We start from the raw sequence: 121,896 nt of genomic DNA, 5'->3' as shown, positions 1-121,896 counted from the left end.
AGGAGAAATCAGCCAATGAATTATACTTGAGAGCAAACACTAGGTGGCAGTAAAAAATGTTTAGTTTATTATTACACCTTGTCGGCTCGGGTATTCGAACCAGCGACCTGTCAGTTATTTGGTTCCTTCAGATCTGCTGTAGTTAGAAGCATATTATGTGAACAGAGGCTATTCTTGTCTACTACCAGTAGGGTAGGCACTCTAATGCAACAGACCAATACCTTGTATATTCACTGAATAAGTTTACTCCTAAATATCAGATTATATTGAATTTCTTACACTAGTGCAGTAACATCTCTACATAAATTGTAGTTTACTCCCCTTACACAGGCACCTTGCCCAGTCACGATCATGTTTTTAAATCATCATGTATTTATTTTTTTACAACCACCATAGACTATATTTAGGCAGTTGAAGTACAGTAAAGGGGGTCATAGCTTTCCAGCTGAGTGATGTCCTCAGGTTCCTAATTAATGTACCGGAGCTACTTACTGTACTATAAAATAATCTATCACATCCAACCGGCCCCAGAAATGATGGGTCTCATTGGCTGTCCCTGTCCGTCACGTGTGGGTCGGACTTGGAGTTACAGGGGTGAGATGTAACGAACCGGACTGACCCGGATTACCAGAGGCTCCTGTGGCAATCCCAGGAGCCACCAAATATAGCCTGGTGCAGCCAGGGATAGCTCCTCTTACAGAGGCTGGGGTGACCTCCTCTGACCCAATCTCAGAGGGTGTCTTATAAAGGATATTAGGAAGACTGCAAGGAGACTGGCAGCCTGGGATACACACACTAATGGAACTGAGTTGAAGTTCCATCCATACTCCAAATAACTGCCATGAGTACATGCTAAAGTCAGCGCATTTTACACAAACAAGTGAGCAATGAAAATGGCAATTTAAGTATTATGCAAGACAAGGAGAGTCATATAGAGTGAAGTACAGTCACTTTATTTATTCATGGCAAACAATATTTCACATCTTTAAATTTGTACGCTATCTCCAGAAGATTAACAGTCCTTAACCATGTGTCTTTTCCAACCTTTCAATCAAAAGTTAACCAACCAGTAAAAGCTAGCCAGAAAATGTTAGTCCCAAAGTTGTCTTTTAAGCAACAATTCAATACCTACGCTAGCATTCCTGCCATTCAACCCTAAATACATTTTAAACCCTTAATTTATACGAGCCTGAAATGTATTTTTTCAACTCACTGACAAAAATAAATATATTAGTGAATATATACTCTGTTCAGTAGAACAGCAAGCAGAGCACAGATAAAAGATGTGAACACTTGACAACATGAGGATCTGACAAATCCATAGGAGCAAGAGACAAAATGAGTTATTCCAGCAGCAGCAACGTTGACTTTTTCAGAACATTTCCAAATATACGATTTCCACCAAAGTGCAAATAGGTATGTACTGTATATAGTTTATATTGTATATTCATATGTTCTAATTTGCTCTTGCAAGAAGCGCTCTTGCAAGAAGATTGAGGCTTTCGAGTATTATGGCACATTTCAAAACATCACAGGTCATACTAGATCAACAATAGGTCATGCAAAGTTTTAGATATAGTAATATTTGTGACCAAAATGTTTAATTTATATATTAATATTTGATAACACATTTAAAAAGCAGAACATTACTATTTGTATCAGGATATATGTTAGCAGATAAAATATATTTACAGCAATGCTCTCAAAGTGTGTTACCATAATCAACGATATGAAACTGCTCATCTACATACTCCTATGCCATAGGTCAGTGGTGCTGGGAAATTAAAAGCCTTGTGTATGAGAATGAAAGACAACAGCCTGCCCAAACAACTAAAAAAAAGCCTATTAAAACCAACCAACCAGTGCTTTTCTAAATCAACTCCCTACAACCCCTTAGGGATGGGAGAATTCTCTCAACCTAGCACCAATGAAACTCCTTCCACTGTAATTCGTGCACCAACCGTTAGTGACATGTATTTTACAATGTATGTGTGCCATTGAGGTTAAATGGGCAAGACAAAAGTTAAGTGCCTTTAAACGGGGCATGGTAGTAGGTGCCAGGCGTACCAGTTTGAGTGTGTGTCAAGAACTGCAACACAACTGGGTTTTTCACACAACAGTTTCCTGTGTATTTCAAGAATGGGCCACCACCCAAAGCACATCAAGCCAACTTTGACAACGATGGGACGTATTGGAGTCAACATGGGCCAGCATCCCTGTGGAACGCTTTCGACACCTTGTAGAGTCCATGCCCAGACAAATTGAGGCTGTTCTGAGGGCAAGTGAGGGGGGGGTTGCAACTCAATATTAGGAAGGTGTTCCCAATGTTCTGTACACTCAGTGTATAGCAATATATTTATGTATATACCTCCAGTGTGTATACAATCCACAATGGGATCAGAACCACCTTGTTGTGACATGACTGTCTCAGAAGGGGTGCATGCAAGAAGGCAGTTACCCAATTCAATGTAAGAAATCAGCACTGCGATTTGTGACTGCACCGTTAGCCTAAATTGTTTTCAGGATAGGAAAAAGGCTCAAAATAGTAAGCTTCTCTCTATGAGGAAAGACAGCCATATCTGGTATGGATTCCTATCCCTCTGCCTCGTCCGTGTTGCCCTTTCCTCAAATTTAGTCGGCATCTGGGAGCCTCCGAAGGATCTTACTCTGGAGTAAGGTCCTCACGCCTCGTTAAAGCTTGGTCCATTAACCTCTGTTAGGGATTCATCTGCAGTCGCTCTTAAAACAGATCCCGTAGAAGTAGTTGGATTTTTTTTGATTAAAGAATTTTGTACATTGAATCATTTTTTGTTTTACATTTTGGCTTGATTATTGGTTTGTTTTCTTAAAGACAGAGTGATCTTAGGAGGACAAGCAATGTGAGAGAGAGAAATGTGTGAGAGCACAGTCCACTTCACTTGGCTGTCATCATCTGCACAAACTCTGGAAGGCAGAACAAAACAGGGAGAAAGAAATAAGAAATCCACAAGAATAAAGGGCATTCAGTTAACAATGATTACATCCCAAGGCATATAAGATTGGAACATGAGGAATCAATGTCTTCAATACTATTTTCAGTGATTCTTTATTACGGTAAGCTGTGAGTGAGCATGTCATGTATAAACCAATCTTTTCGCCTTTCTTTTTTGCATCAAAGCAAATAGAAATAAAGCGCACAAAACCAGTTTGTCCCTACCCAAGGACTAGAGGAAAGCCTGAAGCGTCGCTTCAGTGTAAATACAAGCCTTGTCCTGGCTTAACTGACAGGGGCAACAGTGGAAAGACACAGACTTAAAAAAAAAGTAGATATGAGGATGAGCAGGAAGATGGAGGAAAAAGGAGGAGAGAAAAATGCCCGGTTTTAAGAGAATCTTTAGCCCTTAGGGGAGCTTTTTTGCTAATCTTAAAAGGTACCAGGGAAGTTTAAGAAATACAGTGATAGCTCCACCTTGGCTTGCAATGGGCTTACTAAGGGGAGCTTCCACCATTTTGTTTCCACCTATCTATTTCCTTCAGATCTGCAAACACACGAGCGGGAAAGCGGAAGGACTTTGAGCTCACCCTCATAGTTGACCTGTCCATCTCCATCAATGTCGGCCTCGCGGATCATCTCGTCCACCTCCTCGTCTGTGAGCTTCTCCCCGAGGTTGGTCATGACGTGCCGCAGCTCTGCCGCGCTGATGTAGCCGTTCCCATCCTACAGGGAGAACAGGCTCATTCAATAGGCAAAGAGCGAAGGCTCTACATACAGTACTTTGACCTGTCAGAATGAGATTAGGTCTAAACAAGAGTTTCCTATCTGAACAATCAGTGACATCTCCCTCTCCTGAAAACAGCCCGGACTTATCTGGTCTGCTGGTAAATTAAAATGGTCCCTGGCTGCCCCATCTGTGTGACAGCCAGAGACATGCATGGCTCTGGTCCATCTGCTCACCCAGCCTCAGCCTGGCGTTCTCTGGCTCTAGCTCTGCCAAGTCTCAAGAGCCGCAAAGGGAGAGATGATAAACAGAGCAGGGGAATGCTGACACAGACTGGCATCCTAGCAGACTGGCACCGTAGCAGTAACCAAGGTTCTTCAGGACAGTTGCACAAATGTCCCAAGGAAACAAACCTTACAATCACATCAATCCGTCAAATAGGCTGCAAACAACCGCAATACACACTCCCAAAATCACAAGGCTCTGTTTAAAGGGGTTGCATTGTTCCAGGCTGCACAAAGCAATATAAACCCAGCCAATGAGCTCTCCCTATTAGCTTGTGACTCAGATTTCTGCACTGCAATAATCTGCCTGCGGGTAACGTTATACTCCGCTCCCTGTCCACAAACAAAGCCCTCCTCTCAGCAACACAGTTAAGGAGACACAACCATGATGACTAACACATCAGGATTGCAGAGGCATGCACACGAGCAGTGGCGCCATTGTCCATCACACATTCAACATCACATTCCTAAAACATGAAGTGTTAGTCTCTCTCTCTCCCCCTACAATCCCTTTGGTCCAATATTCACAACTCCACGCAAAAAAAAACTAAAACAGATCATCAAAATGGCTCATGTTCCAAAACACTAAGCACATTTCCAATTGACTGAGTACAACAATCAAAAGGAGATGGTGTGGAGCGCGAGTACCTTATCAAAGACTCTGAAGGCTTCTCTGATCTCCTCCTCGCTGTCTGTGTCCTTCATCTTCCTTGCCATCATTGTCAGGAACTCTGGGAAATCGATCGTTCCATTACCTAAGGCCAAACAAGACAGTCTTGATTTTACGTTTGTGTGCACAGACAAAGACTCATTTTATTTCAGAATGAGCAGTGTTGAGATTTTGTTGGGACATTTTGGAATGATCTCAAAAACAATATCCTCTTTGCATCCGATTGCAAGGGCAGCACCATTGACTCAATCTCCATTTTTAAGTAGTCCATTTTCTTCTTCTATGAGTTGACAAATTGAAAGGGTGCAAGACACCACCTAGTGTGTTGTTTGAACAGATAAAAGCCAAGGTTGGCGCATTTCTGCCACCTCACATGTATAATTAATTGGCTGATCCCTGCTGATGACCCGGGTGGAATCATGTGATCCTTCCTTAACCCATAGGAAGTCCCACCTAGTTTACTACTTTCAAAATGGTGGAAGCCCTAAATGGCAATAGTAATGGGGTCTTTTTGTAGGCACCAACTTTACCATTGCTTATTGGCCAAAAACTACAAGTGGGGTTTTGAGGGTTTTTGGATAAACACAAGCTTAGAACTTACACGCTTTGTTCTATGAGATAATGTTCATCAGACAACGTCACTTTGTGAATTATGAAACACTTATGTAATCAATACAAGCACATACAGGCTTCATCATTTATAAGCGAAATGTTAACGGACTGATATTTTATAGACCTTATCGGCAGACCTTATCGGCTTTTATACCAAAACCCCATTCATTTCCCCCATAGGAATGGCTGAACGAGCCAAAAAGGTAAATCATTTCCGGTTTTAGGACTACAAGCTGACGAGCTGCATTTCCATGCCAAAGACATGTTTTATCCATCTAGAGTCCTCCAACTCTGCGGGTGAGCCTCTGTTGTGTGGGAACATTGGATATTTGAAATGTGATCCACCATGAAACCAGAGCCATGGTGCCATCCAGGGAGGGCGGCAGGTAGCCAAGTGGTTAAGAGCGTTGGGCCAGTAATTATGCAGTGTTTGTGTCTGCGTTCCCATTCATCCACCATGTCAATAATGTACAAGGGTCAGCCTTGTTGGGTTCTGACCATACGTGTGCGTCAGCAAGTGTGAATGAGTAAGTCAGTGTGTGTGTGTGTGTGTCATTGTACACATCTCTCTAATCTTACCATCAGCGTCTACCTCGTTGATCATGTCCTGTAGTTCTGCCTCAGTAGGGTTCTGTCCCAGAGAGCGCATGACAGTGCCCAGCTCCTTGGTGGTGATGGTGCCATCGCCGTCCTTGTCGAACAGTGAGAACGCCTCCTTGAACTCTGATTACGGGAACAGTGTGGGATTGGTGGAAATGACTATATTGGCTATGTCCAATCTAAATGGTCTTCCTATCCTTCATCTGCACTGATGTGAGAGAACTGGACAGGTAAGGGCAAATTCCCAGAATGCATTCAAACATATTGATTTCACACAATTGTTCAGATCTGTGCAGATGAAGAAAAAACAACATACAAATACTAAAGAATGGTTTGTACAAGATTAGCAGCAGTTGTACAAACTAAACAGGCAGAGCAGCCTACAATGTTGGTCACTAGTACTACCTTGACGAGCCAAGAGCCTAAGGACCCACATTATCTGCCAACCGACGTGAACTCAGTCACGTCTACTAACTGGGATTGGATTGAAGAGCTTTGAAAATGGACAGAAAGAACCTCACTGTTCAGGGTTAGTACTCACCAGCAATCTGCTCCTCAGTCAGTTGGTCAGCCTGTGAAGACGAGAGGAAGCAAGAGTGAGAGTTGTCCACTGCCCCTGATATATTATAGCCTAATTGAGGTAAATTACACCAGTCGCCTAATGGGTGCTCTTTTACTCCTATGTGTAAAACCATACCTGCTCCATCGTATTCACATGAGACCAGATGAGTTGACATGGCAGTGATACGCTCACCCATATAACCTCAGTGCTCACAGGAGTAGGACAACGTTCACATGCACACTGATACCCCATTATTATTCAAGTATTCTGTTTGAGTTGACGCATATAAGCATTTCCGGTTTACAATAACCCGAAAAAGCGTGTATCCTGGTTATGAGAAACCCAGATAAGATGCCTGGGATATGCTGATTTTAGGGATAATGTGGCAAGTAAACATCTTACCCAGTTTACAGGGTCTACAGGAAACGACGTCTCACTTCCAGACAAACTAAACACCTTTGCCCGCTTTGAGGATAATACAGTGCCACCGTCGTGGCCCGCTAACAAGGACTGTCCTCCCACCCTTCTCGGTGGTCGACATGAGTAAGACATTTAAACTTTTTAACTTCTCTAGGGTAGGGGGCAGCATTCGGAATGAAAAGCGTGTCCAAATTAAACTGCCTGCTACTCAGTCGCAGAAGATAGGATATGCATATAATTAGTAGATTTGGATAGAAAACACAAAAGTTTCCAAAACTGTTAAAATAATGTCTGGGTATAACAGAACTGATATGGCAGGCGAAAACCCGAGGAAAATCCAACCAGGAAGTACTATTATTTTGAAAGGCTGTTTTTCCATTGAAAGCCTATACACCATACAAAGACTTAGGACCGACCCAGTTCACGAGCTCCGTGGCTTCCTCAACATGTGACCAGTCTTTAGGCATTGTTTCAGGCTTTTACTCTGAAAAATTAGGGAGATACACCACTTTCAATCAGTGGCCAGTGGAAATTTCCATTCATCAGCCATGCGCCCTGGTCGTGAACGCGCCTTGTTTCTCCTTTCCTATCGACAAAGATTTTGTCCGGTTGAAATATTATTGATTATTCAGGAGAAAAATCAGGAGGATTGATTTTAAAACATCGTTTGGCATGTTTCTACTAACTTTTATTGTACTTATAAAAATAAAATAAAAATCGTCCTGGAATTAGTGCACGCGCCTTCTGCATTCGGATTACTGGACAAAACGCGGACAAAAAGGAGGGTTTTGCTCATAAAGAGGGACATTATCGAACAAAGCAAACATTTGTCTAACCTGGGAGTGTCACCAGATATAGATCAAAGGTAAGTGATTCATTTTAATGCTATTTCTGAGTTTTGTGACACCTCTCCTTGTTTGGAAAATGGCTGTATGGGTTTGTGGCTAGGAGCTGACCTAACAAAATCGCAAAGTGTGCTTTCGCGGTAAAGCATTTTTGAAATCTGACTCAGCGGTTGCTTTAAGGAGAAGTTTATCTACATTTCCATGCTTAACACTTGTATCGTTTATCAATGTTTATGATGAGTATTTCTGTTATTTGATGTGGCTCTCTGCACTTTTACCGGATGTTTGTTTGAGACAATGCATTTCTGACCATAACATGCCAATGTAAACAGATATTTGGATACAAATATGAACTTTAGCGGGGGGAAAAAACATGCATGTATTGTGTAACAAGAAAATCCTATGAGTGCCATCTGATGAAGATCAACGGTTAGTGATTCATTCTCTCTATTTCTGCTTTTTGTGACTCCTCTCTTCGGCTGGAAAAATGTATTTTTCTGTGACTAGGTATTGACCTAACATAATCGTTTGCTGTGCTTTCGCAGTAAAGCCTTTTGAAATTGTACACGGTGGTTGGATTTACAAGAAGATTATCTTTAAAATGGTGGATAATACTTGTATGTTTGAGGAATTTTAATTATGGGATTTCTGTTTTGAATTTGGCGCCCTGCAATTTCACTGGCTGTTGTCGAGGTGGGACGCTAGCGTCCCCTAGTACCAGAGGTTAACCCTCGCAAGGCTGCTGGCATCCATAGCCACATCCTCAGACCATGCGCAGACCAGTTGGCTGGTGTGTTTACAGACATTCAGTTGCTCCCTATCCCAGTCTGCTGTCCCCACTTGCTTCAAGATGGCCACCATTGTTCCTGTACCCAAGGCGGCAAAGATAACTGAACTAAATTACTATCACCACGTAGCACTCACTTCTGTCATCATGAAGTGCTTTGAGAGAGTAGTCAAGGATCATATCACCTCCACCGTACCTGCCACCCTAGACCCACTTCAGTTTGCATACCACCCAAATAGGTCCAAAGATGCAATCGCCATCACACTGCACAATCCCATCTAGACAAGAAGAATACCTATGTAAGAATGCTATTCATTGACTACAGCTCAGCATTCAACACCATAGTATCCTCCAAGCTCATCATTAAGCTGTAGGCCCTGGGTCACAAGCTCGCCCTATGCAACTGGGTCCTGGACTTTGACTGGCCTCCCCCAGGTGGTGATGGTAGGAAACAACATCTCCACCTTGATGACCTTCAACACTGGGACCCCAAAAGGGTGCGTGCTTAGCCCCCTCCTGTACTCCCTGTTCACCCATGACCGTGTGGCCATGCCTCCAACTAAAATCATCATGTTCGCAGACGACAGAAGTAGTGGGCTTGATTACAAACAACGACGAGACAGCCTATAGGGAGGTGGTGAGGGCACTCGGAGTGTGGTGTCAGGAAAACAACCTCTCACTCAATGTCAACAGAACAAAGGAGATGATCATGGACTTAACTTCTCATGGCTGGGGGGGTAGCTTTATTGAGTAGCTTGGATGAATAAGTTGTCCAAAGTAAACGGCCTGCTCCTCAGTCTCAGTTGCTAATATATGCATAGTATTATTAGTATTGAATAGAAAACACTAAAGTTTCTAAAACTGTTTGAATGATGTCTGTGAGTATAACATAACTCATATGGCAGGCAAAATCCTGAGAAATCAAAACAGGTGAGAAATCTGAGCTTTGTATGTATTCACCAGTCCCCAATGAAATCCCCTTGAGATAATGATGTTGCACTGCCTAGGGGTTCCACTAGATGTCAACCATCAATAGAAATTCAAATGAGACTTCTACGGTGTTGTGGGAGTGAATGAGAGCAGAATCTCAGGTGTCTGGCAGTCAGCCATTTTCTGATCACGCTTATTCCTCATGGTATCCACTTTACGTTCCATTGCTCATGAAGACAAAGGAATACTCCGGTTGGAACTTTATTGAAGCTATATGTTAAAAACATCCTAATGATTTATTCTGTACTTAGTTTGAAATGTTTCTTTGAGCTGTAATACTGTGCTTCTCCACCTGCATTGCTTGCTGTTTGGGGTTTTAGGCTGGGTTTCTGTACAGCACTTTGAGATATCAGCTGATGTACGAAGGGCTATATAAATAAATTTGATTTGATTTGATTAATATAACTTTGAAGTTTTTGTCCGACGTAACGCTGACCAGAATGAGCGTTTGGATATACACTGCTCAAAAAAATAAAGGGAACACTTAAACAACACAATGTAACTCCAAGTCAATCACACTTCTGTGAAATCAAAACTTTCCACTTAGGAAGCAACACTGATTGACAATACATTTCACATGCTGTTGTGCAAATGGAATAGACAACAGGTGGAAATTATAGGCAATTAGCAAGACACCCCCAAAAAAGGAGTGGTTCTGCAGGTGGGGACCACAGACCACTTCTCAGTTCCTATGCTTCCTGGCTGATGTTTGGTCACTTTTGAATGCTGGCGGTGCTTTTAATCTAGTGGTAGCATGAGACGGAGTCTGCAACACACACAAGTGGCTCAGGTAGTGCAGCTCATCCAGGATGACACATCAATGCGAGCTGTGGCAAGAAGGTTTGCTGTGTCTGTCAGCGTAGTGTCCAGAGCATGGAGGCGCTACCAGGAGACAGGCCAGTACATCAGGAGACGTGGAGGCCGTAGGAGGGCAACAACCCAGCAGCAGGACCGCTACCTCCGCCTTTGTGCAAGGAGGAGCACTGCCAGAGCCCTGCAAAATGACCTCCAGCAGGCCACAAATGTGTATGTGTCTGCTCAAATGGTCAGAAACAGACTCCATGAGGGTGGTATGAGTGCCCGACATCCACAGGTGGGGGTTGTGCTTACAACCCAACACCATGCAGGACGTTTGCCAGAGAACACCAAGAGTGGCAAATTCGCCACTGGCGCCCTGTGCTCTTCACAGATGAAAGCAGGTTCACACTGAGCACGTGACCGTCTGGAGACGCGGTGGAGAACGTTCTGCTGCCTGCAACATCCTCCAGCATGACCGGTTTGGCGGTCGGTCAGTCATGGTGTGGGGTGGCATTTTTTTTGGGGGGGGGGGGGCCGCACAGCCCTCCATGTGCTCGCCTGACTGCCATTAGGTACCGAGATGAGATCCTCAGACCCCTTGTGAGACCATATGCTGGTGCAGTTGGCCCTGGGTTCCTCCTAATGCAAGACAATGCTAGACCTCATGTGGCTGGGGTGAGTTCCTGCAAGAGGAAGGCATGGATGCTATGGACTGGCCCGCCTGTTCCCCAGACCTGAATCCAATTGAGCACATCTGGGACATGATGTCTCGCTCCATCTACAGACTGTCCAGGAGTTGGCGGATGCTTTAGTCCAGGTCTGGGAGGAGATCCCTCAGGAGACCATCCGACCATCCGCCACCTCATCAGGAGCATGCCCAGGCGTTGTAGGGAGGTCATAGAGGCACGTGGAGGCCACACACACTACTGAGCCTCATTTTGATTTGTTTTAAGGACTTTACATCAAAGTTGGATCAGCCTGTAGTATGGTTTTCCACTTTAATTTCGAGTGTGAATCCAAATCCAGACCTCCATGGGTTGATACATTTGATTTCCATTGATAATTTTTGTGTGATTTTGTTGTCAGCACATTCAACTATGTAAAGAAAAAAGTATTTAATAAGAATACTTCATTCATTCAGATCTGGGATGTGTTATTTTAGTGTTCCCTTGATTTTTTTGAGCAGTGTATATACCAAACGTGCTAACAAAAGAAGGTATTTGGACATAAATAACGGACATTATCGAACAAAACAAACATTTATTGTGGACCTGGGATTCCTGGAGTGCTTTCTGATGTAGATCAAAGGGAATATTTATCATGTAATTTCTTGTTTATGTTGACGCCATCATTGCGGCTATTGGTGATGCCATCTCAGATTATTGCATGGGTTTCTTTTTCCGTAAAGTTTTTTTGAAATCTGACACAGCGGCTGCATTAAGGAGAGGTATATCTATAATTCCATGTGTAACACTTGTATTATCATCTACATTTATGATGAGTATTTCTGTTGAATGATGTGGCTATGCAAAATCACCGGATGTTTTTGGAACTAGTGTATGCAACGCGCCAATGTAAACTCATATTTTGATAAATATGAACTTTATCAAACAAAACACACATGTATTGTGTAACATGAAGTCCTATGAGTGTCATCTGATGAAGATGATCAAAGGTGAGTGATTCATTTTCATCTCTATTTGTGTTTGTGACTCTGGCTGGAAAATCTTTGGCTTGAAAATGGCTGTGTTTTTCTGTGGCTATGTGGTGACCTAACAATCGTTTGTGGTGCTTTTGCTGTAAAGCATATTTGAAAAACCCGACACTGTGGTGGGATTAACAAGATTAGCTTTAAAATGGTATGAGATACATGTATGTATGAGGAACTTTAAATTATGAGATTTGATGTTTTGAAATTGGCGCCCTGCACTTTCACTGGCTGTTGTCATATTCCACATCGAAAGGAGAAGGTGGAACGTTAAGTTCCTTGGCATACATGTCACAGACAAACTGGTCCACCCACACAGACAGCATGGTGAAGAAGGCATAACAGTGCCTCTTCAACCTCAGGAGGCTGAAGAAAATTGTGCTCGTCACCTAAAACCCTGACAAACATTTACAGATGCACAAATCGAGAGCATCCTGTCGGGCAGTATCGCTGCCTGGTACAGCAACTGCACCGCCCTCAATCGCAAGGCTCTCCAGAGGGCGGTGCGGTCTGCACAACCCATCACCGGGGGCAAACTACCTGCCCTCCAAGACACCTATAGCACCCGATGTCACAGGAAAGCCAAAAAGATCAAGGACAATAGCCGCCCGAGCCACTGCCTGTTTACCCCGCTACCATCCAGAAGTCAGTCAGTACAGGTGCATCAAAACATGGACCGAGAGACTGAAAAACAGTTTCTACCTCAAGGCCATCAGACTGTAAAAAGCCCTCACTAACAGAGGCTGCTGCCTACCTACAGACCAGAAATCAATGGCCACTTTAATAAATGAATAACTAGTCATTAATAAATGCCACTTTAATGTTTAGATATCTTGCATGTTTCATCTCATATGTACAGTTGAAATCAGAAGTTTACCTATACCTTTGCCAAATACATTTAAAGTTTTTCACAATTCCAAATATTTAATCAGTTCCATCCTTTCCCTCTCTTAGGTCAGTTGGGATCACCACTTTATTTTAAGAATGTGAAATGTCAGAATAATAGTAGAGAGAATGATTTTTTTCAGCTTTTATTTATTTCAGATTTAAAATTTTAAACTTGGGTTAAACATTTCAGGTAGCCTTCCAGAAGCTTCCCACAATAAGTTGGGTGAATTTTGGCCCATTCCTCCTGACAGACCTCATGTAACTGAGTCAGGTTTGTAGGCCTCCTTGCTCGCACACGCCTTTTCAGTTCTTCCCACAAATGTTTTATAGGATTGAGGTCAGGGCTTTGTGATTGGCCACTCCAATAGGTTAACTTCGTTGCCCTTAAGCCATTTTGCCACAACTTTGGAAGTACGCTTAGGGTCGTTTGGGATGGTGTTCTTCGGCTTGCAAGCCTGACCCGCTTTCCTCCAAACATAACGATGGTCATTATGGCCAAGCAGTTCTATTTTTGTTTCATCAGTCCAGAGGACATTTCTCCAAAAAGTATGATCTTTGTCCACATGTACAGTTGCAAACCGTAGTCTGGCTTTTTATGGCGGTTTTAGAGCAGTGGCTTCTTCCTTGCTGAGCGGTCTTTCAGGTTGTCTATATAGGACTCATTTGACTGTGGATATAGATACTTTTGTACCGGTTTCCTCCAGCATCTTCACAAGGTCCTTTGCTGTTCTGTGATTGATTTGCAATTCTCGCACCAAAGTACGTTCATCTCTTGGAGGCAGAATGCGTATCCTTCCTGAGCGGTATGATGGCTGCGTGGTCCCATGGTTTTTATACTTGCGTACTATTGGTTGTACAGATGAACGTGGTACCTTCAGGCATTTGGAAATTGCTCCCAAGGATTAACCAGACTTGTGGAGGTCTAAAAAAATAGATTCTGAGGTCTTGGCTGATTTCCCCATGATGTCAAGCAAAGAGGCACTGAGTTTGAAGGTAGGCCTTCAAATACATCCACAGGTACACCTCCAATTGACTCAAAGTATATCAATTAGCCTATCAGAAGCTTCTAAAGCCATGACATCATTTTCTGGAATTTTCCAAGCTGTTAAAAGGCACAGTCAACTTAGTGTATGTAAACTTCTGACCCACTGGAATTATGATACATTGAATTAAGTGAAATAATCTGTCTGTAAACAATTGTTGGAAAATGACTTGTGTCTTGCAAAGTTGATGTCCTAACCGACTTGCCAAAACTATAGTTTGTTAACAAGAAATTTGTGGAGTGGTTGAAAAACAAGTTAATGATTCCAACCTAAGTGTATGTAAACTTCCGACTTCAAATGTATTTTACACCATCTATTGCGTCTTGCCTATGCCGCTCGGTCATTGCTCATCCATATCTTTAAATATTCTTATTATATCCCTTTACGTGTGTGTGTGTGTGTGTGTGTGTGTGTGTGTATTAGGTAGTTGTTGTGGAATTGTTAGACATTACTGCACTGTCGGAACTAGAAGCACAAGCATTTTGCTACACTCGCATTAACATCTGCTAACCATGTATGTGACCAATACAATTTGATATATACAGTACAAGTCAGAAGTATGGACACACCTACTCATTCAAGGGTCTTTCCTTTGAAGACATCAGAACTATGAAATAACAGATATGCATGTACGTAACCAACAAAAAAAGGTAAAAATCTAAATATTTTATATTCCTCAAAGCAGCCACTCTTTGCACACTCTTGGCATTTTCTCAGCCATCTTCATGAGGAATGCGTTTCCAACCATTTTGAAGGAGTTCCCACATATGCTGAGCACTTGTTGGTTGCTTTTCTATCACTTTGCGGTCCAACTCATCTCAAACCATCTCAAAATGGGTTGAGGTCAGGTGATTGTGGCAGCCAGGTCATCTGATGCAGCACTCCATCACTCTCCTTCTTGGTAAAATAGCCCTTTCTACAGCCTGGAGGTGTGTTGGGTCAATATCCTGTTGAAAAAAAGAAATGATAGTCCCACTAAGCGCAAACCAGATGGGATGGCGTATTGCTGCAGAATGCTGTAGTAGCCATGCTGGTTAAGTGTGCCTTGAATTCTAAATCACAGAGAGTGTCACCAGCAAAGCACCCCCACACAATCACACCTTCTCCTCCATGCTTCACAGTACGAACCACACATGCGTGGATCATCCATTCACCTGTTCTGCATCTCACAAAAGACACAGCGGTTAGAACCCAAAAAAAAGTCACATTTGGACTCATCAGACCAAAGGACTACTTTCCACCGGTCTAATGTCCATTGCTCATGTTTCTTGGCCCAAGCAAGTGTTATTTTTATTGGTCTCCTTCAGTAGTTTCCTTGCAGCAATTTGACTATGAAGGCCTGATTCATGCAGTCTCCTCTGAACAGTTGATGTTGAGATGTGTCTGATATTTGAGATGCAATTTCTGAGGCTGGTAACTAATGAACGTATCCTCTGCAGCAGATGTAACTCTGGGTATTCCTTTCCTGTGGCAGTCCTTATGAGAGCCAGTTTCATCATACTCTTTATGGTTTTTGCGACTGCACTTGAAGAAACGTTCAAAGTTCTTGAAATGCTCCGCATTGACTGACCTTCCATGTCTTGAAGTAAGAATGAACTGTCGTTTCTCTTTGCTTATTTGAGCTGTTCTTGTCATAGCCCTGTTTGGTAAAAGACCAAGTCCATACGGTCTTCTGAATACCACCCCTACCTTGTCACAACACAACTGATTGGCTCAAATGCCTTAAGGAAAGACATTCCACAAATTAACAAGGCACACCTGTTAATTGAAATACATTCCAGGTGACTACCTCATGAAGCTGGTTGAGAGAATGCCAAGAGTGTGCAAAGCGGTCATCAAGGCTTAAATCGGAATGGCCAATTAATTAGGGCCGATTAAGTTTGTAACAATCGGAAATCTGTATTTTTGGGCGCCGATTTGTTAGTTTTTTTATACCTTTATTTAACTAGGCAAGTTAAAACCTGTTGCTCCTACCCCCTACTTTTTCGAACATTCTGTTAAAAATCGCGCAACATTTCAGCGCCCTGCTACTCATGCCAGGAATATAGTATATGCATATGATTAGTATGTGTGTATAGAAAACACTCTGACGTTTCTAAAACTGGTTAAATCACCGCTGTGACTTGAACAGAGCGTGTGTTTCAGCGAAAAGCGTAAAGAAAATCTGGTCACTGAAAACTGAAATAAGTATCAATCCGCCAGTTCAATTGTTTGTTAAATGGAAACCATATTACTTATGAAGGTTGCAATCCCTACAGCTTCCACACGATGTCGCCAGTCTCTTCATTTTCTGGCTGTTTATTTCTTGGGCAAACCAACCTGGGAGATCACTTTCCATCCGGTCTCCGACTGGAAGGTTTGGAAGAGAGATTTTTGGAAGATGATTTGAAATCATGGAGATATTGAATACACATCGCCCCGTGGTCATTTTGATAGATTATTAACGTTTACTGATACCTAAAAGTTGGATTAGAAAAGTATTTCGAAGTGTTTTGTGAAAGTTTATCGTGAACTTTTTTAATTAAAAAAAATGACGTAGCGTTTTCAAACAGTGTTTTTTTCTGAATCACAGTTTCCATAGATGGCTATTTTAGGTATATATGGACCGATTTAATCGAAAAAAAGACCCAATAGTGATGTTTATGGGGCATATAGGAGTGCCAACAAAGAAGATCTTCAAAGGTAATGAAAGTTTTATATTTTATTTATGCTATTTGGGTAGCGCCGGCTACGCGAAATCTTTTGTTTACGTAGCATTCAGGTATTTCGTGGTGTTGCATGCTCTCTTATAATAGCTTCTCATGCTTTCGCCGAAAAGCATTTTAATAATCTGACTTGTTGGCTAGATTCACAACGAGTGTAGCTTTAATTCAATACCCTGCATGTGTATTTTAATGAACGTTTGAGTTTTAACGAGTGCTATTAGCATGTAGCGTAGCGCATTTGCATTTCCAGATGTCTCAAGTAGGATGAAGAGGTTAAGAACACATTCTTATTTTCATTGACGGCCTAGGAACGGTGGTTTAATGAAATACAAATGGTACAGAGGGAAATAGTCCTATAATTCATATAATAAACTACAACGTAAAATGTCTTACCTGGGAATATTGAAGACTCATGTTAAAAGAAACCACCAGCTTTCATATGTTCTCATGTTCTGAGCAAAGAACTGAAACGTTAGCACATATTGCACTTTTACTTTCTTCTCCAACACTTTGTTTTTGCATTATTTAAACCAAATTGAACATGTTTAATTATTTACTTGACTAAATTGATTTTATTGATGTATTATATTAAGTTAAAGTAAGTGTTCATTCAGGATTGTTGTAATTGTCATTATTAAAAATAAAATTGACCGATTAATCGTTGTCGGCCTTTTTGGTCCTCCAATAATCGGTATTGAAAACCATAATCGGTCGACCTCTAATCAATCATCATATATATATATATATAATATAATATATATAAATATATACACACACACACACACACACACACACACACACACACACACAGCATATAAAATGGTGTAAGAAACTGGGCGACCATGTGTCTGCTCCATCGAGATTTCCACCCGGAGCGTGCTCGGAGGCCTTATTCTCCCTCCCATCAGTTGAGGACGAGGTCTTATGAGGCCTGTCTCAGTCAGTCAGTCAGCCAGCACACTTTGGGCTGAGGAAGTGTGATCAGGGATGGGTATAAATACACCTCAGTACGCCTGCTATAATTAGAGTGGCACGAACAGGGTCGCCAATGTAGCACAGTGTCTATTACCAGCTCTGTTGCTTTTTGTGGGTCTTTAGATTTGTCACCACATGTATAGCATTAATTGCTTGAGAGGGAAAGTGTGCATGCACCTCAGAAAATAAAACACCAAGGGAATAGGTTAGTGTGCACAACCGACAAAGCCAGGGGCACACTGATTTTAATCAAGACATGTTCATTACAGTGAAAACAAATTTAAAAAAATAGTTTAGTCAATTGTTGAGAAAGTCTTAATTGTTTGCTTGTCAGCACTCAAAATATGAATATCATCCCCATATGATGCATTTTATGATTCTGCATTTAGCAGAAGTTCAGTACAGTTTAGAAAGAATTTAGCCCAGGACATGTACTCTGCTCTCTCAGTGAGTCACATCAGGAGGGGAAGAAGGAAAGGGCAGCAAGCAGACTGCAGCTTATTCTGTCCATGCAGCTGGATGAGGAAGCAAGCAGTGGTTAAGGATACAGTTAGTGTACTCCTGGGTGTGAGCATTTATAAGCTAGTGTCAAGCACCAAATGACTCAGGAAAACAGTTGTCTTTGAGAAGTACTGAGATCCCATGTGCCATACTGTACAGTCCTGGTTAAAGGATGTTAATATCTTGTTCACTGTGAGGTGGTGAATTGGTGCGGTCTCGGTTTTTGGCGGGCAGATGGCAAGATCTTCAGATTGTCAATTGCGTTTTATCCTTTAGGGCAAAACAAACCACCATGAATAACAGACTTAGCACCAAGGCCTCACTTTCATCCCCCAAAACAGCAATTTCGAGGGATAAAGCAGAGCACATGCCTTCGTTTGTCACGCAAGGTATTTTAGTCTCATTTTTGCAAAGCATGCACTGCGGATCCCGTGTCAGTATACTGCACCAACCATGTGGTTCAATGCAGGGGGGGCGGAAGGCGTGTGGTAGAGGGGCAAGGAAGGAGGGGTGGTAAACGAAGATCATTCACGAACAGCAGACTGCGGATCAACGTGGTGCAATACGCAACAACACCACCGGGAAAGGCTCAAATGTCGCGTAGGTATTGAAAACGAAATTTTCGCAACACGATGCACAACAAGTATTACTAGCTAGATCATATTGCCAGCTAGCTATGTTATTGAAAACATCACACAACACAAGTTCACTTGCCAACTAATACTATCGAGTAAGTTCATTCAATTGGCAGTGTTAGGTTATAACATCAAACAGCGCTAACCACAAGCACAACGCCCACTCACCATTCGTACACCAACATTAACTAGATAACGTTAACTCCGATACGAGTGAAACAAATGACCTTAGCTAGCCGTATGTAAAATTAGCCATGGCTAACGCCTCGACAAACAATACGTGCCCACAATCAAGAGTTGTCTTATTGTCCGTAATCCACTGAGTCCTTATGAGCTTTTCCAACTGCCATTTCGTGGTTATTGAAACGCCGAGCCAACAGCCCGGCCAGGTGGTATGAACAGTTGTGCTGCCAAACCGATAAACTTTGTCAGTCACATCTTATTTAACTAGCTAGTTTACGGACATATAGCTAGTTAACTACATAGACGTTGCTCGAACCCAATACGAATTAATGTTAGCTAGATAACTAGCTAGCGAATTTATGACAGTCAGGTAAACGTTAGCTAGCTGGCTATAGCATTGTGTGGCTATACTCACCATTTTATTATGTTAGGTCTTCAAACTTGGAAAATATGAAGTACTGAATAGTCAATGTTCCCCTCGTGGCTGGCAAACTACCTGTAGTCAACGTATGTATCGTTGTTTAGTCCTGAAATGTTATTCGCTAGTCTCTTCTCTGCGAAGTTGCCCGGAAACACTAGGGACCGCGTCACTGCCGATGTGGCCTCATTTGCACTATATCGCTCCGCGAAGTGACATATTTCGCCCCCATCCCACGAACCTGCCAATCTTAACTGCACACCAAATGCGTCAGAATAATAATTTATTAACTTTATAATAACCACTGCACTCACTCATTGCCTAGAACGTCCCGTTACTCAGTAAAAAAAGAAAGTAATTGTACTATTTGCACTATTTGCTTGCGCTACGCTCGTGCATTGACGAGAAGCAGACGCGCTCGTTATTTCAGTTTATCGAAGCGGTGAACAATAGCCAATATTTGAAATGGATATACTGCACATTGTAATTTGATAGGTATTATTTTTGATCAAGTATGACCACAGTGGTGCAATGAGATGAGCTTCAACTTGGTCAATGTAACGCAGATCCTTATTGGTCCAGAGAAACGGGCAGAAAAGTACCCGGTTTTGTAATTGGCTGGTTGTAAACTGCATTGCGCCAAATTGGATCTATACATTGCAGAACTAATGACTTTATAATTTGCTGTTGTATAAATCGTTCACTGTGTGCTAATATGGGTTTTGAATATGCTGATTTCAGATATGACTAATTGGTCAATATGTAAACCATTTGCAGTAGCCTAGTCTGGTAGTAGTATAGTAGTCTGACATCATGTAGGTCTATATGATAAGGAAAAATGTATGATGTTGATCATATTTTTCCACCTCAGTACTAATGACATTTAAATGGAACCATGCCATGGGTCTAATAACTGCTCCTTTGTGTACATACAAGTAGAGATATAGCAATCATTCTTAATTGCGTTTGTGTGTCATATGAAGGTGGTAACAATATTTAGTCAGACCTAACTCACACTTTTCTGTTTGTGGATCTGTATCATAGTCATCGACATAACAGACCCTGGACCAGTTATTGAGAGGCAAGGAGGAGGAAATGTCAGAGGGAATTTGCTGGAGTGTCTAGTCTTTTCTGTCCTTCATTTATTTGCACACAATAAAAAGTCAGGACAGTAGTTGAAAAAAGTTGGAACAGTAGAATATGCAGTCCATCATAACAAAATCCACATGGCTTTATCAACGTGCTCCCTCTTGTGGAGACAAACTGCATCATGAAACCACAAACAAGGGTACATGCTAAGCTCTAAGTACTGTCCTACAACCAGCATCACAGGCCTAATGCACTTTATGGGTAGTAATACAAAATAATAATAATAAATCACAAGATGTGTGAACTAGGCCTTTGTATGAGCGGACAAAAATAATCCTCAGCACACCCACGTCAATCAGTGTAGATGAAGGGGAGGAGACAGGTTAAAGAATGATTTTTAACCCTTGAGACAATTGGGATATGGATTGTGTATGTGTGCCATTCAGAGGCTGAATGGGCAAGACAAAAGATTTACAGTGGTCTGTTAGACAGACACACACACAGGCACAGACACACGCATACACACATAACATACGCACTATACACACTGATTTTGTGTTGTAGATAGTATGTGGTAGTAGAGTAGTGGCCTGAGGGCACACACTTAATGTGTTGTGAAATGTCATGTAAATATGGAACAAATAATTATTAAATAAAGAAATACAAACCGTTTCCTGTGTGTATCAAGAATGGTCCACCACCCAATGGACATCCAGCCAACTTGACACAACTGTGGGAAGCATTGGAGTCAACATGGGCCAGCATCCCTGTGGAATGCTTTCGACAACTTGTAGTCCATGCCCCGACAAATTGAGGCTGTTCTGATCTTGGCCATGTTCTGTTAAAATCTCCACCCGGCACAGCCAGAAGAGGACTGGCCACCCCACATAGCCTGGTTCCTCTCTAGGTTTCTTCCTAGGTTTTGGCCTTTCTAGGGAGTTTTTCCTAGCCACCGTGCTTCTACACCTGCATTGCTTGCTGTTTGGGGTTTTAGGCTGGGTTTCTGTACAGCACTTTGAGATATCAGCTGATGTACGAAGGGCTATATAAATAAATTTGATTTGATTTGACACACACCTTGCAAGTAGAGTAAGTAGACCCGAGTCTTTGACAGCATCTGAGGTGTGTATGTTTACTCCCGGACTCTCCAGGCTGCTGTCTGTGAACTTACTTCTTTATTAACACAGCTGATCTTTGCCTCCATAATCACCTTTCATTGCCTGTTTATAACCCTCTCCAGCTCAAATTAGTATTTTCCCTGAGTTTATTCAAAGGATATTGGCCCTAGTAGTGGTACAGCCCACTCTAATTTGTAATGGCTCTAGAAAGGAGGATATAATATTTGAATTAGTCTCTAAAACAGCATGAAATTACATTTGACATGTGGGCTGTTCTGTTCTAAACCGTTTGTATGAAATGAAAGATGTGGTCCTCCAAACATTTTATTTTCTCTGTGTAGGTCATAGAGAGCATAGATCTCCTCAGCTGTAGTGATCTCTCTGACATGGTCAGTGTGATAGAACTGTTTTAGTATAGTGTCACGTTTGGCTTTCTTTGAGACTCTTCCTGTCAGAGCTTGCTAGTGCCTACATCATACAGTAAGCGGCTGTGTGGTACACTTGAGAGTGATGTGGCTAACTGGGAAGGTATCCAAGGAGTCGGACGATCTCCCATGACAAGAGCCTGGAAGGAAAGATTACATTTCTTGCTCACTTTCCTCTCATTTCTTGCCAAGTTTTCCCCTAAATTGTTTCTGCCGCGAGTTGTTTTCCATTCCCGTTTTATTTCTTTGATCGTTATAGTACCTAGTACCTTATAGTGCATGTACTATTTTTGGACCACTACAGAATTCCGACAGTTCTGAGCAATATTTTGGTGCCTGTGTCAACAGGTTATTTTGATTTCATTTCATTGTGGTTTAGGAGGCGGAGGATTCATTAACCGGGGGTATATTCTATTGCTTTCTCCAATCACCTAAAGATCAGTGATTACCTTACGGAAGAGAGGAGGGAAGGATGCGTTTTTGAACAAACCCCCTTGAGACACCATCACATCAGTTTCTTCCATTATTTTTCAGTATATATTCTCATTAAAACACTAGATAGTGTTTGTAGTGTATACAATTGTTTGCCCTGTAACTGCATCCTCCCATGAATGGAACTGGACAGCTTTGATTGATGGTTGTTTATGTTGAATTGAACCAAATCTACTTTGTCTTTCATACAGCAGTTATGTTATCATGCAGATGCCAGCATGGCTGTGGCCTCCCTCCCAGCCATGTACAATAGTCAGCCTGTATTTAAATACTGCTGGAAGGAATGACACCTTGATTTAAACAGTTGTTAAGCCTTATCCAAAGATGAGCTCTCTCTTTATCTCAAGTAGGAGAAAGGAGCAGCAAGGTTCAACCTCTACAGGATTGTGTGTCCCTTGCGGGACGGTTGATTTGCATGAGGTTGTAAGTAACAATAACATTTCCCAGGACATAGACATATCTGATGTTGGCAGAAAGCTTAAAATCTTGTTAATCTAACTAAAACTTTGCACATACACTGCTGACATCAAGTGGCCCAAATCTAAATTGCGCCTAGATTCCTAAGTCATATATTGGCCTTTCTCTTGCATTTCAAACATAATGGAACAAAAAAACAACAACAAAAAAACGTTGTTTTTCTTTGTATTATCTTTTACCAGATCTAATGTGTTATATTCTCTTACATTAGTTTCACATTTCCATAAATGTCAGTGTTTCCTTTCAAATGGTATCAAGAATATGCATATCCTTGATTCCGGTCCTGAGCTACAGGCAGTTAGATTTGTGTATGTCATTTTAGACAACAAAAATATATAAAAAAATGGTCAGATCCTTAAGAGGTCAAACAATAGTGATGTAGTGTCACATAGCATACCAAATACACAAAGCAAGTATTGTCAGGACACAGTATGTCTCTATGTAAGTCCGATAAATTAATCTTCTTGATACGAATGTTTATCCTTTTAGGTTGTGAATTTCAGTCCATTTATGTGGTATGTAAATAGGATGGTAAACATGTCCATTGTACTACAGAGTGTTTCTGAAAGTGCAGCACATTATTGCCCTTATGTTCAGATGTTGTCAGCAGTACAACCTGTTGATTGATGGTCCACTGTCCTCTCTGACAAGTGTGCTTTGTAAAAAATAAATGTAAAAAAAAACATACCAATTTCAGATAAAAGGCGCAAAAACACGGATGCCTTTTTGACCTCTGTGTGTGAAGGAGTACCCTGAGGAAAAGCATGGCTCTTGGCTAAAAAAGGGTGCTTGTTCAGGCAACGTAATCTTCTTTGGATTACGTCATCCGATGGTTATCAACTCCGTAATGAGCATTCGCTTTCATTTTTTACCAAGAGTGGTCCTTTGTAGCTAAATTGTTAGAGCGTGGCGCTTGCTATGCCAAGACAGCAGGTTTGATTCCTGAGACCACCTGTAAGTAAAATGTATATAGAGTATACTGAACAAAAACAGAAATGCAACATGCAACAATTTCAAAGATTTACTGAGTTGCCGTTCATATAAGGAAACCAATCAATTGAAATAAAGTAATCATGCCCTAATCTATGGATTTCATATGACTGGGGATAAAGATATACACCTGTTTGTCAAAGATACCTTTAAAAAAAGTAGGGGAGTGGATCAGAAAACCAGTCAGTATCTGGCGTGACCACAATTTGCATCATGCAGCACTACACATCTCCTTCATATAGAGTTGATCAGGCTGTTGATTGTGACCTGTGGAATGTTGTCCCACTCCTCTTCAGTGGTTTTGTGAAGTTGCTGGATATTGGCTTGAACTGGAACATGCTGTAGTACACATTGATCCAGAGCATCCCAAACATGCTCAATGGGTGACGTGTCTGGTGAGTAGGCAGGCCATGGAATAACTGGGACATTTTCAGCTTCCAGGAATTGTGTACAGATCCTTGCGACAGGGCCGTGCATTATCATTCTCTTATGGTAGAGAAATGAACATTAAATTATCTGGCAACATCTCTGATGGACATTCCTGCAGTCACCATGCCAATTGCGCACTCCCTCAAAAGTTGAGACATCTGTGGCATTGTGTTGTGTGACAAAACTGCACATTTTAGAGTGTCCTTTTATTGTCACCAGCACAAGGTGCACCTGTGTAACAATCATACTGTGTAATCAACTTCTTGATGTGCCACACTTGTCAGGTGGATGGAATATCTTGGCAAAGGAGAAATGATTATTAACAGGAGATGTAAACAAAAGTTGTGGACAACAGAGAGAAAGCTTTTTGTGCATATGGAAACATTTCTGGGATCTTTTATTTCAGCTCATAAAGCATGGGACCAACACTTTACATGTTGCGTTCAGTATATGTCAGTTTTACAATATTTTATTCATAATTTGACTTTGCTCATAAACGCAGCCAAAGACTCAGTGCCCTAGGATGTTTATGCATTGCTTCATTCAAGTCTCAGAGGCAAGTTGTAGGAGTGGGCGAGCATGTAACAACTTTCCAATTCCCGTTGATCCTTTAATCTTAAACAACATTCTTTAGTTTAGTTTATTAATTCGACCATTTAAAAAGACAAGCACACATAAAACTTAAAAGCCGTGCATGCACATTACGTTTTCTTTTACAGGGACAGTGCACATTAATCAATGTTTCAGCACACGCAGAGCAACAGAACAAGAAGCAGCAAGACAAAATTCATAACATCTGAATAAAATGAATAAAAACATTGAGGATAACACACAATAAAGTCTGGGACTTGAGACAAGTTGGCTAGACAAGATCAAACACAGTATGGCAGTGAAATAATCAAACAAAAATGTGATCCTGTGATCAAGTATCAGATAATGTGGTACGTGTATGATGATGGGAAAAATGCAACCACCCCCCACAAAACCACCTGAATTGATGCATGAAGTCATACACCTACACACAAATGCTTGGTTAAAATAGGCTTTTTTTCCTGCACAATGTGATATTCACTTCACACACATTGTCTACTTGTCGAACCCCATCTGAACCCAAGATGAGCTTTTTATTACACCGTTGATTGTTAACAATGTACTTGCAAACAAACACTGTAAAGCTTTCAAACATTATGTAGAGCTTTACTCTGGGCAAGAAAAAGGTTCAGCACATGGTAAGGATGGAATGGAGAGGGAAGGAATCATCGCTGAGATCAGAGATGAATCTTATGGTGTCTGAGAAATTATTTTTCACCCAGATGTAAGTGTTGCCCGGCATCAGTTCAGGGGAGCTGCAGTGGTCGGGTAATGTGACGTAGTGAGGGGAAGGCACGGCGCTGACATGGCCACGCGAGGCCAGCATGTACATGGCGTTCACCATCACAATGGACCGCTTATTGATCTTCATGGACACACTCTCCACTGTCCCTACCAGAACTGAGAGAGACACACACACACACACTTTACATAAGCGTTGTGAAACCACTGTACATCCAAGAGTCAAAGAAGATTCTAGTGCTTCCCACTGTTCTTACTAAAGATCAAAGTAGTGAGTAATGTTTCCTGTCATCTTGTGCTTCAAACTGGAGGCCTTACCTCTGCTGTGACACAGGACTTCAGTCTTCAGATCCCCCAGTGGTAGAAGTCTGGGTCCTGAGGATAATGAACAACAGTCTAATCAAATGGACAGAGACAGACTCCAGGCAGGGACACATCAGAAGACTCCTCCTTTATCTTATATGAACTAGATATATAATTCAATATCCATATCACTTGTCTGACTTGTAGGTTGGTCTTTCAGAGACCTTTCAGAGATAAACAGACGCAACTCAAGCTTGTATCCTGTTACCACTGACCTGGAATCACGTTCTTGGTGGTGTTGTGTGGTTCAGGCCTTGGGTGCAGGACCCCGGCGCAGCAAGACCACAGGGAGGCATTGGGATAGCGGTGCCCACAGCAGGTGAACCCTGGCTGGGTAGGGTAGAGCAGGTCTAGCCCTGGGGCAGAACAGCAGGTCTGGGTGGAGCCGGCCTCCATCAGGACACTCCCACAGCACTGGGCCTCACCTGGGAGCCTGTCCTGAACCTGCAGGTTGTACAGAGTCCTTGCACAGCACTTCATCTGTCCACTGCTGGGGTCATAGGCCTTCCCTCCGCAGCAGGAAACATTTCTCAACCTGTGGTGTCTTTGAAGAGAAAAAATACTTTACTTCCCAAAACCAAGAGAACATCATCTCATAATTTGGTGCCTTTCTTTAATGCTATTGTGCTGTCCTGTTGGGTGATCACCATATGTACTGATCATTAAAAATGTTATGGATTTGATCCATTCTATTGAATTTTTTGTCTTTTTATTTTTTCCCTTTTTTCTTCCCAATTTCGTGGTATCCAATTGGTAGTTACAGTCTTATCTCATCGCTGCAACTCCCGTACGGACTCAGGAGAGGCGAAGGTCGAGAGCCGTGCGTCCTCCGAAAACACAACCCAATGAAGCCACACTGCTTCTTGACACAATGCCCACTTAACCCGGAAGCCGGCCCGCAGCAACGTGTCGGAGGAAACACCGTACACCTGGCGACTGTGTCAGCGTGCACTGCGCCCGGCCCACCACATGTCCAATTTTTAGTTTCGTTGTCATCTACATGTGTTATTACTGTGCTTTCAACCATTTAAAATGTATTCGGAAAGTGTTCAGACCCCTTTCCTTTTTCCACATTATGTTACGTTAAAGCCTTATTCTAAATTGTATATAAAAAAACATCCTCATAATGACAAAGCAAAAATACGTTTTTAGAAATGTTTGCAAATGTATACAAAATCAAAAACAGAAATACCTTATTTACATAAGTATTCAGACCCTTTGCTATGAGACTTGAAATTAAGCTCAGGTGCATCCAGTTTCCATTGATCATCCTTGATATGTTTCTACAACTTGATTGGAGTCCACCTGTGCTAAATTCAATTGATTGGACATGATTTGGAAAGGCACACTCTTGTCTATATAAGGTCCCGCAGTTGACAGTGCATAACAGAGCAAAACCAAGCCATGACATCGAAGGAATTGTACGGAGAGCTCCGAGAAATTGAGTCAACGCACAGATCTGGGGAAGGGTACCAAAAAATGTCTGCAGCATTGAAGGTCCTCAAGAACACAGTGGCCTCAATCCTTCTTAAATGGAAGAAGATTAGAACCCCCAAGACTCTTGCTAGAGCTGGCCGCCCGGCCAAACTGAGCAATCAGAGGAGAAGGTCCTTGGTCAGCGAGGTGACCAAGAACCTGATGGTCGCTCTGACAGTCCTCCAGAGTTCCTCTGTGGAGATGGGAGAACCTTCCTGAAGGACAACCATCTATGCAGCACTCCACCAATCAGGCTTATATGCTAGAGTGGCCAGACGGACGCCACTCCTCAGTAAAAAGCATATGAAAGCCTGCTTGGAGTTTGCCAAAAGGCACCTAAAGGACTCTGACCATGAGAAACAAGATCCTCTGGTCTGATGAAACTAAGAACTCTTTGGCCTGAATGCCAAGCACCACGTCTGGTGGAAACCTGGCACCATCCCTACGGTGAAGCATGGTGGCGGCAGCATCATGCTGTGGGGATGTTTTTCAGAGGCAGGGGCTGGGAGACTAGTCAGGATCGAGGGAAAGATGAACGGAGCAAAGTACAGAGAGATCATTGATGAAAACCTGCTTCAGAGAGGTTTACTTTATCCTTTTGGTATACCTTCCAACCTTCCAACATTTTCCTGTCCTGCTAAGCATTCAAAATGTATCAAATGCTTTTGGGTGTCAGGGAAAATGAATGGAGTAAAAAGTACATCATTTTCTTTAGGAATGTAGTGAAGTAAAAGTCTAAGTTGTCAAAAATATAAATAGTAAAGTAAAGTACAGATACTCCAAAAACTACTTAAGTAGTACTTTCAAGTATTTTTACTTAAGTTCTTTACACCACCGGAAATAAGGCCATGCTCATAAAAAAAAAAAAAATCATCCCCTCTAATAGTAAACGGCACCTACCGCCACCGGATTCAGCCACAGAGTCAAAAGGAAAATTGATTGAAGTGCGTTACTCACAACTGCACTCACAGACTTCTCTCTTGATTCTTGGCCAAAGTATTGAGTAATGGCATCTGTATAAATTCAGACTGCCATGCAACTTCACAGGAACCGCGCTATAGGTCGTGACCCACAAGCACAAGCCAAACAACAGGACTAGTTAGACAAAAACCACTACCTACTGTGTGACCCCTTTCCTGGAAACCCAAAAGCAGACATACCACCTCTCCAGTCTGGCTGTCTAACTGTCTGAATACCACTGGCTGGAAAAAGTGAAGTGAAGGAAAGAAAGAAAGTGAGAATACCCTTGGACCTGTGGCTTCTGCGTTTGACACCCTGTTGAAATATGTCTGGGAGGCAGTAGTTTGGAAGACATGGTGCATTCCATTAAGAATTCTCCAACATCTGAGGTAGTGGGACTGGGAATGTGGGTATGTTATTTTATCAGAATTGCATCCATCAATGTCTCTCAGACATAAACATACAAAGATGCACACCCAGTCTCAGACAGTGGGTGGGAAAATATTTTACACAGTTAGTTATAGTACAAGCACGCACGCACACACTTTCAAGACATTGCATCAACAATTTAGGCTCCCGAGTGGCGCAGCGGTCTAAGGCACTGCATCTCAGTGCTAGAAGCGTCACTACAGACCCCGGTTCGATTCCAGGCTGAATCACAACCGGCCGTGATTGGGAGTCCCATAGGGCGGCGCACAATTGGCCCAGCGTCGTCCAGGTTTGGCCAGGGTAGGCCATCATTGCAAATAAGTATTTGTTCTTAACTGACTTGCCTAGTTAAATATAAATAAAAACATTCTGCTGAAGATAAAGTGATCTAATTATTAGCCCTTAGGCACTCTGAACTGTGCTTGCAGACAGTGATAACCCCACATCTTTGGGATAAACTACCTGACTAGGTTCAACTATCTACAGTCTCCACACTACAGTGCAACTCACTTGCGTCCGTTGCAGCAGATTTCATTCTGAGGGTAGTATGTCTCCTCCCCACAGCAGTGTTTGCCTGGATCGTTCAGATGAACTCGTGAGCCACACACCATGTCACGGGATGGCAGATACAAGTGGCCACCTGGGGAGCACTGGTACCCATCCTCCACCGCACGGTGCAAGGTCTGGTTACAGCACAGCACCCCTCGGTCCTCTACACCATACGGAGTTGTACCGCAGCACTGGGAGAGAGACACACCAGTCAGCAGGGTAACAACACACACACACACACACAACATGAATAACAGACATGGGTATGTGCATGCCACAATCACAAAAGTTCACATACTATAAAAGAGAGTCTAACTTTCTTACCAGGGGACCTGTGCACTCATCCTCTACCAACAGAGTGCTAAGCGTTAGAAAAGAGACCTCTAGTTATCCGTCGTCTGACACACTCTCACACAAAAGAGGAGCTGCTCTACTCTCAACTGGTTGCAGGGTGGGGCTTGCAGAACTAAATGTGCTGTCAGAACTGACATGGTACCGCATAGAGCCCAAGTAAAGCAAACACCATGTATAGTTATTGTTACTGGTAAATCACGGGGCAGATTTTCTCCTTGATAGACAGCACTCTAGAACATTGGCAATGAGTATGGGACACCCACTTCCCAATGGGGCCCTGTCTAAACATTCTGAGTGGACTTAAATCGGTCTGTTGAAAACTTAGTGTCAGCCTTGTCTTACATTGACACTTTTAGATATTTCGGCCATTTTAGACAGATACTTTACCTGCATTGTCTTTATGCCAACAACTCAACAGGTAGATGGATGATTAAGCTGTTTTACTTGACTTTGACTGATATGAGGAGAACTGAACCTAATGTAGTGGAGGAGGATCAGTGAATTAGGCTTTAGCTGTAGGCCTTAGGTCTACTGGACTCACCATGTTTACTCCAAGCACCTTATTGGACACCTTCCCGCAACAGCAGATTTTGATGTCTGGATTGTACACCTTAGAGCCACAGCTAGCACTATGGTAGTGACCTGGGCAGACAGATGGGAAGGAGGGAGGACCATCACGGTCCAGAAAGGGAGATCATGAACTAATTTGTAATTATCCAACACAATCAATTACCCAACACAATCTACATTGTTTCCAGCAGCTGCCAGGAAGATGCGAAACAATGTACTGTTGCTTAAGAGGGCCACATGAAAGAGGTTCTGGTTGTTATATGCAGTGGTGTAAAGTACTTAACCTTGTGTAGTCTTAACATTCTGAATACTCCCCTTGTCCTAAGGGTAAAAAATGACCCGCTTTCACTAAACCCCTAAAATAAGGCAGCTTAATTCAATTTTAAACCCCAAATCTAACACACCTGTCATAATTGTTTTCTTTACTAAAGTAGAGGTTTATTATTACTATTTCTAAAGTTACTGCATAGGTGTAAAAAAAAAAAAATTGCAAGACATAGCACTTGTACAGCCTAAGAAAGTAGCAGAAATGTGCAGAAAGCAAACACTTAGAAAGTTTGGAATGTTTTTCATTGAAGGGAAACAATAACAGTCTTGAACCTTTTTGGCAACATCGTGATATATTATTATATACTGTACAATGAGGAATTCAACTACAAAATACTAGTCTTCTCCCATTCTTTTAAACGTTGTCCCCACCCACAAGGTGTATAAACAACAGCAATAAATAAGAATAAAATAATAGATACAAAACAAATATGTGAAGAACATAAATCAAACAACTAATTAGAACATGTAGGACAGTATGCAAGTGTGTGTGCATGGACTTTACAGATGTATCTCTCACATGTGCAGCACATAGTATTTGTTTTACAGTTTCCTCCTCTTGCCTGCCCCAGCTGCAGACTCAGGTGGATCAGGACAAGATTCAGCGCCCTGAACAACTTTCACAAGCGCTGCAGAGGCTGCTGTACGGGGGAGGGCACTCCCTTCTTTGAATGTGTGGGGTTACAAGTACCTTTCCCAGCTGCTCCAGGAACATCCTCATGTTCCGCTTATCAGGCACCCAGGTAGGGTTGATCTTGTTCCATATCATGAAGGCATTGTATGAGGACACATCAGTGATGCTATGGAAGATGACCAGGAGCCAGCGGGCTGTCATCGTCCTGGAGCTGTAAGTTCCAAACACCTTGTCCAGGTTGTCCACACCTCCTTTGTTGTGGTTGTAGTCCAGGATGATGGCTGGCTTCCTGTCCTCACGAGCACTGATCTCAGCCGTTTTGTGCAGTGTGCTCAGGAGGAGCACATTCTTGTTACTCTTTGGGAGGTAAGAAACTAGAGTGGTGGTGAAGGCAAACTTTTATGAGGCCTTTCTCCCCCTTGTTGCGAGGAGTGCAGGGGGGAGCTCAGGCTGGTTCTTTCTAATTGTGCCCACCATGGTGATCTTCCTCTTCAGGAGCTGCTGGCTGAGTTAAGAGGTGAAGAAATTGTCACGTGACATTGTGCCCCCTCAGCCCATCAACCCGCATCCCCTGGTTCTTCTCCGGGTCTCCACTAGTCGGCTTCCCTGTGTAGACTTGCATCTTCCAAGAGTAGCTGGATTGTGCATCACAGGGCCATCCATATCTTGATGCCATACTTTGCTGGCTTGCTGGGCATATACTGCCGGAAAGGACAGCGACCTTTTGACAAAAGAGATTACTATCAGTAATTAGTATCAGTGTCACAGAGAACAATCACATAAATCAATGATATTACAGAAATACATAATAAAATGAACTGTGTAAATCACTTACATTTTTATTTTCATCTGTAATGTACCTCTGAATGGAACCAGTTGCTCATCCACCGTTACTTCAGGCCCAGGGTTGTAGAGGTATGGCAGACGCTCCACCCACTTCTCCCAGACCTCTCTTACGGTCACCAGTTTGTCTCTCACACATCTTGCAGGTCTTCAAATCGTAGCATTCTTGAGAAAGTGTGAAATACTTTCAGTGGCATCGTGGCACGGAAAATCACCCTTCCACTCTCTGCATCCCAGAGATGACATGTAGCCTCGCCTCGGGACCTATACACACTCGCTAAGATTAACAGCCCTATGTAGGCATGCAGGTCAATCTCATCCATCCTTTTACAGTTCCATATTTACGGAAACCCTCCAAATTTGTCATCTCCAGGATAATCTTTTCAATGGCTCGTGTGATGAACATGTAGAATGTTGAGGCGATGTCCTGGGCAAGGGCCAGGGGTTCATCCTTATGACATTGTGTGCTGCCATCCTTCCCTGGTTGTCATATGGTGACAAGGACCATGTTACTTTGCTGTTCTTTGACAAAAATGTATCTTTCAGCTTGGGGGATTTCTTCTTCATCTGAAGATGATGCATCGTGCTCTGGGTTGTAATTCTTCCCCATCTTCTTCTTCAGATACCTCCTCCTCTTCTAAATCATTGTTCTCTTGTTCCTCCTGGACATCTGAAAAAATCTGATCTACGACCTGTTGGACACTGAAACATGCACTCATGGCTTCACCAAAGAGAGAACTGGGGGGACTGTCATCTGCAGCACCTTTATAGCCTCTGACTGCATTCCCCATTAGTAAACAATGCTTTCAATAATTGTTTATTTTGTCTGAAATGTTGTTTATTTTGTCTGACATTGTTTTAATTTTGTCTGTGAACTTGAGTCGTGTGTTTCTTGTTTTAGTTTTGTCTGAGTTCAATCAGTAGTGTGTGTGTGTATGTGTGTGTGTATGTGTGTGTGTGTGTGTGTGTGTGTGTGTGTGTGTGTGTGCGCGCGCGTGTCTTTGTGGTAAATTATTTTATAACTGCCGGGTCAAAAATTACCCTAAGACGATCTTTGTACCCGGTGGTGTACAAATTTTATGGAAATATGAGCAAAGGCGATGTTTCACTTTTTCTAATGTTGGGGTCACTCTTGGAAAAGTCATAAAATTTCAAGTTGAAAAATATCATTTAGGGGGTTTTCTCTGCTGAGTGGTCATTTTTTACCCTTAAGACAACACAAGGGTTAAGTTAAAATACTTTAAACTACTACTTAAGTTGTTTTGGGGGGGGGTATCTGTACTGTACTATTCATATTTTGGACAACTTTTCCTTCACTACATTGCTAAAGATAATAATGTACTTTTTACTCCATACATTTTCACTGACACCCAAAAGTACCCGTTACATTTTGATTGCTTAGCAGGACAGGAAAATGGTCCAATTCACACTCTTAACAAGAGAACATCTCTGGTCATCCCTACTGCCTCTGATCTGGCAGACTCACTAAATACACATGCTTCGTTTGTAAATGATGTCTGAGTGTTGAAGTGTGCCCCATGCTTTCCATAAATAAAAAACAAGAAAATGGTATCATCTGGTTTGCTTAATATAAGGAATTTGAAATTATTTGTATTTGTACTTTTACTTTTGATAGTTTAGTATATTTTAGCAATTACATTTAAATTTGATACTTAAGTATATTTAAAACCAAAATACTTTTAGGCTTTTAGTCAAGTAGTATTTTACTGGGTGACTTTCACTTTTACTTGAGTCATTTTCTATTAAGGTATCTTTACTTTTACTCAAGTATGGGTACTTTCCCCATCACTGGTTATATGTGACCTATGTAGCCCAGTAATCTCCTCCTATTAACTCTGTACATGAATGGCGCTGATGCGTTGGTAGTACCCATCTCGGTAACGACCATGTTTAAAAAAATTTTTTATTGACTTTCATTTATTCTGGGGAGCCCAATTGAGACCAGCATCTCATTTGCAATGGTGCCCTGAGAACAAACATTCCATCAACACAGAAGATACAAACTAGTCAGCTATGAATACGAGGTCGAGGTCCAGTCGATCTTCTGATACAAGACACAGTGATGAATATTGAAACTGTCACCTGTAATAAAGCGAAGGACGCTATGGTAGATGACATCCAATGGTATAAGAGTAGCGGCTGCTGAATTTTGATAAATGGTGACACCATAGTCAAGAACTGTCCGGAAAATTGACTGCACAATGTCCTGACTGTCCTGTGAGGATCCAAATAGGTCAGATCAGCTTTGCACTAAATAACACCAACCAGACCCTCTCTCACCCATTTAGGGTGAAAAGTATACACTCTACAGTGGGGCAAAAAAGTATTTAGTCAGCCACCAATTGTGCAAGTTCTCCCACTTAAGATGAGAGAGGCCTTTTCATCATAGGTGCACTTCAACTATGACAGACATTATAGGAAATCACATTATAGGATTTTTTATGAAGTTATTTGCAAATTATGGTGGAAAATAAGTATTTGGTCAATAACAAAAGTTTATCTCAATACTTTGTTATATACCCTTTTTTTGACAATGACAGAGGTCAAACGTTTTCTGTAAGTCTTCACAAGGTTTTCACACACTGTTGCTGGTATTTTGGCCCATTCCTCCATGCAGATCTCCTCTAGAGCAGTGATGTTTTGGGGCTGTTGCTGGGCAACACGGACTTTCAACTCCCTCCAAAGATTTTCTATGGGGTTGAGATCTGGAGACTGGCTAGGCCACTCCAGGACCTTGAAATGCTTCTTACGAAGCCACTCCTTCATTGCCCGGGTGGTGTGTTGGGGATCATTGTCATGCTGAAAGACCCAGACACGTTATCTTCAATGCCCTTGCTGATGGAAGGAGGTTTTCACTCAAAATCTCACGATACATGGCCCCATTCATTCTTTCCTTTACACAAATCAGTCGTCCTGGTCCCTTTGCAGAAAAACAGCCCCAAAACATGATGTTTCCACCCCCATGCTTCACAGTAGGTATGGTGTTCTTTGGATAGAACTCAGCATTCTTTGTCCTCCAAACACGACGAGTTGAGTTTACCAAAAAGTTATATTTTGGTTTCATCTGACCACATGACATTCTCCCAATCTTCTTCTGGATCATCTAAATGCTCTCTAGCAAACTTCAGACCGGCCTGGACATGTACTGGCTTAAGCAGGGGGACACGTCTGGCACTGCAGGATTTGAGTCCCTGGCGGCGTAGTGTGTTACTGATGGTAGGCTTTGTTACTTTGGTCCCAGCTCTCTGCAGGTCATTCACTAGGTCCCCCCGTGTGGTTCTGGGATTTTTGCTCACCGTTCTTGTGATCATTTTGACCCCACGGGGTGAGATCTTGCGTGGAGCCCCAGATCGAGGGAGATTATCAATGGTCTTGTATGTCTTCCATTTCCTAATAATTGCTCCCACAGTTGATTTCTTCAAACCAAGCTGCTTACCTATTGCAGATTCAGTCTTCCCAGCCTGGTGCAGGTCTACAATTTTGTTTCTGGTGTCCTTTGACAGCTCTTTGGTCTTGGCCATAGTGGAGTTTGGAGTGTGACTGTTTGAGGTTGTGGACAGGTGTCTTTTATTCTGATAATAAGTTCAAACAGGTGCCATTAATACAGGTAACGAGTGGAGGACAGAGGAGCCTCTTAAAGAAGATGTTACAGGTCTGTGAGAGCCAGAAATCTTGCTTGTTTGTAGGTGACCAAATACTTATTTTCCACAATAATTTGCAAATAAATTCATTAAAAAACCTACAATGTGATTTTCTGGATTTTTTTTCTCATTTTTTCTGTCATAGTTGAAGTGTACCTATGATGAAAATTACAGGCCTCTCTCATCTTTTTAAGTGGGAGAACTTGCACAATTGGTGCCTGACTGTGGTGTGGGGGCTGTGCTTTGGCAAAGTGGGTGGGGTTATATCCTTCCTGTTTGGCCCTGTCCGGGGGTGTCCTCGGATGGGGCCACAGTGTCTCCTGACCCCTCCTGTCTCAGCCTCCAGTATTTATGCTGCAGTAGTTTATGTGTCGGGGGGCTGGGGTCAGTTTGTTATATCTGGAGTACTTCTCCTGTCCTATTCGGTGTCCTGTGTGAATCTAAGTGTGCGTTCTCTAATTCTCTCCTTCTCTCTTTCTTTCTCTCTCTCGGAGGACCTGAGCCCTAGGACCATGCCCCAGGACTACCTGACATGATGACTCCTTGCTGTCCCCAGTCCACCTGGCCATGCTGCTGTTCCAGTTTCAACTGACCTGAGCCCTAGGACCATGCCCCAGGACTACCTGACATGATGACTCCTTGCTGTCCCCAGTCTACCTGGCCATGCTGCTGCTCCAGTTTCAACTTCCACCTGACTGTGCTGCTGCTCTAGTTTCAACTGTTCTGCCTTATTATTATTCGACCATGCTGGTCATTTATGAACATTGAACATCTTGACCATGTTCTGTTATAATCTCCACCCGGCACAGCCAGAAGAGGACTGGCCACCCCACATAGCCTGGTTCCTCTCTAGGTTTCTTCCTAGGTATTGGCCTTTCTAGGGAGTTTTTCCTAGCCACCGTGCTTCTCCACCTGCATTGCTTGCTGTTTGGGGTTTTAGGCTGGGTTTCTGTACAGCACTTTGAGATATCAGCTGATGTACGAAGGGCTATATAAATAAATTTGATTTGATTTGATTTGATTTGACTAAATACTTTTTTGCCCCACTGTATATGTGTAAGGTCCATCCGATGCATTGTGTATGAAATCTGAAATATTATGAAAGTGTTTTGGTTAAGAGAGGGATGGGATTTTAGAAACATTTTTCTATAACTGTGCACAGTAAGTAGTCACCTCCCCCTTGAGTGAGGTCAGAGAGCATGTCAGCCTGCCGGAACCGCCCCTTTCCTGCAAACTGTATAAATTATTGATTAAGAAATTAACATACTAGAGAGACGTAGAGCTGCAGCTCACGTTTAAAGTGGATTCAAAACGTTTAATCTCAACACGAGGTAGGGACAATAAAGTCACCTCCTGGACAATCACTGGTACGGCTGATTAGCTGTCTGAAGTAAAGTATCTAGAAAGCGAATTGAAGTGGAACCATTCTACTACTCTTCTCAAACCCCCGTGGTACGCTACTCTCATCACCCCACTGGGAACCATCGACACGGCTGGCTAGCCTACCTTCAAAGAAGCATCTTTCAGAGCGAATTGAAGGAGAATAAACTTGTAGTTCTGTTCAGGACTACACGAAAAGTCACAGGATACCGGACGACTGCAAAGGAGAACAGTAGAAGATGGGTGGGGGCCCCTTTTGGACAACCAGAGCCTTACAAGCATGGAGCAAAAAGGCCCAACCAACCCCCTTTCCAAAAAGGCCCGGTTAGGAGGGATACACGGCAAACCAAGGCATTTCCACGTAAATACATTCATTATTTCTTACTCCAAGCAGACAGTGGTTCATGTGCAAATTATAAGTGAGAGTAACCTGTTTTAGAGAAATGTAATCATCGAATATTGTAAGAGCTTTCATTGTCTGCTTATATGCTCCCTTTATTTATCTTACGGTTCTGACTTGGTGTACAGGGAGAACACTGTAAGAATGGCCCAAGTTCTAAATTCTGTCACTGTGCATTTCAAAAGTGCTAAACAAATTGTTATATTGACTACGTCCGTCCTAGCTCGCTCATTAATGTCTTAATTGAACGCCATACTTACGCCATAGTTTGTGGATCTCAATTGTCATTAGAAACCACATTTAAGCAAGTCAGCCATATCAGCTATGTTTCTTTTAAAGGGAGTAAATGAGGCTAAATCTTATCGCTGCCAGACAAGGCTCCACTGATAGCCAGGTGTAGCAGTGGTAAGATGTTGAGGCTGCTGTTGGGACAGCTTTATGTAGGCCGTTTGTGGGCACCGTTTGTCACCGTTATAGTGCAATTAATGTATTGTTTAGTGTTGTGTAGTGGCTTTGCTGGCATGCATCCCACTTGTTATTTTTTTCCCCCACCAAGATTTACATGCTAAGATTGGCACTGCTCTCAGACTCAGACTCGCAAAGATGCACCCCGAGTCCGAAAGATAGGGAAAATATTTTCCACTGTTTATTATAGTGGAAACGCACGCACACACACACACACACACACACACACACACACACACACACACACACACACACACACACACACACACACACACACACACACACACACACACACACACACACACACACACACACACACACACACACACACAGCAGATAAGTAGTAAACCTTGTGCTGTCTTACCTGGAGTATGGCTGAGTGTTCCATCACAGCAGGTCTGGTCATGTGAGTAACTTTGTCCCTGGAGAGATGTAGGGTTCACACAGCAACGTTCTGTTATTGGGTTAAAGCAGTCACTTTGACCACAAGGCTTCTCCCCAGGCATACTGCATGTGGAGAAACAGACACACACACACAATTAGATGCATAATAAACATGTACATAAAGACACACATAAACAAACCATAAACATAATTATATGTACACAAAACCACATGCTCAAGCTCAGTTACTCTTTTATTTATTTTTTAAATAATCCATAAGCATGTTTTTAATTATTCCACCCCTCTCAGACAAAAAGGTTGACAGTTAAAGGTTGAGGTTATCATAATATCAATGTGCTTGCCGGCAGACCATTCCAATGTCTCGGGCCAAGACCAAGAGCCTAAACCCACAAGGAAAATAAAACTATTTGTAACACCTACAAAGAACCTTCAGAAAAGCTGACATGTTTAAAATATATATATATATATATATATATTGCATCATTTAAAACAGGTGTCATTCCCATTGTGGCTTTGACCCAAAATGACCACTTATGATTTTATAACCTGAATGTAAATGAAATGGTTGAATTGAACATTGAATAAAGAAAGTTAGACATGAGGTTCAGTGTATGGTTGAAGGGAAAAGGAAACCTTACCAGTTTGGAGAACTCTGAGCAATTGTTTTGTTCTGAAAAATAGAAAGAACAAAATACACACAAAGATGACAAACCATCATAATGTGAAGTTTCATTACAACCATACAAAACGAGTAGGTTGCCTTTTACTAACATTAAACATTGTCCTTTCAGATTAGATATTTCTTAACATTCAGTTTTTCACTGATATTTGCTTCATGTACAAGTAAAGGCATTGTGGTAGGAAAAGGTTCACAAAAAAAAGAGAGGCATGGCATAGGCTATCACAAATCCCTGGCCATAGAGAGGCTTTTATTCTCTATTTTGGTTAGGACAGGGTGTGACTGGGGTGGGCTTTCTAGTTTCTTTATTTCTATGTTTTCTATTTCTTTGTGTTTGGCCGGGTGTGGTTCTCAATCAGAGGCAGCTGTCTATCGTTGTCTCTGATTGAGAACCATACTTAGGCAGCTTTTTCCCCACCTGTGCTTTGTGGGTAGTTATTTTCTGTTTTGTGTTTCTGCACCTGACAGAAATGTTCGTTGTCGTTTTGCACTTTGTTATTTTGTTTCAGTGGTCAAGTGTTTTGAAAATAAATCATGAACACGTAGCACGCTGCGCTTTGGTCGTCTTCTTCAGACGAGCGTGACATAGGCTAGACATAACATCAAACAAAACAGCCTCCCCACCCTCCCCAGCTGAGGGACAGGGCTGGAGAAATGTAATCACTCTCTAATTCATAGAAAGAATCAATGGGTACATATTATTCATTTATATGTCCAAAAATTGATGTAGCAACTGCTGATTGCCCCTTTAAGGACTTTTAACACCCTTCCACATTACATAACCCCCCCATATACTCAATATTACACATCCCCTTAATATCCAAAATACCTGAATATTGCACATCCCTATAACCTCCCTTTTATATTACACACTTGGTTACATTTCACTGTAGTTCACTATCACATATTCACTAATGAGTGAGTCCAAATGTAGGGTGATGATGGCGCCGACAGACATGGCAGCTCTGCTTCTAGCTCCTAAGCAACTTCACAGTATTTCATTTTTTTGTGTGTTATTTCTTACATTATTAACCCAGAAGGTTTTTTGTGTTATTACATACTGCCGGAAATAACTTTGGATATCAGAGCGGCGGTAACTCACCAAAATTATGACCAGAAATATGACTTTCCCGAATTGGATCCTTTGTTCGTACACCCCAGGGCAATGAACTTATCCCAGAGGCTGCTCCAAGACGCCACCAGAGGAGAAGAGATATTCAGAGATATACTTCTAGTCCAGTGCGACCTGCCACCGCTTCCGAGTATTTTACTCACTACTGTTTAGTCCCTGGATAATAAAGTAGATGAGCTCAGGGCGAGGATCTCCTTCCAGAGAGACATCAGGGACTGTAACATACTCTGTTTCACGGAATCATGGCTCCTTCCAGATATACTGTCACCGTCCATACAGCCAGCTGGGTTCTCAGTACATCGCGCAGGCAGGAATAAAGACCTCTCCTCGAAGATGAAAGGCGGTTGTTTATGTTTCATGATTAGCTAATCATGGTGTGCTTGTGATAATGTACAGGAACTTAAGTCCTTTTGTTCTCCCAGCCTAGAATATCTCCCAATCAAATGTCCACCATATTACCTCCCAAGAGCATTTGCTTCGGTTATAGTCACAGCCATGTATATTCCCCCTCGAGCCGATACCATAACGGCCCTCACTGAACTTTGTGCAGTGTCCTGAGGCCACATTTATTATTGGCAATTCAACGGCTCAGACACGAGACGTATGTGGCAGGGTCTACAGACAATCACGGATTACAAAGGGAAAGCCAGGCACGTTGCGGACACCTACGTCTTGCTTCTGAACAAGCTAAACACCTTCATTGCCCACTTTGAGGATAACACAGTGCCACCAACGTGGTCCGCTTCCAAGGACTGTGGGCTCTCGTTCTTCGTGGCCGACGTGAGTAAGACATTTAGGAGTGTTAACTCTCGCAAGGTTGCCGGCCCAGACGGTATCCCTAGCCGTGTCCTCAGAGCATGCGCAGACCAGCTGGCTGGAGTGTTTACGGACATATTCAATCTCTCCCGATCCCAGTCTGCTGTCCCCACTTGCGTCAAGATGTTCACCATTGCTCCTTTACCCAAGAAAGCAAAGTTAACTGAACTAAATTACTATTGCCCCGTAGCACTCACTTCTGTTATCATTAAGTATTTTGAGAGGCTAGTTAAGGATCATATCATCTCCACCTTACCTGACACCCTTGACCCACTTCAATTTGCATACCGCCCCAATAGATTCACAGATGATGCACTCACCATTGTACTGCACACTGCCCTTTCCCATCTGGACAAGAGGAATACAAGTGTAAGAATACTGTTCGTTGACTAAAGCTCAGCCTTCAACACCATAGTACCCTCCAAGCTCATCATTAAGCTCGGGGCCCTGGGTCTGAACCCCGCCCTTTGCAACTAGGTACTGGACTTCCTGACGGGCAGCCTCCAGGTGGTGAAGGTAGGAAACAATACCTCCACTATGCTGATCCTCAACACAGGGGCCCCACAAGGGTGCATGCTCAGCCCCCTCCTGCACTCTCAGTTCACCCATGACCCATTACACGATGGCGCCGGAGGAGAGGGCTGCCGTATTATTGGCTCTTAACCAACCATGCTATTTTGTTTGTTTTTTCGCTTTGTTCGTAACTTGTTTTGTACATAATGTTGCTGCTACCGTCTCTTATGACCGAAAAGAGTTTCTGGACATCAGAACTGCGATTGCTCACCTCAAGCTGGACAAAGAGTTCTTCTTCAAAGAGTCGGGCGGGAGGGATATACTACTACAGACACCTGACCAGGCCCAGATCCCTGTGATTCGCTGGAGAAGGAAACAGAGATTTCATGGAAAAAGATCAGGGTGCCTTGGGAGGAACAGGCAAAGAGTAGCTAATCTGCCCTTGCCTTTCATCCTGTGAGCTGATGTTCAACCGCTGGAAAATAAATGGGACGAGCTGAAAGCATGTATGCCCTACCAACGGGACAATAAAAACTGTAATATCTTACATTTCACTGAGTCATGACTGAACGACGACATTAAGAAAGGCTGGTCATGACTCACATCAACACCATTATCCCACAAACCCTAGACCTACTTCAATTTGCATACCGCCCAAACAGATCCACAGATGTTGCAATCTCTATTGCACTCCACACTGCCCTTTCACACCTGGACAAAAGGTACTGTATGTGAGAATGCTATTCATTGACTACAGCTCAGCGTTCAACACCATAGCTTAGTGATGAGCTTTGAGGGCACTAAGGACCCTGGGACTAAACACCTCCCTCTGCAACTGGATCCTGTACTTCCTGATGGGCCGCCCCCAGGTGGTAAGGATAGGTAACAAGACATCTGCCATGCTGATCATCAACACGGGGGCCCCTCGGGGGTGTGTGCTCAGCTCCCTCCTGTACTTCCTGTTTACTCATGATGGCACGGCCAGGCACGACTCCAACACCATCATTAAGTTTGCTGATGACACAACAGTGGCAGGCAACTGATCACCGACAACAACGAGACAGCCTATAAGGAGGTGGTCAGAGACCTGACCATGTGGTGCAAGGACAACAACCTCTTACTCAATGTGATCAAGACAAAGGAGATGATTGTGGACTACAGGAAAAGGAGGACCGAACATGTCCCCATTCTTGTCGACTGCGCTGTGGTGGAGCAGGTTGAGTGCGTCAAGTTCCTTGGCATCCACATCACCAACAAACTAACATTGTCCAAGCACACCAAGACAGTTGTGAAGAGGCCACGACAAAACCTATTCCCCCTCAGGAGACTGAAAAGATTTGGCATGGGTCCTCAGACCCTCAAAACGTTTTACAGCTTGGGCATTCGTCACTTCCTTGAAGTAGAAGATTTCAGCCTGGGAGTGCTCAGTGTGTGCAACAGGTAAGGGGAGCCTTGAGAGGCCTTCTGCACTGCAGTGCTGCTCAGATCTTCTGAACTTGATATCGTAGTGGTGAGCAGATAACAATGATGCCCATCGCTGCACGCAGCTGGCTGCAAGCGATGGAATGCCGGTGTGGGGACCAAAGATGGAGGTGAGGGGTCTTTGTTCCGTCAGCAGTGTGAATCGTCGGCCAAACAGAAACTGATGAAATGTCTTAACTCCAAACACAATGGCGAGTGCTTCACGCTCTATCTGTGCATAATTGCTCTCGGCTTTACTTAAGGTCCGTGACAACCCTCCAGGCAAGCTTCAATGCCATACAACTCTCCTTCCGTGGCCTCCAATTGCTCTTAAATACAAGTAAAACTAAATGCATGCTCTTCAACCGATCGCTACCTGCACCTACCCGCCTGTCCAACATCACTACTCTGGACGGCTCTGACTTAGAATACGTGGACAACTACAAATACTTAGGTGTCTGGTTAGACTGTAAACTCTCCTTCCAGACCCATATCAAACATCTCCAATCCAAAGTTAAATCTAGAATTGGCTTCCTATTTCGCAACAAAGCATCCTTCACTCATGCTGCCAAACATACCCTTGTAAAACTGACCATCCTACCAATCCTCGACTTTGGCGATGTCATTTACAAAATAGCCTCCAATACCCTACTCAACAAATTGGATGCAGTCTATCACAGTGCAATCCGTTTTATCACCAAAGCCCCATATACTACCCACCATTGCGACCTGTACGCTCTCGTTGGCTGGCCCTCGCTTCATACTCGTCGCCAAACCCACTGGCTCCATGTCATCTACAAGACCCTGCTAGGTAAAGTCCCCCCTTATCTCAGCTCGCTGGTCACCATAGCATCTCCCACCTGTAGCACACGCTCCAGCAGGTATATCTCTCTAGTCACCCCCAAAACCAATTCTTTCTTTGGCCGCCTCTCCTTCCAGTTCTCTGCTGCCAATGACTGGAACGAACTACAAAAATCTCTGAAACTGGAAACACTTATCTCCCTCACTAGCTTTAAGCACCAACTGTCAGAGCAGCTCACAGATTACTGCACCTGTACATAGCCCACCTATAATTTAGCCCAAACAACTACCTCTTTCCCAACTGTATTTAATTTTTATTTATTTATTTATTTTGCTGCTTTGCACCCCATTATTTTTTTATTTCTACTTTGCACATTCTTCCATTGCAAAACTACCATTCCAGTATTTTACTTGCTATATTGTACTTACTTTGCCATCATGGCCTTTTTTGCCTTTACCTCCCTTCTCACCTCATTTGCTCACATTGTATATAGACTTGTTTATACTGCATTATTGACTGTATGTTTGTTTTTACTCCATGTGTAACTCTGTGTCGTTTTATCTGTCGAACTGCTTTGCTTTATCTTGGCCAGGTCGCAATTGTAAATGAGAACTTGTTCTCAACTTGCCTACCTGGTTAAATAAAGGTAAAATAAAAAAATAAAAAATAAATAAATGTGAAAGCAATTGGCCTTTCTTCACCTGATGGCATGATGTGTGAGACAACCGCGCCAACGCCATAAGGCGATTCATCACATGCCAACCGTAATGGCAAGTTGGGGTTGAAGTGGGTTAGGGCCTCTGACTGAGCTAAGGCTGTTTTCACTTTCTTGAAGGCCTCCTCACATCTGTCTGTCCACTTCAACTGTTTGGTTTTGTTCAAAAGTGCATGCAGTGGCTTTAACATGTTAGCTAGGTTTGGCACAAACTTTGCGTAGTATGTCAGTAGTAGAATTCGGTATCATTGAACGCTGACAACCGACAAAGAATGACAACCGCCGAAACATCTATTCTATAACGACATGAATGAATGTCACTCTGAACTATCCATTCTAACCACGGCAGAGAGAGAGAGAGAGAGGACGGACACTCTCCAACAGAAACAACAGAGATCCCGACAACACAATGAGCATAAATATTTGGAAGCTAAAAATTACATTTAATATTTTCACCAATACATTTAAATTGAACATGTGAATCCGATAACTACAATGTGTAAACTTTCCACTGTAGAGTTTATGTCATCCAATCATTGATGACAATGTCTCAGATGACAACCGAACTTACATCATATTCATTAAGTACCAACGCATACGTTCAACTGGTCGGATTACGAAAATATGGTTCAATTCCCCCCACCTTCTGATGTTCCCAGAATGTCTATATAAAACAAGGGATTTTCAAATGTCACATCACTAGGGTAGAGAGAGGAAAAAGTTCATGCAGTGGCTTTAACATGTTAGCTAGGTTTGGCACAAACTTTGCGTAGTATGTCAGTAGTAGAATTCGGTATCATTGAACGCTGACAACCGACAAAGACTGACAACCGCCGTTACAAAGTGGCTCAGTGACTCGTGTTTGCATCTCAATGTGAAAAAAACTGTTTGCATGTTCTTCACAAAGAGGGCAACAGATGCTACTAAGCCAGATGTCTATGTGTCAGGGGAGAAGCTCCAGGTGGTATCCGATTTTAAGTACCTTGGCATCATACTTGATTCCAACCTCTCTTTTAAAAAGCATGTGAAAAAGGTAATTCAAATAACCAAATTCAACCTAGCTAATTTCTGATTTATACGAAATTGTTTGACTACAGAGGTAGCAAAACTGTACTTCAAATCTATGATACTCCCCCACTGAACATACTGCTTGACTAGTTGGGCCCAAGCTTGCTGTACAACATTAAAACCTATTCAGTCTGTCTACAAACAGGCTCTCAAAGTGCTTGATAGGAAGCCCAATAGCCATCATCATTGTCACATCCTTAGAAAGCATGAGCTCTTGAGTTGGGAAAATCTTGTGCAATACACCGACGCATGTCTTGTATTCAAGATCCTTAATGGCCTGGCTCCCCCTCGACTCAATATTTTTGTTAAACAGAAAACCCAGACATATGGCAGCAGATCCACAAGGTCTGCCATGAGAGGTGACTGTATAGTTCCCCTAAGGAAAACCACCTTTAGTAAATCTGCATTCTCTGTGAGAGCTTCCCATGTCTGGAATACACTGCCATCAGACACACATAACTGCACCACATATCACACTTTCACAAAATGCTTGAAGACATGGCTAAAGGTCAATCAGATTTGTGAACCTGGTCCCTAGCTGTGTGTTGCCGCTCTCCATGTTGTCTGTAGCTTGTGAGGTGTGGAAACACTTTGTTGCTTTTATGAATTTTGTCTTGCTGCTTTTTGTTTTATGTTGCTCTGTCTGTATGCTACGTCTTGCTTGTCCTATGTTGCTCTGTCTGTATGCTATGTCTTGCTTGTCCTATGTTGCTATGTCTTGCTTGTTCTATGTTGCTATTGTCTATATTGTAATTGTTTTTAATAACCTGCCCAGGGACTGCGGTTGAAAATTTGCCGGCTGGCTAAAACCGGCACTTTTACTGAAACGTTGTTTAATGTGCACTGTCCCTGTAAAAATAAAAAAATAAACTCAAACATCTATTCTATAACGACATGAATGAATGTCACTCTGAACTATCCATTCTAACCATGGCAGAGAGAGAGAGAGAGGACGGACACTCTCCAACAGAAACAAGCTTTTCAACAGAGATCCCGACAACACAATGAGCATAAATATTTGGAAGCTAAAAATTACATTTAATATTTTCACCAATACATTTATATTGAACAACAGTTCCATGTGAATCCGATAACTACAATGTGTAAACTTTCCACTGTAGAGTTTGTCATCCAATCATTGATGACAATGTCTCAGATGACAACCGAACTTACATCATATTCATTAAGTACCAACGCATACGTTCAACTGGTCGGATTACGAAAATATGGTTCAATTCCCCCCACCTTCTGATGTTCCCAGAATGTCTATATAAAACAAGGGATTTTCAAATGTCACATCACTAGGGTAGAGAGAGGAAAAAGCGGGGAGAGGTATTTATGACCGTCATAAACCTACCCCCAGGCCAACTTCATGACACTAGGCTGCGCAATAGATTAAATGTTGTTCCTCTCATAACAGTCAAAAATGTTGGAACGCTTCTTCCTCGTCACCAGTTTTGTTGTATAGCACACTGTATTACTAATACATCTAATACAAGGACAGGATATGAGACGGGAGTAGAAATTAATGTGGGCATTGTTTAATGCGTTTCACATGAAGAACATTCCAAGCATTTTAACGTAGGTAAGCAAGGGGGGTTACAGGTACCCTAAAGGGACAAAACTAGAATATCAATGCACAACAGATCACCAAGGCCATCCCCTACCCGAGCCACGGCCTGTTCAACCCGCTATCATCCAGAAGGCAAGCTCAGTACAGGTGCATCAAAGCTGGGACCGAGAGACTGAAAAACAACTTCGATCTCAAGGCCCTCAGACTGTTAAATAGCCATCACTTGCCAGCTACCACCCAGTTACTCAACCCTGCACCTTAGAGGCTGCTTCCCAATGTACATAGACATGGAATCACTCGTCACTTTAAATGGAACACTAGTCACTTTAATAATGTTTATATACTGCTTTACTCATTTCATAGGTGTATACTGTATTCTAGTGTATTTTTTTCAATGCCACTCAGACATTGCTTAATTCCATTATTTTACTTTTAGATTTGTGTGTATTGTTGTGATACCACCTCACTGTTGGAGCTAGGAACACAAGCATTTTACTACACCCGCAATAACATCTGCTAAATATGTGTACGTGACCAATATATATTGATTTTGATTTGATGCCCCTAATGTTCTTTTATGTTCAGAAGGTTCAGTGCGTATGGCACAAATATGTTTTGTACCTGAACAGTTTCCGCTCGGAGAGTTTTTCGCACTTCCTGGATGGCACAGCAGCTTGCATTGAGAGGCTGAGTGTTTAATGGTTCAGTGATGTGGTGGCAGCAGCAGTGGCTTCGCGGATCATACTGTTGGTCTCCACAGCACAGGTGGTGATGGGACATTTTGGTCAGGACCTTCCTTCCTTTATCGACAGGTCCACAGCAGAGCTGGTGGTCTTTATTGTAAAGCTCTGGGGAACAGGTAATAAGGATTGATCAAGTGCTTTCAAGCGCTCAGGTCAAGTGTTACAAGGTTGACAATGTGAAAGTGAACATAAGAGCCATGAGGTGCAAGTGAAAAATTAGGATGTCACAAAGACTTAGCATGAGAGAATTGGGAAACATCTCACAAACAGCTTTCGGAGGAGACAGACCTCTATGGTAAAAACAGTAAAACAACAGCACCTGTTTTTATGGTTTTGGGAAGAATAAAAAAAAACACAACTACGTAATCGATGATGACAGCAAAGACGTCAATAGATGTGATTAGACCTGATCTCGCTTACCTTTTCCACAACACTTGGAATGGGGTTGGGTCCTGGTTATAATCTGTAAGTCACAGCATAGCTGGTTGAGTGGATCATAGGCCCTAGAGCCACAGCAATCTGACACCAGCTGGCTCACATGCGGAGTCAGCTGACCTGCAAGAAATGGTTGAATCACAGATAAACACATATCAAGCATATCAAAACAAAAGTTGGAAGGTGCTGAGAAAATAATGTTTTCACAGTTATCAGGTTAGAGTGAAGAGATGCAGTGGGATACTGCTAGGAGACATGACTCTGTCTATCTCACCATCACAACATGAAGCCTGGATGAGGTTGAAGGACCTCTTTCCACAGCAGGACTGCCCAGCCCCCTCATGCCGTTCTCCTTCACAGCAGGTGAACTCTAGAATGTCAATGTTCACCCTGGTGCATACTTGATCTCTGGGAGACCTGCAAGGCAGAGGCTCATCTTCATGTCTATAAGGCATTATGTGCAGCACATACACTCTTTAAAAAAACATGTTATCTAGAACCTCTCTGGGATATGTGGGACGGTAGCGTCCCACTTGGCCAAAAGCCAGAGAAAATGCAGAGCGCCAAATTCAAATAATTTCCTATAAAAATCTAACTTTCATGAAATCACACATGTAAGATACCAAATTAAAGCTACACGTGTTGTGAATCCAGCCAACATGTCAGATTTCAAAAAGGCTTTTCAGCGAAAGCAATCGATTATCTGAGGATAGCACCTCCATAAACAAAAGAGAGAATACATTTCAACCCTGCAGGCGCGACGAGCTTCTTCTGTTGGCACTCCAATATGTCCCATAAACATCACAAATGGTCCTTTTGTTCGATTAATTCCGTCCATATATATCCAAAATGTCCATTTATTTGTCGAGTTTGTTCCAGAAACACACAGGTTCCAACTTGCGCAATGTGACTACAAAATATCTCAAAGGTTACCTGTAAACTTTGCCAAAACATTTCAAACTACTTTTGTTATACAACTTTAGGTATTTTTTTTAAAGTAAATAATTGATCAAATTGAAGACAGGGTGATCTGTGTTCAATACAGGAAGAAAACAAACTGAAGCATGCTTTCTGGTCATGCTCCTCTAACAAACAGTACACATGAAGTGACCCTCGTTCAAGATGGCCGTACTTCTTCATTACACAAAGGACATCCAGTGGAAGCGGTAGGAACTGCAAGCAAGTCCCTTAGAAATTTCACAGTCCCTTAGAAATGTGGATTCCCAATGAAAATCTATTGAAAAGAGGTTGAACTCAAAAAAAAAAAAGAATCTGAATGGTTTGTCCTCTGGGTTTCGCCTGCTACATACAGTGGGGAGAACAAGTTTTTGATACACTGCCGATTTTGCAGGTTTTCCTACTTACAAGGCATGTAGAGGTCTGTAATTTTTATCATAGGTACACTTCAACTGTGAGAGACGGAATCAAAAAAAAAAATGTTTTAATCCAGAAAATCACATTGTATGATTTTAAGTAATTAATTAGCATTTTATTGCATGACATAAGTATTTGATCACCTACCAACCAGTAAGAATTCCGGCTCTCACAGTTTGTTTTTCTTTAAGAAGCCCTCCTGTTCTCCACTCATTACCTGTATTAACTTTTTATGGCTGCAGGGGCAGTATTGAGTAGCTTGGATGAAAAGGTGCCCATTGTAAACGGCCAGCTCCTCAGTCTCAGTTGCTAATATATGCATATTATTATTATTATTATTAGTATTGGATAGAAAACACTCTAAAGTTTCCAAAACTGTCAAAATATTGTCTGTGAGTATAACAGAACTGATATTGCAGGCAAATCCCTGAGGAAAATCAAAACAGGAAGTGGCTTCTATTTTAAACTCCATGTTCCATAGCCTCCCGTTGCTCCATTTAAAGGGATATGAACCAGATTCCTTTTCCTATCGCTTCCTCAAGGTGTCAACAGTTTTCAGACATAGTTTCAGGCTTTTATTTTGAAAAATTAGCCTGAACGATAACATCGCGTCAAGTGGTCACACTTGTATCAAATACTTGTTCTCCCCACTGTAAGTTCTGTTATACTCACAGACATGATTCAAAAAGTTTTAGAAGCTTCAGAGTGTTTTCTAGCCAAATGTACTAATAATATGCATATCTTATCTTCTGGGGATGAGCAGCAGGCAGTTAAATTTGGGCATGCTTTTCATCCAAAATTCCAAATCCTGCCCCCTTTCCTAGAGAAGTTATTAACGGTTCTTTGGCTGTGCCCATATAGGAGAACCATTTGAAGGACCATTTTTGGTTCCAGGTAGAAACTTTGAATTCCATGTAGAACTCGTTCCACAGAGGGTTCTACATCGAACCCAAAGGTGTTATAACAGGAACCAAAAAGAGTTCCACCTGGAACCAAAAAGGGTTCTTCAAATGGACATACTATGGGGGCAGCCAAAGAACCCCTTTGGAACTGTTTTTTCTAAGAGTAACTAGACATAGACATAGAGTGGAAATGCAATCCTCACATATACAGGTCATGATGACACATCTTAATTAAAGAAAGGTAGTAGGATGAAGTTGACCCTAAACCAAAGCACTGTCACAACGCGGTATATTGTACAGGGACAGCTGCAGCAGGAGCGAACTCCTCTGTAGGCTGCTCACGGAGAAAGTCGGGAAGGCTGTAATTTTTTGATTATAGGCCATGTTAATATTTTATCACATCTTGATACCTCTTCTTCACAAAATAAATCTGAGCTGCATGCAATTGAACAAGTCACAGGAAGCTTGAGCTGCATTCATTCATAGGTAAGAACAGAATATTGTATGTGGGCCTCTATCCTACAGAAATGGGTTCACTCTATGTACTAAAATAAATGAGTTCATATCGGCAAAATTTTGTATAAAATATTTGGATGGTTAAAGGCTGACGTGGTCGTTTAAATTTTAAAAAACCACTATGTAACATGGCTATAGAATTGGAAACACTGTGATTTTAGTGTGTGCAGAACGGCTGGCTGTGAAACTCTTTAAACCAGTCTATATTGACTTACTATATCTAGACCTAGGCAATATCTAGTTTTTTACCATGTAGACAGAATAAATAAAACAGGGATATGTGGATTACTTGAAAAATCTTGAATTGAAATTGACAAAAAAAAAGAGACATACATTACCAGTCAAAAGTTTGGACACCTACTCATTCCAGGGTTTTTCTTTATTTTTACTATTTTCTACATTGTAGAATAATAGTGAAGATATCTAAACTATTAAATAACACATGGAATCACGTAGTAACCAAAAATGTGTTAAACAAATATATTTTATATTTGAGATTCTTCAAAGTAGCCTCCCTTTGCCTTGATGACAGCTTTGCACAATCTTGGCATTCTCTCAACCAGCTTCATGAGCTAGTAACCTGGAATGCTTTTACATTTACAGGTGTGCCTTGTTAAAAGTTAATTTGTGGAATTTCTTTCCTTCTTAATGCTTTTGAGCCAATCAGTTGTGTTGAGACAACGTAGGGGTGGTATACAGAAGATAGCCCTATTTGGTAGAAGACCAAGTCCATATTATGGCAAGAACAGCTCAAATAAGCAAAGAGAAATGACATTCCATCAGTCAATCCGGAAAATGTCAAGAACTTTGAAAGTTTCTTAAAGTGCAGTTGCAAAAACCATCAAGCCCTATGATGAAACTTGCTCTCATGAGGACCGTCACAGGAAAGGAAGACCCAGAGTTACCTCTGTTGCAGAGGATAAGTTCATTAGAGTTACCTGCCTTAGAAATTGCATCCCAAATAAATGCTTCACAGAGTTCAAGTAACAGCCACATCTCAATATCAACTGTTCAGAGGAGACTGCGTGAATCAGGCCTTCGTGGTCGAATTGCTGCAAAGAAACCACTACTAAAGGACACTAATAAGAAGATGAAACTTGTTTGGGCCAAGAAACATGAGCAATGGACATTAGACCGGGGGAAATCTGTTTTTTGGTCAGATGAGTCCAAATTCAAGATTTTTGGTTCCAACCGCCGTGTCTTTGTGAGACACAGAGTAGGTTAACGGATGATCTCCACATGTGTGGTTCCCACCATGAAGCATGGAGGAGGAGGTGCCATGGTGTGGGGGTGCTTCGCTGGTGACACTGTCTGAGTCATTTAGAATTCAAGGCACACTTAACCAGCATGGCTACCACAGCATTCTGCAGCGATACGCCATCCCATCTGGATTGCGCTTAGTGGGACTTGTTTTTCAACAGGACAATGACCCAACACAGCTCCAGGCTGTGTAAGGGCTTTTGAACCAAGAAGGCGAGTGATGGAGTGCTGCATCAGATGACCTGGCTTCCACAATCATCCGACTCCACCCAATTCATATGGTTTGGGATGAGTTGGACCGCAGAGTGAAGGAAAAGCAGCCAACAAGTGCTCAGCATATGTGGGAACTCCTTCAAGAAAAGCATTCCAGGTGAAGCTGGTTGAGATAATGCCAAAAGTGTGCAAAGCTGTCGTGAAGGCAAAGGGTGGCTACTAACTATAAAATATATTTAAATTTGTTTAACACTTTTTTGATTACTACATCATTCCATGTGTTTTTTCATAGTTTTGATGTCTTCACTATTATTTTACAATGTAGAAAACAGTGAAAAATAATAGGGCCTCCAGGGTGGCGCAGTGGTTAAGGGTGCTGTACTGCAGCACCAGCTGTGCCATCATTCTTATTTATACCTTTTTTTGGAAGTACATACCGGCCGTAACTGGAGAAAATGAAGATAGTTGCTCAGCGAAACTCCACAATTGGAGACTTTGGGTTCGCGCCCAGGCTCAGGTCCGTGGGGTGACGCACTGTGTTTTTCTGTGGCTTGGTGGTGACCTAACATAATCGTTTGTGGTGCTTTCGCTGTAAAGACTATTTGAAATCGGGCACAGTGGTGGGATTAACAACAAGATTAGCTTTAAAATGGTATGAGATATATGTATGTTTGAGGAATTTTAATTATGAGATTTCTGTTGTTTTGAATTTGGCGCCCTGCACTTTCACTGGCTGTTGTCATATCGATCCCGTTAACGAGATTTCAGCCCTAAGAAGTTTTAATAAAAATGTGTGCAAGTACTTTCAATGGTTTGTTCATTTCATTTTTCCAACTAATTTAAATACTTTTTAAGTGATTATAATTTACTCAATTGTAATAATATTTCGCTCTACTTAATAATTGTGAACACTTGCAACAACTTGTGACTCCGATTCTGGGAAATTCCAAATGTTTTACTCTGTGATTATTTTACACAGTGCTGTATGCATGTTTGAAGAAAAAAAAGTATATTTCTAAATTAGTATTAAGCAGCTTGTTGTGCCCTGAGGTGTAATGGATCATGATGAACGGATGTCAAAACAGTCAGACCACGCATTCACACCATCACTACCCTTACAGATGTCGGCAAATACAGCACACTGAAATACTTGTAGTTCCTCTCTAGTTACTGCTGGTGAATTGAGAACCGTGCTCAACAAAATGGTTTAAAATGGAAAATGATCTAAATACATTCAGAAAAATGTTAAACATTCATGTTTGTGTAACACTAATATTTTGGGTTAGTGTTTACCTGTAAGAATTATCTGTAAGAAATAGTACAAATGTTGAATTATAACGTGTGTTCAAATGTATGTACTAAATATTTTGAATGAAATCATTGGTTTTAAAAATGTATCTCACCCCTTAATGAAAGGGGAAGCTGTCTTTTCTCTCACGCCCTGGTCTGTCGCAGAGAAATGCAATGTCTTTTAAAAAACAATGTATTATTTTATAGTCTTTCCTACAATGGTATGTTAGAAACATTACTGGTTATTAAAGTTTGTAATGATGTACAACTGTAGGCCTCCAATGTTTTTACATAAAACACTCGTGATGCATGTTTAAATATTAGGAACATTTGGTAATTAATTCTTAACATCTTAAAAAAGTTTGTACTAAATATTTTGGAATTAAATAAAAGGAATTTAAAACAGTATCTCACCCTTTAACGATAGGAAAATGTATTTTACATCATCACCCCGGTCTGTCGCGAAGAAAAAAGACGCGGAAAATCAGGTTGTGAGTGTGCGAGTAACGGGCCAGTAGGAGGGTGTGTGTGTGTGTGTGTGTGTGTGTGTATGTGTATGTGTATGTGTATGTGTATGTGTGTCGGTGTGTGTGCATCTGCACTCAAGGCACTTTCTCTCTGTAGGGGATCGTTTGAAACCAAGGTTTGCACTATCATGCATACAGCATGTCCAGATATCTGACGACCCCCCCGGGGTTAAACATTGATATTTCTAAATCAGAGCCCGGTGCCCCCACCCCGGTTGTAGACAAAATGTCTCGACATCCCCTCCTGTTGTTTGAATTCACTGCCTTTGTTCTCTAAACCAAATATACAGGGTGTTGCATACATGATATCTCCCGAAAAAATGCCCAGCACGTCCCTGTAAACTCATTCCGTACTTTCTCTAGTTAGGGACACGAAAGCGGAGCGAGTCTAGTGGAGCATACTTTAACACTATGTTAGCACAGCTTTAGCTTCAAGCCAACTTGACCCGCTTATTGATTAGAAAGTATGAATAGAAACCAAGGCCAACTATATTGAATCTGTGATTAGAAACGATAATTAGAAGCTATGACAAAACTATGATAATAAACTATAAACAACTATGAAGACAGGGCGGTGTGTGCGTGAATGATGACCTATTATTTAAGTGTGGAATATATTCTCTCTCTCTCTCAGGCTATGAAAAAGACAAAAGATAGGACATTGACTCCTGAGTGTTGAACTTATGCCCACTCTACAGCAACCCTGGTTGTTTTATGACCCTGAGGGTCATCTACAAACGTTGGAACATCTACAACTATTGAAGATGCAAAAAGGGGTTTTCAGAAATACATTTGGTTTGCAGATATGTATTATTATAAAAAATAATCTAACATTATTATCATAATCTTTAGTATTATTTTGTTACATGTGAGACATAACCAGAAATGTCAACATAGACAATTTACAAGAATGTGTTTACCAGGCTGTGATGAAAACACTTTAAAGGAGCTCTAATTCAAACATGCAAGGATATATATTTGATACAATTACCCCCTTTAAAACTGTTGCTGCAATATCACTTCTCAATGTGTACATTTCAAGCTTTCAACAACGATAAACCAACCATCTCTATTATGTTTCTCAGACTAACACACTGTTGAGGTTCCTATTTAGTAAAGAAACAACCACTAAGACAAAACACAAAAAGTTGTAATATAAGCTGTATACATGTCATTCTATACGGAAAACAGGTACATTTTGAAAGATTATGATGTTGATGTGATTTTTAATTCATCTCTCAATTTAGGATAATACTGTTTATTTTATACTTTACTTCAATTGTATTATTTATCATGTCTCATACTCAGCTAATATAATACCAAGCCATGCAAACAGCTATGGAATTAACCCAGAACAGGTGTGTGTCTTTTTTTGGATCAATAATTGATCAAGAATTCCCAATAGGCTTGTGTCACGCCCTAACCATAGTTTGCTTTGTATGTTTATAGGTTTTGTTTGGTCAGGGTGTGATCTGAGTGGGCATTCTATGTTGTATGTCTAGTTTTTCTGTTTCTGTGTTTGGCCTGATATGGTTCTCAATCAGAGGCAGGTGTTAGTCGTTATCTCTGATTGGGAACCATATTTAGGTAGCCTGTTTTGTTATTGTGGGTGATTGTCTATGTTAGTTGCTTGTGTCAGCACATTTGGAATATAGCGTCACGGTCGTTGTTCATTTATTGTTTTGTTCAGTTTACTTCGTGTTTTCGTCATCCATTAAAACGTTGCGTTCACACCACGCTGCGCTTTGGGCCCGCTTCTTACGACGATCGTGACAGCTTGATCTGATCCTCAACCCTATTACGACAGCATATAATGCACAGTCATATACAAAACCATAAAACTCTGACAAGAAAACAATGAAAACCTTAACACGACTACACGCATTGCCATTATTTTAGTTACCATCCACCAATGGTTGAATTTGGTACTTTTTCTTTGTACATGCACCAAGCCGCCAAGTGGCTGACAACTGTATTCTTAATGAGAAATATAGTCTAATAAACAAATGTCTGCATAATGAAAGACATGAAAACTGTATCCAACAATGTATTTCGATCTGTATAAATGTTGATTTTGTCAGTAAGGTCACTGAGACTAACAATAGACAATAGTTATTGTGGGAGGTTTAGGGTTAAAATATATGGGAAGGATCAGGAATGTTAGAGATTTGGTCACAGTGGCGATTTTGAAAGAGGGAGGTTAAAACCACAAAGTAATAGGTTGGTAAGAGATCCTAAAGGTAATTTCATATTTCAGTTTAGGGGGTTATTAACTTTATGGAAAACAATAATCACACTATGTGGATTATAAACATGTACATACATAGAGAGCCAACACATCAAGATCTAACAGAGATGAGTGGTGATTCATAGTACATCAGGAGTCTTCTGTAACCTGCAATACGTGTTAAATATGTTTTACATACATCCATGACTGAATAGTTTCACAAACTCCCTTTAAAGGGTTTGTAAGAAAGTTGTAACAGGCCTCATTCAACAGTCTAGAGATTAACCTAGAGACACCAAAACATCAACGTTTAGAGCAGCTTGGAGATTATTACCCATGTAAGGGGGGGGGGGGGGGGGGGGGGGGGGCAAAGAGCTGATTTACCCAACTCTGTACAAACCCGACACTGGGTATGATAACTCTGACGCGTACGTCTAATGATTATTGTAGATGTTTACAACCAATGAGATGTATAAAGGCAAAGAGAGCAACAAATTGACCTAAGTGACCTCAAAGACCGACAGCCTACTTTATAATATAGAATGCAGGGATGTGTACTGAACATGTACCCATTATAAAACAAAATGGTCTACAGTCAAATGCACCTATAGTTTTTAAAGAAGTGGTCGCTGCATTCATTTAGATTATTTCAACAGTCTAGAATCAGTAAGAACATAGATTGAATGATCTGCTTTTTGCTATTGAGCAAGAGGCCTGACCCATTTCTATGTAAGAAGCCACACTTTTTATATTCAGCTTCTTAATTAACTAACTCATAAATATGTTTTTTTAAGTCAGCTTAACGTATATACTAGTACAACATACTAGGTATATACACTTCAATCATTAGAATAATTTTCGTACACTCGAGAAAACAACAAATACATAGTTTTTACAACTCTTTTATAATCCCCAGTTCAACCAGGTCCCTAGACATCAATCAGCATGACAACTTCAAAGGAATAGATGCAATATAGATATAAAATAACACACCCTCTAACACGTGACAACAGGAACAGGATGTCCTGGCCGGAGGCCCATATTTGGACATGTACGCGTCATCTGGACACAGGGCCATAAATCAACATTTTGACCTGTGCCGTCTACTTTATTCTCTCTAAAGCGCTGTGTAGATTCATTCATTTTAATTTTAGGATATTTTCTGCACAGCAGTTTATCGGCCCGAACATACGGAATATATATCCATAGATTGGAGAAGTATTATTAGTGATTGCCACCAATATGGAAAGTCTGTATCAGTTTTCTATATGAATATTAGAAACAGAAATGTGATGACCTGCACAGGTAGGAATGTGTCCAGACTGTGTGCTGATTGAACAGTTTAGCTGTGTTCTGGAAGCTTAATTCTATTCAATCATCTGAAAACAATAAGGAGCCCATCGAAACCTGATGGGCCATCAGTGGGACAATATTCTGATGGTGCGCTAAACGGCTGCATGATGTTTTCTTTTGTTTCTGTGCGTCGAATTGGACACCTAGTTTTTCTCTCCATTATTCAGGACATTTAGAATGGCAACAAATGAGTCACCAAGTGGTCTTAAAATAAAATAATCTGTCAATCAGTTTATGAAATGTCATGACAAATAAATATTAAATTATAGTCCAAGATCTATTGTTGTTAGATGCAATGTGTCTCTCCTTACTAATGTCAGTGAATGCTCCCGAGTGACGCAGTGGTCTAAGGCACTGCATCTCAGTGCTAGAGGCATCGCTACAGACCCTGGTTCGATCCCGGGTTGTATCACAACTGGCCGTGATCGGGAGTCCCATTGGGGGCATATATATATATATGTAATTCTGTGTGATTATTTTGGTATTTATTAAATAAATAATTAAGCCAATTTGTGTATTGCTGATTCAACTTGTTAGCCAGGGTTTGTGCAGATGACCAAGTACTTTACAACAATCAGAATGAGACTGAATAAGGTGACGATTAATAATTGACTGCTATTGATATTAAAGATCTTCAGAACTTTAAGAGAGTGGGATTCAGGAGATAACAGCTCTATATAAATGAATGCTTCCATGGTGCCCCACGTTATTAATTATTTAATTTTTGCATGATTTAATTCAATCATATTAGGTAATCGATTTGATGAAATACCATGTCATATAATTTAACCGTTTGCGTGTAGGGGGCAGTATTTTCGTTTTTGGCAAAAAAACGTACCCATTTGAAACTGCCTATTTCTCAGCCCCAAAAACTAGAATATGCATATAATTGTCCGATTAGGATAGAAAACACTCTAAAGTTTCCAAAACTGTCAAAATATTGTATGTGAGTATAACAGAACTGATATTGCAGGCGAAAACCTGAGGAAAATCCAATCAGGAAGTGCCTCATATTTTGAAACCTCTCTGTTCCTATGCATGCCTACCCTCCATTTAAAGGCATATCAAACAAATTCCTTTTTCTATGGCTTCCCTAAGGTGTCACAGTCTTTAGACATAGTTTCAAGCTTTTGTTTAGCCTGACAAAGATGTTGGTTCCCAATTGGGGAACAGCCCCCCCACCGTCAGCTGGAACGGTGGCGCACGGAATGCAAAAATATTCGTAGAAATATTTAACCTCCACACATTAACATGTCCAATAGCTCAAATGAAAGATAAACAACTTGTTTATCTATCCAGCAAGTCAGATTTCTAAAATGTTTTACGGCGAAAACATAGCACATATTTATGTCAAACCACCACCGAATACACACCGAAGACACAGCTAATTTCCATAGCCAAATTGAACAAAATATGCAATCACCAAACGCAGGATTAAAAGAAAAATTATTTCACTAACCTTTTGAAATCTTCATCAGATGACAGTAATATAACATGTTACACAGTACATTTATGTTTTTTTCAATAATATGCCATAAATATCCATAAATCTCTGTTTACAATGACGCATTGTTAAAAAAATGCTACTCAAATGTCTGGAGAAATGACGATGGCTTCTGCACACGCCGTCAGCTAACATGGAATACACAACATAAACTTTGACTAAATATGCATGTTCTACATATATATAGAAAGATACACTTCTTCTAAATGCAATCGCTGTGTTACATTTATTTTTTACTTTACAGATTTCGTTCACTAGGCTATAATGTGAGTCGGCGCTCAGGAATTAGCATTTTGGCTCCTCTATCTCGGAGTCCACAGAAACCCAAATTTAACACATAAATGTTCCCTTACCTTTGCTGTTCTTCCATCAGAAGACCTGGAAGGGTTTATACTTACCAAAAACAGCTTTAGTTTTGAAGTCTGTGTCTTTCGGTTATCAAACACGACATATTTCGGTTGAAATGCAGCCAAAAAGTAAAGTTAGTTCGCACCAAAACGTCGAAATTACATATTATATGTCGACTAAACTTGTCAAACTTGGTTCAGAACACAGCGTTAGCATGCTATATAGCTTCACCGCAATTCTCAGGACAAAGAGAAACACACCCATCGTTTAATCAATCTTGAAAGAAAGACACCACAGGAGCAGAATGCGCGTGAGAGTAACCTGTTTTCTCGCGCGACCGAAAGGTTTCGGCCCGTCATTACTCTCGTGAGCGCGCGATTCACACAATGAGAAGCCCCATTGAAACCGGACACCGCGCTGAAGGCATAGGAACTGTTCCCAGGACTGTAGGTGCTTGGGAAGGGTGGGGGCGATGACGTCAAAGTTGGGCCAACTTTTTGGATGACAAGAGAGAGTTTGGGAGAATGAGTGCCCTGAGAGTTCTGCTTTACTTACAGACATAATTTAAACGGTTTTAGAAGCTTTAGAGTGTTTTCTATTCAATAATAATTTTTAATTGCATATATTAGCCATTTTTGACAGATTTTTTTTCTGTTTACCATGGGCACGCAATCACCCCAAAGGGGGCAGCAATCAGCCCTATCCCCAACAGGTTTTAAAGAAATGAGCGAGAGAGATCACATTGCGTAAGTGGATAGGTGGGGGCTCTCAGAGTGAGTTTTGCATAACAGAGTAAAGCGGCCATTGTTTCTCCCGGTCCTATTGAAAAACCTACACTCCAGGTTGATATATTATCGAATATATATTTTAAAAACAACCTGAGGATTGATTATAAAAAATTTTGACATGTTTCTGTGGACATTATGGATATTATTTGGAATTTCGTCTACGTTGTCGTGACCGCTCTTTCCTGTGGATTTCTGAACATAACGCGACAAACAAACTGAGGTATTTTGGATAGAAAAATAATCTTTATGGAACAAAAGGAACATTTGCTGTGTAACTGGGAGTCTCGTGAGTGAAAACATCCGAAGATGATCAAAGGTAAACAATTAATTTGATTGCTTTTCTGATTTTCGTGAACAAGCTACCTGATGCTAAGTGCACTTAATGTTTTGTCATGCGATCAATAAACTTACACAAGCGCTTGGATTGCTTTCGCTGTAAAGACATGAGATGACAGGTGGATTAACAAAAGGCTAAACTGTGTTTTGCAATATTGCACTTGTGATTTCATGAATATGAATATTTTGTATTAATATTATTTGACTGTCGCGCCATGCTATTCAGCGTTGCTGATGACAAGTATCCTGCTACCGGAATGGGGTGCGTCAACAAGTTAATCATAGTCAGAGACACAACATTGGGCTACTCCGAGGTGGAGTACCTGGGCTATCAAATCGGGCAGGGAAATGTGAAGCCCCAAGAAAAATATCCCGCTGCAATTAGGTAATGGCCGGTCCCCCGAACCAAGAGGAGGTTTAAGTTGTTCCTGGGGTTAGCAGGCTACTACAGTCAATTTGTACCTAACTTTGCCGTAATAGCTTTTCCCCTCACAGACATAACAAAGGCACGCCTTCCCCAGACGGTGCGATTGTCAGGACACAGACTCGGCATTCCAGGCCCTGAAGGACGTGTCATGTTTGCACCCGGTACTCGTCACCCCGGACTTCTCAAAGAATCTTGTCTTCTCAAAATCTTCTCGAAAAACCTTGTCCCAAGAGCAGGAAGGCGAGGAGCACCCCATCATGTATGTCAGCAGGAAGCTCCTCCCTAGGGAGAAGAAATACTCGATTGTCAAGGAGTGCCTTGCCGTGAAGTGGGCACTGGACACCCTCAAGTATTACCTCCTCGGGAGGAAGTTCACCCTGATCACTGACCATGTCCCCCTTGTGTGGATGGCAAGAGGTAAGAACACAAATGACCCGCTGGTTCCTGTCCTTACAGCGATGCTCTGTCATCCACAGGCAATGTGGATGCCTTCTCCAGGAGGGACGCAAACCTAGCCCTGAGCACGCCTCCCTCCCGGGCGGTGGGGGGGACAGGGGGACGGGGGGGACGGGGGGGTACGGTCTACCCCAAGGATATCCCGGGAGGTCTACCCCAAGGCTCCCTCTGCTGGGAGTACATGGGCTGGGCAATTAGGGGAGAGTGCCAACCAGCTGTGCACGCCACAAAGGGAGCACCATGGCACACTGCGAGGGAAGACAGACACGGAGCAGAATCTGAGAAGAAGGACCAAGCCAAACCTAAGTTATTTTGTTGTTGCGTTTATTTTGTTTCCTAGTAAAGTCATGTTTTCTGACTAGAACCTCCCTGTCTCCGTGTTAATCTCTGCACACTCAACCCCACACCCCATGGGTTACCACAAGACTCATAAACAGGCAACAGGATAGCTGGCTTCGTAGTTTTTCTGCCAAGTTGAGTACATGGGAGTACGCAGCGTAGTAGGCCAACAAAAATACAAATAACCCCACTTACCACTGATCTAAGGTCAGCTTTAGGCAACTTCTACACAGAGCACAGATGAGGGAAATATATACTCACTATACTTACCTGACATTGAAATCCCTACTATGGGCAGAGACTGGAAGTCCAAAACGATTGATTTGCCCTGTGAGATGGAACAATAGGAACATCCACACATTAAGACAATATCCTGGCTACGTGTTCTGTGAGAAGCTCTAACGCTAACTGAAAAATGTCCTATGTAAATGTCCTATACAAAATATTGTCAATGACAGTGGCTTGTTTCAATTCAGAAATTAAACCCACAATTCCTTTAACCATGTATTACAAAAGAGATGACAGTACATTTGATCTTGGCGTCAAGCTCCTTCAGGAGAGCTCATCGTCCGAGCAATGAGTCAATTATTACCCTTATTGATCAACTTCGGGCAGTGAGCGAGATATACATTCCAATCTGACAGGAAAAGAAAGCAGAACCAAAACAGATGGAGGCCGGGCTGGTGGGAACCAAACAACGCATAGCGGGGTGGCAGATATGTTACAGCAGCAACATTAAGCAGCAAGAAAAGCCTATCGCATAGCTTAGCGCAACAGCAATGCAGGAGAAGAGAATGTGTGAGCAGAAAGGGTCAACTTAAATAGACCACAGACATAAGGTTGGAGGGATTTGATTGCGACTGGTGTAAACCGACCTTCCTGCTTGAACTGGCTTCGCTTCGTAGTCAGCGGTAAAACATCACAGAGCTCTGTAAAACCACACAGCCACTATGCTCGAGCAGGCCGTTCTGTTTACGGTAATGTTGATTAACCGGATTTCGCAAATGTATCATCTAGATTGCAGAGATACCCATATACATGCAGAACTCTGCTTGTGATTTTAATCCAAAATCTATGCATTCCTGGTTGAGATTTGTGTTCAGCAGGCATATCAAGGAGGTAAGGTACATGATGCGCAAACTCTCAAGTCCAAGCCACAGAGAAATAATTCACAATCACAATAATTCACAATAATTCACAATTTTTCTACTGCTTACTGTAAAAGAAGAGGAGCCCACATTTTACGACATACCGTACACACATCAACCTGAGAGGAAGAGTAGTAGCCCACACAGCCCTACAACTCTCAACAGTTGGCTCCATTTCGTTCATGCAAACAGATGAATAACATGATAGAGCTTTCCACTTACCAGGTGCGCTGTAGCAGGGTAGAGCCAGAATAACTGCACAAATGAAACAAACAAATGTTCAGAAAAGTCCAGAGAATTGTACAGACAAATTCTAGCGAATGTGCAGAGTTTGATAGGGATGCTCACATACCAAACATCAGTAGTGGAGTGGTCATGGTCACTCTTTCAATAAAGCAGTCTCACTCTACAATGAAAGACTAAGATGTACTTCAGCCACACCTAATGTCACGGCTGCTCCCGCTCCCCCTAACTTGACACGCCTGTTGCTCACCCTCCCTGGCGCTCAAGGGTGCCAGGTTGCCCATCATTACGCATCATTGTTTTAACCCTTGTGTTATCTTAAGGGTGAAAAATGACCAACCACTATGTTTAACCACAGAGAAACCCCCCTAAATGATATTTTCTCAACTTAAAATTTGATGACTTTTCCCTGAGTGACCCCAACATTAGATAAAGTGAAACATGGCCTTTGTTCATATTTCCATGAAAGCTGTACAAAAGGGTACAACGATTGTCTTAGAGTCCTTTTTGACCGGGCAGTTATAAAATCATTTGCACACCACAAAAACCACAAAACCACACACACACACACAATGAGAAATGTAGATTATGTGTGCTACTGATTGAACTCAGACAAAACTAAAACTTTATTTTGCATGGGCAGCATCGCCCGTCCTCCTATAGCTCCTCCCACCCGCCTCCACTGACCTGAACATACAAATAAAGTTAGTCATTTCCAAAATGGAACCACATTCATAATTATTCCGCACTACTGTTTGTCCCAAGCAATGCAACTCATAGAGTAGCAATGTGTCCACAGTTCACGAGAAGAGGATTTTAGGGGAATTACTATGCAACCCACCCCGGACCTTTTGCCAAAAACACATTTAGTTAAAATTGCATCATCTAAAAGAGATAAGGTTCTTACGTTAACACCCAATAATATATGTTGCTTCCTGTACTCAGGGACATTTCACACTACTGAGCCAAACCAAAGGGGACAAATCAAGCTGTATTGAGCTATTCAAAGACTCACATCTTGCGACATTAATAGTCTTGGATGTGGCCTCCACTCAATGGAGTTCTTGCGCCTGGTTTTTCTTTACAAACACATGATCATTACATCAACTATAAGTAATACAGCTTCAACTGGAATGCTTTTCCAACAGTCTTGAAGGAGTTCCCACATATGCTGAGCACTTGTTGGCTGCTTTTCCTTCATTCTGTGGTCCAACTCATCCCAAACCATCTCAATTGGGTTTAGGTTGGGTAATTGTGGAGGCCAGGTCATCTGATGCAGCACTCCATCACTCTCCTTCTTGGTCAAATAGCCCTTACACAGTCTGGAGGTGTGTTGGGTCAATGTCCTGTTGAAAAACAAATGATAGTCCCACTAAGTGCAAACCAGATGGGATAGTGTATCGCTGCAGAACGCTGTGGTAGCCATGTTGGTTAAGTGTGCCTTGAATTCTAAATAACTCACAGACAGTTTCATCAGCAAAGCACCGCCCACACTGACACACCTCCTCCTCCTCCAAACTTCATGATGGGAAGCACACATGCTGAGATCATCTGTTCAACTATTCTGTGTCTCACAAAGACAGTGGTTGGAACTCTTGACTCATCAGACCAAAGGACATATTTCCACCAGTCTAATGTCTATTGCTTGTGTTTCTTGGCCCAAGCAAGTTTCTTATTATTATTTGTGTCCTTTAGTTGTGATTTCTTTGCAGTAATTCAACCATGAAGGCCTGATTCATACAGTCTCCTCTGAACAGTTTATGTTGAGATGTGTCTGTTACTTGAACATTTATTTGGTCTGGTAACTCTAATGAACTTATCCTCTGCAGCAGATGTAACTTTGGGTCTGTGATGAAACTGTCTCTCACCAAATCCATGTTATGGCAAGAACAGCTCAAATGAGAGACAGTTTCATCATAGCGCTTGATGGTTTTTGCGACTGCACTTTAAGACACTTTCAAAGGTCTTGACATTTTCTGGATTGACTGACCTTCATGTCTTAGAGTAAGGATGGACTGTCGTTTCTCTTTGCTTATTTGAGCTGTTCTTGCCATAACATGGATTTGGTCTTTTACCAAACAGGGCTGTCTTCTATATACCACCCCTACCCTGTCACAACACAACTGATTGGCTCAAACGCTTTAAGAAGGAATGAAATTTCACAAACGAACTTTAACGACAACATCCAAGTGTGGAAGTTGTCTTAACTTCCACCTCTCTTGTTTCTCTACGAGCTCATGTTTCATTCCTATGTTTTAGGCCTTGTGTTTATTTGACAGGATTATTTGAAGGGATTTGAGGATTAGTTTAAGAGTTGGCAGGGCAGGGTGTCATAACGTCTGTTGAATATTTTACACATGGGCCCCCCAGACTATAATCGCAGTAGCCAATTAATAGGTACTGTGAGTGGATTGCTGCGTGTTGCAAAATGAATATTACTATTCTGATGCATAATTGCCATGGTCATTTTGAATGTCCAGTCAATGAGCATTATGATTAACAGGACTTGTCATTCTCCAGATCAAATGCTCTATGACAGCATCATCTCCCATAGTAACAGTGCCATTTCAAAAGCCAGGAAAATAAAACAATCTACCATTAAAAAGAGAAAGTCATTCAAGTTAGCTAGAAGCGCTCATTTTTTATTTAGAAGACTTAAGGACATTTACCTAACCAAGTTAGTAACCAGTCTTCTCTTGCCAACTGTCCTCTTGCGCCTCACGTTTAAGAATATTGCCATACAGTATATCCAGTGAACAAAAATATGAACAGATTAACAAACACAAGAAAGAAATATGAACTTTGGGATTGGTAGGGACAACTCAGAGTCTTCTATCCCTCTTCTCCATGTATCTGTCTGGTGGAGGTCATGTTTGGCAAGGTACAACGGGGGGTGGTGGAATTATTATTTTTTCTTTCTCAACTTGATTTGATTAAAACAAACTTTAATGGATAAAAAAAAAATGTTAAAAGAAGTAAAGTAAAGAAAATAATAAAATAAAATAGAGAAGGAGGGGTTGGGTAGAGGGTACAATCCCGGTTTAGGGTAAAGTGTTAAGGGGTAGGGTTGGAAATAAGATACACACCCAGTTTAGGGCAAGGGGGTTGGGGGAGGTGTAATGGCTTTCTAAAAAATATAAAGTAGGGGATGGAAGCGTGTTCTTCAGATTACTGGGTGTGTTTCCATCATTCAACAGGAGAGGCAAAGAGGATTATGCGCATGTCTTCTGCAGCAACATACCGTCTACTTTGTGGTCTGGATCTCAGGTAAATATTCAGGTAAGTCATTAGGCAGGTATGCATGTTAAAAGGCCACTTTGGGTAAGTAGGCCTATGAATGACTTAAAAGGCCACTGCAGGTAAGTATACATATTTTAAAAAGAGGATTTTTATTTTTCAAATGTAAAACATTCTTAAAAGCTGGGAGTATCTGCATCCAAAGATGGTTTGAAATGGGTTTGGATAGTAAAAATGTATATAATGTCAGCCTCTAGCGTTAACAAGAAAAAAATAAGTGTTGGAGTGTGCCCCTGACTGTCTGTAAATTTGCTTAATATAAGGAATTAGAAATTATTTATACTTTTACTTTTGATACTTAAGTATATCATTTAACAATTACATTTATTTTTTATACTTATACTTAGTATATTTAAAACCAAATACTTTTATACTTTTACTCCAGCAGTATTTTCCTGGTTGATTTTCACTTCTACTTAAGTCATTTTCTATTAAAGTATATTTACTTGTAGTTAAGTATGACAATTGGGTACTTTTTCCATCACTGAAAAAAGGCTTCCAAAAGAGTTCTTAGGCTGTCCCCATAGGAGAACTATTTTTGGTTCCAGGTATAACTTTTTTGGGTTCCAAACTTGTATAACTTGTTTGAGTTCCCTCTGGGGAAAGGGTTCTACACGGAACCCAAAAGGGTTTTACCTGGAACGAAAAAGGGTTCTTCAAAGGCTTCTCAAATGGGGGCAGCCGAAGAATCCTTTTAGGTACTAGATAGCCCCTATTAACGTGACCGTGCAGCCAATGTCCGCAATAGCTATGCCGGGAGCCACTTGTGGATTTGACAGTTTGAACGCGGTTCCACCTCTAACACATCAAAACACCAGCTATGCAGATGTCGGCTAGCTTGAATATGATTGAATCAAGGCCTATGTCTGTATGTGCACTATCTCCCTGTCAGCCGTTGTGACTGTTTCTCGCTGTGCTTAACCCGGGGTTGTGTGAGAGGATTGTATGTTTTTAGAAGAGCTGGCTGGTTTAGTCTCAGGCCCCGGCTAGACCCTGCACTCCGTTCATCATGACAAACTTTGTTAGTCTAAATTCATCTGCTATGTTAATCTCTGCGCCAGGGCCAGGGGTGCTGCTTGCTAGGAGCAAATGATTTCTCCCGGGTCAGATCTGAAAATCCCTCACCGCTCTTCTGCAGTGTTTTATGTTTTCTTAAACATGTCCTCAAGGACCCCGGAGATCAAAAGACACTTTGGACGTCTACTCTGTCTACTCTACAGGTCCTACAGGATGCATGGAGCATGTGTCTGAGAGATGCCTCCAAATGGCACACTATTTTCTATATAGTGCACTTCTTTTGACCATGGCCCATAATCACAATGCAGGGAATAGGGTGCCATTTGGGACAATCTTGGGTTCAAGAGCTCATTTATAATATTGTTTGGTTTATCATTGATTTACTGGTTTTTGTATTGTAATATTTTAGTTTATACACATCCTTTTCCAGTAGTACTTTAAAGTACTACTTAAGTAGTTTTTGGGGGGGGTATCTGTACTTTAGTTGACAATTTATATATTTTTTTACAACTTTTACAACTTTTACTCCACTACACTCCAAAAGAAAATATGTACTTTTTACTCCCATACATTTTCCCTGACACCAAAAAGTACTCATTACATTTTGAATGCTGAGGCAGGACAAAATGATGGTCCAATTCACGCACCAATCAATATAATGCGTTATCATCCTTACTGCTTCTGAGCTGTGTACTGCGTTTGTAAATGATGTCTGATTTTTGGAGTGTGCCCGTCTGTCTGTAAATACATTTAAATCAGGAGGTCTGGTTTGCTTAATATAAGGAATTTTATGTATAGCATTTAGATTTACTTTGTACTTTTACTCAAGTTAAAACATTTAGTACTTTTTCCACCACTGTACTTTTTACGGGAAAATGTGCCCTTGCGATTGGGCCACAGTCAGGCAACAGTGATCCAATCAGCGAAACATCTGCCTCTACGATCACTTTGCTGAGAGATGTTTGGAGATTCAGGTAAGTGTAAACATCCAAAAATCCACATAAGCACACAGAACACAAGGCAACTGTAATGGACAAATAGATTAGCATCATCATGTCATTGTCTGGCCCTGATTTTAGTGAAAGGAGTCGAGTCTGTAGCCTACTCATGAGTCATGCTGGGTTGGTTGGTTGATTGAGATCAGGAAGAATTATATTTTCTCATGCCCATGGGAACGCATCTGAAAATGTGGTCAAAACGGAATATTCAATTGCTGTAGCTGAATAATCATATAAATAAGTATAGTCTAATTATATAAGTTAATGATGAGCAAGAGAATTGGGAGTTCTCTCGGTTCAGGCTTATCTTGTGCTCTTTTGAGTCATGCACACACTTTTAATTAACTCATGCGCACATTTTATTTTATTTCGTTCCACCAGGCCTGGTAGAGATTCTATTCATGTCTGTTGTAGAAACAATAGAAAAATAGCGGCCTACACTGATCACTGAACAAAGTTGTGAATGGTCTTGGCCTTTTTACCCACGAACCGTCACCAATCATTAGTCGCATCCATGAGTCCACTAAACGAGCCTATTGATCAGTCATTGACTGATTGCTTTCGACAAATAGTTTGTTATCCAAGAGTGCGAGGTCGAGTAGCTCACTCTGTTAATTGAAGATAACAGAGTGGGCAACAATGGAATGAGAGTTTTGTGATAATGGCTGCAGAAAGAAAAGAAACAAGAAGGGGTGCTCTAATTAGATGAACCGTGGCTGATGGGATCTCCCCCAAGATCTTCGTGGGCTATACCCGGCCTTGTTTCAGGATGGTAAGTTGGTGGTTGAAGATATCCCTCTAGTGGTGTGGGGGCTGTGCTTTGGCAAAGTGGATTGGGTGGGGGCTGTGCTTTGGGGGCTGTGGTGATGACACACAGCTGTACATTTCGATGAAACATGATGAAGCCCCCAAATTTCCCACGGAATCACCCTATTATTGACGTAGTAAGCCTTACTCATCTGCGGGACTACTCAGAAACTACCATTTTTATTTATTTATTTATTTGACCTTTATTTAACTAGGCAAGTCAGTTAAGAACAAATTCTTATTTTCAATGGCGGCCTAGGAACAGTGGGTTAACTGCCTGTTCAGGGGCAGAACGACAGATTTGTACCTTGTCAGCGCGGGGGTTTGAATATGCAGCACGTATGCAGCCAAGACTGCCAAGACAACTGTAATGAAATGAAATGGAACCGGTTATCACGCCCTGACCTTAGAGATCCTTTATTCTCTATTTTGGTTAGGTCGGGGTGTGACTAGGGTGGGCATTCTAGTTTCTTTATTTCTAGGTTGGCTTGGTATGGTTCCCAATCAGAGGCAGCTGTCTATTGTTGTCTCTGATTGGGGATCATATTTAGGCAGCTTTTTCCCACCTGTTTCTTGTGGGATCTTGTTTATGTATAGTTGCCTGCGAGCGCTACATTAGCGTCACGTTTCAATTTGCGCTTTATTGTTTTCTGTGTGTTTGGAACCATACCATGCTGCACTTTGGTCCGTTAATTCTACAAACGATCGTGCCACCGGTTATGAGTAAGATCTCATTAAATCAAAGAATAGCCCTCTCAGTCTCCAGTCCCCTGATCCTTCTCAAATGTTCCTGGCATTCTTCCTATTTCCTTTTAAAATGGATACTATAAAAACACACTGTGATATCCTGTTATACAATTAATTAATAATGCCCAGAAAGTCAGTGTCTGGAGGATACAGTATATTGGCACAGGTGTTTTATCATAGAGCGTCAAATTAATCTATTATCTTGCTACATGCTTTCTTAACAGCTTGGCGACAAGATATCCATCAGAAAACTCCCCTACAGAACAAACAATGACGTTGCATCCATATCGTTGCATCTACTCCCTTCAACAGATCTCCCATGAACAATCAATGACCAGTTGAGGAATAACATTCACACTGTGTGTGTTTGTGTGTGTGCGTGTGCTTATGCGTATGTGTGCACTGTGCAAATGGATCCTTTGAAATGAATGCTCCCTCTGGTAAACTGTGGAGGTGGATATAAGGAAAAACAAATAGTTTAACTTTCCCAGTATATACACTTCCTGTGCATTTCCTTGCTCTGAGTTGCACTTCCTGCAAAGGTGATCTCAGAACCTCCCCACTCGGTTTTGTATGTCTCTCCAGTTCTTGTAATCAGTATCCTAAGTAGCTGCTGTGTGTTGACCTTAGTCATCCAAATAAACTCTCACTGTCAGCTGCGTATATTGTCAGCAACCTTAACGTGTAAATATTTGTATGAACATAACTAGATTCAACAACTGAGACATAAACTGGACAAGTTCCACAGACATGTGACTAACAGAATTTGAATAATGTGTCCCTGAACAAAGGGGGGGGGGGGTCAAAATCAAAAGTAACAGTGAGTATCTGGTGTGGCCACCAGCTGCATTAAGTATTGCAGTGAATCTCTTCCTCATGGACTGCACCAGATATACCAGTTCTTACTGTGAGATGTTACCCCACTCTTCCACCAAGGCACCTGCAAGTTCCCGGAGATTTCTGGAGGGAATGGCACTAGCCATCACCCTCCGATCCAACAGGTCCCAGATGTGCTCAATGGGATTGAGATCTGGGCTCTTCACTGGCCATGGCAGAACACTGATATTCCTGTCTTGCAGGAAATCATGCATAGAACGAGCAGTATTGCTGGTGGCATTGTCATGCTGGAGGGTCATGTCAGGATGAGCCTGCAGGAAGGGTACCACATGAGGGCGGAGGACATCTTCCCTGTAATCCACAGCGTTGAGTTTGCCAGCAATTGACAACAAGCTCAGTCCGATGATGCTGTGAAACACCGCCCCAGACCATGACGGAACTTCCACCTCCAAATCGATCCCGCTCCAGAGTACAGGCCTCAGTCTAAAGCTCATTCCTTCGATGATAAACGAGAACCCAACCATCACCCCTGGTGAGACAAAACCGTGACTCGTCAGTGAAGAGCACTTTTTGCCAGTCCTGTTTGGTCCAGCGACGGTGGGTTGTGCCCATAGGCGACGTTGTTGCCGGTGATGTCTGGTGAGAACCTGCCTTACTACAGCCCTACAAGCCCTCAGTCCAGCCTCTCTCAGCCTATTGCGGACAGTCTGAGCACTGATGGAGGGATTGTGCGTTCCTGGTGTAACTCGGGAAGTTGTTGTTGCCATCCTGTACCTGTCCCGCAGGTGTGATGTTCAGATGTACTGATCCTGTGCAGGTGTTGTTACACGTGGTCTGCCACTGCGAGGATGATCAGCTGTACGTCCTGTCTCCCTGTAGCGCTGTCTTAGGCGTCTCACAGAACGGACATTTCAATTTATTGCCCTGGCCACATCTGCAGTCCTCATGTCTCCTTGCAGCATGCCTAAGTCACGTTCACGCAGATGAGCAGGGACCCTGGGCATCTTTCTTTTGGTGTTTTTCAGAGTCAGTAGAAAGGCCTCTTTAGTGGCTTAAGTTTTCATAACTGTGACCTTAACTGCCTACCGTCTGTAAGCTCAGTGTCTTTAACGACCGTTCCACAGTTGCATGTTCATTAATTGTTTATGGTTCATTGAACAAGCATGGGAAACAGTGTTTTAAACCCTTTACAATGAAGATGTGTGAAGTTATTTGGATTTTTACGAATTATCTTTGAAAGACAGGGTCCTGAAAAAGGGACTTTTCTTTTTTTGCTGAGTTTAGATCTTCAAGGTGCCAGTGGTTTGCGTCTAAATCTGGGACAACTGGGACTCAGTCTGTTTAGTCCTTCTCCAGGTGCCAGTGTGTGACTCATACTATATGCATGTCAGTTGCGGTCAGTGCCGTTTAAGATGTTTAAGGTTTAGGCTACTACACGATACTAACATTTTCCCTATACCCATCATGTCATTATTACAACCTAGCCAATAAATGAAGTTTACAACGTAGATGCACACAGATCAAGAGACAAATTTGAGTTGACAGTCAGTGACACATGGACTGACGTTGACATTCAATACCGCCTTGCATACTCTTGCCTGCATCTAGTTGATATAGGGTGTACTTACTAGTCCAAAAGTTGCAAATGAGAGTTTCTATTGGACAAATTCAGATATGTTTATCCCCATTTCGTTCTGTTTTCTTGTTTAAGAAATCCTCTTAAGGATTAGCCCCTTTTTTTCAATTTTCGCCTAAAATGACATACCCACATCTAACTGCCTGTAGCTCAGGTTCTGAAGCAACGAAATGCATATTCTTGGTACCATTTGAAAGGAACCACTTTGAAGTTTATGGAAATGTGAAAGGAATGTAGTAGAATGTAACACAATAGATCTGTTAAAAGATAATACAAAGAACAAACAAACTTTTTTTTTTTTTGTACCATCATCTTTGAAATGCAAGAGAGGTCATAATGTATTATTCCAGCTCAGGTGCAATTTAGATATTGGCCACTAGATGGCATCAGTGTATGTGCAAAGTTTTAGACTGATCAAATGAACCATTGCATTTATGTAAAAAATTTTGTATCAAGACTGCCCAAATGTGCCTAATTTGTTTATTAATAACTTTTCATATTCAAAATTGTGCACTCTCCTCAAACAATAGCATGGTATTCTTTCACTGTAATTGGACAGTGCAGTTAGAATACCAAGAATTTAAGCTTTCTGCCCATATCAGATATGTCGATGTCCTGGGAAATTTTCTTGTGACTTACAGCCTCATGCTAATCGCATTAGCCTAAGTTAGCTCAACCGTCTCGTGGAAGGGACACCGATCCTGAATACGTTTTTTTAACAGAATCCCCAGAATGAATACACCCCTGATCACGTGTAAACACAGTTCACTTTCATAGCAGCCACGTTGTATTCCTTCTTATATGTGCTCTCCTCCTCTCACCTCTTCCCTTCGGTTGTGGACTTCAGTGCACAACACAACAGTTGTTTGTGACCAGGCGGGAAAAAAAATCCAAGCCAAACCGCTACATTGTTGTCACCATATTTGCTAAAGTAATCTTCGTAGTTAGCATAGCTAATAAAACTAACCTGTTAGTAAACCCGCTACAATCATGTAGTATTTTGGGGTAGTGTTGTATTTGGAGACAGGCCTGAATAAGCTAAATAGCCAATAGGCAGAGGATAGCATAATTTGTCTGAATCTCTGTAATAATAATGGTATGGGAATAATGATGCATTTTATTCTGCAAAGTGGTTTCTTGCATCAAACAACACAACAACAGTTTCAGCCACATCATTGTCTGAAGGAAAAGTGGATAAACAGCTTAATGTCAAGCCCTGCATCTTTTTTCAAAAGTCGTATGGAAGGTAGGCCTAGATTGAACACCACACATTGGTTGCTACTGTTTTTTTATGGTAGGCCAGTCTGGTAGGTCTACATTATGATCAAATAGCTACAGTAGCCTACTTGACCAGTGTTTAAACTAACTTCAAGTGGGTACAGCCCCAGTGTTCACAGTAAACGCGGGCCAGAAGTTGCACAGTATTTTCACAATGTTCAAGTTTTTGCTCAGCAGACCTGAAATTTGCTCAGTGCTGAAAAATTTTTCAAGGAACTTTGATCATGATTATAAAAATGTTAAAGAATAAGAGGTGGTCCCCTTCCTGAATATAAAGAAAATAGCTGTTTTGATGGGAAATAAAGTGTTGAGGAATTTAAATGGAATGATTGTCTAGCCCCTTACAGTCTAAGCCCTGTGTAAGCTACTAGCCCATAGAAATGCATTGAACAACAGATTCACTACATGGAACAACAGATAGTCCCCCCCCAAAAAAAAATCTAAAGGAAGTTTGTTCTGACATGTTTGTCCTATATCTGAGAGATATAAGAAAGATCAGGAAACTGTTGTATTTAACCCCTAATTTTTGGTACTAAACAGTCTCTATATATACTTCCATTCATGTTTTCAACTAGTACGGGGGACCTTCAGACAAGTGTTGTGAGGCCTGTGGCCATTCTAGAGCAAAACAACCAACATGTACGTGTTTGTGAAAGTCTCACCTTATTAGTGTGTACTGTTCAGAAGCTATAGACAGAAGTTGGCATTATTGGCTCTACCTACATGTACATAATTACCTCAATTACCTCGACACCAGTGCCCCCCGTACATTGACACATTTGACTCTGTACCGGTACCCCCTGTATAAGCCCCACTAATGTTATTTACTGCTGCTCTTCAATTATTTGTTATTCTTACCTCTTACTTTTTTTTTAAGGTATTTTCTTAAAACTGCGTTGTTGGTTAATTAAAGACTTGTAAGAAAGCAATTCACTGTAAGGTAAGTGTGAGTGTGAGAGAGTCGAAAACAGCAGGTCCGTGAGAAGGTAGCACGTCCAGGGAACAGGTCAGGGTTCCACAACCACAGGCAGAACAGTTGAAACTGTAACAGCAGCACGGGCTCAGGACCTCCGGGAGTGGAGGGAGAGAGGAAGAGAGAAAATTTGAGGAAGCATGCTTAAATTCACACAGGATACCAGATAAGACGAAGATCTCCTACACCGCACAAGCCCGAGGGGCCGCAAAACCGGACAGGAAGATCATGCCAGTGACTCAACCCCTCCTAGGGACGGCATGGAAGAGCACTAGTAAGCCAGCTACTCAGCCCCCATAATAGGGCCAGGAGGCAGAGAATTCCAGTGGAGAGAGGGGACCCGGGCCAGGCAGAGACAGCAAGGGCAGTTCGTTGCTCCAGTGCCTTGCCGTTCACCTTTGCACACTTGGGTCAGACTGCACTCAATTAAAGGACCTACTGAAGAGATAAGTCTTCAGTAAAGATTTACAGGTCGAGACCGAGTCTGTGTCTCTCACATGGATAGGCTGACCATTCCATAAAAATGGAGCTGTATAGGTGAAACGCCCTGACCATAGAGAGCTGTTTATTCTCTATGCTGGTTGGGGCGTGATAGTGACTAGGGTGGGTTATCTAGGTGATTAGTGATTTATGTTGGCCTAGTATGGTTCCCAATCAGAGACAGCTGTTTATCATGGTCTCTGATTGGGAATCATATTTAGGCAGCCATTTCCCCATTGTGCTTTGTGAGATCTTGACTATGGATAGTTGCCTGTTAGCACTATTATTTAGGGTCACGTTTCATTTGGTATTTTGTTCGGTGTTCATTTAATAAAGGAAAATGTATGCCTACCACGCTGCACCTTGGTCCACTCATTCTAACGATCGTGACAATAGGACTAAGTCCTGCCTCCAGCTGTTTGCTTAAAAATTCTAGGGACAATAAGGAAGCCTGCGTCTTGTGACCATAGCGTATGTGTAGATACAGTTGAAGTCGGAAGTTTACATACACCTTAGCCAAATACATTAAACTACATTAAACTTTTTCACAATTCCTGACTTTTAATCTTTGTAAAAATTTCCTGACTTCGGTCAGTTAGGATCACCACTTTATTTTAAGAATGTGAAATGTCAGAATAATAGAGAGAAGGATTTATTTCAGCTTTTATTTCTTTCATCACATTCCCAGTGGGTCAGAAGTTTACATACACTCAATTAGTATTTGGTAGCATTACCTTTAAATTGTTTAACTTGGGTCAAACTTTTCAGATAGCGTTCCACAAGCTCCCCACAATAAGTCGGGTGAATTTTGGCCCATTCCTCCTGGCAGAGCTGGTGTAACTGAGTCAGGTTGGTAGGCCTCCTTCTCACACACACCTTTTCAGTTCTGCCAACAAATGTTCTATAGGATGAGGTCAGGGCTTTGTGATGGCCACTCTAATACCTTGACTTTGTTGTCCTTACGCCATTTTGCCACAACTTTGGAAGTATGCTTGGGGTCATTATCCATTTGGAAGACCCATTTGTGACAAAGCTTTAACTTTTTTGGTTACTACATGATTCCATATGTGTTATTTCATAGTTTTGATGTCTTCACTATTATTCTACAATGTAGAAAATAGTAAAAAATAAAGAAAAATCCTTGAATGAGTAGGTGTGTCCAAACTTTTGACTGGTACTGTACATTTAGCGAATTCGCAACATATAGTACGTTTCGCAAATTGTTCATATTTTATTGTGGGTTTTGCAAATTTGTAACATATAATACGAATTGTAATTCATTACATGTCATACGAAATGTGTAATAGACATCCACAAATGAATACATGCCATACGAGTGTCTTGGATTTATGTACTGAATAATACAATAATCTCTGAGACCAGGTTGATTTGTCAGTGTCAAAGTAGCCTGTCATTTTCAATGTGTGCTGTATTAAAAAAATATTCTGCTTAAGTCTCTAGTCATGTTAAATGACTTGGAATTGTATGGATTACATTTATAAGAGGCCACATATTTTTCCTTACCTTCTGTAAGCTCCTCTGCCCTATGACAACTCTATGCCACTTTGCAAATTAGATGATATGCACGCAATGCTCTATTGTAAAGTTGCATTTATTTCCTCCAGGTCACCCCCCTCTCATGCTCACATTATGTTCCGGCAGCTGCAGATTTACAAATGAATTACTGCCGACCGGACGGCAGCATTTGGAAGGATACGTGCTGTGTGTGGGTGTTGTCATTGAAGACCGGGAGTGCTTTCCTTGTGATGTTATGTGTGTACAGTTCTTGGAGTTGAGGCTATTTACTGCAGATTGTTTTGCTGGCCTGTTTGTGACTGAGAGGTTCCCATTGCTAGGAGGTGATGTTGAAAGTGAGAACACTTTCGATCAGGGATCTGGACACCGTTGTCAGTGTCAGCCCAATGGACCGGCAGATGGCTTTACTGAGTCGTTTCATCAGACCGTCCAAGGGGAATGTATGCAACCTGCTATACACTCGTATTCACCGTAGACTGGATCGTGCACAAAACATTCTCTATTCAGCCTGCAAAGGCCTCAGTTTCCCCCTTTACTCAATTTAATGACGAGGAGGTGGGGGGAAAAAAAGGGGAAATTTGCTTACTTTCTTTATAAAACACAATTTTCCACCACCATGCTATTTCCCCTGTTTGTTTTTTACCCACCTTCTCGCTATTAAATTGAGTTAAGGAAGAAATCCTAAACAGCGAGGAAGTACCGGTATTGGGTGTTAGAAAGTGTTAGCATTAGTTTTTTTCTTAAAAATAGCTGATGTTTCAGAAGTGTAGCAATGATAGCTTTTGCGATTCACCAACTGCAACTAGAAAAGGAGGTCCCAGCAAAACAATGACTCAAACAACATATTAATGACTTGGGTTCATACTGTAGAATATTTTGAGATGGCTTGGCAATTGGACATTGTTGTCAGGGGTGGTACATTGTTGTCAGGTGTGGCTGAAATAGACTACTTATCTCTGTGCATCTTAGTATTTCATCTGTGAATGAGACTGCTTTATTGAAAGAATCACCATGACCACTCTGCTACTGATGTTTGGTATGTGAGCATCCCTATCAAACTCTGCACATTCGCTAGAATTTGTCTGTACAATTCTCTGGACTTTTCTGAACATTTGTTTGTTTCATTTGTGCAGTTCTTCTGGCTCTACCCTGCTACAGCGCACCTGGTAAGTGGAAAGATCATGTCTTGCGTCTGTTTGTATGAATGAAATCGGGCCAGCTGTTGAGAGGTGTAGGCTACTACTCTGCCTCTCAGATTAAGCCACAGCAGAATTAATTGTAAATTATTGCTTTGTGGTTTGGAATTGAGAGTTCATACATTATGTACCTTATTTCCCTGAAATGCCTTCTGAAAAACAAATGTCAATCGGGAATGCAGTGGATCATGTTGGTTTAGAAACCCAAACATAGTTCTACTTGTATAGGGATATCTGCAATCTAGATGATCGGTCAGGGAAATTAGTTGTCATCATTTAAAATATATATATATTTCACTAGGCAAGCCAGTTAAGAACAAATTCTGATTTACCACGGCGGCCTACACCGGCCAAATCCTAACCAGGATGACACTGGGCCAATTGTGAGCCGCCCTATGGGACTCCCGGTCACGGCTGGTTGTGATACAGCCTGGGAACGAACCAGGGTCTGTAGTGATGTAATGCAGTGCCTGAGCCACTCGGGAGCCCCATCATTACTCTAAGCCAAAGGTTCTTATGCTTTTTCAGCTCAAGACCCAAATGAGACAAGTATTGTCCTTGAACGAGTCAAATGAAGAAGAAATAGTGTGTGATTATAAATGTTTACTAATAGCTCGCGACCCACCGCTCACATGCTCAGGGTCCACTTTGGTTCCCAAACCATCATTTAAGAAACCCTGCTCTACATCAGTTGTTCCCAACCTTTTTCGGGTTACCGTACCACCAACTGAATGTTGCTCTGCCAGGAGTACCCCTGAAGTACCCCTTCTTTTGCATTTTAACAGTAGTCCTATGGTCTCCTGAGTCTTCTCAAGTACCCCCTGTGGATAGACCAAGTACCCCCTAGTAACCCTGGTTGCAAACCACTGCTCTGAACAGTATAGCCTTCTATGGCAGACAACTGGCTCTGTGGTTTATAGAGCTTTGGGGATATTAAGCTCAATAAGGTTTTTTAATTCAAATAACTTCTATTGAGCTGCAGATAACTTTAGGGAGCGCTAACCATAGATATACCGTTGTTTCCCGACAATATATTGAGTAAGGTATAACTTACTCAGTTTTTCAGGCATTTTATCATAGAATTATCTCTATGCATTTTATCCTATCAACTTCAGTCACTGATTGGCAATTATAAAATGCAATTTTTAAAGAAAAAATTATGAATCACTTTAATTTGGTTTAACTGTAAAGCAATTGACAGTAGGAATATTTTCTTAGTGAGCGTTTTGCAAATATCACGCCTTCCTCATGACCTGAGATCGAGCTTTTCACAGAATACGTAGCCAGCGCTTTGTCTTGATGTGAGGATGTTCCACGTTTCACAGGGCAAGTCAATCCTTTAGGAGTTCCAGTCTCTGCCCATGCTGGGAAGTTCTACGACACGTGAGTATAGCAAGTACCCTTATTATGTGTGCTCTGGGTAGAAGCTGCCCTAGGGCTCAAATCTTAAGCGGGGATATGAAAAATTGACCTGATAGTGTTTAAGGGCAAATTCATCCTACTACCTTTGTTGTTGTAATTTATTATTGACTGTATGTTTTGTTTACTCCATGTGTAACTCTGTGTTGTTGTATGTGTGGAATTGCTATGCTTTAACTTGGCCAGGTCGCAGTTGCAAATGAGAACTTGTTCTCAACTAGCCTACCTGGTTAAATAAAGGTGAAATATATATATATATTTTAAATACCTTTAATTAAGATGTGTCATCATGATGTGACTCTGTATTTGTGAGCATTGTGACTCCACTCTGTCTATGGCTGTGTTTCAAACTCATAAAAGACACACGCTCGTCAATTTACCCTTGCCTTATGTCCTTGGCGTAATCTCTGCGGCTATATTTGTCGTCGGTCCAAATGATTTGCCAAGCCAGGGAAGTTTACAACGTAAACCCCTCAGCCCTCATTTTAGTGGACTTTGCGAGTATACAATTATGTTCACTTCGGGCCTGAAACGACCTATAATTCAATTCGCAATGATTGTACAGTACATCCACTAAGAAAAGTCTGCCAAAACTCAAAACCTCAACGTCAATATGGAGTCAACATACAAGTAAAAATGAATGTAAATAAGTTTGAAATGCACAAACACGTCTCGTAAATACGTCTCGTAAAACTGATGTTTTTGTTTGTTTCGCTTTTGGAAATTGTAGAAATAAAACATTTTCCTTCTTCAGAAGTTCCAGCTAGGCAGGCTGACGTTGGTTAGGTAATTCATTCGCTAGCTATCATACAGTAGGCGTATATTAATAATGATATAGTTAATATAGGTAAACATGCAATCATAATTGACTGTGACACATATAATGCACCAATAAGCTACCTGTGGCTGAAAACACAGCTGACGAGTGACGAATTTCCAGGCAAGGAAGGTCCATTTAAAAAGCATTCCTTCCTCCCTCGCCCTGCAAGTGTATACTCGTCAGACGTCATGATACATCATCAGAAGTCCACTAAATTTGAGGGCTGAGGGGAGGAATGCAGCCTTAGTATATGTGCTGCAAGTAGATATAGAAAATGACCTCTAGACATGAAGATGAGCCTCTGCCTTTCAGGTCTGCCAGAGATCACGTCTGCGGTGGGCTGAATTATGACGTTCTAGATTACACTTGCTGTGAAAGAGTACTGCATAAAGAGGATGCGGCTGTCTTGCTGTGGAAACAGGGTCTTTAACCTCACCCAGGCTTCCTGTTGTGAAGGTGAGACAGACAGAGTCATGTCTCCTAGCAGTATCCCATGGCATCTACAGTATTCACTCAAACCTGGTAACTGTGAAAAGTTATTTTCTCAGCACCTCCCAAGTTCTTTCAATATGTGTTTATCTGTTATTCAATCGATGCAGGTCAGCTGACTCTTAATGTGAGCCAGCTGGTGTCAGATTGCTGTGGGTGTCAGGCCTATGACCCACTCAACCAGCTGTGCTGTGACTCTCAGATCCTAACCAGGACCCAACCCCATTCCAAGTGTTGCGGAAAAGGTCAGCGAGATCAGGTCTATTCACATCTATTGATGTCATCATCGATTATGTAGTTGTGTTTGTTTTATTCTTCACAAAGGCATAAACAGAGATGTTGTCGTGGTGTGCATTTTAGACTTTGCTTTCAAACTGTCTTTCCAATAGAGGTCGGGTCCTCTCCTTGTTCGGGTGGCGCTCGGCGTCGCCAGTCTTCTAGCCATCATCGAAACACTTTTAATTTTCCATGTGTTTTGTGTTGTTTTTCCTCAATTCCCTCAATCATTTGTTGTGTATATAACCCTCTGTTCCCCTCATGTCTTTGTGTGGGATTGCTTATTGTAAGTGCTTGTGCATGTGTTGTTTGATGCGTGACGGGTTTTTGGACCCAATTATCTTGTTATTTTTATGCCGTGGGTTTTACTGTTAAACTGCTCCGGCTATTACCAAGTTCAGCTCTCCTGCGTCTGACTTCCCTGCCATCGATTACGCACCCCTTACATCTGTCTGCTCCGAAAACTGTTTGGAAGAAGTTTCCCAATTTCCCACCTGCACCTCACGGCTTCTATGCTCACTCCCCGTCACAATGTCAAGACCGTTAGACTTGAGCACTTGAAAGCCATTCAGTCGTTTAAACAGTACATCTGATCAGTCCTTATTACCTGTTCTGCAGAGCTTTACAACGAAGACCACCAGCTTTGCTGTGGAAATGTCGTTAAAGGAAAGAAGGTACTGACCAAAATGTCCGTTCACCACCAGTGCTGTGGAGACCACCAGTTTGACCAGCGAAGCCACTGCTGCTGCTTCGATTCTGAACCACTCTCTCCAGAGCCTCTCAATGCAAGCTGCTGTGCATCATCAGGGTCTAATGTTAGAAAAAAAAAAAAAGGAAACCTACTTTGTATGGTTGTAATGAAACTTCACGTTATGATAGTTTGTCATCTTTGTGTGCGTTTTGTTCCTTTTTTTCCCCCAGCACTTGGGAATTGCTCCGACTTCTCCAAAATGGTAAGGTTGCCTTTGGCCTTCAACCATATAATGAACCTCATGTTTCACTTTCTTTATTCAATGTTCAATTCAACCATTTCAGGTTTGAATATAATATAATTGTTGTCCAATGGCTAAAAGCCACAATGGGATGGCATCCATTTTAAATGATGCAACATCATTAAGATGCAAATAAAAACACCCACTACATGTCAGTTTTTCCAAATGTTCTTTAATATTTACTGAACATCTGCAGGTGTCAGATATTGCTTTATTTTTCCTTGTGGGTTTTGCCTTTTGGCATTGGTCTGCCAACAAGCACATTGACACTGAGATAACCTCCAATGGGCACTTTAACTGTAAAGGATTGCCTGTAGAACAAGTGTGGTGGAATAATTAGAAACATGATAGATTGTTTTATTTTTTTAAATAATATTTTTGAACTATGCTTGTATGTGTGTATTTGTATACATTTCTACTGTATGTTTATGGTCTGTTAATGTATTTATGTGCATGTGTTGTATGGCATCTAATTGTGGGTGTGTACTGTGCATATGGATCCTTTGAAATGAATGTCTTCCCCTGGTAAACTGTGGAGGCAGATGCAATGACAAACAAATAGTTTAACTTTCCCAGTTTATAGACTTCCTGTACATTACCTTGCTCTGAGCTGCACTTCCTGCAGAGGTCCTCCCCACTCTGTCTTTTTCTCCATCTGCCTCCAGTATGTCAGGGAAACAGCCCTGTGGTCTAGGTGCCAGAACGTTGCTGTGTGAACCCTACATCTCTCCAGGGACAAAGTCACTTCCACGACCAGACCTGCTGTGAGGGAACACTACGCCACACCCCATGTAAGACAGTATACACGTGCAGACAGAGAAGCACACACGATGGAGACATTGGAAATGTATTCCATGAGACTCCAGAAAGCGTTATTAAATCTATAATGAAAAATAAAAAATAAAATCTTAAATGAGACACGTTTGTGTGAGTTCTTGTGGAAGATTAGGCGTTCAACCACGAAAATAAGATAATGTTCTCTGAGCGCCAATGACGTGGAGGCACCTCTGATTCAGAGGGTTTGGGTTAAATGAGGAGGACACATTTTGGTTGAATGCATTCAGTCATGCAACTGACGAGGTATCCACTTTCCCACAAACCACACATGGGAGGAAACAGCATTAAACAGCTGTTTTATATCATCAGTCGAATCACCCAATCTCTGCAAATTCTGGGGGTTTTCACAAAGGCCATATTGCATTATATGTAGATGAAAGAGCAGTCCATATGCGTAACAGATGACCCGTTTTGTTCAGCAGTCATCGCACTGTATTGTATGGATGCTGATTTTACAGTATGTACAGTAAATGCTGCCAGGTTAGACAGATTATTTACCCGTCTTGATCTGATCATCACCACCATCCCCATCTCTGTCCTTCCTCCTTCCCATCTCTCTAACCAGATCTCTACAATGGTGCTAGCTGTGGCTCTCAGGTTTACAATCCAGACAGTAAAATCTGCTGTGCCGGGAAGCTGTCCAATAGGGTGCTTGGAAAAAACCTGGTAAGTCCATTAGCCCACAGAGCTCACAGGCCTACGGCTGAAGCTTAGTTCACTGAACCTCCTCCACTACATAAAAATCAGTTCTCCTCATCTCAGTCAAATTGAAGTAAAACAGCTAAATCTTCCATACGCTTGTTGAGTTGTTGTTTGTCAAGGCATAAAGACAATGCTGTACAGCACAGGGATGTATCTGTGTATTTGTACATTTTTAAATGGTCAAAATAACTCGTGACATTTTAAGGCAAGGCTGACACTATACGTTGTCCACAGACACATTTCAGTCCACTCAGAATGTTTAGACAGGGCCCCCGTGGGAAGAGGGTGTCCCTATACTCAAGGCCAATTTTCTAGAGTGCTGCTTGATCTAAAAGTCTGCCAGGGAGAAACTCTGCCCCGTGATTTACCAGTAACAATAACTATTTATGGTGTTTGCTTTACTTGGGCTCTATGCGGTACCATGTCAGTTCTGACAGCACATTTAGTTCTGTAAGCCCCACCCTGCAACCAGTTGAGAGTAGAGCAGCTCCTCTTTTGTGTGAGAGTGTGTCAGACGACGGATAACTAGAGGTCTCTTTTCTAACGCTTAGCACTGTTGGTAGAGGATGAGTGCACAGGTCCCCTGGTAAGAAAGTTAGACTCTCTTTTTTGGGTATGTGCATGCCACGGTGTGTCTGCATGTCTGTTATTCATGTTGTGTGTGTGTTGTTGATACCCTGCTGACTGGTGTGTCTCTCTCCCAGTGCTGTGGTACAACTCCGTATGGTGTAGAGGACCGAGGGGTGCTGTGCTGTAACCAGACCTTGCACTGTGAGGTGGAGGATGGGTACCAGTGCTCCCCAGGTGGCCTAGTGCACAATTTATTTAATTTTAAATAAAAAAATAAATATATATTTTATTGTGATTTTTCAAGTGGTGCTACAGCACCCTCAGCATCCCTACTTCCCGTTGCTATGGGAGGAAGCTGGTTGATGGTTGTTTGTGATTTTAGGAACATTACTAATGTATTTTTCATTTAAACTGTGTTTATTATTGACTGAAGTCTGTTAATTGGAAATACGTAAAAATGTATCATGACCTGACAGACTGGAAATATATATATATATTTATTTTGTATGTATTTTACCCCTCATTCCACTTCCCCCCACAATTTCGATCTTGTCTCATTGGGTTTCACACGCTGATCTAAATTCTCTAGAGAACAAGTGGAAACGTGGGCGAACACATAATTAACAAACAATGCTCTAATGTTAAAGGCTCAGACCCTGTCATTCAAACTGTGGGTCGCAACCTGTAGTGCTTTCCCCAAGAACTTGCATGGCAGTCTGAATTTACACTGATACCATTACTCAATACTTTGGTCAAGAAATAAGCGGGAGGTCTGTGCAGTGCAGTTGTCAGTGACGCACTTGAATCTACTTTCGTTTGAATCAAAATAAATTCAACTACACTTTTGTTTCATCACAAAACTGGAGAGCAAGCTCTGTCTGGTGTTGTCCACAAAGCATATTACATGGTCAAGCAAGAATGTTTCAGACTACTAAACAACTAATGATTTAGAACCATAGAGAGTTACCGCAAGTTGCAAAGAAAACAGGAGCTGCCTTCACTATTTCAGCACCATTTCGACTTCAACATTTCAGCATCAGCAAATCACCTCTGCTTAGTCTAATACAGTGACAACTAAAAGATCTATGGTCTATGACACTGTCAATTTTTTGTTTTCCTAGGCTACCTGGCTAAAATGCTTGCTTGCTAGCCTAACTTCCTTTCGTGGGCAACGTTAGCTAGTTAACATTAGCCTTCTACATCTAGCTACATATTGAACTTCCATCCTCTCAGGCCAGGGGCACAACAATGTATGAATTAATGGGTGGATCAGAATCACCGTTATAATCATTGGCCAGTACGGAGAATTAAGTAAAACCACAAGTCCAAATCCCTATCTCCATCCATGACTAATTTGGCAAAGGGACAATTTCAGTTAGCTAGCCACCAGAGGACAACAACACAACGAGATTCAACAATTGAAATAGTTTCTGTCAACAACGTATTTATTTTTATTTGATGTGATAAGAGTGAAGCCAAATCCAAACTTGTTTCCCTTGACACTCTGTTTTGGTGCACCAGGAACATTCACAGTTGAACTCACTCAGTGTAGCTCAATGTTGATGGGCTATTATTTTATATATTTTTTTTTTATCAAGGGAGGCCAAGTGCTCAACGGTTTCCCTTGCATCTAATGCTATACGTGGCAACAATGTCATACTCTTTATGACCTGACAGCATCAGATAGATGGCTGACATACAGAGGGGCTCTGTTTCGCTCTTTCGGATGCTTTCTCCGGTGAGATACATTCAGCCTCTTGCTAATTGAAGGAAAATTATAAAAACAAAAAGAGATATATTTTTTTCTTGGTACATATATTTTGGGGGAAGCCTGGCTTCCCATGGCATCCATGAATACATGCTACTGGTCATCTCTCTTCATTGCTCAATCTGTCAATCTGTCGATTTCAAGTAATCAACTGGCTAAAACTCATTTTTATAGCTAGAACTCTCCAGATCCCATTTCCTTGAGAGCTATTCATCGAAATAGAATGGGTCAAATCTAATCAATGATAAATAATCATCAGTACATATGGCTCTGATGTCACCCAACATGACAGCACAACCGGAACCAAATTCTGAGAGATGATATGGACTCTTTTGATATAGAGAGATCAAAAAAAAAGTCTCTGCCCAGACACAGCAAGTGGGGGAACAAGTCCTGCTGCGGAGTCAAGGCTTATGACCCCAGCTGTGACCAGATGAAGTGCTGTGCAGGGACTCTGTACGACCTGCAGTTTCAGGACAGACTCTCAGAGGAGGCCCAATGCTGTGGGAGTGTCCTGATGGAGGCCGGTTCCACCCAGACCTGCTGCTCTGCCCCAGGGCTAGACCTGCTCTATCCTACCCAGCAAGGGTTCACCTGCTGTGGGCACCGCTACCCCAACTCATCCCTGTGGTCCTGCTGCGCGGGGGTCCTGCACCCAAGGCCTGAACCACACACCACCAGCAAGAACATGATTCCAGGTCAGTGGGAACCGGATACAATCCAAACTTGATACCCGTTTTTCATCCATATTTGATTTATCTCTGAAAGGTCTCCGAAAGACCTACCTACAGGGCAGACGAGTGATATGAATATTCTATATGTTATTCATGTTGTCCTTTGTAGCTCAGTTGGTAGAGCGTGGCGCTTGTAATGCTGGGGTAGTGGGTTTGATTCCTAGGACAACCCATATGTAAAAATGCACTCGTGACTAAGTTTATTTTGGATAAAAGCGTCCCCTAAATGGCATACATGCATAAGATAAAGGGGATGTCTTTTCATGGGTCCCTGCCTGGAGTCTGTCTCTGTCCATTTGATTAGACTGTTGTTCATTGTCCTCAGGACCCAGGCTTCTACCACTGGGGGATCTGAAGACTGAAGTCCTGTGTCACAGCAGAGGTAAGGCCTCCAGTTTGAAGCACAAGATTACAGGAAACATTACTCAATACTTTGACCTTTAGCAAGAGCATTGGGAAGCCCTTGAATCTACTTTTGTGGGAAGTACTTGAATCCCTTTGGGAAGCACTTAGACTAATTGATTTACAGTAGCTTCACAACACGGATCTAAAGTGTGTGTGTGTCTCAGTTCTGGTAGGGACAGTGGAGAGTGTGTCTGTGAAGATGAATGAGCGGTCCATCGTGATGGTGAACGCCATGTACATGCAGGCCTCGCGTGGCCATGTCAGCGCCGTCCCTTCCCCTCACTACGTCACATTACCCGACCACTGCAGCTTCCCTGAACTGGTGCTGGGCAACACTTACATCTGGGTGAAAAATAATTTCTCAGGCACCATAAGATTTATCTCTGATCTCAGTGATGATTCCTTCCCTCTCCATTCCATTCTCTCCAGGTGCTCAAAATGATACTGTTAACCATGTTTTGAGGCAATACAGTGTTTTGTTCACAATTACATTGCTTACAAAAAATGTATTTAAAACAAAACCCGTCTATTTTGGGTTCTGATGGGGTAGGACAGATGAACTAAGCTCATGAGGCGTACGTTATATTCTTCAAGAGTCAATTTGTATATAATTCATTTAAAACTCAAACAAAAATGTATGTGGATGATGACCCATTTAAGATATCAGTATATCTTTAAGCAATTTTTATTTGCTTACAAAAAACAACAACCATGTTTATGATATCTCATGAGTCATATCTCAGGATAAGTCATATTTTATTATGTTTGTCTGGGTAGTGGTTTTCTGTTATATTATCGCAAACGTTCCTTTAATGTTAATGCAATATTTTCTTAATAATGTCTATTCCATACTGAAGCTATTTACTCACTGAAACTCTTTGTTCAATGTGACACTAACATCATTGGCATGAATCTGTCTGTGAAGTGATTGCACCACATTGTGAAACGGCAGGAAATAAGCCTATTTTCTAACCAAGCAATTGTGTGTAGGTGTGTGACTTCACCACAAGGACTATTCTAATAAATGAAGATACTTCAAACTCAGATATTGACTGAGATGTAGCACATAAAACATTGTCCTGCCACGGACAAATAAGATCCTTGCTGATCCTCTCTTTTAGTTGTGACTATTGTACAAGGCTGGGTGGGAGGCCACAGCCATGCTGGCACCTGCATGACAACATAACTACTGTATGAAAGACAAAGTAGAGTTGGTTCAGTTCCATTCCACATAAAAAAAAACACCAAACAAAGCTGTCCAGTTACAGGGCAAACAACTGTATAAACTGCAAACACATAGTGTTATAATCTTAGTGTTCCTGAACATTGTGCTAAAAATAATGGAAGGATTGAAGAAAGCGATAGGATATTTTAGTGGAGCCTCAGAAACCACAATGAAATGACTGTATATCAAAACAATAGGTTGACACCGGCGCCAAACAATTGTTTGAAACTGTGAGTGAGAAATTGCATCTTTCTTATGCTTCCTTCCAGACTCTTGTCGTGGGAGATGGTCCAAGTCCTTGGACACATTCCCAGTTAACCACACCGTTCTAAAGTGAACCACACAACCTCTTCCTGTATGAAGCTCTGACCGAAAGTGTCTCAAAGTAAGCCAAAACGTGGCACTATTGTAAAACAGTTCTAACACAGCAGATCTATGCTCTCTAATGGCCTACACAAAGAAAATATCATGTTATGTGCACCACATATCTTTTGTTTCACACAAATTGTTTAAAACAGAACATAGACAGAAACGCATAAGCATACATGTCAAATGTCATTTCATCCTATTTTCGAGACTAATGAAAATACTGTATCCTATCACTACTGTGTGTAGGGGGAAAGCATAGGGCCACTATCCCTTGAATAAATTCAGGGACAAGAGGCTAATTTGAGCTGGCGAGGGTTATAAACGGACAATAAAGTGATTATTATTAACACAGAGAAGCTGTGTTAATAAAGAAGTAAGTTCACAGACAGCAGGCTGGAGAGTCCGGGAGTAAACATACACACCTCAGATGCTGTCGAAGACTCAGTCTACTTACTCAACACTCTTAGAAAAAAGGGTTACAAAAGGGTTCTTCGCCTGTCCCCATAGGAGAACCCTCAGTGGAAAGGGTTCTACATGGAACCCAAAAACGGTTCTACCTGGAACCAAAAAGGGTTCTTCTATGGGGACAGCCGAATAACCCTTATTGGTTCTAGATAGCACCTTTGTTTTCTAAGCGTGTATAGGAAAGCAGTCGACATACACACCTCAGATGCTGTCGAAGACTCTGTCTACTTACTCTACTTGCAAGGTGTGTGTCAAAGCATCTATTAGGAGTATAATAACAGTATAATAGGAGACTCCATTTGGATGAATGATCTCCAAATGATCTGATAAAAGGAGGAACTTCAGCATAGCTTGGGAATGACTATCCAGAAGAATGAGATTGGGTTGACTTGCTGACAGAAAGAAACTTAGCACAGCATTTGCACTTCTTCTCGACATCCCCTTCGGGATGCACTTTTTCAACAATTGCCTTTTCAGGGATGATTGGAATAGTGTGGTTTCTGAGATTAAATGTCAAAATCGTATAAAAGTGATCTGACATGTTTCAGCAATAAGGTTCGAGGAAGTGTGATATATGGCCAATATACCACAGCTAATGGCTGTTCTTACACACAACTCAAAGCAGAGTGCCTGGACACAGCCCTTAGCCGTGGTATATTGGCCATATATCACAAACCACCAAGGTGCCTTATTGCTATTATAAACTGGTTACCAATGTAAATTAGAGCAGTAAAAATACATGTTTTGTTATACCTGTGGTACACGGTCTGATATACCACGCCTGTCAGGTTTTGGGATGATGACCCCATCCACTGCAGAGGGCAAAGCCCTCCTGTAACGCTCCGGGTGTCGTGGGTGTGGAGTCATACGCAGGAAACAGAGAGTTCACTACTGTGCTATTTAATGCACTCACAAAACATTGGGTGCTCAAACACAAATGCCTCAAACACGGGGGACCTGTGTTTGTAAATCATGTCTGAGTGCTCCCATGGCTATTTCTTAAATAAAAAAACAAGAAAGTTGTGCTGTCTGGTTTTTAATATAGGGAAGGTCAAATCATTTATACATTTTCTACTGATACGTTATTACAACTCTATTAAAGAACATTCTACACAAGGTGTCACTTCATTTTTTGATATTTGATGGGAACAATCCCCTACCCCTCTACACACCTCAAGTTAGCTCTTTCATGCCAACAAAAGGCAACATCAAAAATGGCTTTCTAAGAAACTCACTTTTTGGATTTGAAACTGTCACCATAACCACTACTCTACCAGACAGACAGAGACTACATGTTAAGGGGTACTTCAAAATGCACACATCAAAGACAACACTTCAGAGGTTGGAGAATGGTGTGGGGGCTTGTTCTTCTTGGATCCAACAACCGTTCCTCAATCTTCTTTTGATGACTACAAACATAGATTATGAATCTTCAAAACCTACACTATAGGATGGATGTGTTTAGGAACGGGGGACGAAATTAGAAAGAGGCGTGTTTCCAATTACCAACAAATAGACCCTAGAAATGTTATTCCAAAATCTTAATATTGGAACTTTGTCCCTTCATTTGCCTACTACTGTCTATAAGCTATCATAACATGTGGGTTTTTTCTTGGGGACAAGGTATCGGAACGCTTTTGAATGGTCTACAAAGCATGCCCCCAGGTCAAAGTAGCCATCTGCACACAAGGGTTATATTGTTACTCCACGACATAGTACGTTATCCCAACTCTATTAAAGAACATTCTACACAAGGTTTATACACCTTGCAGGTGAGGACAATGGTTTAAAAAATGGGAGAAGAGTAGAGAAGACTTCCTCATTGTACTGTATATCAGAATATATCACAACTTATTCCAAAAAGCTCAAGACTGTTATTGTTCCCTTCAATAGAAATATTTTCAAACTACTTTCTGCACATTTCTGCTACTGTCTTAGGCTATACAAGTGCTATCTCTTGAAAAACAACATGTTGATAACTTTGCAATACCTTTAGCAGTAATAATAATAATAAACCTCTGCTTTAGTAAAGAAAACAATAATGACAGGTGTGTTGTAATAAAAACGAGTGGTGTCCACTGACTAAATGCAGTATTTCTGGAAAACCCAGATATTCACAAAGTTTGTGATGAATGACAGGTTGTTTATTCATTCAAAATAGATTTGGCCTTTAAAATTCAATTAAGCTGCTTATTTTCAGGGTTTAGTGAAAGCAGGTTATTTTTTACCCTTGGGACAAGGGGGGTAAACAGAATGTTAAGACTACACAAGGGTTAAGTAAAGTATTTACAAGGTTTCTAGTCATTTCTTGTCATTAATGTCTAATTGACCACACATTAGTGCAAGTAGAAGTGCAGTCAATGCTACACAAGTGTCTGTCGTCTAGGTGCTCATTATAAGTGCTTGAAATCATAGACTGACTCCTTTGCTGTGTTCTAGAGCATCAAGACTGTTTTATTTATTTATTTTATTTTACCTTTATTTAACCAGGTAGGCAAGTTGAGAACAAGTTCTCATTTACAATTGCGACCTGGCCAAGATAAAGCAAAGCAGTTCGACAGATAAAACGACACAGAGTTACACATGGAGTAAAAACAAACATACAGTCAATAATGCAGTATAAACAAGTCTATATACAATGTGAGCAAATGAGGTGAGAAGGGAGGTAAGGGCAAAAAAGGCCATGGTGGCAAAGTAAATACAATATAGCAAGTAAAACACTGGAATGGTAGTTTTGCAATGGAAGAATGTGCAAAGTAGAAATAAAAATAATGGGGTGCAAAGGAGCAAAATAAATAAATAAATAAAAATTAAATACAGTTGGGAAAGAGGTAGTTGTTTGGGCTAAATTATAGGTGGGCTATGTACAGGTGCAGTAACCTGTGAGCTGCTCTGACAGTTGGTGCTTAAAGCTAGTGAGGGAGATAAGTGTTTCCAGTTTCAGAGATTTTTGTAGTTCGTTCCAGTCATTGGCAGCAGAGAACTGGAAGGAGAGGCGGCCAAAGAAAGAATTGGTTTTGGGGGTGACTAGAGAGATATACCTGCTGGAGCGTGTGCTACAGGTGGGAGATGCTTTGGTGAACAGCGAGCTGAGATAAGGGGGGACTTTACCTAGCAGGGTCTTGTAGATGACATGGAGCCAGTGGGTTTGGCGACGAGTATGAAGCGAGGGCCAGCCAACGAGAGCGTACAGGTCGCAATGGTGGGTAGCATATGGGGCTTTGGTGATAAAACGGATTGCACTGTGATAGACTGCATCCAATTTGTTGAGTAGGGTATTGGAGGCTATTTTGTAAATGACATCGCCAAAGTCGAGGATTGGTAGGATGGTCAGTTTTACAAGGGTATGTTTGGCAGCATGTGTGAAGGATGCTTTGTTGCGAAATAAGAAGCCAATTTTAGATTTAACTTTGGATTGGAGATGTTTGATATGGGTCTGGAAGGAGAGTTTACAGTCTAACCAGACACCTAAGTATTTGTAGTTGTCCACGTATTCTAAGTCAGAGCCGTCCAGAGTAGTGATGTTGGACAGGCGGGTAGGTGCAGGTAGCGATCGGTTGAAGAGCATGCATTTAGTTTTACTTGTATTTAAGAGCAATTGGAGGCCACAGAAGGAGAGTTGTATGGCATTGAAGCTTGCCTGGAGGGTTGTTAACACAGTGTCCAAAGAAGGGCCGGAAGTATACAGAATGGTGTCGTCTGCGTAGAGGTGGATCAGGGACTCACCAGCAGCAAGAGCGACCTCATTGATGTATACAGAGAAGAGAGTCGGTCCAAGAATTGAACCCTGTGGCACCCCCATAGAGACTGCCAGAGGTCCGGACAGCAGACCCTCCGATTTGACACACTGAACTCTATCAGAGAAGTAGTTGGTGAACCAGGCGAGGCAATCATTTGAGAAACCAAGGCTGTCGAGTCTGCCGATGAGGATGTGGTGATTGACAGAGTCGAAAGCCTTGGCCAGATCAATGAATACGGCTGCACAGTAATGTTTCTTATCGATGGCGGTTAAGATATCGTTTAGGACCTTGAGCGTGGCTGAGGTGCACCCATGACCAGCTCTGAAACCAGATTGCATAGCAGAGAAGGTATGGTGAGATTCAAAATGGTCGGTAATCTGTTTGTTGACTTGGCTTTCGAAGACCTTAGAAAGGCACGGTAGGATAGATATAGGTCTGTAGCAGTTTGGGTCAAGAGTGTCCCCCCCTTTGAAGAGGGGGATGACCGCAGCTGCTTTCCAATCTTTGGGAATCTCAGACGACACGAAAGAGAGGTTGAACAGGCTAGTAATAGGGGTGGCAACAATTTCGGCAGATAATTTTAGAAAGAAAGGGTCCAGATTGTCTAGCCCGGCTGATTTGTAGGGGTCCAGATTTTGCAGCTCTTTCAGAACATCAGCTGAATGGATTTGGGAGAAATGGGGAAGGCTTGGGCGAGTTGCTGTTGGGGGTGCAGTGCTGTTGTCCGGGGTAGGAGTAGCCAGGTGGAAAGCATGGCCAGCCGTAGAAAAATGCTTATTGAAATTCTCAATTATGGTGGATTTATCAGTGGTGACAGTGTTTCCTATCTTCAGTGCAGTGGGCAGCTGGGAGGAGGTGTTCTTATTCTCCATGGACTTTACAGTGTCCCAGAACTTTTTTGAGTTAGTGTTGCAGGAAGCAAATTTCTGCTTGAAAAAGCTAGCCTTGGCTTTTCTAACTGCCTGTGTATAATGGTTTCTAGCTTCCCTGAACAGCTGCATATCACGGGGGCTGTTCGATGCTAATGCAGAACGCCATAGGATGTTTTTGTGTTGGTTAAGGGCAGTCAGGTCTGGGGAGAACCAAGGGCTATATCTGTTCCTGGTTCTAAATTTCTTGAATGGGGCATGTTTATTTAAGATGGTTAGGAAGGCATTTAAAAAAAATATCCAGGCATCCTCTACTGACGGGATGAGATCAATATCCTTCCAGGATACCCCGGCCAGGTCGATTAGAAAGGCCTGCTCGCAGAAGTGTTTCAGGGAGCGTTTTACAGTGATGAGTGGAGGTCGTTTGACCGCTGACCCATTACGGATGCAGGCAATGAGGCAGTGATCGCTGAGATCTTGGTTGAAGACAGCAGAGGTGTATTTAGAGGGGAAGTTGGTTAGGATGATATCTATGAGGGTGCCCGTGTTTAAGACTTTGGGGGGGTACCTGGTAGGTTCATTGATAATTTGTGTGAGATTGAGGGCATCAAGTTTAGATTGTAGGATGGCTTGGGTGTTAAGCATGTTCCAGTTTAGGTCGCCTAGCAGCACGAACTCTGAAGATAGATGGGGGGCAATCAGTTCACATATTGTGTCCAGAGCACAGCTGGGGGCAGAGGGTGGTCTATAGCAGGCGGCAATGGTGAGAGACTTGTTTTTAGAGAGGTGGATTTTTAAAAGTAGAAGTTCAAATTGTTTGGGTATAGACCTGGATAGTAGGACAGAACTCTGAAGGCTATCTTTGCAGTAGATTGCAACACCGCCCCCTTTGGCAGTTCTATCTTGTCTGAAAATGTTGTAGTTTGGAATTAAAATTTCTGAATTTTTGGTGGTCTTCCTAAGCCAGGATTCAGACACAGCTAGAACATCCGGGTTGGCAGAGTGTGCTAAAGCAGTGAATAGAACAAACTTAGGGAGGAGGCTTCTAATGTTAACATGCATGAAACCAAGGCTATTACGGTTACAGAAGTCGTCAAAAGAGAGCGCCTGGGGAATAGGAGTGGAGCTAGGCACTGCAGGGCCTGGATTCACCTCTACATCGCCAGAGGAACATAGGAGGAGTAGAATAAGGGTACGGCTAAAAGCTATGAGAATTGGTCGTCTAGAACGTCTGGAACATAGAGTAAAAGGAGGTTTCTGGGGGCGATAAAATAGCATCAAGGTATAATGTACAGACAAATGTATGGTAGGATGTGAATACAGTGGAGGTAAACCTATGTATTGAGTGATGAAGAGAGAGATATTGTCTCTAGAAACATAATTGAAACCAGGAGATGTCATTGCATGTGTGGGTGGTGGAACTAATAGGTTGGATAAGGTATAGTGAGCAGGACTAGAGGCTCTACAGTGAAATAAGCCAATAAACACTAACCAGAACAGCAATGGACAAGACATATTGACATTAAGGAGAGGCATGCTTAGTCGAGTGATCAAAAGGGTCCAGTGAGTGGAGAGGTTGGTTGGTGATTTAGACAGCTAGCCAGGCCATCGGTAGCAAGCTAGCATAGGATGGAGGTCTGTTATTAGCCACCTCTTGCGTTCCGTCAGTAGATTAGTGGGGTTCCGTGTGGTAGAGGGGATTAATAAAAAATCACACAACAACAAAAATAAAAACAATAGATATAGTTATAGAGGCCCAAGAAGAAAACATAATAATAATAAAAATAAATAAATTGTCCGATTGTCTATTCAGATAGCAGCCGGTAAGACAGCTAACGGTTAGCAGGCCGCAGATGGGCGTTCAGGTAACGTCGCGACGGAGGAGCCAGCCGGAACTCCTTCGGGTAGATAACGTCAGCAGTCCAGTTGTGAAGGCCCGGTGGGGCTCCGCGTAGGCAGTAAAACGGGTCCGGATAGGTGACTGCAGCCCAGGAGTGATTGATGGAACTCGGGAGTGATTGACGGCGCTGGCTAGCTCCGGAATATTGATGTTTGCTCCGGAATCGACGAAGGCCGATAGTCACACGGATAGCAGCTAGCTAGCTGTGAGATCCGGGTATGAATGTCCAGAGAGCAGTCGAAATCCAGGGACATGGAGAGAAAAAATTGGTCCGGTATGTTCCGTTCCGAGCCGCGCTGCGCCGTACAGAACTGGCAATAGATTTTCGAGCTAAAGGATAGCTGATGACCACAAACCGTGGTTAGCTGAATACTAACGATTTGCCAGTAAAGGAGCTAACTAGCTTCTGATTAGCTTCTGGATTAGCTTCTGGCTAGTTTCAGGCTAGCTTCTTGGAGTTTCTGGCTAGCTTCTTGGAGGATTACAGATTTGAGGTAAATAATACTTTTTTATAAATATAAATTGGTGAGGCGGGTTGCAGGAGAGTGTTTTGAAGATGAGTTGATGGAAAATAAAAATAAAATGTATGTGAAAAAAGTTGTAAATATATATATATATATATATATATATATATATATATATATATATATATATATATATATATATATATATATATACACAGGACACGACAAGACGAGGACAAAAGACGTCTGAACTGCTATGCCACCTTGGAGTACAAGGCAGATCCTGGACAAAGGTGAGATTGTCTATCACTTTTTTTCAATCTGCCAATCTAAAGCTGAAGACTTGTAGCCTAGTCTACATCATACACTGCTCCTTGTGTCATTACCGTGTGAAATAAGGTGATATACAGGCCAGCAGCCCAAGCCCAAGCCGATGCTGCATTATCTCATTTACTGTTGCTACATTGTCCTGGCCCCACTTTAAGAGACTATTAATAATGTTCGATAGCACTATTGTTTTACCTTACATGTTTGAACTTGGCAACATTTAGTTGTAGTTTCAGCCTACATGGATGTCAAAGTAGCTGACCGACCACATTATAATTCCTCAGTAGCCTATAACCTAACATAACCTCCCCATGTTTGATTGTAGGGAGGTTGTTATTTTCTTCTAATTAATTTGGTTGTTGGTAAACAAAGACCCCACTGCTGAAAGACGCAAAGCCCGACAACTTCTCAAATCCACCTAAACATTTTTGTATTTTGTAGAAGAAATTACAAATTTATTTAAGAGTGTCAGGCCAGTCTCCTGGAGTCGGGTCAGAACTGCTGTGAGCCTTACATCATGTTCTGCTCTGTCCCTTCCGCACACGAGCACATCGTCCGCGTGGACTATGACGCCACTCAGCCCCTCCAACAGCTGGGACATGAGTCTTTGGAAATGCTCAGGACCGGAAGCGATTCCAAATGGCTAAACATTAAAACAGTACCGGCCAAACGGTGTTATAAACGTTGTGAGCGCCCTACTCTCTGACAGCGGTATCTGTTAGAAACCTGAGTGGGCATCCAGCTTTGTGAAGACTTGTGAGCCATCCAACTGAGCCAGTGACTGCTCCACTGACGGTAAGATGTGTCTCTCTCTGCAGAGTGCCTCATTCAATTTAGTCATGTCCACACAGATCCTTATTTCCCCATTGGCTTTTGGGACCACCACCATCCCTGCACTCCAGTCTGTGGGACTCTCTATTTTAGACACCGCCCCAATGTCTTCCATCCTCCCCAACTCTTCCTTTACTCTGGCCAATAAAGGGATAGGCACCCGGCGGGGGGTGGTAAGGGCATAGGGGACAGCATCCTCTTTCAGGCAGATTTTGTAGTCACCTTCTATCCTTCCTAGACCAGAAAACACTTTGGGGAATTTATTTTTGAAAACCTCACCTGGGTCCTCCAGTTCGCTCACACTCTCAATGAGTTGCAATGCTTCAATTGCTGGCAGCCCCAGCAACGGTCTTGCTAGAGAGTCAATGACGAAGACATCCTGGATGGCACTTTTGTCTTTACTCCCCAGTTTAATCACCAAGTGCCCTACCACTGGTAAAATGTTATTACTGGGCCCGTACAGTTTTTTGTTTGTAGAGAGCAAAGGGCCATCTCTGCTATAGCTATACAGCCTAGTTGGGATAGATGTCACTGCTGCCCGTGTCTAGTTTAAATGACACAACCTCCCCATTGAGTTTAATGTCTGAATGCCAGCCAGTATTGTTTCCCTTTACTTCTCCCAGCAAGATGCTGTCCTGCTGTACCTCCTCTGAAACCTCATGCATTTGCTTTAATCGACAGACAGCTGAAAAGTGTCCTCTCCTGTGACATTTCCTGCATCCCAGCATCCTTTGCTGGGCAATCTTTCCATCTGTGGAAAGGGGATTTCCCACATTTGCTACAAACATTTGAACTAGCTACTGGTGCTGTCTGTGATTGTTTTCTCCACGTCTGTCTCTGTTTTGTGTTCCCCTCCGTTTTTTTTTAGCTCTGTATGAAAATGCATGTATTTTCTCTGCCTAACCTGGTTTACAGCTTTGGACAAGGTAAACTGGGAATCCAACTAACTTTTCAGAAAGTGATATATTCCTTATTCCGACTACAATCCGATCTCGGATCAGCTCTTCCCTGAGCGCGCCAAACTGACAATGTTCTGCTAGTTTGTGAACAGCTGTGATAAAACTGTCAGTGGTTTCACCCTGCTCCTGTTTGCGCATATTAAACCTAGCTCTCTCAAAAATAATGTTGTGTCTCCCTACAAAATGCGTTTCAAAACAGTCTTTAACGGCACTGTAGTTAAGTTTCTCTTCCTCGGTCAACGTTGAAGCATTTAATATATCCTCGGCTTCATCACCCATAGAGTAGATCAGTGTATTAACTTGAAATGCCTCATTTTTAAGCCTGATGCTACCCTGTACCTTTCAAAGCGCCTGATCCATTTCGGCCAGTTTTGAATGTCCATACAAACAAAATTCTCCGGGGGACTAATGCGAAATCCGTCAGCACTAGCCACCGGCCTGTCCGTGTTTGCGCCAAAGCCCGTTGAACTTGGAGTCGCAAACCCTGAAATCCCGCCAGCTTCTTCCTCTTTTGCAACATGTTGCTTAGCAGTAGCTTAGTCCTTGCTCGTTAGCTAGCAAAATAATGATATGCGCTGTTTTATCTCCAACACTGTGCCCTCCCTGCTTTGAAACAGCCTGAATGTATGATTTACTTGGTACCTCCTTCACGTTTATGTGAATTTTAAAACCACTTCTGACACCATGTAGTATGATGTAAAATAAAGACGCGCGACAACGAGGTTCTAGCTCCAGCCTGTTATTAACCTAACCCTTGCATGTCCTACATAGGTACGGATGACCCCCAAGGGACATCCTACTACAACTGTATAGATGGGTTATGGTTAAGCTGGCATAAGCGAATGATAGTGGATTTCAGTTCACTTTTTTCAGTTATCTGACTGAAATTTACCTCCTAGGTTCTTAGAGAAATGCACATGCTCGTTTAATTTTGAATTTAAAAAACAACCTATTGTGTGTTTTTTTGTGTGTGAAAATTGGTAGCCAGCAGGAAGCCTACATAGCTACAGTACGTGTTTTCCTTTCTGCAACTTCTACAAAGAACGTTAACCATTATATTGATGAAAAGGAATTTGGACACACAGTTGGTGTTTACCATCAGTGGCATTAAAAAGCCTTCACTACCATAATGGTATAAAGGCATTGACTCTTGATTAATGTATTGGAAGACTGTACTAAATATCTTGGGTATGATGGGATAAGTTACACTATCCTGACTGTATTAGTCTCAACCTACCATTTCTGATTTTAACTATATGGTTAAAAAGTATATGGTTACTGTGCTTCGGAAAGTATTCAGACCCCTTGACTTGTTTGACATTTTGTTACGTTACAGCCTTCTACAATTGATTACATTGGTTTTCTCTTATCAATCTACACACAATTAGCGGACAATGTCAAAGCAAAAGCAGGTTTAGTATAAGAGCACAAGGTGAGACCCAGATGCAGACATGGGAGGCAGATGGTTTGAGTCTTGATATTTATTAAACAATCCAAAAGGGCAAGAAAATGGTCGTGGACAGGCAAAATGTCAACCAGTTCAGAGTCCAGGAGGTACAGAGTGGCAGGCAGGCTTGAGGTCAGGGCAGGCAGAATGGTCAGGCAGGCGGGTACAGAGTCCAGAAAACAGGCAAGGCTAAACAAATAAATGTGAGGACTAGCAAAAGAGAATAGAAGCAGGAGCAAGAGAAAATGCTGGTTGCCTTGAAAAGCATACAAGACAAACTGGCACAGAGACAGGGATATATACACTAGGGATAATAAGTGACACCTGGATGGGGTGGAGACAATCACGAGAAAGGTGAAACCGATCAGGGTGTGACATTTAGAAAGGAAATCCAATTTATTAAATCAAAATGTGATTACATTTACATAAGTATTCAGACCCTTTACTCAATACTTTGTTGAAACAGCTTTGGCAGTTATTACAGCCTTGGGTCTGAGGCTACAAGCTTGCCACAGCTGTATTTGGGGAGTTTCTCCCATTCATCTCTGTAGATCCTCTCAAGATCTTTCAAGTTCGATGGAGAGTTTTGCTGCACACCTATTTTCAGGTCTCTCCAGAAATGTTAGATTGGATTCAAGTCAGGGTTCTGGCTGGCCCACTCAAGGACATTTAGAGACTTGTCCTGAAGCGTCAATACAGGACTAAGATTGAATCCTACACCTGCTCTGATGCTTGTTGGATGTGGAAGGGCTTGGAAAATATTCATGACTACAAAGGGACACCCAGCCACAAGCTGCTCAGTGATGAGAGCCTACCAGATGAGCTAAAAGCCTTTTATGCTCGCTTCGAGCAAAGCAACACGATGTGCGATGAGACAAGGACATCCCTACCGACCAAGCCCTCCCTAACCCGGACGACGCTAGGCCAATTGTGCATCGCCCAACGGACGTCCCAGTCGAGGCCAGTTACGACAGAGCCTGGGCACGAACCCAGGGTCTCTGATGGCACAGCTGGCGCTGCAGTACAGCACCCTTAACCACTGCGCCACCCGGGAGGCCCAGAATGCTGTTAATTGACTATAGCTCAGCATTCAACACCATAGTGCCAACAATGCTGATCACTAAGCAAAGGATCCTGGTACTAAACACCTGTCTCTGCAACTGGATCCTGGACTTCCTGACGGGCAGCCCCCAGTTGGTAAGGGTAGCCAACAACACATCTGCCACGCTGATCCTTAACACTAAGGCCACTCAGAGGTGGGTGCTTAGTCCCCTCCTGTACTCCCTGTTCACCCATGACTGCATGGCAAAGCACAACTCCAACACCATTACGTTTGCTGATGACAACAGTGTTAGGCATGATCACCGACAACGATGAGACGGCCTATAAGGAGGAGGTAAGAGACCTGGCAGTGTGGTGCAAAGAGAACCTCTCCCTCAACATGAGCAAGACAAAAGGAGCTGATTGTTGACTATAGGAGAAGGAGGGCAGAATAGAACCCCATTAACATGGACAGGTCTGAAGTGGAGAAGTTGAAAGTTTCAAGTTCCTTGATATCCATATCCCCAACGAACTATCATAGTCAAACACACCAACACAGTTGTGAAAGAGGGCATGATAACACCTTTTACCCCTCAGGAAACTGAAAACATGGTTATATGGTTATGGTTAACATGGATATAAACATGGAAAACACAGTTATACTGCTGCACCATCAAGAGCATCCTGACCGGTTGCATCCCCTCCTGGTATGGAAACTGCTCGGCATCTGACTGTAAGGCGCTACTGAGGGTGTATCGTCGGACGGGGCCACAGTATTTAGGTTGCAATAGTTTGTGTAGGGGGGTTAGGGTCAGTCAGTTAAACCTGGAGTATTTATCCTGTCTTATCTGGTGTCCCGTGTGAATTTAAGTATGCTCCCTCTAATTCTCCCTCTCCCTTCTATCCCGGAGGACCTGAGCCCTGGGACCATGCCTCAGGACTATCTGGCATGATCACTCCTTGCTGGCCCCAGTCCACCTGATCGTGCTGCTGCTCCAGTTTGAACTGTTCTGCCTGCAGCTATGGAACCCTGACATATTCACCGGACTTGCTACCTTGTCCCGGACCTGAAATTTACTCTCGCTGACCTGTTGCACACTCTAGAACCACTGTGATTATTATTTGAGCCTGCTGGTGATATGAACGTTTGGCCATGTACTGTTATCTCCAACCGGCACATCCAGAAGAGGACTGGCCACCCCTCATAGCCTGATTCCTCTCTAGGTTTCTTCCTAGGTTCCTGCCTTTCTAGGGAGTTTTTCCTAGCCACTGTGCATCTGCATTGCTTGCCGTTTTGGGGTTTTAGGCTGGGTTTCAACATCGGCTGATGTAAAATTTGATTGCTGACGGCCGAGTACATCACTGGGTAGAAGCTTCCTACCATCGAGGACCTACTGTATATACTAGGCAGTGTCAGAGGAAGGGCCAAAAAATAGTCCAACACTCCAGTCACATTGTAAAGAAAGTAATTTCAATAGTATTGTGATATTATGTCATGGAGTAACAATAAACTTTAATTTGGAGAAATTACAAACCTTGTGTGCAGATGGCAACTTTGACCTGGGGGCATTCTTTGTAGACCATTCAAAAGCGTTCCGATACCTTGTCCCCAAGAAAAACCCACATGTTATGATAGCTTATAGACAGTAGTAGGCAAATGAAGGGACAAAGTTCCAATATTAAGATTTTGGAATAACATTTCTAGGGTCTATTTGTTGGTAATTGGAAACACGCCTCTTTCTAATTTCGTCCCCCGTTCCTAAACACATCCATCCTATAGTGTAGGTTTTGAAGATTCATAATCTATGTTTGTAGTCATCAGAAGAAGATTGAGGAACGGTTGGTGGACCCAAGAAGTACAAGCAGCCACACCATTCTCCAACCTCTGAAGTGTTGTCTTTGTGTGCATTTTGAAGTACCCCTTAACATGTAGTCTCTGTCTGTCTGGTAGAGTAGTGGTTATGGCGTTTGCTCCCCAAACCAGAGTTTGAGAGTTCAAATCTGAGGAGAGCATTTTTTAGAGAGCCATTTTTGATGTTGTCATGAAAGAGCTAACATGAGGTATGTATCCCCTAGTTCAAATCCCAGAGAAACAGTTAATGTAGCAACTTCTTTCTTGTTGCCTTTGTGGGTCTGAAAGAGCAAACCAGAGGTATATAGGGGAAAAGGGGCTAGTTCCCATCAAAAAGCAAGAATGAAGTGACACCTTGTTTCAAATGTCATTTCAATAGAGTTGTGATAGCATACTCTGCTGTGGAGTAACAATACAAACATACTCTGCAAAAGCCAACTTTTACCTGGGGCCATTCTTTGTAGACCATTCAAAAGTGTTCCTAGTCTTGGTCCCCCTGAAGAAAGCCACATATTAAGATAGTTTCAAAATAGTTGTAGTAGTAGATATGGTGGTGAATTCCCAAAGGAGAGGTTGTGAGTTAAATTCATTTCAAGAGCATGCCAACTTGCTTTTGTTGCCTTGACAGAACAATGTTGAGATGGGGTTCCGGAAGGACATAGACAGCAATTGAAATTGGATTATAAAAAGTTAGGGTACAGCAACTGGTGTTGAGAAGGAGTGCTGATCTACGATCAAACCCACCCCTGTCCATATAAAGTTATTCCAGAGACAACTGATTCAGAATGATCTAGGCAAAGCTGATCGTAGAAAAGTGCTCCTCTGTACGCATTTATGAAATGGCTCAGGCTAAGAATGCTGAACTGGAATCAGTACACCCCCCCCCCCCCCACCCCCCGTCACAGTAATGTTATTCATTCTACTCACAAATGCTAAACAGATCCTAGTTCAGCACTCCTACTTCAAGCCACCAAGTGAATGTTGGGTATTGGGTGCTAAACGTCTTGAACAGTGGTTGAAGAAGTACCCAATTGTCATTCTTGAGTACAAGTAAAGATATGTTAATAGAAAATGCCTCAAGTAAAAGTGAACCAGTAAAATACTAAGTAAACCTCATTGCTAAAAGATACTTAAGTGTCAGTGGTAAAATTATAAATTATTTGACCTTCCATATATTAAGCAAACCAGACAGCACAATTCTCTTGTATTTTTAATTATGAAATAGCCATGGGAACACTCAGACATAATTTACAAACGAAGCATGTGTTTAGTGAGTCCGCTAGATCAGAGGCAGTAGGGATGTTCTCTTGATAAGTGTGTGAATTGGACCATTTTCCTGTCTGGCTTAGCATTCAAATGCATAAAGTACTTTTGGGTGCCAGGGAAACTGTATGGAGTAAAAAATATATTATATTCTTTAAAAAATGTGGCGAAGTAAAATTGAATGTTGTAAAGAAACAGAAAGAGTAAAAGTACAGATACAAAAACAAACCCAGATATAAACAGAATGTAGTGGAGTACTTTAAATACATTTTTGTTAAGTAATTTACACCACTGGACTTGAAAGGAACACCGGTACCCCATGTATATAGCCTTGCTATTTTTATTTTACTGCTGATCTTTAATTATTTGTTACTTTTATTTATTATTTTTTACTTTACACATTTTTACACATTCTTACAACTAAGGGCTTCATTTCAGCATTTCACTGTAAGGTCTACACATGTAGTATTCCGCGCATATGACAAATACAATTTGATTTGTTACACATGAAAAACATGTTGTGAAACACACACCTTAACCTTAACACAGATGGGATGCTTTACATAAGTTGCTATTTTTTATTAGACACTAATATATATGTCCAATAAACAGACGTTCAAAAGTCGGAATGTACAGCAAAAACGACTGGAAAGTTATTCAAAAGCAGGTGTAGTGAATCAAGCATCTTGGGGTTACCTGAAATAGGTAAAAGTATATATTTTAAATGTTCTAATTTATTTAATCTTTATTTAACTAGGCAAGATGAACTCAACAACATCGACATAGACACAAGTTACCTGCTATATTTGGGGAAAAGGATTAACACAGAGAGAACTTGGCAAAATACAACGCATGCTTCTGTAGTACGAGTAGGTATATACAGTATCATCGGTAACAATTGTGTACAAGCCACCTAGCTAATAAAATACTGGGGCTTGCGGTCATTAGTTACATTTCAACCACAGCGATTCCCCAATTGAGGCGCAACAGAGTTCACCCGCAAATGCAGGAACACCGGAAATAATAACTAAACCAACGAATGAGAAATGGTGGAGGCTACTAGAACGAAGAGACATTTTTTTCCGAATAAACGTGGGGAGTGAAAAACGTAATTACATAGCTCACTCCCTACCCGGTATCTCATTCTACTGTTATACGACTCTGTATGCGTTGTTTGTTGGCAACCTTGTTATTTACGAAGTTATTGGAACGGATTCCTGTTGGAACGTTCCACAAATTATACCCACCCGGCGCAGACAATGAAAGCTCTTACAATGTTCAATGTTTACATTTCTCTAAAACAGGCTATAAGCTACATGTGCACCATCAACTCAGAACAGTAGGGGAGGTTATGAGGTAGGAGAGCGGCCAAATTATTAGGGTGAGGCACATGGGCTACTAACAGCTTACTACACAACATACAGTACACTTAGTGTTACTTTCTTAGCTAAAGTATGCATATCTCTCTGGCATATTACATCATTTATAAAACAGCATACATTATATTTTTGGACTCACCTAGTTGTGCTGTGCTCACTTGAACAGGAAGGTGGCGCCGCGGTCCTTCTTGTGGGCTCTAGAACAAGACCCGAATCCCGACTTGGAATTCCGAGTTGGATGACCGTTCAAAATAATTTTCCGTATTTTCCCCGTCAGAGCTAGTTTTATCAAAGTTCCCAGTTGTCTTGAACTCACTGAATTCTGAGATTTTCCAGATCCGAGTTTCCAGTTGTTTTGAACGCGATATAAATCATGCTGGATTGACAGCATGGCCAATGTATTCAAACTTTTCTGTCCCATGGTGTTACCCCCTTTTTCGTAATATCCAATTTGTAGTTACGATCTTGTCCCATCACTGCCACCCCGCTACGGACTTGGCGAAGGTCGAGAGCCAAGCCGCACTGCTTCTTGACACACTGCTTGTTCAATTTCTGATTTATAACTTGTTGTTTAATGTTTATGTCCAATGGCTGATGAGCACCGATAAGTTTTATTTAGTAAAGATAAGTATTGAAAATGATTTTCCATTAAGATTGTCAACTTGCATGATGACTGCTTGTCAAGCTTGCTAGCTAAGATTTTGAAAGGATGATGTTGACATGATCAGTCCAATAAAAGCTACGGTAGATATAATGTGATTTGACGTCGTTTTATCTGTGGCCAATGACCTTGAGCCTTCTTGGATGAGCACTTCTAATGTACCTCTATGGCAGCACCCAAGGGGCTTGAACTTTCTAGCTCTCCGCGTAGATGTTGCGGTGATGTAGTGGCCCGATTGAATGACAGAACACTGAGCCAATCACGGCGCAACGAAAGGACATTACCAACTCCTACGCTCTGTATTTTCTGCTGGCTGCCCCAAAACCACAGAAAGAGCTGAGCTAAGCTGAAACACCTGCATTTTGGAGCTGGCTTACTCAAAACAGCAAAAAAGAGACCATGTTAGTTTTACATTGTTTGCAAACTGATATGTGACACGTATTAATGCCAAAATAACACACAAAACAGGCAAAAAAAAGTATTTATACTTAGACATGTGGGGCTCAAAACAGGTAGGGTTCTGCCCTGAATGACGTGTCGCCACTGCATGTCTATATATTTCCTCCTATATTCATTGTAGTGACTAATATTTCTGTATTAGGCCTATCCTATAGCCTGTGTTTTGGTCTGAGTGACTCAAAGAACCTGTCCTGAAAAATTGAGGAGTTAAAAAAAAAAGTATACTTTTTTGGCTTTTGCTCAATCTGATAGGGTGGGCCTGGCAGGGCCTGGCTCCCCAGTGGGTGGGAGGACACTATCTGATAGGGTGGGCCTGGCAGGGCCTGGCTCCCCAGTGGGTGGGAGGACACTATCTGATAGGGTGGGCCTGGCAGGGCCTGACTCCCCAGTGGGTGGGAGGACACTATCTGATAGGGTGGGCCTGGCAGGGCCTGGCTCCCCAGTGGGTGGGAGGACACTATCTGATAGGGTGGGCCTGGCAGGGCCTGGCTCCCCAGTGGGTGGGAGGACACTATCTGATAGGGTGGGCCTGGCAGGGCCTGGCTCCCCAGTGGGTGGGAGGACACTATCTGATAGGGTGGGCCTGGCAGGGCCTGGCTCCCCAGTGGGTGGGAGGACACTATCTGATAGGGTGGGCCTGGCAGGGCCTGGCTCCCCAGTGGGTGGGAGGACACTATCTGATGTGAATGTCTGCAATTTTCAGTTCAACCTATAGTAGAATAGGCTTGCCTATATCAACACCATTTTTGGATATGAAAGCCTAACATTGGTTTAAATAGCAATTTAAACCAATGTTAGGCTATCATGTCCAAAAATGGTGTTGATATATGCTAGCCCAGCTAATAACACCTCCTTGACAATAAAGATGGCTCAATTGTTGATCTTAATGTCCATATAGGCTAGGCCAGTCAGACAATAGCAAGCATTATTTAGTGTCTTCTACTGTATAGACTTCAGTGGATTCCTGGGGTAGCTGTGCCCTCTACTGGACACTTGGTGAACCTAACCAGACCAGTCAATTTACATGTTGTTACGCCTGTGACAAGTAGGCTAAACAATGATTCTAAAACGCTGCAAGACGTTGTAGGGGTAAGATACATGTAGGAATGTCGAAACGTCCATGCAGCCTCATATGCTGACATATTATTAGGAATACATGTTTCTCCATATACACTGCTCAAAAAAATAAAGGGAACACTAAAATAACAAATCCTAGATCTGAATGAATGAAATATTCTTATTAAATACTTTTTTCTTTACATAGTTGAATGTGCTGACAACAAAATCACACAACAATTATCAATGGAAATCAAATGTATCAACCCATGGAGGTCTGGATTTGGAGTCACACTCCAAATTAAAGTGGAAAACCACACTACAGGCTGATCCAACTTTGATGTAATGTCCTTAAAACAAGTCAAAATGAGGCTCAGTAGTGTGTGTGGCCTCCACGTGCCGGTATGACCTCCCTACAATGCCTGGGCATGCTCCTGATGAGGTGGCGGATGGTCTCCTGAGGGATCTCCTCCCAGACCTGGACTAAAGCATCCGCCAACTCCTGGACAGTCTGTGGTGCAACGTGGCGTGGTGGATGGAGCGAGACATGATGTCCCAGATGTGCTCAATTGGATTCAGGTCTGGAGAACGGGCAGGCCAGTCCATAGCATCAATGCCTTCCTCTTGCAGGAACTGCTGACACACTCCAGCCACATGAGGTCTTGCATTGTCTTGCATTAGGAGGAACCCAGGGCCAACCGCACCAGCATATGGTCTCACAAGGGGTTTGAGAATCTCATCTCGGTACCTAATGGCAGTCAGGCTACCTCTGACGAGCACATGGAGGGCTGTGCGGCCCCCCAAAGAAATGCCACCCGACACCATGACTGACCCACCGCCAAACCGGTCATGCTGGAGGATGTTGCAGGCAGCAGAACGTTCTCCACGGCATCTCCAGACTGTCACGTCTGTCACATGTGCTCAGTGTGAACCTGCTTTCATCTGTGAAGAGCACAGGGCGCCAGTGGCGAATTAGCCAATCTTGGTGTTCTCTGGCAAATGCCAAACGTCCTGCACGGTGTTGGGCTGTAAGCACAACCCCCACCTGTGGACGTCGGGCACTCATACCACCCTCATGGAGTCTGTTTCTGACCGTTTGAGCAGACACATGCACATTTGTGGCCTGCTGGAGGTCATTTTGCAGGGCTCTGGCAGTGCTCCTCCTGCTCCTTCTTGCACAAAGGCGGAGGTAGCGGTCCTTCTGCTGGGTTGTTGCCCTCCTACGGCCTCCTCCACGTCTCCTGATGTACTGGCCTGTCTCCTGGTAGCGCCTCCATGCTCTGGACACTACGCTGACAGACACAGCAAACCTTCTTGCCACAGCTCGCATTGATGTGCCATCCTGGATGAGCTGCACTACCTGAGCCACCTGTGTGGGTTGTAGACTCCGTCTCATGCTACCACTAGAGTGAAAGCACCGCCAGCATTCAAAAGTGACCAAAACATCAGCCAGGAAGCATAGGAACTGAGAAGTGTTCTGTGGTTATCACCTGCAGAACCACTCCTTTATTGGGGGTGTCTTGCTAATTGCCTATAATTTCCACCTGTTGTCTATTCCATTTGCACAACAGCATGTGTAATTTATTGTCAATCAGTGTTGCTTCCTAAGTGGACAGTTTGATTTCACAGAAGTGTAATTGACTTGGAGTTACATTGTGTTGTTTAAGTGTTCCCTTTATTTTTTTGAGCAGTGTATATCAATGCAGAGAGGAGTCAGTGAGATGGAGAAAGAGACGACCGAATATGAAGAGATTGAGAAAGGCAACAAGATGAAGGAGGAACAAAAGAATGACAAAAGCTAAACGCGTATTGTCAGACAGAAAGAAGATGGAGCTCAAGATGGCAAAGCTGAAAGTGCAGAACATACTGAACTTGGCCGTGATAGGAGAGGTGACAGTGGAGAGTACTAAGCTGTTAGCTGAGAATGAAAGGAAGAGAGAGATGTTGGAGAAACAGAGAGAAAGCTTAGAGGCAGAGAAAGAAAATCTAGAAGTCAAGATGAGAAAGGCGACAGTGGAGAACAAGAGATTGTGAGCTGGGAATGAAAGGGTGGAGAAGGAGAGGCTGTGAGAGAGGAATGGATGGAATCTCATAAGAGATGGTTTGAAGACAGATTTGGCCAAAGCAGACCTGGAGAGGAATCAGACCTTAGTAGGCTGGGAGGAGGACAGGGGGAGATGGGCCAAGGCTGGCCTACAAAGAATCTGGGATCAACAGGGGGAAAGATGGATGAAGGAGAAGGAGGAGATTAAGAGAAGGAGCACACAGGAAGCATAGGAGTGGATGATTGAACTGTGAGAAAAGGAGAGAGCGATAGAGGCCCTGGAAAGAGAAAAGATGAGGATTCTTTGCCTGCATGGACAAGAGAAGAAGGGATGGGAGATGGAAAAGGGAGAGATGGAAAAGGAAGAGTAGCGGGAGAGAAAGAGTAGAGAAACTGAGAAAATGGAAGAAAGACAGATGGGCAATAGAGAAGAGAGATATGGTGGAGAGGGTGAACAAAGCATTCAGGTACAGCACTCCATTTAACCAGTCACAGTTCAGGGAGTTCATAAATCACCTCCTAAGGGTTATACTAGCCCGATTCATCAGATTAAGTAGACTGCATGCTAGAGAATGACTAATAATAATATCCCAGATCACTGTCTAACATATGAAACAAACAGTTCCCAGAGAGTCGGGGCAAAGAAGGAGAAAAGGGAGAGTCAAGAAGTTGGAGAAGAACAAAGTGAAAGAGCTGCTCAGAGCTAGAAAAGCAGAGAGTAAGGAAGAAGTGAAGAAGAAAAAGGAGAGGGTGAAGGCCCACCTGGACGAGGTGGCAAGGAACTATAACGAAAAGAAACAGGGGGAGAAAGAAAGAGAAAATCTGTTGAAAAAGGCACATGGCAAAGAAAATCACATGGCGTACATCCCAGACCTCAAACTGAAGAAGTCAGAGCAAATACTGTCAGCTGTCAATGGTCAAAAGTTCATTTAGTCTTTCATTTAGTGGAATGCTAGTGGAAAACTAAGATGTGTATTAATTAAATGTGTATGTGGTTACTGGATAATGCAATGTAAGTTAACATTGCTGACATAGTGAATATATTTGAAATAATGGATCTAACTTCTTGAGTGTTGAAAAATGGTTCCCACTGCATGGCCAAGCTTGAAAGTCAAAATTAGTTGCATTGTAAAAAAAATAAAAAAAGAAGAATAAAAACAACATTAGATAAAAATGTGTGTGTAACCAGTAATCACAGTAAGCACATCCGCCTCTTCTTACCAGACAGACACCCTGTAGTAGAGGGTCACAACCTAAGAATCATCTTAAGTGTATGGGTGAGGGCATTCACAGCTGACTGTTCAGACGGGTGAGGCCCAAAAAAAACACACAACATTTTTTATTTGAAAGTGCAATTCTTTACATTCAAATGTATCATCATTTTTATTGTCACCTGAAATTCACATTGTTTCAATTTGATTCATGATTTCTCAGTGGAGCAAGCTCGTTGATCAATCAATCAAGTAGGAGGAGGAATACATATTTTATACAAACACTACAGTAAACGGGATCGCTAAATGCTTCACATGGCCCCAGCAGCCTAACTACAGTCACAGCCTGCCTAACACCTTGGTGTACGGTGCACATCAACCTTTTGAGTGCTCCCTTATTTATTCGCTAGGCGGCATCAGTGTCAAAGATTGCGTCGAGAGGTCCTCCTGCGGAACCAAAAAATACACTACATTTTCCGGTCACATTTGTCAGAGGGACAACAAAATGTACGCGTACCAACTCAAACGGCACTCATAAAACGTACTCCTTTGCCAACTTCAAATATAATCTTCGTACTTTGAGTCGGTAAGTATTTAAGTACGAGTGACTTCCCTTTGCAAGCTATGAACATAAACTAGCTAATGTTAGCTTGTTTTGCTCTACAGCATTGTACTCATACTCTTGTATAAGACAGCATGCTGGCTAGTTAGCGAATGGGACAACACAGCCAACTATGGCAGAGCAACCACAGTTAGCTAACTTGTGTCGTTATGAATCTAGTTGCAATTTCTTCAAACTTTTTGTGCACATCATGCCAACATCCCTGTCCTACTTTGTGATTGCAGAGAGTGACAAAAAGTCGAAATGAGACCACACGTATCTGTGCTTCGCCTCCCGAGAGGACCTGATCCGAATGGCCGCGGATTCGACCCGAACTCACCCCGTTTCATCGCGCTGTGTCCAACAACTATTTCAGCTTCGACTGAAACAGGGACCGACTCAGTCCAAATTAGAGAAGAGCAGCGTGCACGGTCGGTTTTGAGAGAAAGCTTCCTGAGAACGCTCATAGCCATGACCAACAAGCAGGTGCAATTCCACATGTACGAGAGAGTCAAGGTTGAAGCCAAGTTTGGAGCTTCGGACATTGACGTGCTCAACTTCCAAGTTTCAGAACTGCATACCCCCATTGGGGTGCAGAAAGAAGCTCTGCTCAGATGTCAGGATGTCATTTCATATTCCTTTGATCTCTGAACAGTGCTGTTCACCAATTTGTGCTGTTCACTTAATTATGTTTTTGAACAGATGTCCAAGAAATCCGATTTGAAATGTTATTTTTAATATGATTTCGTTTCACAGGGTGTTTTGGGGGAGTCTGATAACTGTTCCATTGCTACACAGGGTGTTCTGTCTGGCTGAATATGTAGCAAGCTGTTTCCATGTATTATTCTGTTACTTTGAGTATGAGGGAGACTTGCCATTGCCATATGTTGTTTTTTTATGTGGCCAGCCAGGTATTGAGAACACTGATATACAGTCTATGATTTGATTTTTTTCATTGTTTCCAATTCATTGTACCTCCACTTGAGGGTGCTGTCAGCACTGTCTTTGCAACAGACATGTCAGGGGGCTCTTATACCACCAGGTTATCTGACACTCAGCAGTTCTCGGCTGTCCAGTCCATTTCATTAGGAAGAGACGAGGACGCATGTCTGCAGGTGGAATTTGGATTGAATTGTCTGGCAACCTGAAAATCTTGGCATTGTTCCTTGAGTATAGGACAATGTGGTTCTTGTCTTGTTCCTTCTGATAAGATCTGTTGCTGAGATATGTTTGTTTACCACTGACGCCTATTACATTGTCAACGGGCATATGCACTTTGTTTTTTTCTACTTTGAATAAACATTTTGTCACTTATGTTGAATTTGACAATGTGTTGATTAAGTAGGCCATATGTTGTAGATGAAGGTGTTGGTAATGTCGACGTTATCGTATTCCTTTCACTGAATGAAATATTAACTTTCAGTGGTCACTGGTTATCCTATAGTTTCAAATTAATATTTTTATTTTGATAGGACCCTGACATGTTGGCCTACATTCCAGTATTGTGCCAGTCAGCCCAGATGCTATTGCAACCTCTGGTTTTCTAAGTTAATATGGATGAGAAGAAAGTAGACTTAGCCTAATTGATCTCGACTGCCCAGTCTTTTAAGACATTTGTTTAATGCACTATAAATGACTGTGTTTAAGGTCAAAGCTCTTTGCATGTTGTGTGTGGATCAATGTGACATCTTAGTTTACACATTTGTCAGTTGAAGCTCCTTATGAGTGATCAATAGTGTAGAGTTCGTCATCCTCAATTGCCCTTATGAAGAGGCATCAGTAATATTTAATCTTCCTAAAAGGTGTTTGTGTGCGTCTCCAATAAATACTTTTATTGGAATGGCATTAGGCAGTCGGTGTGCAGTGCACTCTCCCTCTGCTGTTGTGCCTGAATGATACTGACCCCCACCCCCGGAAGTATGAGTAAAACCCTGTGACGTCATAGGGCCATTGTTATTAAATCAGAAAGCCCTCAAGGACGACCAATGTTAATTTCATATTCCCAGGCAGTGGCAGCAGTGCTCAACTCCCTCCCAGCCCGCACTCTCGATGTGCGTGCCGTCCAAGCTCTGACAAACAGAAGTGGTCTGAACGTTAATCTCGTTGCAGTAGTGTATCGGCAACTAAGTGATGATACAGCTAGTTGCTGTGTGTACAGTTCGTTTACTGTCTGCTTTGAGTGAGAAGAGTGTGATTGGTCACTTTATGATAATCCTATTTTTGTGCTGTGGACTGAGTCTGGTGGTCTGCCTCATTTGTTGCATAGTGGGCACACTGTTTCTCAATGTTATCTACCATTGAGTTTCTCTTTCCTGGATTCTGCTTCTCCCAGTGGAAAAACATCCCTGTGTGCCAGTGTTACAAGAGGAGAAGGGCTGTCACGATGGTACAAGGAATCTGCCCTGTCTAACACCATCCAACAGGAAGCACATTCCACCCCTTCCTGTTTGTGGCCCTCTCTTACTTCCTGTCAAGTGTCTGTGATAACTTACAAAAATACATGGCCACATCCAGTTAGTCACACCCTGCCCCTGCCTATAAAATCCTCCATTAAAACTGTTGGGCAGTTACTTCTAGGGAATGTAGGTGTTTTCCTTATATGACTGCCTCATAAGGGGTTCACGGATTCAGTTTTTGGTTTAGGAGAGCTGGGGTTGAGAAATTACAATTATTACTCATTACCGGTTAACATAAGGCATGAGATCGAGGACTCTGTGCATAGAGATACAGTACCAGTCAAAAGTTTGGACACACCTACTCATTCAAAGATTTTTCTTTATTTTTGACTATTTTCTACATTGTAGAATAATAGTGAAGACATCAAAACTATGAAATAATACATATGGAGTCATGTAGTAACCAAAAAAGTGTTCAACAAATGAAAATATATTTTATATTCTTCAAATCGCCACCTTTTGCCTTGATGACAGCTTTGCACACTTGGCATTCTCTCAGCTTCATGAGGTAGTCACCGGAAATGCATTTCAATTAACAGGTGTGCCTTAAAAGTTCATTTGTGGAATTTATTTCCTTCTAAATGCGTTTGAGCTAGTCAGTTGTGTTGTGACAAGGTAGGGGGTGGGGGTATACAGAAGATAGCCCTATTTGGTAAAAGACCAAGTCCATATTATGGCAAGAACAGCTCAAATAAAGCAAAGAGAAATTACAGTCCAGCATTACTTTATGACATGAAGGTCAGTTAATACGGAACATTTCAAGAAATTTTTAAGTTTCTGCAAGTGCAGTCGCAAAAACCATCAAGCGCTATGATGGCTCTCATGACCGCCACAGGAATTGAAGACCCAGAGTTTCCTCTGCTGCAGAGGACAAGTTCATTACAGTTACCAGACTCAAAAATTGCAGCCCAAATAAAGGCTTCACAGAGTTCAAGTAACAGACACATCTCAACATCAACTGTTCAGAGGAGGCTATGTGAATCAGGCCTTCATGGTCGAATTACTGCAAAGAAATCACTACTAAAGGACACCAATAAGAAGAAGACTTGCTTGGGCCAAGAAACACAAGCAATGGACATTAGACTGGTGGAAAACTGTCCTTTGGTCTGATTGGTCAAAATTTGAGATTTTTGTTTCAACAGCAACACGGCTTATCTCTGAACGGATAATCTCTGCATGTGTATTTCCCAACGTAAAGCATGATGGAGGAGGTGTTAAGGTGTGAGGGTGCTTTGCTGGTGACACTGTCAATGATTTAGAATTCAAGGCACTCTTAACCAGCATGGCTACTACAGCAACATGCCATCCCATCTGGTTTAGGCTTAGTGGGACTATCATTTGTTTTTCCACAGAACAATGACCCAACACACCTCCAGGCTCTGTACGGGCTATTTAACCAAAAGGAGAGTGATGTAGTGCTGCATCAGATGACCTGGCCTCCACAATCCCCCGAACTCAACCAAATTGAGAAGGTTTGGGATGAGTTGGACCACAGAGTGAAGGAAAAGCAGCCAACAAGTACTCAGCATATATGGGATCTCATTGAAGACTTTTGGAAAAGCATTCCAGGTGAAGCTGGTTGAGAGAATGCCAATAGTGTGCAAAGCTTTCATCAAGGAAAATGGTGGCTATTTGAATAATATAAAATATAAAATACACTTTTGGTTACTACATGATTCCATATTTGTTATTTCATAGTTTTGATATCTTCACTATTCTACAATGTAGAAAATGGTAAAAATAAAGAAAAAGCTTTAAATGAGTAGTTGTTCTAAAACTTTTGACTGGTACTATAAGCTGAGCACTTGTTGGCTGCATTTCCTTCACTCTGCAGTCCAACTCATCCCAAACCATCTCAATTGTGTTGAGGTCGGGTGATTGTGGAGGCCAGGTCATATGATGCAGCACTAAATCACTCTCATTCTTGGTCAAATAGCCCTTACACAGCCTGTTGAAAAACAAATGATAGTCCCACTAAACGCAAATCAGATGGGATGGCGTATTGCTGCAGATTGCTGTGGTAGCAATGCTGGTTAAGTGTGCCTTGAATTCTAAATAAATAATCAACAGTGTCACCAGCAAAGCACCATCACACCACCTCCTCCGTTTCCCAGTGGGAACTACACATGCGGAGATCATCCGTTCACCTACTCTGCGTCTCACAAAGACACTGCAGTTGGAACCAAAAATCTCATATTTGGACTAATCACACCAAAGGACAGATGTTCATTGCTCGTGTTTCTTGGCCCAAGCAAGTCTCTTCTTATTGGTGTCCTTTAGTAGTGGTTTCTTTGCAACAATTTGACCATGAAGGCCTGATTCATGCAGTCTCTAAACAGTTGATGTAGAGATGTGTCTGTTACTTGAATTCTAAAGCATTTATTTGGGCTGTAATTTCTGAGGCTGGTAACTAATGAACTTAGTCTCTGCAGCAGAGGTAACTCTGGGTCTTCCTTTCCTGTGGCGGTCCTCATGAGAGCCAGTTTCGTCATAGCGCTTGATGGTTTTTGCGATTGCACTTGAAGAAATGTTCAAAATAGTTCAAATGTTCCATATTGGCTGACCATGTCTTAAAGTAATACTGGACTGTCGTTTCTCCTTGCTTATTTGAGCTGTTCTTGCCATAATATGGACTTGGTCTTTTACCAATGAGCCAGCAGTCAGATGAGGAATTCACACACCTAATTGAAGAGTCAATGGAACCTGAAACAGATCGGTTTCACCTTGCTGAGTTCTTGTGAAACCCTTTCAGCAGCTTCAGGAACACATCAGTGCCACAGCCTCACCATCCCATCACAGCTCTTTGTCCACGCATTCCTATAGCCATTACTGGCAATGGGCTGTGTAACTGTTTTAAAACTGTTAGGACAGCCACGCTGTTGTGTTGTGTCCAATAAATGAGTGTCCATGAGTTCATCAGAAAGGAGCTCCTTCACCTACATAACATCAGTGTCGTAGTGGAAAGAAACACGTTGGTATAACAGTCCTACATGATACAACCATGAGAGGGGGAAAGGATCCGTTTCCTCTTTCCCCACTTCAAAATACAGAGGCAGATACATGGGTATACGGTACATTCGGAAAGTATTCAGACCCCTTGACTTTATCCACAGCCTTTTTCTAAAAATGTATTAAATTGTATTTTTACCTCATCAATCTAGACACACACAATACCCCATAATAACAAAGCAAAAAAGGTTTTTAGAAATGTTTGCAAATGTATAAATAAAATAGCACAGCTATTTTCAGGTCTCTCCAGAGATGTTTGATTGTGGTCAAGTCCAGGCTCTGGCTGGGCCACTCAAGGACATTCAGAGACTTGTCCCAAAGCCACTCCTGCGTTGTCTTGGCTGTGTGCTTAGGGCCATTGTCCTGTTGGAGGGTGAAACTTCGGCCCCAGTTTGGTCCTGAATGCTCTGGAGCAGGTTTTCATCAAGAATCTCTCTGTACTTTTCTCTCTTCATCTGTCCCTCGATCCTGACTAGTCTCCCAGTCACTGCTGCTGAAAAACATCCCCCCAGCATGATGCTACCACCACCATGCTACACCGTAGGGATGGTGCCAGGTTTCCTCCAGACGTAATGCTTGGCATTCAGGCCAAAGACTTCAATCTTGGATTTATCAGACCAGAGAATCTTGTCAGCTCCCTGACCAAGGGCGATCTCCCCCGAATGCTGAGTTTGGCTGGGCGGCGCAGCTCTAGGAAGTGTCTTGGTGGTTCCAAACTTCTTCCATTTAAGAATGATGGAGGCCATTTTAGAATAAGGCTGTATCACAATAAAATGTTGAAAAGTAAAGGGATCTGAATACTTTCCGAATGCGCTGTTAATCTTGGTTCTGAAAGGACCAAAGCCTGTCCTATTGTGGGGCCTGGATCATGCTCTCTCCAGTCTCCGGCCTCTTGTTTTGTCTTTCGAGAGGCAAGCGGTTTGTGATCAAACAACTGGAGAAGAGGTGCTACCTAAAACATGTGCTTTATGTGGATGGAAAGCACAACAGTTTCTCCATGGAAAAAGCCCTGCACTTATATGAAATAATATGAAAACACAGTGGTGATTGGGTCACAGCGCCCTCCATCAGACATGTTGTTGTTTGGTTTCTCCATACAGGAGATTAAGACGGTGGCTCCTTGGGCCACTGGGGATGTTGACTGGAATGTGCCCATTGTGGCGCTGTGCAGCAGTCAGAGCAGAGCAGACCGAGGGGGGACTGACTGAGTCACGGGCAGGCGGCATGCCCCAGGTTTGTTTGACTAGCCTGTGAGGGAATGTTGGAGGAGCTCCAGTGATTGTGAGGGCCAGGCGCTCCATGTGGCAGGCTCACTTCCCCGGCTCAAGTGGCCAGGGAGATAAAGACCTAGGCAGGGGACCATGCCAGCAGAGAGACCCAGGCAAGTAGACGTCTGGGCCCCAAACCCAAACAAACCCACTTAGCTCATACCAGGAGGCCTCAAGCCTGCTCATTTATATAATACTATACAATACTATATCTGTGTAAAGTATGAGTTTGGCTGGGCGGTGCAGCTCTAGGAAGTGTCTTGGTGGTTCCACACTTCTTCCATTTAAGAATGATGGAGGCCATTTTAGAATAAGGCTGTATCACAATAAAATGTTGAAAAGTAAAGGGATCTGAATACTTTCCGAATGCGCTGTTAATCTTGGCTCTGAAAGGACCAAAGCCTGTCCTATTCCTGAACCAAACATATCCCGGGAAATATTTAATCTATTAGTGTTGTCTGAGTATGTTTGCTATGTATATGAAACATGTTCATAAATTAAAATTCCAACTTTTCTTTCTTCCCTAGGTTTGAGCGTGTTGACAGACAGTCTATGGTTTGAGCATATCAGCTGCTGGTTGACTGCTTTCCAACACATCATAGTAAAGTGGGGGAACGTAGTTTTGCTTCCTGAGTGACCTAATAGGGAAGGACGGAAGGGGGGTCGCATGTACTCTGTCTAGACAGAAAAACATGAAGAAGGGGGTTCGCTAATTAGTCAGAGATTAAAGTTATCTTCCTTTATCTACATCAAAGCCTAGAGAGCCCTAACTGTCCCACTCCCATTCCCACAGGCCTAAACACAGGAAGATGCTGCTAATGACTATGATGCTGATGACCCACCAACAGAGCTCCCAACTGATGATTGGATCGCTTCACAAGCTATGAAGTTCATTCCTCAGCCAATCAGGGGAAGGCAGGAAAGCAAAGCTGCCATTTTGGTATGTTTGTGGATAAGCATGATGTCAATGGGTCCATCCAACCCTCCAAACGGGTTAAATGGAGTCATCCATATTTATATCAGCGGCACAGGCTTTTAGGATGTTCATAGGCCAAGGGAAGATAAAAATGTTTCATATTTCCAGTCAAGTTGGGACCTTCCTTGGTCTCCCAACCACTCCTGAACCTCATTGCAGACGTCCAGGCCAAAGAACTACAGGTCCAACAGTATTAACGGACCATTCCAGGCTGCTAGGATCTCACTGCAATAATCCTTTAATTAGACAATAACAGGAAGTAGACAGGCAATATCTGAGAAGCAGTTTCCTGTTGGAGCTCGGTGTGGGCAAGGGCCCAGGCCTGACCCTGCTATGCCAAGGCCTCTTATTTCAACATCTTGTTATGTTGAATAACATTCCTGTTCGATGAGCAAGAACGCATTAGACATTCTTGCATTCCCTTAAATGACTAAATCTGGTTATTTTAACAGAGGTGCAAAGGAGATGTGTGTTAATTTATCTCAAAGGGAAAGCACCCTGGCACTGAGAAGTGGCAGTCTCATAAAGCTATCAGGGACAGAATCACATACATTTAAAGGTTTTTCTTCCTGTGGTCATTAACGCTGTGTCTGTGACTGGAGCTCTGCACTGATCTTCAGACGATCCCACAAGAACGGAAGGGAGGACGGTTCCCGACACTCAGTCCCCTCGTCCTCCCTCCAACGCCCCCTCATCTTCCAGTACTTGCTACACTACAGGAGAGTTATTCTCCCCTCTACTCTCCTTCCTGTACTCATCTCTTTTTTTTTAAACACATCATCAAAAGCGCATTTTCAGGAGGTAGACCTAATTGCTTATAATTTATCTCACACACATACTCAAGCCCCCTCCCCGGACCAGACTGCAATCTCAATCTACAATATATATATATACACACAAAAGTATGTGGACACCCCTAAAGATTTGTGGATTTGGCTATTTCAGCCACACCCGTTGCTGACAGCTGTATAAACTCGAGCACACAGCCATGCAATCTCCATAGATGGTATGGGGGCGGCAGGTAGCCTAGTGGTTGGAGCGTTGAACTAGTAACCGAAAGGTTGCAAGATCGAATCCCTGAGCTGACAAGGTACAAATCTGTCGTTCTGCCCCTGAACAAGGTAGTTAACCCACTGTTCCTAGGCCTGACCTTGAAAATTAAAATGTGTTCTTAACTGACCTGCCTAGTTAAATAAAGGTCAAATTAAAAAAACAAGAAATAGGCTAACGCTGTTAGTAGAATGGCCTTACTGTAGAGCTCAGTGACTTTCAATGTGGCACTGTCATAGAATGACACCTTTCCAACAAGTCAGTTCATCAAATGTATGCCCTGCTAGACCTGCCACGGTCAACTGTAAGTGCTGTTATTGTGAAGTGGAAACGTCTAGGAGCAACAATGGCTCAGCCGCAAGTGGTAGACCACAGAAGCTCACAGAACGGGACCACTAAAGCGCATAGCATGTAAAAATCATCTGACCTCCGTTGCACAACTTACTACTGAGTTCCAAACTGCCTCTGGAAGCAACGTCAGCACAATAACTGTTCATTGGGAGATTCATGAAATGGGTTTCCATGGCCGAGCAGCAGCATACAATCCTGGCAGTCAGATGGACAAATCTTGATTTGAGGGATGCAAGGAGAACGCTACCTGCCCTAATACACAGTGCCAACTGTAATGTTTGGAGGAGGAGGAATAATAGTCCGGGGCTGTTTTTCATGGTTTGGGTTTGGCCTCTTAGTTTCAGTGAAGGGAAATCTTAACGCTACAGCATACAATGACATTCTAAATTATTCTGTGCTTCCAACTTTGTGGCAACAATTTGGGGAAGGCCCTTTCCTGTTTCAGCATGACAATGCCCCTGTGCACAAGCAAGGTCCAAACAGAAATAGTTTGTTGAGATCAGTGTGGAAGAGGCTTGACCTGAACCCCATTGAACACCTTTGGGATGAATTGGAATGCCGAATGTGAGCCAGGCGTAATCGCCCAACATCAGTGCCAGACCTCACTAATGCTCTTGTGGCTGAATGGAGGCAAGTCCCCGCAGCAATGTTCCAACATCTGGTGGAAAGCCTTCCCAGAAGAGTGGAGGCTGCTTTAGCAGCAAAGGGGGGACCAACTCCATATTAATGCCCATGATTTTGGAATGAGATGTTCGACGAGCCGGTGTCCTCAATCTTTTGGTCATGTAGTGTGTGTCTTTCTCGTTCACTTCCTCTGGCCTCTCTCTCTCTCTTTCCCTCTTTTCATGAGGCTTAATTTACTTGTCAAAGACCAGGACATCTGCCCATTAGCGAGCGACTGATTTAGGTATCGCCGTCCCCTCCTCCACCTCTTCCCACTCTTCTTATCATCCTTCTCCTCCTCCTCCCTCTCTCAAATTGGGGTTGCCAACCTTCGTCACGCAGGCCGGTGAATCATCAGTGGGCTCATTCGGGGCCCAGGGTGGGACGCCGCGGTTACTTCCGTCCCCTCCGAAATTACCAGGGGTACCCAACCTTGTCTGCTCTCCGTCTCATCACTCTGTCGCAGG

At 42.2% G+C, this 121,896-nt stretch overlaps 4 protein-coding genes, 1 long non-coding RNA gene and 1 other non-coding gene across 6 annotated transcripts; 3 read left to right on the top strand and 3 right to left on the bottom strand.

Moving 5' to 3' along the window:
• Positions 1 to 927: 927 nt before the first annotated feature.
• On the bottom strand, positions 928 to 19,867 carry LOC109905418 (calmodulin). The gene is made up of 6 exons (XM_020502775.2): positions 19,320 to 19,867; positions 6,406 to 6,436; positions 5,844 to 5,987; positions 4,631 to 4,737; positions 3,562 to 3,697; positions 928 to 2,943 (listed from the first exon to the last, which is right to left on the bottom strand). The coding sequence occupies exons 1-6, from the start codon at positions 19,320 to 19,322 to the stop codon at positions 2,915 to 2,917; spliced, it is 450 nt and encodes a 149-aa protein (XP_020358364.1). The 5' UTR covers positions 19,323 to 19,867; the 3' UTR covers positions 928 to 2,914.
• Positions 19,868 to 24,706: 4,839 nt separating this feature from the next.
• LOC109905416 (galaxin) lies at positions 24,707 to 63,708 on the bottom strand. Its single transcript, XM_031790462.1, has 12 exons — positions 63,659 to 63,708; positions 62,559 to 62,616; positions 48,703 to 48,845; positions 48,414 to 48,548; positions 47,872 to 48,098; positions 39,130 to 39,161; positions 38,451 to 38,593; positions 30,347 to 30,447; positions 29,413 to 29,642; positions 26,253 to 26,581; positions 25,993 to 26,049; positions 24,707 to 25,833 (listed from the first exon to the last, which is right to left on the bottom strand). The coding sequence occupies exons 5-12, from the start codon at positions 48,028 to 48,030 to the stop codon at positions 25,562 to 25,564; spliced, it is 1,323 nt and encodes a 440-aa protein (XP_031646322.1). The 5' UTR covers positions 48,031 to 48,098; positions 48,414 to 48,548; positions 48,703 to 48,845; positions 62,559 to 62,616; positions 63,659 to 63,708; the 3' UTR covers positions 24,707 to 25,561.
• Positions 63,709 to 79,712: 16,004 nt separating this feature from the next.
• On the top strand, positions 79,713 to 85,782 carry LOC109905417 (uncharacterized). The gene is made up of 8 exons (XR_004203092.1): positions 79,713 to 79,864; positions 81,033 to 81,176; positions 81,320 to 81,454; positions 82,104 to 82,159; positions 82,407 to 82,438; positions 83,143 to 83,268; positions 83,880 to 83,980; positions 84,721 to 85,782. It is a non-coding gene; the product is annotated as an uncharacterized LOC109905417 (transcript).
• On the bottom strand, positions 81,448 to 106,312 carry LOC116353615 (uncharacterized). Its single transcript, XR_004203093.1, has 3 exons — positions 105,764 to 106,312; positions 83,077 to 83,252; positions 81,448 to 82,295 (listed from the first exon to the last, which is right to left on the bottom strand). It is a non-coding gene; the product is annotated as an uncharacterized LOC116353615 (long non-coding RNA).
• On the top strand, positions 85,861 to 90,818 carry LOC116353614 (uncharacterized). The gene is made up of 3 exons (XM_031790461.1): positions 85,861 to 87,052; positions 87,414 to 87,470; positions 87,658 to 90,818. The coding sequence occupies exons 1-3, from the start codon at positions 86,677 to 86,679 to the stop codon at positions 87,933 to 87,935; spliced, it is 711 nt and encodes a 236-aa protein (XP_031646321.1). The 5' UTR covers positions 85,861 to 86,676; the 3' UTR covers positions 87,936 to 90,818.
• Positions 106,313 to 111,468: 5,156 nt separating the features above from the next.
• LOC109906046 (gem-associated protein 7) lies at positions 111,469 to 112,970 on the top strand. Its single transcript, XM_020503700.2, has 2 exons — positions 111,469 to 111,641; positions 111,902 to 112,970. The coding sequence occupies exon 2, from the start codon at positions 111,921 to 111,923 to the stop codon at positions 112,305 to 112,307; it is 387 nt and encodes a 128-aa protein (XP_020359289.1). The 5' UTR covers positions 111,469 to 111,641; positions 111,902 to 111,920; the 3' UTR covers positions 112,308 to 112,970.
• The last annotated feature ends 8,926 nt before the right edge of the window (positions 112,971 to 121,896 follow it).

This window comes from Oncorhynchus kisutch, linkage group LG15 (assembly GCF_002021735.2).
Source record: "Oncorhynchus kisutch isolate 150728-3 linkage group LG15, Okis_V2, whole genome shotgun sequence".
NCBI lineage: Eukaryota > Metazoa > Chordata > Actinopteri > Salmoniformes > Salmonidae > Oncorhynchus > Oncorhynchus kisutch.
Note: the sequence above shows the minus strand (reverse complement) of the source record. Positions and strands in the feature narration are given on the sequence as shown.

Coding starts and splice junctions, on each gene's coding strand:
- LOC109905418 (XM_020502775.2), bottom strand. Junction 3,698..4,630: donor CCTTCAGAGTCTTTGATAAG/GTACTCGCGCTC, acceptor TTCTCCCTGTAG/GATGGGAACGGCTACATCAG. Junction 2,944..3,561: donor TGGACAGGTCAACTATGAGG/GTGAGCTCAAAG, acceptor TCTGCCTTCCAG/AGTTTGTGCAGATGATGACA.
- LOC109905416 (XM_031790462.1), bottom strand. CDS start 48,030: ATGTCCCATCACCACCTGTGCTGTGGAGACCAACAGTATGATCCGCGA. Junction 30,448..38,450: donor AACACTCAGCCATACTCCAG/GTAAGACAGCAC, acceptor CTGTCTGCCCAG/GTCACTACCATAGTGCTAGC. Junction 26,050..26,252: donor CACCAAGAACGTGATTCCAG/GTCAGTGGTAAC, acceptor CATTATCCTCAG/GACCCAGACTTCTACCACTG.
- LOC116353614 (XM_031790461.1), top strand. CDS start 86,677: ATGGACTCTTTTGATATAGAGAGATCAAAAAAAAAGTCTCTGCCCAGA. Junction 87,053..87,413: donor CAGCAAGAACATGATTCCAG/GTCAGTGGGAAC, acceptor CATTGTCCTCAG/GACCCAGGCTTCTACCACTG. Junction 87,471..87,657: donor AGTCCTGTGTCACAGCAGAG/GTAAGGCCTCCA, acceptor TGTGTGTCTCAG/TTCTGGTAGGGACAGTGGAG.
- LOC109906046 (XM_020503700.2), top strand. CDS start 111,921: ATGAGACCACACGTATCTGTGCTTCGCCTCCCGAGAGGACCTGATCCG.